The following is a 144,179-nucleotide window of genomic DNA, read 5'->3' as shown; positions in this document are numbered from 1 at the left end:
AAAACAATAATAAACAAAACATAATAAACAATAAATAATAAACAAAAACAAGAGGCAGCAAAAAAGTCCAGCACAGTAGAACTGAGCTCAGATGTCAATGTCTCTTAGGAGGATTAAAAGTAGATGCGGAGGGATTTCCCTGGTGGCGCAGCAGTTAAAAATCTGCCTGCCAATGCAGGGGACACGGGTTCGAGCCCTGGTCCAGGAAGATCCCACATGCTGTGGAGCAACCAAGCCCATGCGCCACAACTACTGAGCCTGCACTCTAGAGCCCACGAGCCACAACTACTGAAGCCCGTGCACCTAGAGCCTGTGCTCCACAAGAGAAGCTACCACAATGAGAAGCCCATGCACCACAATGAAGAGTAGCCCCCCACTCGCTGCAACTAGAGAAAGCCCGCGCACAGCACTGAAGACCCAACGCAGCCAAAAATAAATAAATAAATAAAATTGATTCTTTAAAAAAAAAAAAAGTAGACGCAGAGACACACCTGTACCAGAATAAAATTACGTGCAAAGAAACCAAGTTCAAGGAAGAGTGGACAGAAGGCGAAAGAGGGAACCAAGAAGCACAGGCGTTTTGTCTGCAAGAAGGTATAGACTTGTTCCCGTGACAGATGCTCCCACAGCACTCATTGGCCTTGCATCCACTGATCTTAAATACAGATGCAAAACTAGCAAATTATAATAGAGTAAGAAACTAGATTAAAAGCTATCATTATTAAGTACTGATTACATATCTTAGCTCATCAATCCTCACAACTGCATCTTGAGGTAGGTGCCATTAGCCCCATTTTATAGATGAGGAAACTGAGACTCAAAGTGACCAACTGATCATCTCAATTTACCCCAGATGGAAAGCAGCAACGTGGAATTCAACCCCACGCTCGTTCAATTTCAAAACTTTCTCTCGTGCTCATATACAGAGCAATGCCAAGAAAGGCAGCATGGATGGTGTTTTATGATTTGTGTTGAACTCTAAAGAACAGTGAAGCTAAATAAGAAGACTTTTGGAAACTAGGCTACTTTTAAAAAACATGTTTCTGTCTAATTTGCCTGGAACTAATTATAGCAATGTTTACATTATTTGGATGCTGGACCAACGCAATGCTATGTATCTCCACTGACTGTTTCATTTTCTTGCAGATGTTTGGCATTATATACATATAGCCAGGGACTTGAGTTTCCAATTTTTGTCACCGTTTTAAAAAGATCACGTGATTGAAGAAATTTTCTGTATTTGGAAGATAAATTTTAATTAATCAAGTCCTCAATAATCTTATTCAGTCATCAGTCAGAATGAATAATACACCAGCATTCTTTTTATGTAGGTTCCTGTCTTCTCAGTACAAAGTTTCGGTATTAATCTACAACTATCAAAGACCGAGAATGGTTCAACTGCCAGGCATTTGAAAATTTCTGATTTCTGTCTATACATTTCCTAAATAGGGCACATAATATAATGACTGAAAGTGATATGAGTCTGGGGTCTCCAGACAAACAGAATTAAAGAATTGGTTCATGCGATCATGAGGGCTTGCAAAAGCGAAATTTGTAGGGCAAAAGAGTAGGCTGGAAACTCAGGCAAGAGTTATTGCTGCAGGATTGAGGCAGAATTTCTTCTTCCTGAAAGAAAGTTCAGTTTTTCTCTCAAGGCTTTCAACTGATTGAATGAGGCTCACCCAAATTACCTAGTCATCTCCTTTACCTAAAGTCACCTGATTGTAGATGTCAACCACATGGACAAGATACCTTCATAGCAACACCCAGATTAGTGTTTGATTAAATCACTGAGCACTATAGTCTAGCCAAGTTGACACATAAAACAACCATCACACTAACACAGCACACTATTTCTCAAAGTACATGTTAAGATGTTCCTTGGAGGATATAAGTGTTAGTCACCAAGTTAAGGAAATGATGGGCATTAATTCCAACCTTTTTTTTGGTAAAATCTCTTTCCAGATAGACTGATGTCCTCTACTTTGCTCTCTTGCATTGTTTTACTCCCACAAACATTTAACTTCCATTCTTTTAATATCAGCCTAATACCCTCATAAATAGCCATCTAGCTTCCTCTTTTCTACTCTCTAGAGCGATACAGAAAGACTGTCTTGACATTCTGTAAAGGAAAACTCAGAGAATAGGTCATGACATTCTTTCTCCAGGATATAAAATGTCATTGTCCAATTTTCACCATTTTAGAACTTGTTAATCGTCCTCTGATTATAGTTGGATCATTTATTCAAGTCTATGTCATTAAAAAAGAGAGAGAGAGATCTCTTTAACACTGAAATATAATCTTCAATGAAAATCTCATGCATCAAATGTAGTATTTCTTCTCCTCTCTAGGGAGAGATAACAAGCCTGCATGTCCCATTCCTTGACAGTATGAATTTTTCTATATTGATTTTCTGGTCCTCTTCTTGACGTGTTAATTGGCCAAACACTAATACTACTGACATGATTGTTATTATGCCATAGTGTATCTGGAAATACAAACTTCTCAGAAAATACTTTTTAATTTCCTTGCTAAGTTCCTCTTTGCACATTTTTAACCTATTACTCATACTCATGGAAGGAGCAATAACTCCACTGATGAAGCAAACGTCACTCACTGCTATTACTGCTTCATCATGTATCTTCAGACAACTGATTCTGACTTCGGCATTTAGAGCCTCATATGAATAAGACGATAGCCAATAGCCAAGATACAGTTGGAAAACGGTCAGTCTTGAAAGCAGAATGAGAAATGCTCCTATCTGCACTCTGAACTGATGGATGCGAATAACATGTCTTTAAGGCTGTTCACTCTAGTACTAAGTACTAAGTAGTTCTCTCACTGATCTTGGTTTAGAAGTTTTCCAAATAGGTGCTATTTAGCCCATTCTCTTTATCCATTTTTTTTTTTTTAAATCAAACAGACAGCTGAAATATTTAGGCTGTCCCTCTAAATAATTTCCTCCACTTTTTTCTGTTTTTTCTGGAGTTATTTCCAGTTTTCCAGGGTCCCTGTGGTCTTCCAATATATGTTGCTCACAATGGACAGCATATCCTCTGAGTATCCAGTAAGGCCAGGCCATAAGAAATCGTCCTTGGCATAAAATTTGTTAAAATTATAATGTTGTGGCAGAAACATTCCAAAATTAATGATTGCAGTTTGTTTGTTACATCTTATAGATCTGAACTGGAATTATCCTTTTTTAATGATGTCATCACATTTTTATTGGGGGGATAAGGAGGGAAATGAATTGTCTCATGTGAATATAATTTTGCAGAGGACATTTCTCTGGGAAGGAAAAGGGGGAAAGTATCTGCAGCATCCCTACTTTGTCTGGGCACTGTTAATCAATACTCATTGCTTTTTGACTCTGTATATCAACACTCACAGTTGTTATTACAGGTCCATAATCCCTTAGAGTGAAACCCCTCAGGCTACATATGTCTCAGAATTCAGAAATCTTCAAGTTTTAGGGTCTGAGGTATCTCCCAGTAATCCACAATATTAATACTACCTCAGTGAAATGTATAAATTCCTACACAGAGCGAAATAAGGAAAAACTATCAATAACCTCATGTCAGTTCTGGTCAGGTTTGCTGACAACGGATTCAGGTCAGGCCAGGTTTCTGCTGCCAAATAAGAAAAAAAAATTTTCCGTGGTGTTTGGGTTTCAGAATTGCAAATAAGGGATAGTGCACCTGTATCAACCCAACTTTAGGAGGAGGAACTTGGCATCTCGAGTGGTTGACGCCAGTCAGGGGTACAGAAGTTAAACACAGGCCTGTCTTGACCCAAGGACCTTTGCTGTGTTGCTGCTGAGCCTAAGCTGGGGTAAACGATGCAGAAACACTCTCGAAGAATAACTGCACAATTAGATGCTCCAAGGGGCGCGAAAAATAAAAGCCTTCAACGATTATCCATCACTGAATCAGCATTTTAAACACGTGTGAACAAGTTTTCCACTGGGATCACCAATCACAACACCACAGGGAAGGTTATTTTTCCAAGCTTTAGAAGTTGATTTATATTCAATAAAAGGAAAGCTTATGTGCTCTCCTTAACTCATCTAATTTCAAATTAGCTCAAGTGGCTCTCAAGAGGTTGCTCTGACACAAAGTTTGCAGCTAGATCAGATTTGAAGGACCCATGAAGCTATTATTTTTCATGCCAATCCACGTGGGCTATTAATTAATTATAGTTTATGTTCACATCTATTCCCAAGCTACAAAAAAAGGTCTCACCTTTTTCAAGCCTACAAGAGTGTGTAGGCTATTAACAGGTATTAACTGGATACCACTGGTGTGATGACAGTGCAGCTTTGCCTGGGCAAGAAAAGCTGGCAGAAGTACTGCAAATACTCTGGGATGTTACTCAGCCAGAACTTTGACAAGGGTTTTTAGAAAAACATGATGTTATCCTGAATACCAGATGCTGCATGCTAAAACTTTTGGACCAAGTAATCCTTTATTGGAAGGCCAAATATTGTCCCCAAGTGTTGCAATCAGCCACAATTTTCTACACTCACTACTCTACCTTAGGTGAACTTCCCATGATTATGCCACAAACAAAGAAACAAAATAATTCTAGTGGAATGCTTTAAGCTGGAAATAAGTGACATGATTATTACTGTATTCAGTGAAAGCTTAGGTGCAATTCATGCCATATGTTCTAAGAAGTGGGTTCTTAATCACTGTCATTCTCAGTTATGGGAAGCCATAACTTGGTTTCAAGATAACCCTTCAAAACAAAATTTTACATTATGGTCAGATTAATTAAAGATTTGGCAAGCAAATTTTTATCACATCCACAAATTTGATATAACTATTAGTATATAGTATATTAGAATACTATTAGTATTCTAATAATTGTAAGAACAAGTTTTAATCAACTATTTCTAAATCTTCACTAACAAATTTTGGAAACTCAAGAAATAAAGCGGTTAGAAATGTAACACTGTGTAACATTGTGACCAACATTCAGAAAGGTAGAGTCATTACACACTTTAAAAGATGTCAAGCATATCATGCCTAATTTCCTTTTTTTTTTAAATATAGAAAGTCGCAATTGGCAACTACGCAAAGGTAACCTAAAACTGAATTTATCTACATGAGAGAATTGTTAAATAAAAAGATGTAAGGGCTTCCCTGGTGGCTCAGTGGTTGGGAGTCCGCCTGCCGATGCAGGGACACGGGTTCGTGCCCCGGTCCAGGAAGATCCCACAGGCCGCGGAGCGGCTGGGCCCATGAGCCATGGCCGCTGAGCCTGCGCGTCCGGAGCCTGTGCTCTGCAACCGGAGAGGCCACAACAGTGAGAGGCCCGCGTACCGCAAAAAAAAAAAAAAAAAAAAAAAAAAGATGTAAAGCAGTTAATAATTTAGATTCTACTTTTGATCCCTTTTCGAGCCATTTGTGATATACTCCTTATGCTGGACTAAAATTGTAACGCTTTCGTATATTTAAGCATGAAAAATTCCACAATGGGTTTGAAATGAAAATAAACAATCCTTTCCTTATATTGGTGATTCAAGCTTCTAAAATGATATCATTCTTGAGATTCAGTGGATTTTTTTTTTTAATGTGCTGGCAAAATTACCTTAGTCACAAATCACTGGACGCATTCTCTCATGAACAATGTAATGGTATCCATACTACTCAGCATAGTTTTCCTTTGACTCCTCTTCTAATAGCTGGAATAATTTATATTTCTAGTGTTTTTAAACAATGCCTGATATTCTCCACAAAGTTGCTCAGTATCTAACGTAATGTTTTCATGGCCATTTATGGATACTTACATAAATACCTGTAGTCTGTTTAGAACACTTTCTCACTAAGTAATAATAATTCCATTTATAATAGCACAAAATTAGCATTCACAGGGAAATTATTTCACTGGCTTTAGATATGGACGCCCCTCACACTGCTCATGTGTATAGCTGAGATAGAAAATACATAATTATACTGTCCATTATGATAATTACTCAGGCATAGGAAATGAAATCTATCCAGAAAAGACATCAAAATACACAAAAAGAAATTGGAAAATCACAACGGTCTTTTTGTTTGCTTGTTTGTATCTGGCTAAAGATAAAAATAAAGAGAACTGAATCAAATAAAAATGGATTAACTATACTTGCATTTCATTTCCTTTCAGTTTAATCATGATATACAACAACTGGCTAGCCCAGAAAAGGGAGAACCTCAGCATGCAGTAAAATATTTTCAAAGCAGAATGAGATAAAGATTTGTTGTTGTTCTTTACTGAACCATATCCTTAATTACAAGAACAAATTAGATAAGATGGGACATGTAGAAAGGAGGAAGAGTTAGCTTCTTTTTAATACCATTCCAGTAGCTTGTGACATGTTTACACATACTCTTCCAAAGTATGTATAAATTCATAAAATGGTTTTGCCCTCTGTGTTTGTTCTGACTCATTATTTATTGAAACAGTAACCTTAAAGCCTCCAATATCAAAGATCCAAGGCCCAGGTTGTAGAGCAGATGAGCATTATGCATTAGCAATCGTTTTGGAATAACAAGCAGAATAGTTGTATATTAGTCAAGGTTCTCCAGGGAAACAGAACCAATAGGATAAATTCCCATACTGATTTATTATAGGAATTGGCTCACATGTTATGGAGGCTGAGAAATCCCAGGATCTGCTGGCTGCAGCTGAAGACCTAAGGAAGCCAGGGCTGTAATTCAGCCTGAGCCTCGAGGCCTGAGAACCAGGCATTCCTTTGTTTGAGGGCCATAGACGATGGACTTCCCAGCTCAAAGACAGAGAGAGAATTTGCTCTTCCTCTAACCTTTTGTTCTACTGGGGTCCTCAATTGGTTGCATGATGTCCACCCACCCTGGTGAGGGCAGATCTTCCTTACTCATTCTACTGATTCAAATGCTAATATCTTCTGGAAACACCCTCACAGACACACCTTGAAATAATGTTTTACCAGCTGCAATGGGCACCCCTTAGCCCAGTCAAGTTGACACACAAAATTAATCATCACAGCTGTAAGAAAAAAAAAAACTGTTTGGAAACTTCTCTATTTGAAGACTTGATTATTGTAGAGAAGAAAGAGGAATTCCTATTATTCAGGTATTTACGTCTTGGCAAGTTAACATGGAGCCAGTATCCAGTCCTTGGTTTCACAGGATGAGAACCTGATTACTTAAGTTACTCTGGTTCAATAGGAGGAGGTGATCCAGCGGCTGGAAAACTTATTTATACTATTCAAACAATCTCACTGGAAAGAGAAGACAGAGATCAGAAGGTCCATTTGTTAATTTTCCAAGGGAAATTTACAGAGACAGAATAGCTCTAATTAACCAATTATACATCAGAATATCATTTCCTTAATCAATGTGTCTCTATAACCCTAGAGCCCTAAATTAATGTATTTGATTTCTCTAACTTACTTAAGGTTGGACAACACATTTTACTTCTTTATCAATGGCTGAAACGCCTGGAAATCAAACATCTTTGTTCATAGGATTCACCAAACCCAAATTACTCTTTCCCACCTAGTTGACTCCCTTGAATGGGGCATATGCTTGTTGAGTAAGATATCTGACACAATAGCCTGTGCTTAATTTAAATGATTTCTACCTTGGGCCTTCTCCCACAGTTTAATTCAAATAACCTAAATATATGTTTATTGCAACTCCACTGTGCACAGCAAATGAATATAATCTGGTGTGTTTCTTAAATGTGATCACGTGGAAAGAGCAGGGAGCTTCGAAAAGAGACTTTCCAGGCTGTTTCTGCCCATTAGTGTCCATCAGACACTGAGTAATTGACCTGGCCTCTACGTCTCTTTTGTCAGCTTTGCATTGCATAGTTACATATTATGTATGTTACAGATTTAAGAATCAAGTCACATGAGACAAGTGTATACAAATGCTTTCTAAAATATAATGTCTGTGTCCTATACTACAAAGCTACAGTAATCAAGACAGTATGGTACTGGCACAAAAACAGAAATGTAGATCAATGGAACAGGATAGAAAGCCCAGAGATCAACCCACACACATATGGTCACATTATTTTTGATAAAGGAGGCTAGAATATACAATGGAGAAAAGACAGCCTCTTCAATAAGTGGTGCTGGGAAAACTGGACAGCTACATGTAAAAGAAAGAAATTAGAATACTCCGTAACCCCATACACAAAAATAAACTCAAAATGGATTAAAGACCTAAATGTAAGGCCAGATATTATAAAAGTCTTAGAGAAAAACATAGGCAGAACGCTCTATGACATAAATCACAGCAAGATCCTTTTTGGCCCATGTTCTAGGGAAATGGAAATAAAAACAAAAATAAACAAATGGGACCTAATGAAACTTAAAAGCTTTTGCACAGCAAAGGAAACCATAAACAAGACAAAAAGACAACTCTCAGAATGGGAGAAAATATTTGCAAATGAAGCAACTGATAAAGGATTAATCTCCAAAACATACAAGCAACTCATGCAGCTCAATATCAAAAAACAAACAGCCCAATCCAAAAATGGGCAGAAGACCTAAATAGACATTTCTCCAAAGAAGATATACAGACTGCCAACAAACACATGAAAGGATGCTCAACATCACTAATCATTAAAGAAATGCAAATCAAAACTGCAATAAGGTATCACCTCACACCAGTCAGAATGGCCATTATCAAAATATCTACAAACAATAAATGCTGGAGAGGGTGTGGAGAAAAGGGAACCCTCTTGCACTGTTGGTGGGAATGTAAATTGATACAGCCACTATGGAGAACAGTATGGAGGTTCCTTAAAAAACTAAAAATAGAACTACCATATGACCCAGTAAGCCCACTACTGGGCATATACCCTGAGAAAACCATAATTCAAGAAGAGCCATGTACCACAATGTTCATTGCAGATCTATTTACAATAGCCAGGACATGGAAGCAACCTAAGTGTCCATTGACAGATGAATGGATAAAGATGTGGCACATATATACAATGCAATACCACTCAGTTATGAAAAGAAACGAAACTGAGTTCTTTGTAGTGAGGTGGATGAACCTAGAGACTGTCATACAGAGTGAAGTAAGTCAGAAAGAGAAAAACAAATACCATATGCAACACATATATATGGAATCTAAGAAAAAACAAAAAAAGGTTCTGGAGAATGTAGGCACAGGACAGGAATAAAGACGCAGACGTAGAGAATGGACATGAGGACACGGGGAGTGGGAAGGGTAAGCTGAGACAAAGTGAGAGAGTGGCATGGACATATATACACTACCAAATGTAAAATAGCTAGTGGGAATCAGCTGCATAGCACAGGGAGCTCAGCTCGGTGCTTTGTGACCACCTAGAGGGGTAGGATAAGGAGGGTGGGAGGGAGTTGCAAGAGGGAGGAGTTATGGGGATATATGTATATGTATAGCTGATTCACTCTGTTATACAGCAGAAACTAACAAACCATTTTAAAGCAATTCTACTCCAATAAAAATGTTAAAATATATATATATAATGTCTGTGTCAATGAAAGATACTGTAAGAAAAAACACTGGCAGAGCTTGATCGGAACACCTATCTAAGGGACTCCAGGCATCTCCCAGAGTCAGCTTTTTCTTGATGTCCTGAGCCCCTCCTTGGAATGGTCATAGGAGATGGAGCTCTGCTAATCACACAACATGCAGCCAGCTGTGCTCCACAGTGGGAAGTCATCAAAACATGAGACCAGGGAATTAGAGGCTCGTTCCTAATAATAAAATAGGAGAGTAGAAAAAGTAGAAAATGATTTCAATTTCTTTGTTGATAAATTATGAGCCCTGTATTAGTTTGCTAGGGCTGCCATAATAGAATACCACAGACTGGGTGGCATAAACAACAGAAATGTATTTTCTCATAGTTCTGGAGGTTGGAAGTCCAAGATTAAGGTGATAGCAAGTTCAGTTTCTCCCGAGGCCTCTCTCCCTGGCTTGCAGATGGCTATCTTCTCACTGTACCCTGACATAGCCTTTTCTTTGTGTATGTGCTTCCCTGGATCTCTTTCTCTTTTTACAAGGACACCCATCGTATTGGATTAGACCAGTATGGTTTGGCTTAGTTACCTCTTTAAAGATCTGACCTCTAAATGCAGTCACACTGGGAAGGGGAACTTCAACATGCGGATTTTGTGGGGACAAATTTCAGTTCATAACGAGGACTTTATACAAATAAAGTGGCGATGGGAAGAAAGGGAAATAACATCTGAAAGACATTTCTGAGATAGAATCAAAAGCATCATTTGATCAACTGAATGTATGAAGTGGGAAGAATGAGAAAGAGTTAAAAAGGCTTCTCTGGGCATTTGGTCCAGGCCAGACATTTTGCTACTGTGCTGGAGATACACGGATGAACATAAGAGACACAATCCCTGAATTCAAAGAACAGATGCTCATTTTGAAGTAGCAAAATGAATCCTATATTCTAGTACTACCTTAGTACTACCTTAGCTACTTTGCTTCATACTTAAGCTTCAAACTATATAAATCCAAAGATTTATCTTTGAGAGAATGTAGGCATTGGGATTTGTTAGATCTGATTTTAAATCATGAATTTATAATTCACCAGTTTTGTAATCTTGTAGCAGTTAATCTATCTGAACCTCAGTTTCTTCACATGCAACATGTGAAAAATTATATCCACCTTACATGGCCGATACAAGAATAAAATGAAATGATGTATAGAAGGTGTATAGCCCATGGCCAGGTCTGCAACAGACATTCTATAAATACTGTTGGTAGAAAATTTAGGTAACCGTCAAAAAATAAAACTAAAGTTTGTTTGTTTTCCTGGTGGGAGAAGGAAGAGAGAGAGACAGGGAGCGGGGGTGTGACAGATGAGAATAGAAGCTAGAAGAAAGGTGAATGGGAGCAAAAGAAGCTTTGTTTTCTTCAGTTATGATTAGGATAGGTCCTTTCCTTCTCCTCAGATTTCTCTGCAGCCCAGAGACCCCAACCAGGATTCAGTGCAGTGGTTCCCAACATTTTTTTCATATGAAGATTCCTTAACATCAAAAAAGGATCCAGACACTATGGCACTGATTTTATCTTTAGTAATTATTGCTTAAGAAATACATAATAATGCAAATTTATTCTAAAGCCAATAGTACCTAAAATAAATTTGTATTTTATTTATCATATTGAAAAATACTCATAAAGATATCATTATAATATTTAATTTAAAGATATGTATGTGCAGATATGAACCTCTTTGAAATAAGTCTACAGAACTCCGAAGGTCCGTGGCCCATAAATTTGTATCTGCCAGCCATTGGTAGATCACAAATTCCAAAATCAGCAGATGTCTGCTACTAACCTAGTAAACTTGATCAGGTAATTCAGTTAACCTCTTAGAGACTCCACTGAAATATCACTGATATTACCTGCTGTACCTCTATCATTAAGCAATTGTGAAGTACAAATGGGATCAAGCATTAAAAAGTTCACAAGGAAAAGTCTGGTTCTTTTTCATTACCACAATGGAAGCCATAGAAGCTATGGAAAAAGAAACTGTCATGAAAATGTGAAATTACACTAGTAGTAGTGGCAGTAGGAGCAATCTTCCAGGGAGGTGACCAAGTTATTTTTCTACACTCCAGTCCTGTTTAGGACCTACACCCTGCATGGCATATGTGAACACTCGAAAATTCATGTGTTCTTCAGCTATCAAATGGAAAACAAATTCTTAAATTAGTGAAAAATTTCTATCATACTATGTGATATTTTTTACTAGGGGAAATCACACAGTAATACTGGTTAAATGAAGTTTGATATAGACTTTCTCACCTTCTTATAGAAAAATAAAACCCATTAATGTTTTCTAGAGGAAAGATCACCTGACGATGTGGAGTCACCACTGATGCTGCCCTTTTGGTAGCGTCAGGAAAACCACCCAACATTCGGTGATGGCAAAGGATGCAAAGGAATAGATGCAAGAAATAAATTTAGAGGACTGATTAGAATGAATGAATGAATCTACTTGAAACGGGAGTTCCACTTGCATTTACACATAAGTTAATGACCCGTAAGTAGTTCATGCACTTTCAAGGAGTTGAAGAACATAAAGAAGAGAGATTCAGGAGATCTGGAGTTTGATGAGAAGCCACAGAAAAATAAACAAGCCTTATTTTTTATTATAAATTCTACCCTAAGTAAAATGATTTATATTTTGGATAAAAGTATTCTCCAAGCACAAAATCAATGCTCAGTAAGGCACAGCCTTGTAAAACTTTCCAATAATGAAGACTATTATTCAAAAGTTGGTGGCTTTTCAAATTAAAGGATCTAAAGCAGCTACAGAAGCTATTTGAAACTGTCTACAGGAAGCACCAGAAAATTAAAAAGGCTATAAACTATTAGACACCTTATAACAGAAGATCAAGAGGAAGAGGCAGCCTGACGGATCCCAGGGAGAGATAAGAAGACCAGGGAAGGATTCCCAGCAAGGCAGCAGAATTGGGGGGAAGAGGGGGAGGCAGTGATAAGGCTGCAGGGGAGGAGGAAAGGGAAGACTCCATATATGCAAACATCTCTCTCAATCCCTTTACCTGCTCCATCCACAGCCCAAGATGCCACATCCAAGTAAATTTCATCTCTGATTTGCCTACTTTCCAGCTTGCTATTATGGTTTGCTTACAACACGTCATCAAATGTTATCTTTTCAGTCAATCTCGAGAGCTTCATTTTCTAAAGATTTGCTCAGTATTTTCCTCAGAGACACATTTCCAGACAGCCTGTTTCTCATTAGCTGGAATAAACAGGAGTGTGTTTACAGCACAGCACCAGACTTAAAAGAATTCTCCTTTCCTGGGGAAGCTGGTCAGGGAATTAGCAGTGCTATCACCTAAAGGAGTGAACTTCAGTGCTCAGCTGTGACGTAAAATAGAATATTGGTTCATTGAAATGGTCCTTAGAAAGCAAATTGCGTAGCTCTGTGACATAAAAATAGAGTTCTGTTTCGAACACAATTTTAAGCAATTCTAACATAAAAAAATCTATTTATGCCAAACAGACATGATATGTAGTGATTATAAAATATTTCACTTGTGCTCAGCAAGTAGTGACGGCCCACTGTGGGCAACAGGGAGAATAGGAAGATGAGTGAGACCTTCTTAAATAGTTTACAGTCTAGTAACTAATCTAACTTAACTGTATGAATAAAACCCTTAGAAATCACTCTTTAATACCATGGGCTTGCTTAGAAAAAAATGTTAGTTAAGTCAATTACAAATAATAGGGATTTTCCCATGGAAGTCAATAACAGTATCAAAAGATGTCATTGAAAATATTTGCAAATACTTTGATGAAAGAGAGTATCTGCACATATGTTTACCACTGTAAACTACTTCTCAAATGTCTTGGCTAGCAAAATCCATAATCAAAAGCAAGAGCAAACCCACTCATACTTACACAATCACACTGTATTTTCTGACCTATCTTCCCATCCGGAAGGTAGTTTCACTATCATGGTGGTCCCATTCTACCAATACCCATCAGTGCAGTGAGAGTGAGACATTTAGACAAAAGATAACGTAGATAATTTACACATAAGTAATTGTGAATGTTGTATTTGATAAAGAGCCAGTAGAATATTATTCAGAATTGCATACATAGATTTTGCTCTCTCTGGGTTTACATGTAACTATTTAACGTAATACTCCTACAACAGCAGTAGTAAGTATAGAATATTAGAAATAAGTATGTAATGCAGTTCCTTTAAATAAAAAACATATACAGGGGATTTTTTTTAAATGTCACTTTATTATTGACTGTGTTTAATATTAAGCAAAACTCTAGTCCCAGATGTTTTCATCAATATTCTGGGACACTTCTGCTTCAGTTACTAAAAGATGGTATTGAACTAGTACAAAAAGAGAATATTCAGTTTAAGAACATCATTTATCTCCAAAACAGCTCGTTAATTACTTAAGACTACAGGCTATCCCTAGATAGTCATATGACATTTAACTTTGTTATTCTCATTACTACAGTATAAATTAAATTTCAAATCAAACAGCTATTTGTCTTCATAAAATTATTTTTTTAAAAGGAATTTACTATTATTTCTTTTCTTGGTAAGAAAAAGTAAGTCCAAGTCCAAAATCTTATAAAATATAACCTGCTTCTTGATGTGTCAATAAGTTTCTTTGTGGGATACAAAATACACATGCTTTTAGAGAGGACCGAATGTGTGGTAAAAAAAAAAAAAAAAAAAAATTGTTGTGGCTGTTTGGTGTAAAGAGAAAGGCTTATCTATCTGGTGACTAAAATATTTTATACTAATTATTATAATCCTTACTTCTACTAACTATTGAGAAAAATATATTATGAATCTACACTATTAATAAATTTCTACTTCAAACAGCGGCAATTGTGTCTCAAGATAGAAAAAAAATTCTGCAAAATATTATGACATATTCTCAAGAGGGTGTAAAGAGACTAGAGAAATACAAGTGAGAAAGGAAAGATAAACAGAGTAATCTGTTCCATTAGAATGGAGCTAAAACACAGTCAGCGCAATGAACTTGAGATACGATCATCTGGAAGTCACCCAGCATAAATTGCTCAGAGTACTGTGGTGAAGACGCAGGACAGTGTCTACTGGCTAAAACTCAAGTGACCACCCATTTGGAATGTAGCTTTTGAGCAGAGCCACTAGAAGATGACAAGGTCCAATCAACACTGCAGAGGAAGGTGTTTTGGAGGAGGCACAGACACACGCATTTTGTGAATGTTTGTCAAACGGAGTCCTTTGTTCAGAAGTTGGAAAGAAATTTTTTGCTAAAAGAAACTTTGAGGAAGTTATGGTACAGAACTGGCTAGTCTGGCAACTACCACAAAGAGCAAATTAAATGGATCCAACTTCAGTCATTCACAATTTTCCCTGCACTTAACCGACAATAAGGTCATTATTTTACAATAATTTATTCAGAATTACTTAAACCTACTTCTTTTTCACAATATACCTCAAACTGATTCAAAGCACAACAGGAAACTCTCACTTCCTTGAATTTTAGCAGAATGATATTTGGAAAAGCAGTTTGTTTTTCGAAAGTTATTTGTAGGAAAATGTCAAATAGTGAGGAGGAGACTGTGGGCACCTTGGACCTACAAAGACGGAACGCCTGAAGCCAAGGTTTTTCTTCCGAGCAGAATACTGTAGGTTTTTCTTTCTCTTTAATTTGAGTTAAAATTCACATAACTTAAATTCACCATTTTAACATGTACCATTTCAGTAGCTTGTAGTATATTCAAAATGTTGTGCAGCCATCACCACTATCCAATTCCGGATAACTTCCGTCACCCGAAAAAGAAACCACGTATCCATTAGGCTGCCATTCCCCATCCCCTCTTCTCTCCGGCCCCGCGCAACTACTTTTGTCTCTGGACTTCCCTATCTCTGCATTTGCCCATTCTGGATGTTTCATGTTTCTGGAAAAGTCTTAACTTCTCCTTCAATTTAAAAGGATAATTTTACCAGATAGAGAATTCTTTGTTGACAGTTTTTTCTTTCAGTACTTTGAATATGTCATTCCATTGCCTTCTGACCTCATGGTTTCCGAGGCAACATCAGATGTTATTCTCTTATTGAGGATTTCTCCCCTTCATGTGATAGGTTGCTTCTCTTTGCTGTTTTCAGGATTCTGTCTTTGGTTTTTGACAGTTTGAGTATGATGTGTCTTTGTTTTTCATCATTACCTCTTCAAATATTCATTCTGCCCCCCTTCTCTCCTCTTCTGGGACTCCCATTATACCTATGTCAATAGGCTTGATGGTATCTCACAAGTTTTTTAGACTCTATTAATTTTTCTTCATTCTTTTTATATTACTGTTACTCAAACTAGACAGTCTCAACTGACCTATTGTCAGGCTCACTGATTCTTTCCTCTGCATGCTCACTGCTGCTGTTGAACCCTTCTGGTGAGTTTTTCATTTCAATGATTGTATTTTCAACTCCAGGGTTTCTATTTGGTTCCTTTTTATAAAAATTTTTATCTCTTCATTGATATTCTCTATGTGGTGAAACCTAATTCTCATGATCTTCTTTAGTTCTTTGGCCATGGTGTCCTTTATCTATGAGCAAATTCAAAATAGGGGATTTAAAGTCTTTATGTATTAAGTTCAATATGTGGGTTTCCACAGAGACAGTTTCTATTAATTGCTGTGTATTGGTTACACTTTCTTGTTTCTCTGTATGCCTCGTAATGTTTTTTGAAAACCGGATATTTAAAACATTATGAAATGACAACTCTGAAAATCTATTTTCTCCCTTTCCCAGGGTTTGTTTTCTATTACTTACTATTTGTTTGTTTGTTCGGTTATTTTTCTGAACTTATTTTGTAAAATCTGTATTCTTTGTCATATTTAGCCACCGAAGTCTCTCTTCTGTTAGCTTAGTGTCAGCTAGTGATTGGATGGTGCTTGTAGACCCACTCTGTGTTTGGGACATGACTTTAATGCTCAGCTAGTCTGAACTCTGCCTTAGTCTTCACTTCCTGCTTGTGCAGGACTTGAAGGTCAGCCTGAGGTGAGAGCTTAGGACCTCCTCAGGTCTTCCCTGAGTAAGTGCACAGCCCTAGGCACACACATGACCTTGTAGATCCCCAGGAATATGTCAAAGATTTTTAAAGTTCTTATTCCCCCAAATATCTCATTCCCCAGACTTTGCTCCTAAGCTCTTTCTTGCCCCAACTTTCATCCACTGCCCCAGGCAGCAGCAACTAATACATTGATTGTAAATGATTTTGACAAACATTGCCCTTTTAGCCAGGCACCATACAAATCAAAACAAACAAAAACAATCCTTTGCAAATGAGATCCATTCTCCTCCCTCCAGAACTGTCATCTGTACAGGGAATGTGGGTTGTTATCCTCAAGGCCACTGCCAAGGTGGTGACTAGGAAATGGGACCTGACTGAATTAAAACACAATGCTCTGTGTTCTTACTGAGATTCAGTTTTGTTTTTTTTGTTTTTATTATTATTATTATTAAGCATTTCACTGGTTGCTGCTCTTGGTTAGATTCCAGATTTCTGAGAATGCTGATCTTGACAGTTTTTGCCAGGATTTTGTTACTTTTATGGAGGGATGGACCTCTGAATGCCCTACTGCACTATTTTCTCTGACATACTCTAAGCAAATTCCCTACACATTTCTGAACAAATTAAAGATTTCTGTGAGCTAGTTAAGGTTCTTTTTTTTCTTTCTTTTTTTTTTTGGATAACATTATATTATTTCATTTACTTGTTTTTTAAGTCAAGTGAGGATGTTGAAATAATTTTATAGAACACTTTACAGAAAATAGCAATGTGTAGGGCAATTGACCTCTTTTTTCTAAAATCAGTCACTGACATATTCTGAAAATTAAAAATATATGACAAAGTAAATAATTCTAGCATGAATGTATGTAAGGTATGCAACAGACTCTTGTCTCAAAAACATGCCAAAGATAACTGGCCCAATTATATTCCCAACCAGATTGCTGACTACAGTAGTTCATTGTGAACAATCTTTTATGGATAGAAAATAAATGTAACATGTTGGTATGAAAATATAAAAGTGATTTTCAAGCCAATTTTAGAATTCCAGTAATTCAGTTCCTGTTTTTCCATTATCTCATTATATAGTATGCTATAAAACTGTTAATAATGAAGAAGTTAAAACTATGATCAGACCCAGTATTATAGGTATTCTTTTTTTTCATTTTTTCAAAATTGTGCATTGTGATACTTCCATAAGTGGTTCTCTGCCTTTGTGTTTTTGGTTCACATCTTTGATTAAAAGCATTTTTGGCAAAGGTTTACATACCCTTTGGTAAAGAATCTGACAAAATTAAAAACACTAAAATCAGAAGAACATACACTAAGTGACTTCCCTAATGGCTGAAACAACTATTTCATTGTGTTTGCACTACGCACTTGGTGCACTGTAGTTTGTAGAAGTGTCTATTGACCCAATAATAATGATCTATTATCTTCTATGATCTTCTATACTCATGAAGGAAAATGTTTACACTTTCTGGTAAGAGTTACTTTTTCTTTCTGGGAGCCTGAAGGGGAACAGTCAACTTAAATTAACTATGTCTCATACCCGTAGCTAGATACGACTTGGTCTAGAGATTGTTATAGGACCTGAAATTTCTCTTTCTCTTGATATTCTCCTGGCTAAATATCACACTACAATTATATACATATAATTTGTATATATATAATTTTTATAATAGAAAACATATTCTATGCATCATATGCATCAAGACGCATGTGTTGTTGCCTTTGGCAGAGGGTATCCCTGAAAAGCATCATCCTCCTGGCTTATTTCGTGCCTGTAGAACAGGCAGAATTTGGCATTTTCCCCAAGTCCTGGGCCTGCTTTCTAGAGCTCTAACAAATACCCATGTGCCTTTGACATCTTGTTTCAAGTCTGGAAATTCCTTAATTACACAGAAATTGGCCTTCTTCTCTTCTTGTTTCTTTTCAGACTAAGCTACTATACCATAGTTTTACCAGAATTTGGGCTCCACACACTTAATCTGGGAATACCTTCTTGACTGTAAGTTTAATTTGTAATCTGCTTATGCCTAAAAGGAGAGAACATCTTGGGGCCTTAACAGATACTACAAGCATTTGGGAGTGGAAGCACTTACTTAATATATTCTCTGAACGTTATGAACTCTACTTTGTTTTTTATTACTGGGAAAGAAACAGAAATATTGCCCTCTCCCAACAGACATTCACATTCAATAATGAGCACTCACACACCATGGCACTCCCACCACACATCCTTTAGAAAGAGGAAGGATGTAGGGTGGCATCACAGAATGAAGAAAATCCTGTAAAGTCATTTTCTCACTCAGGCGATAACCCTTTGTTTGATTCCCACTCTAGACCTCTAATCTATCTATATACCATAAATCTAAGCCCCTAGATTATGTTTCCTCCTTTGTATAAGGGTATATTTTACCTTCTATTATTTTGGTTAATTTATATTGAACAAAGTACATCTAATTCTGAAAGATATTATTTCTCTGAGATTAAGCTGTTCCTAAAAGTTTAAGGCAGTTACTCTCCAATAGACTTTCCCTCTAGTTGTAGCCTTTACAAGACAGTAATTACCTTTAGCTGAATCAACATACAATACTGTACACAGGATACCCATAGATGACATTGACAAATCTAATGCCTACCAAAAAAAGACATATTCTACAGGTGTTCTACTTATTACATGGAATGCTGTAGATAAGTTACTTAGATTTCTATGTCTCAGGCTAATCATCTGCAAAATGGGGTGGTGTGGTGGCAGAGAATGTTCATTATCTAGCCCAGCACTTGTATCCCCTTGCTTCTCAGTAACAGAAAAACAGCTTTATTTGGATTAGTCATGCACCCAAATACAGACCACCATTCCAAGCCTCTTGGCAACAACTGGCTTCTCAAACATCACTAACATAAAAACCAAGGATAGATAGATAGGGCAGTGTTGAGTCCACCTCTTACATGGTAAGGGAGAATACCACCTCAGTAAGCTTTGGCAGGGAGAAGTGAAAGTTTGATTTAAGGCAGATCTTTCAAAGCAGGGGTTTGATTACGATAGGGTACGAATCAAGACGCAACAGTCCAGGATTGTGAAAACAATAAGACTAGGGTTTTTAAGGAGAAGGATCCAAAGAATCTTAAGGGGCAATTTGTCTCTTGATGCTTTCCACTGAAGAACTGAGTGGTCTTTAGGAAAGTTCCTATAGAAACAAACAAACCATTTGTTCAGGGAGTTCTAAGAGAGCAAAAAAAAGCTAATGAAGACAATGGAATAGGAAAATCACGTTCACATAGTCAGCAAAGTGTGATTTCCATTGCCATTGTCCAAGCTGAGTGTGTGAGTAGATTTGATTCTCACTCCCTTGTGACCAGCTGTGGTGCTGTAACTACTCTTTTGTGAGTCAGAGGCACTCATAAGTGCTGTATGGCCCTTTGGAGAATTGTCTTTAAATGGAGACGTCACTGCATCTTCTGACCTGATGCCTAGAATGCAGCTGTGATGTCTGAAACTGGAACAGCCATCGTGGTCTGTATGGTGAAGCACAATGGAAAGAACATGTTCTCTACACTATAGTTACTCACTCTCCCAGTTCAGGACCACTTACGGTTCCCGGTGAACATGAGATTCTTGATGTCTCATCGCAGAAAGAATTCAGTGAGAGACAAAGTGATAGGTAAGAAGTAGATTTATTTAGAGAGAAACACACTCCACAGAGTGTGGGCCATCTCAGAAGGGGAAAGAGCCCCGAAACATGGCGTGGTTAGTTTTTATGGGCTGGGTAATTTCATACGCTAATGAGTGGGAGGATTATTCCAATTATTTTGGGGAAGGGGTGGGGATTTCCAGGATTTGGACCATTGCCCACTTTTTGGCCTTTTAGGGTTAGCCTCAGAACTGTCAGGGTGCTGGTGGGTGTGTCATTTAGCATGCTAATGTATTAAAATGAGTGTGTAATGAGGCTCAAGGTCTACTGGAAGTCGGATCTTCTGCCATCTTGGACCCAGTTGGTTCTAACCAGTCTTTTGTCATATCCTATGGCTATGTCATTCTTTTAAAGGTTGTGCCCCGCCCCCTTCCCTCCTGTTTCACTACCTCTGCACATTTTCTACATGAAAAAATAAACTGTTACATGTTTAGGTCATCCTTGTTGCAGTTGTTGTTGTTATTAGTTTTGTTTTAATTTTCCGATATATACCGCAAACATGACCCTGATACAGGGGTGGTAACATACTTCTATCACAGGACTGTTGTGATGACTAACAGATAGACACATGTGGAACACTTAGAGTGGCACCTACTTTTCAATAAGTGTAATACTATTGTATTACCTAGTTCCCTCCTTAGTTTCAGAATGCAGGAGTTAGGAAACAAGCTAGAATTCACTACTAAGAAACCTAGAAAAAAAAGTAGAAGTCAGAAAGAGAGGCGATTATTAACAGAAATAAGAAAAGACAAGTAAAATATCGAACCCATTTCTTCAGAAACTCAGAGACTTTTAATTCTATAGTACCATAATAAAGAATTTAACTGACCTTTGTCCCCAACTCCTAGGAGGATACCTTAAACTCTTGGAATTTTCCAAGTGAGTGGAGTGTCTTTGTTATTCATGCTGGGTCTCTCAACCCATACCCTAAGGCCATACTTGATAGTTGAGGCTAACAAGATGACTCAAGACAGACGCCTAGATAGTTCAGGCTAATGAGATGACTCATGAAGGGAGAGCCAGAAAGATCAACCCTGTGGTTAGAAGGTTGGGCCATCACAGCTGTGATATCAACCTAATAGGGGAGGGGAGGAAGGCTGGAAACTCTTATTTGGCCAATTCCATCACTCATGCCTATGTAATGAAGCCCCAGTAAGAACTGTGGGCAGTAAGCTTAGGTGAGCTTCCCTGGTTGGCATCCTCTCGAGTATTGTCACCAACTGACAGGAGGTAATGCCCCCGGGGCTCCACAGTGAGATGATGAGGCGGCTTCATGTCTACCTACTCCTCAGCCCCCAGATCTCACCCTGTGATTCTCTCCCTTTGGCTGGTTCTGGTTTGTATCCTTTTGCTCTAATAAAACTATAATGGTAAGTACAGCACTTCCCTAAGTTCTGTGAGTCATTCTAGCGAATCTTCAAATGTACAAGGTAGTGGAAACCTCCAAAGTGGTTGCCATCTTGTCAGAAGTGAAGATGGCCTGGTAGCTGCTGGCGCCTGAAGTGAGAGCAGCTTTGTAGAGAGGACTGGGTCCTTAACCTGTCAAGTACGGCTCAGCTCCAGGTAGCTGGTGTCAGAAGTCACTGCAGACAGAAGCCAAACTGTCTCTGTCAGCCTTTGGGAAGCAGGGGTTTTGCTCTGGGCTTGAACCCTTCCTGTCCTCAGCCCCACTCTGCCCAGCTGCCCCTGCACCATGTGCATGTCTTCATCTATCGGGTATTACGGAGTCACAACTCCCTAAAATCCAAGAAACTGGGGGTCTTCTTAAATTTTACCTCACACCATGGGTCCATGCCAGGAAACTTGATCGTGTGGGTGGGGTCCGATTCGTAGGCAAGGGGTCCTTTAAACCTAACAGGCAATCTAGGGAGCAAGCAGCAGGGCGTGAGGTCTGAGCTGCAGACTAAGTCAGACCAAAGGCAGCAGCTCCAGAACTACGATGGGGTTTTCCAACTGCTCCATTATCCCAGGCTCAGAGGATGGTCAGTGGTACCCAGAGTCCTCAAAACCACCTGGTGGAATTCATACACTCTCTCCCTTCCTGGGTTTCAGATGGTGCCACTCCGCATCTTTCCTGATCCTAAATTTCTCACTCATCAGCTCATCTGTCCCCAAAGCTGACCCTACCACTCTCTATACTACACTCAGAATTTTGGGTTAACCCACTCTAAACTCTGTTCTGATCACAATCACATCACCTCAGCCAGAGTTAGGGCTAAAACAGAATCAGTAAGATTCAAGTGTACCACTTGGATGACTTCTAGACATCCCGAAGTTGAATGTTTTTATTTGGTTTTTACTAACACTTATAAAGCTCCTACTACGTGTCAGGCACTATAATAAGTGCTTTACAATTAATTAATAACAGCATAAGATTTAGTTTCACAATAGTCATTCCTAATTTACAGATGAGACAACAGGGGCATAAAAATGGTTAAATACTTGTTGAATGTGACCCAGCCGGCAAATGGCAGCGTAGGAATTCAAACCCAAGCTTCCAAGCCCTAGATTTCCGAATGCTTTGTTCTGCTGTGTAATCATCCTAGACTTTAATAGATAGGACTTTTTTAAGGCAAAGCATTGGGGTCTATTAGTTATTTCGGTAAGAGTAACATACTTTGTATATCCTTTGACAATCTTTACACTTATACAAGATATTTTTACACAATAGTTTTACAGTTTTATAAACTATATCATTATTATGCCAAGTAAAATGATGTTTCATTTGATAGGGCATTATTAAATATTTTCATGTTGAAAACATTTATAACAGCACACTAGCATTCCACATGATCACTGATCAACAGTGTTTGGTGCCTGAGTCTGTATCTTTGAAGGAATAAGCAAATTTTTTTTCTTATGGGATTTATTTGGTAAGAAATCATAGAACTATAAGTGAGTTCTTAAAACCATATTTTTTTCTTATTTTTACATTACATGTATATTCCTATATATTCCTATACTGAAATATAACCTATGTATAAATGTATCACTGTTTCTCAAGCTCACCTTACTTTTTTGGTCCCTTAAAACTTCTCACTCATTCTATTATCACTGCAAGAATAATATCAATACCTAGGCTTAAAAGTTAAATCTTGCCCCATAATACCTTTTTTATGATTACCTCAGCCTTCAGTGTATGTCCTCCTATAACATTATGTTCTGTCCACTTAACTTTGATTTTAAGGGAGGTACCAAAACTCTATTTTGAAATTTAATTTGTCATTTAAATTTTTATATTTTTGTCACTATTGTTGTTGACGTCTGCATTATATTGCAAATTTCTGACGTCAGAGACTTTATTGTAGAGCTTCCCTTTTCCCAAACCAACACTGCATTTTGTTCACAGTAGATACTTAATCAATGACGTGAGAGGAAAGAAGCTACCTTTATCAAGGACCAACCTTGCATCTGGTACCATTAGGCACCGAGTATATGCCATTTGATTTAAAAAAATCCCTGCTCTCACGCAGCTTACATTTTAGTGGCGAGGGACAGTTAGTGATCTTTGTGTTAATCCTATAATTGAAACTGAATTTGCAGCTAGGCAGTGCAGGTGGTGTCACCGTGAGATCCAGGTTTGGTTTAGCCGACGTGGCCCTAGAAGGCCACCAGGAGGACTAGAGAAGTACAACAGGAGAAGGCACCAGACACGCAGGAACCCTACGAAGAGAGCTCTACAACCAGCCAAGGCAGGCGTGGGCCTCGTGCAGCTCATGAGTGGCGGAACGAGTTCAGGAGTCCGGGGCCTGGTCGCTGGGAGGGAGAGTGGTGGGCAAGGAGTCTGGAAGGTACTGGGTCAGATCAGAAGGCTCTGGGGATCAGGGAAGGGGTTAAACTTCTTCTAAGTGTCATGGAGTATTTTAAACAAGCCAATACCAGTCTCATTTTCCTTTTTAAAAGCACCTTGGCTACAATGTGAAGAAAGTTTATAGGTGGTCCTCTTAGACCTTTTGGGCTGCTATCACAAAATGCCCCTGCCTGAGTGAGTGGCTTACAAACAAGTTCTGTAGGTTGGAAGTCCAAGATCAAGGTGCAGACACACCGTCTGGTGAGGGACACCTTCCTGGTTCACAACTGGCTTCTCCTCTCCGTGTTCTCACGTGGAGGAAGAGGCCAGAGATCTACATGGGGTCTCTTTCGTAAGAACACTCATCCCATCCACGAGGGCTCCATCCTCATGACCTAATCACCTCCCAAAGGCCCCGCCTCCCAATACCATCACCGTGGGGAACAGAATCCCAACATATGTCTTTTGAGGGCATACACACATTCAGTCCACACCAGTGGTCATTTAAACTGGCCTCAAAGGGTAATGTTTTCCCTCCACTTTCTCAAGAGAGAAAACAAATAACATCCTTAAATTCACAGCACCAGTGACAGGCAGAGCTCTGATTCAAGTTCAGGGATGTTTAATCCAAAGCGTCTGATCGCTGATGAAAGAGGTCTTAATGTTCTCTTAAATCGATTGCTCACTCCGTGCGATCATTCAGCTTTAAGGGAAAGATGGAGTTTTTACCTTCAGTCGCATTGAAAATGTTCTTCATCCACACTGTGCAGACAGACACAGGATTCAGGGAAACACGCAGCTCAGTGAAGTGTGAGCTCCAGGCTGGCTGGCTGACTCTTTCAGAAGCCTCCCGGCACGTACCTGGCAGCTGGGGAACCAGGAGCCCCCAGTCTATGGCCACCAGTCAGTAAGGAGACGCTTGCTTATCCCTTGATCGGATATTTAACTATAAGCAAAAGTGAGTCGAACCTAAATTTCAATGGAACATCTCTAATGCCCCTAAATGTTTAAGAAAAGACTGCCTTTCCTATTTTTATTCTGGAAACATCTTTCCGTATTCCCATTTAACATGGCTGTCTTGTGACAGTTCCTATAGATAAAATATCAGTGAGTTTGTCACTAAAATTGTGTGCCTTCTGCCACCTGGGAGGAAGGCATTCGGTGCATGCTTTAACTTCTGAACACAATTACTGCGACACTGATATATTCAGGACTATTGTATTTGTATCACTAAAGAGTCACTTTAAAATATGATTTTCTTTTTAAGAGACTCTCAGGCAAAATGGGAAGTAAAGACGCTTAGGAAAAAGAGAGCTAAGTGTCTAGAAAACAAGACTAGCCTTCCTCACTTAACCTTTGGTTAAAGAATTGAGCTGAGATGTTTCAGTGCTGACAGTTTTAGAGAATTCCACTTTTCCTTTGCCTTTACAAACTCGAGGAGCAAAGACCACCGGGATTTCTGCTCTTTCTTTGTCTTATGGTGCCACTGTTTTTCTACGCATGTGGGAAGTGACCTAATGTGAATATAACAGGTAAATCCAGCACCCCTAACCTTGATCGTGGTTCGGGGGAAATGTCCTAAATTCTATCCTGGAGCCATCAGATAAAATGCACCCTTATGACTGACCTCAGGTGACATTTTATCCATTCCTTCAGTGTACGTTAAGTGTGAAAAGTAAAATACAACAGTCATTTAGAAGGCAGGCACAACACATTCACATATTTTGCTGTTTGAATTATCCCATGGCATGGGTACTGACGGCAGGTACAATGCTTCCAAACACTTATGGCAACATTTAGGGGCCAACATTAAAACTATTCCTGCTTTAGCAGTCCAGTGGTTGCTTTTAAAGACAAGGTGTAGTAGATGCTTTTGTTTAAATTCATTTTCTTTGAGGTAAAGTCCCATTTCTTACTTTAGAATATTTATTTAAAATCAATAAGAAAAACCAAATGTCAAACTTAATACTCAATCTTTTTGAATAGAAAAGTCATGCCCACATATGGACTAAAGTGTATACTATACTGTGCATAGTTTCCAAGCACAGACTGTCAACAAAATTTTTTTAATATATTGCAGGTAAAAGAACATTAGTAGGTAAATAAATTTTCTATGTCATTCCCTAATCATTAATAAAATTTATCCTTAAACCTGATATAGACTTTATTATTAATTACATTTGTCAGCTCAAGTTTGAATTCATTTTGTCTATGTAAGTGAGAAAGTACATCTGGTCTTTTTCTTTAGCACGTCCAATTGGGTCAAGTATGTTCGCTCTTCTTGCATAAACTCATAATAAACATCACGGTCCCACACAAGGATAAAACCCATCTTATGAGAACATGTGCACAACACTTATGTCCTGCTTCATGACATGGAAGACCAAAACAATCACATTTCTTTCACTGACGAAAATAACGTGATTGCACTTTCTAAGATAATCCCACTAACTTGAGCGTGTTCCTCACATAATTCAGACATTGTTGCTCCTGAATTAGAAGCGTTATTAGAATTCAGGAACACCACCTTGATGCTGAAGGACATTATGGAACCATCAGATGCTGGTTGGTGACTTTGGAACAGGTACTGCCATGCTAAAGATCCAAAGATGGTCATTAGCCAAGTCCAGCTTTAGGTACTACTACTCACAGCAGGGAAGCCTCAGAGAGCCATCCTGGCATTGCCATGGAAACCTGGTGCACAGGGAAGTACTGGTTCCACATTCCTCAGGAGAAAGATCTGTAGGAAGAGTCACCATTGCATGTGTCGAGTATTGCATGTGGCTCCCCCTCAGTGCTGTGCAATGACGGTCATCTCACTGCTAATCTAGCAAGACCTTTTGAAGGTATCCCTGGGAGAAGAGAGGTAAGCAGGTCTCCTTGCTCTGCCCCCTTCCAAAGTTATACTCAGTTATGATCACGCTATACTTTTAGATATCTGGACTCCTACCTTTATATTTTTTGAAAACCATTTGTGCATGGCTGTTAAACACAAAGAGTGCTCTTAACGTCAGGCAAGTGGATTAAGACTGGACCCAGAGAGATTTCTGGCTTCAGGAATATTGATTACACAATTGGTGCTTCCCTACAACAATCTAGGTCTTGACCTTTTGCCTACTTGCCAAGTTCAACCCCTCTCTATCAGGCTAGAATCTCCCATGAGAAAAATCATAGCGTCCTTTCCTGCCTACTAATCTCTGTGGGGATTTCCTCAAAGGAAAGGAAATAGGATCTTGATTGCTTTTTTCCACGGGCAGTTCCTTGCTCTTTTGCAAAGTTTCCCAGCTCTTTCCCAGTAAATCTTGAGTTGCTCTGTAATCCAAGGAGTGGAACAGCCAGCAATCTCTGTCAACACCCAAAGTCTGTTCCTTTGGACTGACTGATTACAGTTATAACAACAATAATAAAATAACTTTTAAATAAAGTGACTTTATATGAAATTTTTTCAATGAAATATCAGCTGAAAACCAAATATGACTTTCAGAAAATCTACTCCTATTCTTTTATCATCTGTGTGTTGCCAAGAACATTTCAGAAGAAACTCTTCCCTAACTAATTCTACATTCATACTCTTTGGTTTTCCTTAAATAAGCACTTTAACCATAACTGAAACTGTCAGGGGGAAGCAATGAGCTCAATTTAAAAATTAACATGAATTTCTAACATAAATGTCAACCTTTAAAATTTGAAAATGTCTCTAACTTCGTTTTTTTGTTTTTTATTTATTTTTGGCTGCATTGGGTCTTCGTTGCTGTGGGGGCTACTCTTCGTTGCGGCACGCGGGCTTCTCATTGCGGTGGCTTCTCTCGTTGCAGAGCACAGGTTCTAGGTGCACAGGCTTCGGCAGTTGTGGCACGTGGGCTCTAGAGCACAGGCTCAGTAGTTGTGGTGCACGGGCTTAGTTGCTCCGCGGCATGTGGGATCTTCCCGGACCAGGGATCGAACCTGTGTCCCCTGCACTGACAGGCGGATTCTTAACCACTGCACCACCAGGGAAGTCCCCAAAAATGTCTATAACTTTGGCTCAACATTTGTAACCTTATATAGAAAACAGTTTCTTTAAATTTTATCTATTTCAGGGTATGTATCTAGACTCTAAATTTTTATTAGAAAAGATTTCTTATTTGGAGATTTCCTTTTTAATGGAAATAACTCTGCAAATTTAAAGCTTTCTAATTCTAATATTGTCTCCTTTCACCATTGCTGAGGCCATTTTGATAGTTCAGTCAATGAAACCAAAATCAAACCATTCAGGCGAAAAACAATTTGAAAGATGGTGCTGACAGACATAATCATACTAAATTTTTAAGAATCTATGACTTTTCTTTTCCATGTAAGTTTAGATGTTTCTCAAAATGTTTTCAAAGAATAAACAAACATGAAATACTCTTAGACTATGAGGAGATATAGTAATTTCAATGTTTACTAAAAATAAGTATGAAAAAAATTTTTAAGTTTATCATTACAGATAAAATATTTACCCTTTCCTAGAACATCAGGGTAGCCTCCTAAGGGTGGGGTCAGAATTGCTTCTGGATCTGCTTCTCAGAGGGCCAGTATTCATAGCCCCCTTATCTCCTGGCAGTCCAGTTAGGAGTCATATTTTCCTTTTAAAGCAAAAAATTACAGAAGACCTAAAATTACATGTTATTTCCAGGAAAAATAGGTCCTATCGCCCTGCATTCATCCTTCTGAGTGAAACTTCCTTCACTGTTTCTAGGCTCCCTGTCTCTCCCTCTTTCTAAAGCATCAGTGGGACGCTTTCAGTGAATCACAGACATTTTCTGGCATGGTCCTTCTGAAAAAATGGGGCAAGGCTAGAATCTCACAAATTCAGTCTCTTGTGAGGCTCCCTGATACATCTGTTTTCCTTTGTATATTGCGAATCACTGTTAATTTCATTTCTAAAAATGTTTCTAAAAGTTGTTCTGCTTTAAAATAATGCCTGTGAAAACCTGATACAGGTAATGGAGAGATAATAAAATGTTTCCAGCATGAGGACAACAGGACCAGCTTTCTAATTTACAAAGAGTGTGTTCACGGCAGCCTGGAAAGTGGTTTGCCATCTGGACCCACAACAGCCAGTACCGATGTTATTTGTAATAGTCTACAGGTCAGAACCTGAACCAAGACACTGACTATGGATGAGCAGAACACAGGAGAAATTCGAGAGCGATTTCTAAAGTAGAAGTACCAGAATTTGGTGACTGATTTGGTCACTTCATTTAAAAGTTATCTTATTGTTTTTGTTGTAGCTGAAATTAATCAGCCCAAAAACAAACTTTTGGTGTTGGCAAAGGTTCCTGGCTACCCTACTCCTTGGTACCCAGAGCAACTCGAGATTTGCTGGGAAAGAGCTGGGAAACTTCACAAAAGAGCAAGGAACTGCCTGTGAAAGAAGCAATCAAGACCCTATTTCCAGAGGGAAACAGTTCTGGGTGTACTCTGATGCTTTTGCAAAAATGTTCCTATAAAAGGGTTTCATCTTCAAGGAATTCATGGAAAAGACTCTGACAAGTACAGATTTCTGGTAACTGACTATACTGCTGAACTGAATGAATAAGCATTTTCAGAACTCTAATGGAAAACTGATGAATTCATAAAAGTGCTAACAAAAGATCAAGATAAAAAAAAATTAATTACCTGGGACTGAGTGAACTGATGAGGATGATTATAAGTTTTCTGACTTTCTGTTTGAATAATAAAAAAAACAATCCCACAAGGACTCAGAGGCAAAAAATATACAAATCAATTTTCACTGCAAGTAAAGGAGCTGTTACCGTGGAGGATTCCTGGACTGTATGTCAACATTATGACATAGTATGAGTGTGTTTCGTGTTTGGTACTTGCAATCATTGTTGCTTTTGTTGTGGTCATCCAAAATAAATAAATAAAAATGAAAAATAAAAATAGAAAAAAAAAAAGACCCTATTTCCTCTTCGCTTAGAGGAAATCCCCACAGAGATTAGTAGGCAGGAAAGATGACTCAGATTTCCTCATGGGAGATCCCAGCCTGAAAAACAGGGAGTTGAAACTAGCCATGAGGTACAAGACCAGGGGTGAGGGGATAAAGTTGTCAAAGGATAACTCCTAATTTTCTATTTGGGGAGCCTGATAGGAAAGACATTAAACCAGGGAGAAAATGCAAGACGAGGAGGCAACAACAACTGGAGAAATCAAGTAGGAGACAGAACTATGTGAGCTAAAGAGATAAGACAGGACTGGAAATGTTGACACTTGAGCTAGCAGGGTACGTGATATTTAAAACGTTGGGACAGATGAAATCACCCTGGAAGGGTGTACAGAGGCATGTGGCAGCTTGAGAGGAAGCTGAGCTAATCCTGGCATGTAGAGATGTCTGAGCACCTTTGAAGTAAAACAGTGTGGACAGGTCTATTAGGGGTCTGATAGTAAAGAGGAAACAAGACAACACAGGCAAAACACCCATTCTGAGGGAATGCCACATTATAAGAGGTAATTTTTAGTCCTGCAAGACATCTGTTCCTCAGACCATCCTCAGACCTGGCTCTTTGAACTTGGACCACCCATGCTCAGTAAATACATTCGATGAGGCAGAAGACAGGGACTAAAGGGAGGAAATGGAGGGTTTGAGGGGCTGTGTTCTCAACGTGGCCAAAGAGCAAAGACAAGCGACTGGCCAAGATGGGAGGCTGCGGTCTGAGAGAAGCATTATCAAAGTGCACGACTTCAGAGGTGTAACAGTTTCCCTGAACATAGAGTCCAAAATGTAGCCCTCAGGGAGAATGATGCAAGCGGAAGAGAGATGAAATGAGTTTGATTTGAAGAGATCAAGCAACTGAAAATTGGAATGTCAGTTGCTCACCCACATAAACATTGAAACCTTGTAATTACTTCAGAGTTAGAGTAAGAGAAGAAACTGAACTGGGTTATGGGAGCCACCAGCTTCACATGGCTACTGAATACTTGAAATGTAGCCAGTCCTAGTTGAGATATGCTGTAACTGTAAACTACACACCAGACGCTGAAGACCTAGTATAATAAAAAGGCTATAAAATAAGCATCCAATTAATAATTTTATATTGATTTCAGGTTGAAATGAGAATATTTTGGATGAGCTGAGTCAAAATATATTATTAAAATTAATTTCACCTACTTCTTTTAATTTTTTAAGAAGATGGCTGTGTAAAAATCTAAAATTACCTTTGTGGCTTTCATTATATTTCTAAGGACGAGGGTTGACCTAGAAATTTAAATGGTTTCAGGTAATCATTCTATCCCTTCTTATTACTGACTGCTGATACATGAAAAAGCGAGGGCTAGTTTATTTACAAAGTTTTGATATGTAGTCTTATGATTTAGTAAGAAAATATAAAGTTATTAAAAGTAGATGAGGGCTGGCTACAACAGAATATTGGGGATAAATTTCAGGCCCACTCCTTCCCAGATTCTGGGTTTGGATTGGGGTAGGATTATAAAATCAGACAGTGAAACTACAATTAACATTATTCTACTGATTTCTGTTCCTGCTTCTACAGCGCCAAATAAGTTCCTACTTAGATTCTTCCTTACCTAGGAAGAGGACGTCAACCTAGGTCATACATCATGTTACAGATAATTTTAATATTGAGATTTAAATTTAAAAACCTAAATTTTTCAATACTATATACTACTAAGTATACAGCCCCCAGTTAATCGATGCAATAGAATTCCTGTGTCTGATTTGAGATGTGAGCTGATTTGTAAGTTGCAACCTCCAATACGACCAGTGTTTTTAAAACAACTCCCACAACTATTATAGAAAGTGTTCCCTTTTTAATCACACAAACTTGTTTTTTCTTTACCTGCCCTTTTCCATATTAAAAACAAAAGTACAGTTTCTAAAGATAATAATTTCATAGAATATTTTCTTAGAAGCAGCACTTTTTTTTTTTTTTTTTTTTACTTTTAGACATAATTCCTCTTTAGAGATAAATATTGATAAAGTAAGACACGGTAAAAATCTAAAGTGATGTATAGCATTAGTTTGGGAGCAGGTCAAGGAGGACCACTGGCCAAAGAGAAAACAGTAACAGCGACATAACATGCAGCTAAGGGAAAGCTGGGCCAATACTACCTAATTTACTTCATCGCTGCAGGAGGCAGGCCAAATATTTGTCGATGAGCTTGAGAGCAGACAGACAAAAGGGAGAAAGGTAATCTGATGAAATATTCAGAGTGACCAAAAGAATAAACCAGTTACTTTGGCAAGCTATGTCTTTTTTGCAGGAGTGAGCCTGAGGAAAAATTCCGGCTGTGGTTCTCTAAAAGGAACATAGTATGTGATATGGTTTATTGAGTCCAAGAGGAAATTTAGTTTTTAAAAAATCTGTAATTGGGCTTCCCTGGTGGCGCGGTGGTTGACAGTCCAGCTGCCGATGCAGGGGACACGGGTTCGTGCCCTGGTCCGGGAAGATCCCACATGCCGCGGAGCGGCTGGGCCGCTGAGCCTGCGCATCAGGAGCCTGTGCTCCACAAAGGAAGAGGCCACAACGGTGAGAGGCCCACATACCGAAAAAAAAAAAAAAAAAAAAAACCTGTAATGGAATCTCTATATTTTTGTGTGTACACACACACACACACACACACACGAGTCCCCCTTAATATTTTTCTTACCCTTACCTGGCTCCACAGATAATTCTCTGATTGTCCAGTTTTCTTTATTATGTACTAGAGTCGGGCCAGTCCTACCATGGCTTTTCCCATTAAAAATTAACTTTCTAAGCTAATTTTTCAGTACCCTGATCTCTCTAAGTAACAAACCTGAAAAACTGAGTATTTCCTGGAAGCAGTAAGTGATAGTAGGTTAATAGGTTACCTCTCCTGAAAACTGTATGTAATTTAATGGCTTTTGGTTATATGCTACACCAGAGATGTTTAACTTTCCTTTATTTAGCAGAAAATGGTATTTTTCCCCCAAAGAAAGCGTCAGTGGAGCTCTAATATATCAGAGGGCACAGAAGGAGCTGCCCAGGGTGAAGCTTGGAGCTACCTGCCTCAGCGATGCCTTTGACCTTTCAGTGGCTGCTGGGGACCCGCAGCAGGACGCCAGCATCTACAGGGCACGGTTTCAACACCACTGCCTTCAACAAAATGGATGCCAAATTCCTATAACGGTAGTGGGGACATTCGGGGCTTATGAACCCCTCAATTCCCTCCACCTAGAGAGCAGCTATTCTGCCACTGATTAGAAGCACCCCTAACTCCCATGTGGCAAAAAGTGTCTCAGAAATATAAAGTCAATACGATCACCAGGAGGTATCATGTTGGTAAGGATACATAAGGATGACGGAGAGGAAATAGGGTTGGTGCTGCACAGGACAGCCAGGAAACTCTACGCCAAGAGCTCAGAGGATTCTCGAGGGGCAGTATTTAAGAAACAGCTAACGTGGTATCAGTCACCCAAGGAACCTGGTTAAAATGCAGATTTAGACTGAGTGGGTCTGGGGTGGGGCACTGGACCTCAAATTTCTAACAAGGTCCTTGGTGATGCTCAGGCTCTTGGTTGGAAGATCACCCTTTGACTAGCAAGGCTCTAGGGAACCTCCTGGTAATACCTTATCTGGCAGTAGGAAGTTCATTGAAACATACTCTTACGATACGATCCATCAATCATACTTCCTGGTATTTACCCAAAGGAGTTGAAAACATGTCCACACAAAATCTGCACACAGATCTTCATAGCAGCTTTATTCATAACTGCCAAAACTGGGAAGGAACTAAGATGTCCTTCAGTAGGTGAATGGATACATAAACTGTGGTCCATCCAGACAATGGAATATTATTCAGTGCCAAAAAAAAGTGAGCTATCAAGCCATGAAGATGTGGAGGCACCTTAAATACGTACCACTAAGTGAAAGAAGCCAGCCTGAAAAGGCTACATGTTGTATGCTTCCAGTTAGATGACATTCTGGAAAAGCAAAGCTATGAAGATAGTAAAAAGCTCAGTGGTCGCCAGGCACAGGGAGAGGAGAAGGATGAATAGGCAGAGCGCACAGGGTTTTTAAGTCAGTGAAAATACTCTGTATGGCATTACAATGATGGACATACGCCATTATAAATTCGTCTAAACCCAGAAAGTATACAACATTGAAAGTGAACCCTAATGTAAACTATGGACTCTGGGTAATTATGATGTGTCAGTTGGGTTCACCTTTAGTAAAAAATGCACCACTCTGATGAATGATGTTACTAATGGGGGAGACTATGCATGTGTAGAGGCAGGATGTATACGGGGAATCTCTGTACCTTCCTCTCAATTTTATTACGTACCTAAAAATGCTATAAAAAGAAAGTATTTTTTAAAAAGAAAAAGTTGATTATAGACTACTGCAACCCACATAGGCAGAACCAAAAAGGGCTCAGAATTTGCGGGAATAAAAGTTCAGGTCATACCCTCTGGTAACAAATCCTGACCAGCTGGGGTGCTACCTGAGGGAAAAACAAATATAAAATGCAGAGAAAAGGAGGAAGTGACAAATAATGATCACGACTCACAATGTGCTGCAGAAATGAGGACCCATTAATTTTTTCTGGTACTGTTATATGCCAATTTATTTTTGATTCCATCTTGTGTCTAAGGTGGGTCATTGGCAGGTAACTTTACAATTTAGTCTATAAATTCTAAAGTATCAAATAGTGATTGTGGCTGAAGCATTAGAAATCAAAACCATACAACATACTCTCGAATTTTGCAAACTGGAATTATAGATTCAATTTGACATGACCTTTAATAGAATTAGACACTGGGCAGCAATCATTATGAATTGTGAGGAACAAGAAAGTCAGTGTAATCTAATTCACTTTTATAATAGAATGAAATCCCCAGAGGGCTTGGGTGATGGTGATAAATTTCATAATTCTTGACATAACCATTCACAATGGTTATATTTCTGTATCATATACTAGTCTCTACAAAATGGAAAAAATACATAATAAAAAGTTTACTCCAGAACTTTCCCAAGGGTCAGATTAGCTTTATGAAATATTGGGTGAAGCAAAGATGGATTTGTATTTAATATGTATGTGGTCTCTTCTGGACTATCTCAACATAATAACTGTGAACAGTTAATCCTTAGATTATTAATTTTATTTTTTATCGTTATTATTGAGATTTTTATTTCAAATCACTAGTAACGAAACAGCTTCGTGAAACAAAACAGAAAAACACCCAGTGAAGAAATTTAGGGGAAAAGGACCATTAATGTTCCCTTGTGCTGATTTTGAGAATAGCTTTCTCAAAAGGTATACCTTTTCAGAAATACCTTTCTCATGATCTAATTACTGAATGGTGTTAGAAAAGTCTGAGATAGTCACTATTTATATTTTCTCTTACTTTTTAATTACAGAAAATATCATACACATACAAAGAGAACAGTATAATGAAATGCCACCTTCCATTACTCAGTTTCAATAATTATAAAAGTCCTTTCTTACATCTATACCTGATTGACTTCCTACTTCTCACTCAATAACATCAACAATAATAATTATAATGACAATTACTTTACGGGTATGAATAAGGACTATTCATATTATTATTATAGGTCTAATTTGGGTATAAGATATACAAAAAGGCTTTGGAATCTCAGCAGTAAAATTTTGACAAATGGTTACAGCTATGCAACCCAAACCCATCAAGATATGGAAATTTTCCATCTCCCTTTATAATGTATTCACATTATAAATCCCTCAATATGTTACAGTTATTGCTTTGCCTAAGAAAATAAAATATGGGTGTGTATTTACAGATTTTTAATTTTTAAAAAATATTTAACTACATATTTACACTTTTGATGATTTTCATTCCTTCCTACAGAGCCAAGTTCTACCTGTTGTGTAATTTCCTTCTAGCCTAACAAGCTTCCATTAGCATTTCTTACAGTGTAGGTTTGTTTCATTTTGCCTTTCGAGAGTAGATACTCCTCCAGTCTCTGTCTGATTTTGGCAACTTTCTCACTGACTTCAAATAGTCGGAAGTTTTGGGGGAGGAAGGGAATGAGACAGATTTATCACTGTTATCTGTAGCTGGCTTAGTCCACCGTTACCAGAAGCTAAAACCCCTCACTGTTTATATTTTAACACACTAAATGGTAGTCCCGTTCATTCATTAAAGACACACTCATTAGAACTTAAAGATGTGCTATACATTAACAAAGGCAAAGCTTATTCCAGGAATTCCAAGTGATTTAATATCTCAGAAGATAGGACATGCTGGAGAGCAGTCTATGGAAAAACAGCTACACAAATACGCATGCATTTTAGCTCGTAGGTGATAAGGAGCTGTTGACGGGATTTAAGCAAAAAAGAAACATAAGCAGATATGAATTTTTGAAAGACCAATAGTATGGATGAAGAAATTTATAGAGTAAAACCTGTGGGTAAAAAGACAAGCTGGAATGGAATTCATGTGGGAGAAGAGGAAAATCAGAGACAGGAGGTAGAACCTGGGGACTCGTTGGTTACTGAGAGTAAGTAAAAGTGATTTGATAACAGGTGCTGATCCCAAATCTGATCATTAAAATTAAGTTCTGAGTATTTGTTTTTCTAAGTTTTACTGATACAACTGTCTGAACACGTAGTACATGTTCCCTGATATTTATAACAAGAGCTTCTGTCATCTGCTGGGTGCAGAGGATACTAAGCAAACAGGGACACAGATATACCATATGATCAGAAGCCCAGTATCTCAGACTTTAGGAATTATTTCCCAGAGTAGTGGTTCTTAATCAAGGCTGTACAAAAACGCCAAAGGAGTATTGTTTTTTAATTTTTTAATTTAATTTTATTTTTTTAACCATGCCATGAGGCATGCGGGATCTTAGTTCCCTGACCAAGGATCGAACCTGCACCCCCCTGCAGGGGAGGAAGCACAGAGTCTTAACCACTGAACTGCCAGGGAAGTCCCTCAAGGGAGTATTTTAAAGAACCTGATATTCAGTCCCCACCCCCAGAGACTCTGATGGAACTGGTCTGGGGTTCAGCATGGGTATTGGGATTTTAAAATTAGTGATTCTCAAACTTTACTGTACATCAGATTCACCTGTAAGACTTGTTAAAGATTGCTAGGCACCGCTCCCTGAGTTTCTGATTTAGCAGGCTTCTGAAGCAGGGCTGAGAGTTTCCACTTCTAACAAGTTTTCAGGTGATACTGTCACTGTTGGTCTGGGGGCTGTACTTTGAAATCCACCGTCCTAGAGAGACTTAAAAGTCCCAATAGACAGTTAAAATTAAATAATGACATAGGTGCTGTACTATTAGAAATAAAAATTGCTTTGGCTGATAAGACAATAGTCTGACCAGTTTTGAATTCACTTGTAAAAGTTTAAGCGATATAAGCCATAAGGACAAAAAAAATACAGGCCCAAAAAAGATACAGAAGGATCAGCTAAATAATAATAAATTCAAGAGACCATAATTAAGAAGAAGTTGAATGTAAGCTATCCGGGCGATTAAGAGTGAGTTGAGTAAACTTTCCTTAAAAGAGTGTTACTTGGAAATAAGATCATACCTAACATTTTTCTAGATTCCACATATATGCATTAATATACGATATTTGTTTCTGATTTGCTTTGCTCTACAGTACAAACTAACATAACATTGGAAAGCAACGATATTCCAATAAAAATTAAATAAAAAAACAAACAACACAAAAAAGTGTTACTTGGTGATCTTATCTTCTACGAGGGCAATTCAAGGTGAAATTTATTTTAAGATGCAGATGAATGATTTAGACAAATGTAAGAAATCATTCTTCCCAAGGGTGGTGATGAAAAAAAGCTTACCAAAGTTGCTTCTGAGGCAGGGTATTTATGTATCTCAATTCTAGAATGATTTGAATATAGATTTTTCCCAGAATCCGTGCATGTGACATCTGCAGTTTCCACCTGTACTTTTGTCCACTGCTTGTTCTTTCATTCTATCTACATGAATTTAGGAGCTCAGATTATATAGAGAAAAGAAGTGAGAAGGCACAAGCTAAAAAAATTAATTCAAAATTATGAAACTCATGCCGTATTTTTCTGCCAATCAATAATTTTAAAGGAATTTTCTTTTGCCACCTTGACTTTTGCTTTAACTACTTTACAGACATTCAGAACTATTAACGCCTTCTTAGATATGATCATCATTTTTAAACATGACGTTAGGTGAATTTCTCTCAGAATAAATGTTATTTTACTAAACAATAGATTACTGTAGAAAAAAGTATTCATGTATGCTGTCAACTCTAAAGGACCTATTCAATGCAAATAGCAAGTGATGTTATCTATAGCACTTTACAGTGTTCTTTCAGAAAAGAGGCATTTCCTGTTATTTCTTTTGCAGCTTATCTGTATCCTAAAATGTAATAACTATGGATGAAATCATTCCACTTCTAAAACAACTATATATTTATGTGCATGCCATTTTGTTATAATGAAATTCCTATAAATATATTGTTTTCTTTAAAACCAAAACCTCAAAAATAACCTGTGAAAAAACGGATGGTTAAATATATTCTGTCATGAACTTAAGGTTGTATTTAAACACAAAGAGCCATTTGGCTGACTATGAATAATGATCATTGATAAAGTAATTCACTCGTCTATGTGACATTTATTTCACATACTTTTTATTTCCTCTTTAGTCCTTCTTCATTATATTTTCCTAAGCTTATTATCCTGTTAATTGTTTTTAATTTATATACTGTTTAAATATTACAAACTGACATAAATTCTGCAGGAAAAAAGTGAGAAAAATAGATAATAGAGGGATAGATGGATGTCTATCCAGATGGATGGCCATACAGAGACAGATAAGAGACGATGAGTCATAGAAGAGAGAAGGAAAGAGGGAAGATAGGAAGGAGGGAGGGAGGGAACAGGAAGGATGGAAGGAAAGAAGGAATTTCTATTAATAATTTTGGGTAATAAAGTCTTTGGATTGGATTCAAGAAATGCCATTTAAAACATTACAGTTGTCCCTCAGTATCCAAGGGAGATTGATTCCAGGACGTCCATGGATAGCAAAATCCATGGAGGCTCAAGTCCCTTAGATAAAATAGCTTAGTATTTGCACATAACCTATGTACACCTTCGCATATACTTTATTTTTTTAGTAAAGTTAGATTTTAATTCCAAACACTTTTAGACATTTGCATTCCCATATCATCTTTTTCCCTAAACTTAGCTTTTTTTTTTAAGTTTTTATTGGGGTATAATTGATTTACAATGTTGTGTTAGTTTCAGGTGTACAGCAAAGTGAATCTGTTATACAAATACGTATACCCAGTCTTTTTTAGATTCTTTTCCCTGATAGGCCATTACAGAGTGTTGAGTAGAGTTCCCTGTGCTATACAGTACAGGGTCCTTATTAGTTATCTATTGTATATATAGTAGTGTGTATGTGTCAATCCTATCTCCCAATTTATCCCTCCTCCCCTTAACCCCTGGTAACGATAAGTTTATTTTCTACATCTGTAACTCTATATCGGTTTTGCACATAAGTTCATTTGTAGCCTTTTTTTAGATTCCACATATAAGCAATATCATATGGTATTTGACTTTCTCTGACTTCATTCAGTATGAGAATCTCTAGGTCCATCCATGTTGCCGCAAATGGCATTATTTTGTTTTTATTTTTCTATGGCTCAGTAATATTCCATTGAATGTATCTCTACATTGCTTATACGGTCGACCCTTGAACAGCAGAGTTTGGGGAACTGACCCTCAGAGCAGCCCTATAACTTTATGGTCAGCCCTCCCTATCTGAGGTTCCTCCCTGTCTGAGGTTCCTCCGTATCTGAGGTTCCTCATTCTCAGATTCAACAAGCCACTGATCGTGAGGTGTACGAGTGTATATATGAGTGATCCTACTGTACTTCTATTTTATCCTGAATGTTTGCCCATGAAATTCCATATTCCTTGAAAACACAATTTTAATGCATACATAATATTTAATTAGAGATGGAGGTAGCAAAATTTGACCTCAGTTCCCCCTCTGGCTAGCCCTGAACTCTCTCTTCTCTTTCCTCCACACATTTTCCAGAACATTTTCTATACTCACTGTCTCTATCTCCTTGTTTCCCTTTGTCTTTTCAACCTACTGAAATAAGCCTTATGCTTCCAACGTTACACCAAAATGCGTCCATCAGGTCAGCAGTGTTCTAGTGCGTGCTCTTGAGAGCCCATCTTACTTACTCTCTTGGCAGGATTTGACACTGCTGGCGGATACCTCTATGTTAATACACTCTCTTTTCTTGGCCTCTGTGACAATCCCGTCTCCTAGCTTTCCTTCTAATTCACAGGTCACTCCTCGAGCTCCTTTGCAGGCTCATCCTCTTCTTCTTGACTTTTTACGATCGTGTCCACCGAGGCTTGGTCTCAGAGTTTTCCATTCTCACCTAATACTTTCTCTGGAAGGGATCACTTTTCACTCTGACAGCTCTAATTATCAAACATTGATTGCTCAGAAATGTATATTTTGAGCCCCAGGCTTCTCTTCTGGGATCTAGTCTTGTATATTGGCTAAGTATTCAACATTTCCACGTGGATGAATCACTGGTGACTGAAACTCCACGTATCCAACATGGAACTTAAAATCTTCCTGCGTACACCTGGTCCTCTTCAGCTTTTAGATCTTGCTGCGTGGCATCATCACCAATCCAATGGTAAGAGCCAGAACCTGAGGTTTAGCTCTAAAACTTTCTTGTTGCTCATTCTTCTGTCCAATAAAACCAAAGTATTGTAAACTTTACCTCTCTTGAATCAGTCCAGCTACTTCCATTTCTATGCACTATCCTAGTTAGACTTATGTCCTTTCTTGACCAAACTCTCATTATTGTATCCTGACTCTTATTTGCTCAGAAACTCTTCCATTCCATTTTCAGCACTGTAGTAAGGGTATTAATTTAAAAGTAGAAGTCTAATGATATCACTACATCATCATGAATTCCTCCAGGGCATTATGGGGTCTGGCTGAGAACTAAGTCATCAGCTGTCAGCTGGAAAGTTAATGAGTCCATGCAATTCAAGCAAACTGCAGGTGTAACACTCCTATTGGTACAAGGGGTTTCAAAAGAACAGCAGTAGACAAAGAGAGTTAGCTCCTAACATATGCCAAGCTCAGAGTATACTGAAGGTAGACTATCAGGCAAGTAAAAGTCAGGAGATACTTTTCTTCCTTCTATCCCCATACCTCTGTCCTTTTTTCCTTTCCCTTCCCTTCCCTTGACATCAACGCATCAAAACCTTCAGCTAGCAAGGAGGCTGAGGAGTAGCAACCGTAACCACCCCCTTCCTGCCATCGGTAGTGAGGCGGCAACAGGATCAGTAGTGGAGGAAGGCTGCAAGTTTAACAAATATAGGAACTCTTTTTTTTTTTTGCGGTACGCGGGCCTGTCACTGTTGCGGCCTCTCCCGTTGCGGAGCACAGGCTCAGCGGCCATGGCTCACGGGCCCAGCCGCTCCGCGACATGTGGGATCTTCCCGGACCGGGGCACGAACCCGCGTCCCCTGCATCAGCAGGCGGACTCTCAACCACTGCGCCACCAGCGAAGCCCAGGAACTCTTTTTATAGATATTATTAAGAAACTGAATTACAGCAATAAACTACAAAATTCAGACTGTTTCTATGTCTAGAAGGAACTGGAAGCCTTTTTATTATCTAAAAATGAGCTGAAAACTCTTTGAGCCCGCCTTAATTTTCATGCAATGGGCAGGAGTAAGTGTAAGCACGTACCCGTGGAAAAAATAGGGATTTCTAATTATACACTGTGAATCTTTCTTGTTCAATGCACCAGTCTGAGCAAGTAAAATATGCAGAACTCTGTAATCTAATGACCAGTGAGAATGAGAAATCAAGGGCTGAGGGCATGAAGCCTGAAGCTCTAGCTCCTATCTTGTGAGCAATAGGACAACCTTGAGATAGACAGCAAAAAGCAGAAAGACAGAGTGGCTCTGACCCTGGTGAAAGTGCAGCCGCCACACATCAACCCTGTACTTCCCACCTACGGACTCATATTACATAAGGGAAGAATAGATCTCTGTCACTTTTTAAGCAGATTGAATATATGTACCAGTATTCCCAGGACAACTGAGGTTTATGTCTATTGTTACAGTGTAATTATTATCAGAGCCCCTTTTTACCCTCAAACATTTTTTGGATAAAATATAGCACACAAGAGAGAGATTAAAGATACATGAAACAAAAATTGATGCAACTGCGAAAGAGATATGGACAAACCCAGCTGGAGGTATCAATGCTCCTCTCTCAATAATTGATAGAACATGTAGACCAAAAATCAGAAGGGATACAGAACTGAATAACACTATCAGTCAACTTGACTGAATTGACATTTATAGAAAATTCCACCCTACCATGGAAGAATATATATGCATTCTTTTCAAGTGCAACATTTACCAAAGTTGATCACATTCTGAGCCAGAAAATAAGGCTTAATAAATTTAAAAAGATTCAAGCCATACCATGTTTTCTGTTCACAATGTAAATTAGACGTAACAGAAAGAACTCTAGAACATCGGAAAATATTTGGAACTTATGAAACACAATTATAAGTACCTATTTGTCAAAGAAGAAATCAAAAGGCAAATTAGAAGGTCCTTTTCACTGCATGAAAATGAAAGCACAACATATCAAAATGTGTGGTAAGCTGCTAAAGCAGTGCTTAGAAATTTATAGAACTAAAACTTTATATTATGAAAGACAAAAAGTCTCAAATCAGTGACATCTTTTAGTTTAGGAAATTTTTTAAAAATACACTAAACCCAACCTAGACAGAAGAAAATAATGAAGAGTAGTATCAATGGAAGAGAACTTAAAAATTGAGAGAAATCAAGGAAATAAAGTTGGTTCTCTGAGATGATCAATGAAACTGATTAGTCTCTAGCCAGACTGATCAGGAAAGAGAGAGGGAAGGCGCAAGCTATTAATATCTCAGGAATGAGCCCCATCATGATGGACCATACAGATTTATTAAAAAGGAAGAAGGTAATATGAAAACTGTTATGCCAATGAATGTGTGACAACTTAAATGAAATGAAAGAAATCCTTGAAAGGTAGAAACTACCAAAACTCATTCAAGAAGAAATCATTAATCGGAAGAGACCTGCATCCACTAAAGAAACTGAATTTACAGTTAAAAATTTTACTACAAAGAACACTTGAGGTCCAGATGGCTTCAATTGTGAATTCTACCAAACATTTAAGAAAGAAAGAGTACCAATTCTATACAAACTCTGGGGGTTATTCCAGCAACAGAAGGTTAGTTTAACACTCAAAAACCAATCAATGTAACTCACCATACTAAGCAAGTAAAAAAGAAAAACCATCTGATCATCTCATGAAAGCTTTTTTGTTTGTTTGTTTTTGTTTCTGCGATACGCGGGCCTCTCACTGTTGTGGCCTCTCCCGTTGCGGAGCACAGGCTCCGGACGCGCAGGCTCAGTGGCCATGGCTCACGGGCCCAGCTGCTCCGCGGCATGTGGGATCCTCCCGGACCGGGGCACGAACCCGTGTCCCCTGCATCAGCAGGCGGACTCTCAACCACTGCGCCACCAGGGAAGCCCATTTCATGAAAACTTTTGTCTTTTTGTCATACAAAGATCTGTATATGAATGTTCATATAAACTTTGTTTGTAATAGCCAAAAACAGGAATGCAAATGTTTATCAACAGGTGAATGGATAAACACAATATGGTATCTCTGTCCATACTATGGAATACTGATCAGCAATAAAAGGAATGAACTTCACATGTCCTCAGCAACATGGATGAATCTCAAAATAATCATGCTGAAAAGAAGAGAGGTCAGACCCAAAAGAGTACATACTGTGTGGTTTCATTTACACGCAATTCTAGAAAACGCACGCTTATCCATCTGATAGAAAACAGATCAATGGTTGACTGGAGATGAGAAAGCAGAAGGCAGTGACACACAGAAACCTTTGAAGGTGATGAATAGGTCCACAATCTTGATCGTGGTGATTATTTCATGGGTGTGCGCATATGTCAAAATGTATCAAATTCCACAGTTTAGATATGTTCAGTTTATGGTATGTCACTTATATCTCAGAATAAAGCTGTTAAAATAATGAATCAATCAATCAATAAATGGATAGATGGATAAATAAATAAATAAGTTTTTGTTTCAAATTCCTTGCTCAGTTTTAATTACATTCAACAAACCACTGTGCTAACGTTACAAGGAAGACCATGATGAGTGAGATCCAGTCCCTACATTCAAGCTGGTTACAGTTAAATGCAAGGGCTAAGGCAGAGGCAAATATAATTTTATCAGACTGGGATTTAGAGAAAGGGGTGGAGAGGGAGGACGGGAAGGAGGAGAAGAAGGAAAGAAGAAGGAGAAAGAGTCGAAAAAGAAGAAGCAACGGTGCTTTGGTCAATCAGAGAAACAAGAGACTCACTCACCGTTCAAGCTTTTACTAAATGTTTATAATTTTCCAGGCACTATGCCCATCATTGAGAAAATACCTTTAAGAAGTAAGCATCCGAGGAGAGAAACGTACATGTAGATCATGGAATACACACCAAAGATGAAGATTTATATTAGAGTGCTCTAGTGACAAAAGGGGAAAAGAATTCACTCTGATGGATTAGAAAGAAATATTTCACCGTGACCTTAAAAAAAAGTATTTCAATGAATCTCAAAACTGGAAAGAATCTGGGGGCTTCCCTGGTGGCGCAGTGGTTGAGAATCCGCCTGCCGATGCAGGGGACACGGGTTTGTGCCCCGGTCCGGGAAGATCCCACGTGCCGCGGAGTGGCTGGGCCCGTGAGCCATGGCCGCCGAGCCTGCACGTCCGGAGCCGGTACTCCGCAACGGGAGAGGCCACAACAGTGAGAGGCCTGCGTACGGCAAAAAAAAAAAAAAAAAAAAAAAAAAAGGAAAGAATCGTTCCTCCTATGGAAATAGCTAAAAAATTCCCAGAAGTGAGACAGTTTATCTGGTGTGATTGGAGAATGAGAATTCTTCAAGCAGTGCTGGCAAACAGGACACATAAAAGGAAAGTAATGGGAAACTAAGCTAAAAGGCGGGGCTGTGATGATATTGTGAAAGAAACTGCATCCCATAGGAGGCAGTTTGGAACCAATTCTATAAGCACACGGACACTGCAAAGCAGTAGCATGACCACCTATTGTTCCAATCAGTTATGAGATGGGCCACAAGTAGTTTGTTAATTATAATGATTATACGACTCATGTTTGTAAATTATATGCTTTTAAAAAGTCACTCAAAATTTTCACTCTCATAACATCACACTCATGAACTGGTTTTCCACTATTCTTTCTTGAGTGTGAGGGTAGGATGTACGATCACAATTGGGGAGTGGTGGAATTTCAATAATCCTTTAATAATCACAGGAAAGTGTCAAAAAAGTGATTTATAAAACAGGTGTATTATGGCAGGAAAGTTACATATGTATATATACATAGAAAGAGAAGAATCATTGCCACAAACCATGGAAGGTAAGTTCAAAATCAGATGAAAAATTCTAGAATGCCTGAGGAAAGGATGAATAGATGGAATAAACACAAGAAAAGCCAACACACATGAAAATAAAGGTTAAATGTCAGTACCTGTATACAACAAATCCTAGAAAAATATAAGGGGAAAATGTAAGAGTTTGCGTAAGTTATCTGAAGACATGTGATCCATAATTTCACAGATATATCACAAACCCCCATAAACAAACATAAACTCAGACTGAAAGATCCCGAAGCGTGCCAGAGGTGATAAATAAATCACTCTGGACATACTACAGTAAAACTTAATATCAAAGACAAAGGAAGCATTCTAAAAGTTCCCAAAAAGAAATGGCAGATCATGAAACCAGGAAAAGCACCATATCAACATTCTTCAGGAGGCAGTAGGGGGCAGTGCTCGATCTCCTAGATGCTGCGTCGAGTACTTAGAATCTGGCAAACACTAGCTCTAGCTCTAAAATTAAACAAGACATCTAACTTCCCCATAGCTCAGTTTCCTCATTTATATAATAAAGATAATAATGATTTCTATGTCATAAGATTGTTGGAAGTACTAAATACATTAGAATATGTGAAACCCGTAAAAATACATTAGTAGTCACTATATGGCTATAAATGATTATTTTTCTCAGATTTCTTGGTAGCATTATTTGATGGAGGAATACCACAGGATAGCATTTGAAAGGTGCTTAAGAAAAGATAGTCCATTTTAGAATTTTATATCTATTTGAATAATCATTTAAATACAAGGGTGAAAAAATATAAGAAAGAAATCAAGATAAATATATCAGACGTGACATTAATAACTTACAATTATATATGAATTTGTAACTATTCATGCTCTATCCAAAGTTTATTGAGGGCCTGTTAAATGCCAAGTATTATTTTAAATTGTTTACATATATGAACTAATATACTATTCACATAAGCCCCATGTGGAGAAGAGAGGTTCACCAAGGGTCACGCAGGGTATATCTGATAGGCAATCAAGTTACTGCCGTAGTAAGCCTTCTTTGTAAGATCTGTAAATGTGAGACAGGTCTTAAATACAAACCATCTGTTCCTTGTTCCCTTTCTGAGTCTTTCCTCCATGAAAGTTTGTTTATAGACGTTATCTCTGAGAAATGCTCCTTGAGTATGGTTTCAGTGGTTGCAGAAACTCTGTTTCTAAGGAGTTTTTAATTTTGGTTACCTGTCCTGTTGTGTTCTCTTCCACAAAAAGAGCCAATCTGTCGTTGAGTCCAATTATGGATAAAACCAAATACTTCCTAACAAAGGATTGCCACTAGCTGGTTGGCCCTCACAGGGAAATGTGTGCAAAACAGAGAACTTTACTGTTTGTTTGTTTGTTTGTTTTGGACAAAACATGCACACATTTCTCCCAGTATGTGAGTTATAGCAAGAAATGACTACAGAGAGAGGAAATAATATTAAAGTTAGAGACCTTGACTTTTCACTGGTTAAGAAATAACAGTGATTGGTTAACTACCCAGAACCTCAAGGCTACAATCATGTAAGAAAATAGCTAAGGAAAAACAGCTTTAAAAAAAAGCATGCAGATGCAAGCATAGTCACAGTCATCTAAATCTAGTTCTGTAGGTCTGGAGTGGAAGCTGGTCATGTCCTACAACCACCACCTTGACACAAAGCCCTGTGGTGCAAGCTCTTTCCATCTGAAGACCATCTGCTTCTAAAAAATTCTTAAGAATCCCTAATTTTAAATGTCCTAAAGGGATGTCAATTCTGTTGTCAGTGGGTTAAACCCTGTGTCTTTTTTAGCTAGGACACATGAATACAGGTTTTCACTTTCTGAAGTCTAACTGCGTTCTAGTGGTCAAAATTACCCTACAGTTCCTTTCCATTGTGGGTCCTAGGCCTTTTTTTTTTTTTTTTTTTAATGGTGTCTTTTCCAGATGACAAAGTCTCTGTTTTTTAGGGCATGTAGAGGCCACTTGGGAGAATGTGAAGGAAATGCAACTCATACTTCCTCGTGATAAGACTGGTTTTATTGCTTGCAGGAATCCCTTACAGTGTTTTGCCACATCTGCAAGGTAGACCCCCAAACTTGGGGGAGAAATACACAGCCTTAAAGGAAGACCTGTGATGTGTTTTTATGACGCGAGTCAATGAGTACACATTTGAGCTTAAAAATACCACTGACTTTCTCTGCTTTTCATGAGGACTGGAAGTGATAGGGACAATACGATTTCTGGGTAAACAGCAAGGATTTGCAAAGTTCTCCAGTAAGTATCCCAGTAAAATGAGTGCCTCTAATGGTGGAGAGATAGGTTGGAATTCTCCAGTTAACAAACTTGACTTAACAAAGTCAAGTTAACATTTTTGCTACCATCCGAACCACACCGTTCCAGCAAAAAAAAGTTTTGTTCCACCTTGAAAATTAGCACATATTGAGTAGGACGTTCAAACTCCATAACAAGGTGTAATTGTAGAACCCATTTGTAGGTGTTCAAAGGTATCCTGAGACTTGAGTTCTCATCCATGTCCCATCTTTACAGTTTTGCCGGGGTTAATCTGGTGCAGGTGAGACATGCAAACAGCGATAGCTTCAGCAATCTTAATGCAATTTTCTCAACGACACTGAGAAAGTACAGTGATCAATGTGTCCTCCTTGGGGTTTGGCATAAAACTCTTGCAACATTCCAGCTGAAGGCTTCTGGTGACACCAAGCAGTCACTCTGAAGGTGACAGAGATTATCCTCATGTGATGTTTCTCGATAACTCTTTTCATCCTCCAAAACAGGTTGTGTCGCAAAGAACACTCTTCAGTTAGTCTTTGGGATTTGAAGGGTAAATGGGAAATTTGAGTGCTTGGTACTACACTGGAGGAGTTTCCATTGATTTCCCTTTTTTTCCCCTTTTGTTTTGCTCATCAAAGTTTTGGAGGTCTGGCAATAGGACTATTTTCCATTCCAGCTTTCGCTTGTCTATTAAATCCCCTATTTCTGACTTAAGGCCACTCAGAGAAAATGGGGAAAGAGCTGTGGTCACATCATCTCCAAGATCTACACCTGAATGTTTTCTGAATGCGTTAAAGGGCCTATCCTGAAAGTCTCCAACGTATTCATCTTTTTGTTTGCTTGTTTTGGAGCATGTCCTCCGAAAACGCTGTCTAATAATTTATAGTTTTCTAAATTCCTCTGGTTTTATTATGGAATTTGAGGATTCTAAAGTCACACTCAGGGTATTCACAGTGCCTTTTCCCTTCAGTTTTATTGCACATGTGGTTCCTAATAACATATAAATGACTTGATGTAGATCTGGGAGCCTGGAATTACATGTTCCTAGAACTATTGCAAATTGCTCTCTAAATTTCTGCCGAGCCGGCTAGGATTTTGGAAAGTCTTTGAAAACCACTTTCAGGTCAGACCATGACCAGAGCTTAAATTCCACCATAAGGGGCTTGTTCTGATCTGGGTAATTTTCAGAGCCAATTCAGCTTTTAGAGTTTCTGGCTGGCCACAAGGAAAGGGAAGCTAGTCAGAAAGAGTGTAGGGGCAAGGGATAAGAGAGGGCCATGGCATGGAAGAAGAGGGGTAGTAAAATTAAAGTTTTAATAACAGATTCAAGTTATGATTTGGGTGGATCTAAAAGAGAGATAGCCTTTTGCATTTTTCATTTGTCTCTTCCACAGAATAGTTAGAGAGGCAACTGTGGAATCTGAATTTCTCTTGCAAGCTTCCTTAAACAATTTAAAAAAAATACAGGTCACTGAATGTTTGGAGATCTACTCCATGTCCACTCTAAGGCACTGCTCAAAGGAACCATTCTGTTCTCATGAGAAGTTTCCCCGAATGGCCACTGAAATGCTATATAACTGTTGGGAAAATTATGCCAATTAGAAAGAGGCTCACATGTATTAGAATGTACCTATATGTACAGGGCAGGAACCTGGCCTGTAGGAGACAGGAACTTGGGTTTAGTCTGAGACAAACCCATGACAGTCCGGCAACAGTCGGTCCAATCAGTGGTTTGCTCACCTTATGTCCTGGGCTCTCCAACCTAGTGGCTAGGCAATCTCCAAAGGCAAACCTGACAAGTCTTAAGCTCTTGGAAGGTTTGGACATGAACTTCCTGCTATCAACTACCAACAGAAAATAATGAAGAGTAGTGACAAAAAGCAACGTTGTAGTAATGAGGCAGCTTTCGACCAAGGATACACTGTTTTCAAAACTGATCAAAGAATCAAAGCATTCCTGAAAGGGATTCTTAGGGGACACAATACACTTAGCGTTTGGTAGCCTGATGAACAGAAATTGGAACCGAGATCCACTGTGAGACTTACCCCCTCACTGTAGGCCTCAGTGGTTTCCCATGTTTCTGAATTGAAGGTCTTAGGCTTCAGCAGCAAGGGAAGTGGCAATAGGATCTTGGTAGGACGTCCAGGTTGTTGAACTTCCCAAAATATCACCAGCAAACCTTTGAACAAACAAAAGTCACAGTTAGCATAACTTACTGCAGTACGAGAGAATACTGTTTCGACAGAGTCTAAGCCGTGTTTCAAGAGAGTTAAGTTAGAAGTAGAATAATTGTAGGACTCTGGGGTCTGGACTTGAGTAGGTTAAAGTGGGTCTGCAACAGTGGAGAACTGTGTAGGACTGGGCAAAGCTCATGATGTAGTAGTTTAAGACTGGCTGACACAGGGGAGTGAGGGTCTTGATGGACAAAATGTCATTGACAAGCAGGTTGTTTGTCACAGTGAGATTACTATCTTCAATATACAGATTTGTGGGCATTTCCTGAAGCAAACAGTGGACTTAATTATTAGTTTACAATCTTATCTTTCCCAGGCTAAAGCTTCCTAGAAGGAACAACTAAATCACATTGACTTTAAGTCTGCATCATTTTATCTAAGTCATGATCACAGATGGTCTCAATTCTCAAAGACTAAGATTTTAATATTACAGAAAGTAGAATTTCAAATAAAATCATCAGAAGTTACAAAAATGGACATTATACACTAGTAAAAGGAAAATTATATCAAAAAGATACAGTCATCATGAACCTCCCGGACTTAGCAATATAGAATCAAATTATATAAAGAAATAACTGAAAGAATTAGAGTTAGAACCAGAAAATAAAGTCAATAATTATAACTGGAGATTTTAACAAGTCACTTCCAAACAAGATTTGAATACTATAATTAATAAGCTCAAACTCAATATCCAACAAAGAGAGCGCACAGAGAATGAGTTCCAGTAACTGACCATGTACAAAGTCACAAAGAAAGCCTCAATGCATTTCTAAAATCAACATAATCTATAATACAACTAAATATAATAAAATTTAAAATTAATAACAAAAATTCCATCAGTCTGTAAACTAGAAAAAGAAAATAAAATAACTTTTCAGGTAAAGAAAAAAATCATAAGGAAATTAAGATAAATTTACAACTGTTCAGCAAAGAAAGCACAACAGGCCAAAGTGGCAAATATACAGGTAAAGCAGAATTTAGATGGAAACATATTTTTAAAATATGTTCATCAGAAAATAGAAAGACAAAAGAAAACCAGTCTAAGAATTCAACTAAAGAAGTTTGAAATACAGCAACAAAGTAAAATTAAAGAAGCAAGAGGGCAGAATAACTGAAATCAGAAATAAATGAACTAAAGAAGATGGTCCGAATGGATACTGGAGGACACAGAACGAATACAGTATTATCATTATGTGCCTTCAAATAAAACAGAAACCCAATACATAAGACAGACAAGAGGTGTCCCTCTGGCTGGGGTCTGGGGAGAGGACAAGAGGAGCCCTGCTCCCTAAGTCCCCTTCCTCAATTTCCTTCCTCTGAGGAACACTCTTTGAAAAATCATCATTTTAGAAGCCCGGTTATTAAATAGGTCCTGTATGAAGCTAGTGCTGGACTCACAAACCAGGAAAAAGGCCCTTCTTATGCATCAGAGTGTGCTGGTGGTAGGAAACATTTTCTGGGGGGTAAGCAGGCAACACCAAAACATACAAACAAACAAAGAAACAAGCCCTGAAACAACTAACGCAGGACTGTTTCCTGGGATTTTTTCTTTCTCCCCACTCAGGTACACTTTTTGCAGGATTTCCTTTACTTAAAATAATAACTGTAGTAGGAAGATAACATTTTTGAGAGGAAAAGAAAAAGTCTGTATGTGCTTACTGCTGTATTTCAAAGAAAACAAATAATATACTCAATATGACACATTCTGATTCTGCTGATTTCACAGTCCTCACCCTATGCTAGACTCCAGGAGTGGTGGAAACACCTGAGATTCTCAGCTTGGTTGCCTGTCAGGATCCTGAAGCTCACATCTTACCCCAGGCCAATCAAGCAGAATCTCTTACGGGGCACTCAGGCATGCGTGTTTGTGAAGTCTCCTTTTGGTATTCCAGGCGCAAAGCTGAGAACCACTGGAATAGGGAATGGTTAAAAGGAAGCTCCAGCGTCTACTTGAATCCCACCCAGATCTGTCCTTAGCTCTTCCCTTTGCAGGGCTTTATCGGTCTCTGAAGACAAATACGGCAAATTAATCAAACAGGCAGATAGCAGGAAGACAGCGGGAACATTGCTACCCTGACAGCGCCAGCATCCTCGAACACCTCAACAAGCTATGATGATGGACTCGCTCTGAGAGGACAGCACCTGACCAAGAGAAACAACGAAGCTCAGAGCTCGAGCACAGTAAACCAACTTCACAGATGTAGGGTAATGTGGACGTGACTAAACAGTAGTACAGGTGAAACATTTTTGAGGAATTCAGCTGACTTTCAACGTAGTGTGAGTCAACACTGATTTGGCTGCCAGAAAATAAACTCCATCCAAGGCGGCATCAGCAAATGTATGATGTCTGGACAAGGAAGACCCTTTCTGCAGGCTTGCAGGAACCCTTTCAGTACTGAGTCACGTTCTGGGGCGTATACTGTCTGAAGAACATGGAGAACTAGATCATGGTGGATGAGGGAACTTGGAGCTGTCTTTAAAAAGGGGCGGGGGGGAGGAATAGAGCGTAGGGAGAACACGACAGATACTTTCAAAGTATGTGAAGAACTCACATATGGAAGTTAGAGTCGCTTTGCGGTGTAAAGTCCAGAAGTCAGAGCAACGGACAGATGGGAGGAAGCACTTCGCAGCGATGCTGACCGTCAAACGGGCAATGGACAGGCGCGCAGAGCGGGGGCTCCCGTCCCAGGCGGTACCGAGGCTTCAAGTAAACCGGGGGAGGGGAGTTTCAGAACCTGCAGCGCGTTACCTCAGATGGGAAAGTCTCTCCACCCCGGGCAACCGGCCCCGGGGTGCCTTGCCAACCAGGAGATGCTGTCGCCTTCGGCAAATGTCGCTTCCGACGACAGCGTGCTTAACACGTGTCTCTCCGTCACCCCCTTTCTCACTGAAAGCCAACGCCGCCCCTAAGCTTCTCCGTGAGGAGCCAGTTGCTCCTTCCGCATCTGCCCCGAGTCTGCGCTCCCGGGCCTTCCCCACACGGCCTGCCCTCATTCGGCTGCCCCGGGCCCCCGCGTGGCCCAACGGGCGGGGGTTCCCGGGCCCCGGCGGGGTCTCCCCCCGGGGTTGACTTTCTCTCGCCCCTTCTGGAATCCGGGGCTCCTTCCACCCCTCGAGCGGGACTGCCAGGGCCGGGCTGCCGGGACTCGGACCGGAGCCCCTGGCTGCCGAGGACAAAGGGCGGGCTCGGTCCTCCCGAGCCACCTCCCGGCTACCGCCGCCCACCGTGCCCGGCGCGGGGCCACCGCCCCCGAGCCCCCGAGCCGCCAGCGCCCCGGGCCGCTTTCCGCGAGCGGGAGGGGGGAGGGGCGGGGGAGGGGCGGGGGGCGGCGCGACCCGGAGCGCGGGGAGCCGCTTCCGAGGAAAGGGCGAGGGAAGGGCGGCCGGGCTCGGCACGCTCCCTCCCTCGGCCGCTTTCTCTCACATAAGCGCAGGCAGAGGGCGCGTCAGCCATGCCCTGCCCCTGCGCCCGCCGCCGCGCAGCCCCGCGCCCCGCGCTCCCCGGCCTCGCCGCCGCTCCCGCCGCCCGGCCGCCCGGCTCGCCCCGCCGCGGGAAAGGGGAGGGCGGGGGCACGCGGGCTCCGGGGGCGCCGCAGGGCCCGAGCCTCGCGGGGCGTCTCGGTCTAACCCCCTCGCTCCCAGAGGCGCGCGCCGAGCCACCGAGCGGGGCGCCGTCCTCCCGCGCCCTCGCCTCAACTCGCCTCGCCTCGCGGGCCGCGGCCTCGGGCGCTCGGATGTCCGGTTTCCTGTGAGGCTCTGCCCTGACCCCGTCGCTTCGCGGGCGCTGGCCGGGAGAGCGGCTCGCAGCGTCGGGAGCGCCGAGCCCGGACCCGCTCCCGCCGCCGCGGCTCCGCGGGGTCCCCGGGCGGCCCTCGCGGACAGGGCCGAGCCGCGAGGCAGCCTCGCCGGGGCGCCCGGCCCCGCGCGCTCGCGGCCCGTCCACCATGCACTTGCTGGGCTTCTCTCTGGCGTGTTCCCTGTTCGCCGCCGCGCTGCTCCAGGGTCCGCGCCGGGCGCCCGCCGCCGCCGCCGCCGCCGCCTTCGAGTCGGGACTCGGCTTCTCGGACGCGGAGCCGGACGCGGGCGAAGCCAAGGTGGGTGCGCGCCCGCGCGCTGCGGGGTCGAGCCGCGGGGGCTTCGGGGTCGAGCCGCGGGGGCTTCGGGTCGCTGAGGACCCGGAACGGGCGCAGAGGGCGGGTTCGTGTTTCACCTTGTGTGCCTGGGCTCCACAGTTACAGCGCTGAGGGTAGGGTTTCTGGGAGGAAGGTTTTCACGGAAAATAGGACAGCAAGTTAGGCGAGCGAAGGGTCCGGAAGGTGGCTGGTGACAGCGATCGTGCAGCCGCCGGAGGGCGGCCCCCGCCGGTGCGCCGAGCGCGCCTGGAACCCGGCGCGGGGAGAGCCCGAGTTCAAGCCGTCGGGAGGGCTCTGATCTAACCTGGCAGGTTAGCGGGACTCCAGCGGCTCCCGGGCTTGGGTGAGCAGCCCTCCGAGGCTTGCTTTCCTGGAGAATTCCTCCGATATGGCATTTAGTAACCGGGCTTGAGGGCCTCAGACTGCAGATTCACTCGGAGCAGTTGGTCGAGCTGGAGATGCAACAGGATCTCCCATCACCATCACGCATGGCTTTTCAACTTAGTAAACGCTGCGTTTCTGAAATTTGGTCGTCAGGTACTGAAAAGTAAGGTGGATTTCCTTGTTGGTTTTATAAATGCGATGTTTAACTCTTTGCCTAAAAAATGTTGCCAGGAGACTGTTGAGACATTGGGATTTTCAAGTGTCGTATCGTATTGGTGCCCGCTTCTCCCTTGATCTCCTGAAAGAGTATCTATTTACCTTAAAAGTTCAGAACTGACCTAAGGATGGAGAGTATGCTTAGAAGAGTTCTTAAATTCCTGAAGAAGTTATATATTCCACAGAAGACTGGAAGTGTCGGTTCACACACTGGCAGTACCCCTGGCTGGAACTAGATTGCAGCACTTTATTTCACCTGACGGCAAGTGAAGGGCCAGGGGTGTGCAGTTGCCACCCTTGAGTGGACTTTATTGATTAGCATCTATCGAATGTGTGCAAATTAAATTGCCTTCCCGGTTTTATTTTGAAATACGCTGTAAGACTGAGAAGACTGAGTTTTGAAAAACCAAAATACCTTTGTGTTTAAGTTTTGGGAAAAAATTGAAATATTGGAATTTCAATTGTGGGATCAAGGGGGGAAAAAAACTATGAAGTAGAAACATATACATGAAAGTTCAGAAAAGAGCGCTCTATGTGCATTGTGAAATAATTTTCAACACAGATATTTACATTGGTGTAATTATTGCCCTGAGAAAGTCTTCCTATCCTCAAATGCCACAAAAATGTAACCTTAGACCCACTAACACTTCCTGTAATTTAAATGCCTTGGATTTCATGGTATCGATTCACTTTGTTTCCTCCAACGATTTATTCGAAGTATGACTTAGGAAGGCAACTCCTCCCTATTGCCTATGTTAACTCACTTTGGTTTACGGCAAGAAAGCGTGAAATAGGAGGTGAAATGAGCAGCCTGTCCGGATAAGCCCAGAGCCTGTGTGAGAGTCGCTGCCTGCCGGGTGGATCCTGAATGGATGGATGGGCCCCTGTGTGCCTATGTTTACGTCTGTGTGGCTAGAGGATAAAAGTTAATGTGTTTTTAGTTTTCAAAATTGTCTTCATTGGTGTTGTAATGAGAGTTTCCCTTTGCCATGAGAATCTTTGTGCATTCTTGTTGGCTTTTCATATTTGACTGTCTCTTATATATTCTGTATGGTGAGTATGGGATGATAACTCTGTATGCGGTATGGACGCTTTTCCACACGTGACAGCACTTCGTTCTAAGGCTCTGAGTTCCACAGACCACAAGGCAGTGTGACTCCCGCACCGAAGTGTTCCCCAGTGGTTGAGTAGCAGCCTGAGAGGGCATGTGTCATTAATGCCTGTGGCGAACTGCTGTGTCCTTGCCGGGAAAAGTCCAAGACACGTGGTCCAAAGACTCCATGTCTCTCCCTAGTGGACAAGACTAGTCCCTCATTTGGACGTAAGCCCTGGACGGGCGCTGATTGTTAATTTTCTGTGCTTTACATAAACCCCAAGAAGAGATTAGAGGAAGGTTAATAGAAGATGCTAGATATACATAATCCCCAATAAATGCAGATTTTTGGTAATTTACGCTTCAGAAGTGTTTTTTAATATTAAAATAAAATAGAAAACAGCTCACAGGCTGTGAACCAATGTTAGCCATACCCTTCTTCACCTCATCCCCAAAGCCATACAGAAAATTGGAGGTAAAATCACAAATGGAAGCCAGATCTCCTTGTTTCTAGACCTATATTTACTGTTATTAGGTTCCTCTTTCTAATTATTCATGGTTGTAGACTTACTAAAAACTTCTGAAGTGTTTTTCCCAAGGATGTTAGTGCAAGCAAGTCAACATCAGAAAAGTAAGGCAAGCAAAGTATTGCCTAATTATATAATTAAAATTAACCACACATGATGGGGATAAAAGAGGAAATATTTAAAATTATCATCAAACTAAAGAAACCTGCAAAACCTAGAAAAAGCACTGGATTACTAACTACAATCATTTGCCAACGTGAGATTAGGTAGAGTTTTTTTTTTTTTTTTCCTTACCTGAGAACAACCAGTTCACTGTGGTTGGTTGGAGTTGAGTGTGGTTTTAAGAGAAAGGTTGGTTTATGATTAACAAAAGGAGGAGTTACTTCATTACTTCATATCATGAAATATGCTTTTATTCCAAAAGGTGGGTTGGACTGGGAGTTTAAATACCTAGATCCTTACAGGTTGTTAGAGTAATAAATGCAAGGAGAGCATATCTTACATTGCAAATGCCTTTGTTAATAAAGATTGAACTCAACAAAAGAAAGCTTAAAGATTTACAATCTTGTGTCAATTAAGTGAATGATCAAAAAGATCAGGGCTTCCCTGGTGGCGCAGTGGTTGAGAGTCCGCCTGCCGATGCAGGGGACACGGGTTCGTGCCCCGGTCTGGGAAGATCCCACAGGCTGAGGAGCGGCTGGGCCCGCGAGCCAAGGCCGCTGAGCCTGCGCGTCCGGAGCCTGTGCTGCGCAACGGGAGAGGCCGCAACAGTGGGAGGCCCGTGTACCGCAAGGAAAAAAAAAAAAAGATCAAATATTATTAAATAGACAAATGTAACTTACCTAATTTTCTGTATTACATAAATAACTTTAAATATCCCTAAATTTATAGTTTAAATGCAAAAAACTAATTAGCTTAGTATTAACACTAGTTGCTTTAATGAGAATAGCTATTTTCAATTAACATAGTAAGAGTGCATATGGTTTATGGTGACTATCACAAAAAAAACTTCCTAATGATGGCAACTATTTTGTAACATGCCTTATTTTCTTTCTCATCATTTGTAATTCTGCACACTTTTGTATTTGTTTTATTTTTTTATTTACTGTTTCAAAGTAATCAGTGGCAGTGTTTCTCAAAATACCATCTTTGTGCTAACTGCATCTGAACTCCCTACAGGTCTTTAATTTTTTATTTTTTCCTTACCTGAGAACAAGCAGTCTCTGGACTTGGGTCTAGGAACATACATTTTTAACTAGCATCCTAAGTCATTCTCATGCGCAGTGACAGTCTTACACTCAGTATCTCTGGTGTGTAACGATGACTAATTTCATTGGTTTTATCATATTCATTACATAGTTTTTGTGTTTGCAGGGTAATCTGTTAGGGATGGGGCATCTTAAAAGACAGAAGCCATTTTCCTCTCTTCAAGGAGCTTGCAACTCAGGTAGGAAAAATAAAGCCTGAAGCACAAAAATACTGTGAATTATTGGAAGAAGAGTACCAGAGCATTGTCTGTGTCCTCAGGTTTGGGCAAGAGAGTCATCCATGTGGCCTAGTTGGTCTGGGTGCCTTGACTTAGGGCAGAACTTGAGCTGTAACTTGGATAGGAATTTCCAGCAGATGACTACATCAAACATCCCTTTCAGGTCTTGGATGGAGTGAGGAAGTGAGAGGGCAAGTAGAAGTGTTTGATGGCAGCCGAGGGGTTATATAGAGTAACAGTGAAGACTCTTAAATAAGAATAAGCTTTCAAGGTGGATGGAGATCACAGTGTATATGGCCTGAATCAGTTTAAGGAATTTGAATACTCTGAGTCTTGCTGTGAGTCTTGGAGGGTTATTCATGATTTAAGCACCTGAAAGACATAGGTAGTAAGAAGGCTATCGAAAATCATTTATGGGATTGATTAGAGGTCCGACAGACTTCTGCTGGGGGCCTGATCTAGTTGAGAGGCAGCAGTAATAGTCTAGAAGGGAAGTGACAAATAGAGCAGAGTGAGGACAGTGGAGACAGAAGAAAGAGATGTTACAGAGGAAGAACCCATAGATCTGGTGACTGATTAATATGAAAAGTGAGGGAGTGGGAGAAATTAACCTTGGCATCAGTATTTTAACCATAGGAAAATGTTGGTCCTACTTGTAGGACTACGACACTACAGAGAATAGAAGAGACTGGTTTCCATTGATGTATGCTGGAAGCTAAAGGCATTATTCCGTAAGTCACTTAAGATTTTACTAGACTTAAGACTCTTTGGAGAAGTAAAATAAGCTTTACAAATTTACATCCCATAAAAGGAAAATAACTGTCTAGCATCAGTAGGACTTAAACTTTCAAGAACCGTTTGAGCTCTTGACAAGTATTATTACAATCCTGAAAGGAAAATTACCAGTGTGCATATCCTATTACCCTGCATTAGAAATGAGAAGGTAAATTTTATTCAAATAAAATAGGCCATAAATGTGGCTGTAATTCTTAATCATTTACTTGCAGCCTGCTCTGTGCTGCTTCTTGCTTCATGATATTTCTCTGATGTACTTCAGATACCCATACTTTTTCACAGTAACCAACCATCACTCTTTAGAAAAGAAGTTCAGTATTAGGGACATGTGAAATGTTTGTGAAAGTGGAAACCTTTGAACCCTCTCCCTCTCTTTACCTCACTCTGCATCAATTCATGTTAGAGGCTCTGAGTCTGACGTAATTAGGTTATAACTGTAATGTCCTGAGTATCTGTAAGTTAATTTCATTTTGTTTTTTGCTACATCCCCCAGAGATGGATGTTATTATATTGTATTAAAGATGACGCATCTAAGACTCAAGTGACTCAACCAGGAGCAAGAATAGAGCTTTTTTCTTTTTGAAAAACTTTTGCAGCATGTATTTTAGAAAAGCGTGGTAATGGGTTTGAGCCTTTGGGCTTTGCTAAAGAGACCCACTGTCCATACTCCCTTCCTCCTGTAAGCTGTAGCAGTGTGCAAGGGGGCAGAGAGAAGTATTGCTGTACAGCGAGGACCCCCTTATTACTTTTATTTCGGCCACATTCCCCACAATGGAACGATCTGAAAGAAACCTGGACTTTCTTCCAGGGTTCACCATATGGTGCCCTCTGATTAAAGATGGATCATAACTGGCCTAATCCATGGTACTGTTGTAAGAATGGCTGCAGAACTGGAGGCCTAACCAGGCCTCCTGACGATAATTGAACAGTTTTTCTAAGTTGCAGTAATATAACTTCTGTGAAACATTGTGATCTTACTACGTCAAGTGACCTCTCAGGATTAATTGGATTTGGAAAGAACAGACTTTAGTTGCAGAGGCATGATACTTCCTCCAACGTCTAAACATTACCTTGTCCCCCCTTTCACCTGTTACATCATTCCTGGCGCATAAAAGCATTCTCTAAGTACTACACAGGCCTACTTTTTGTTGCAAAACACATATTTGTCACTTCAGATTTGTACAAGTTGTGAATTAAGGTATCATTAATTTTTCACATTAGAAATACTAGTGTAGCAGAGAACTTTAAACAATAAGAGGTAATAGTTCATTTGATTTATAATGTGACGCTAAAATTTACTGTAAATATTTTAGATTTGTCAGTGTAATCGTTTCTTCTGAAATTTACTCAGGCAGATTACTCAGGTGCTTCCAGCCCTCAACTGATTTACTGTTTTTTCAGAGTTCCTAGTTTAACTGTTGGAGAGAGAAGAAGTTGTGTTGATTTAATTCTCTTTATTGCGCATCCATGATAGAATCAAATAGGCGCCTTAAATTAAAATACCTTTTGCCGGTGGATTCTTACCCTTTCCTGGTACTGATAGCACCCTAGTAGCTATCAGATGTTAGAAGGGATTCCTGATGATTCCTTTTCTGCAATTCTGAAACCCCAAACCTCATTTTCGTAAATTATTTGGTGCTATACCTTGATCTGATCTGACATAAAGCTATTTATAGTCTTTATTTATCCTCTTAAGTTTGGATATATCTGAACTTCATTGAAGAAATAGTGATGTATTTATGAGATGCTGCCATAGACCTTGCTGGGGGTTGGGAGAGAATTTAAATGTATATGGACTGGGTTTCTTGAAAATTCTGGGATCTGAAGTTCATGCAATCCCCAGGGCTTATGGTAAGGGATTGGACTGGAGAGCTGTTCTTTTCCAAAGGGCTTCCTTCCTCAGTCACCTGTTGCCTCAGTGACAGCCTGGAAGGGAAATTGAAGGACTCAAGAAGGAGGCCCTGTGGACACCCTTACCTCCATTTTACCCATTAGAACAAGATTTATGTACTTGTCACTCCAGATTCTCATAGTTAAATCTACTTCGATTCAGGGGCATTTTAATTAAGTCTCACTAGCGGCAGCTTCAGTTCTAAGCAGGAAATTACAATGCAGTGAGTGATACAAAAAAATGTAGAGTGAGTGATTCCTGTCTATGACAGGAATCAAGAAACTTACTCATTAAAAATACCAGAAATGAGTTCAACTATAAACGCAGACAGTATAAGGGATTTTTTTGGTAAGAGTCTCCTGCTTTACCACAAGTCGTTGGCTAGGCTTCTGGGGTATGCATGGGCAGTCATGGGAAAGGTGGGGTGATGTTGAGTCAGCTGTGAAAAACGGGTAGATGCCGGTTACAGAAGGGAGGGAGGGAGGGGTATTTCAGATATTGGAGTGTGAGAGCAGAGTACAGAGGCTAGTAATGCCACTGCGGTCAGGGGGTTTTTGGGCAACTGGGAGCAGACCCCTTTGGCTGGAGAGCCCAGAGCTTCGCGGGAAACAGAAGGGAATATTATGTATTACTGATTTTATTTTTAAAGGCATTTGCCATTTATTCAATGTTCTAAAGAAATAAGGTTATCTTCATAAGTGAATTTTCTGGACTCCCGAAAAGTTAGCAGTTTTAAGTATAAAAACTCAAATTTATCACGTTGATTAAAGTATACTATACATAACTTCATTTTAATGACTCAGCTATAATGAAAACAAGAATTACTGCATTCTTCCATTGCCCTTTCTGCGACCATTATTTACCACCTCTGCTATGTGCAGTCACTTCTGCACGTTTTAAAAATTTATGTTTTCTTCTCTCTTTTGCCTCCTTTCCCCCAAGGCTTCTCCTTTACTTCTGTTCTTTGATGCTTGGGAGGTGTTTTTGTTTTTTATAGCTGTGACCCCACCATTAAAGAATTTTATTTCAGCCTCTGGTGATCTCACCAACTACTTCAAGAATAGCATTTGAAATGGGATTTGGTTGTATGTAACAAGAATCTAACTTCAGTGTCTTAAGCAAATTTGAGTTTATTTTTCGTGCCAGTGGAGTTAAGGGCTGGTGCCATGTGAAGCTCTCTTTGGCTATCAATGTCCCAGACTCTCCCGCACTTTCTCCCCCAAAGTTGCAACAAGACTAATTCCTCTCCAGCATTATGTCTGATTTCAAGGAAGGAGGAATTAGGAGACAGGGATCTGGTGCCTTAACAGGAAAGCAAAGGCTATCTTGAAATCTGTAGTAGATTTGCACTTATTCTTATTGGACAAAACTGTCTTTTGGCCATCCCTAGCTGCAAGAGAAGCTGAGAAATAAAGCACAGGCAACTTCGAACAAGATTGGAACTCCCTTTATGTGGAAGAAAAGGAGAATGGATTTTGAGTAGCCTGTGTTTGGTTTGTAACATTGTATCAATATGGTTTCTAATTTTGTTTTCTTTCTCCCACAGATTTCTCACTTTTTTCTCATGCTTGCAAACTTAGTGCCTTCCTTGTATACTCATGTGAAAGATTAATGTTATTGAAGGATTAAATTTTAAGTTATATGAATGTTATTATGTAAGACCTTTTGACTGTTCAAAAGATTTCAAGTTTCGTTTGGAGAGAGAGTTCTTACCTGAAACATTTGTAGAACATGAGAATTTAAACTTACTAATTTTGTTGTGTCAAAAGTAGGTGTAGTAACAGAAGGGGAAAACTTGGGAAAGCTAGTACCCTCGAAAACTATTCAGGTTATGTAGATTTCTGTGTAAGAAAAATCAATACCAAATCAAGCAAATATAACATTTTTAATTTAAATTTTTTAATATTGGTGTTGGTTTTCCTTTTACTCTGTATTTTGTGTGAGGTTGGAAAGAGAAAATTTTCTAATTTTACTTGACTTCTTTCTAATGGATTCATCTCCCTTGCTTAATGCTTAACTGTAATAGGACTTTCTTCAGCCAACATGCTCACTTTTTCCTGTCACTGAGCTGTAACTTTTGTGAGACGAATTTGGTGTTTGTGGAGACTTCCAGTGTCTGTGTGCAAAGTGAGGGACAACTATTGTCAGATCACAGGCTACTCTGATAACAGATAATCCTGACCTTACTGTGTTGATTTTCAGATCACCAGCTTGTGAGAATGGCAAAAAAAGTACGCATAAGAGGGAGATGGATGATTAAAATTTCTTCACACTACCAATAAAACACCAGGTACAGATTCAGCTGGGTTGTCCTCACAAAGGAAAAGCAGGGGTTACTTCTCCCAGGTGGAGTGTCCACGGTCTTACTACCAGATAGAAGAACCTTCACGTGTGTTCTGTGGCTTCTGCCTGCACCTCTTCACGTGTCTTATACATTTACTGAGAAGGAAAATGGGAAACGGAAGCTCATAAGCATGTACTCAGTGCATGTCTGATGCTCATGGAGCCCTTGGGCACAGTTCTCTGTTATTTCTTCATTACCTTTAATATTTTGCCATATTGATTTTGTTATTCAAATTTGTAAACCTATGTGTTAAACACATTTTTTTTTCCAGTACGCAGACCGTGTATCAAATGTAATGGGAATTTGACATGAAAAGACATTTCGAACAGAGAAGGAAATGACTATTATGAGTGTTTGAAGTTCAAGTACTTACCTTGTTTAATTTCCATAGATCATCATCTGATACACTAATAAGATTGGACCAGTTTATGTTATCTTAAACTTTTCCCCCTGCAACTGGATTATTTATCCTTAATGGTTTGAATTATTCTTCCTAATCTGCCTTAGGGGCAATTTTCATACGTGCTGATGTTTCAGAGTAGTCTCCATTAGAATTTAATTATTGGATGCCCAGCGCTGATTCTTTTGTGTTTTAAGTGCATTTTCTTGAGAAAAGTTAAGTTTTGCACGTTCATTGGTGATTTGCACTTTCATGTGAATGAACGATGAGAGTGTGTTAGGGCAGAGGGAGAGAAGGAATGGGTATGTACCTAGAGGTCACGTCACAATCGGCTACTCTGAAGGTGGAGGGGAGGCAGAGGAGAAGGTGCTCGTCATTCAGAAAAGCCAGACCTTCGTGCGTGACAGCTGCCGTGGAATTCTCGTAACGGTTATTGAACTCTTTATCCTGATCACTTCAGACCAGCTTGGCAGGGTATTTGTTGCTCAAATAGGAGCTCAGTTAGTTTTTCAGGGGCAGTGGTCCAGAGGACACGATAATAGAAATACATAATTTCAAAGTTGAGTATATGTTAGATACTATTTTTATTCTCTGTTTGGCAAGTCTGCATTGAGAATTTATTCCACTCTGCTTCCTCAGGGAAATAGCCTATTCAGGTCGCTGGAAATAACATGTCAGGTTTGATAAGAGACTTCATATGTAGCCAACTAAACCTGCTAAATATATTTAGAAAATCATTCTAGTGACTAATATCTTAAAGTGTTTCCACAATAACAACGTTGGTAATGTTAGGATTTACCCTTTTGCATTGGAAATGACTTGTCAAGTCTTCAGAGAGACTTTATGAGCAGCCGAATATACTTGCTAAGTATATTTAGAAAGACTTTTACTAATATAAAGTTCTGTTTAACATAGCCTCTTCATTTTAAGCAGTCATACTGATTGAAATCATTAGGTAGCTGGGAAGAGAAGTTAACTTGGTTTTTGTTCGTTTAACGTTTCTAAATATTTTCCATCTACAATTGGAAGTTTCAATGTGTAGGGTTACCAGGAAATAGGATTTTCAGGGAATGCAGGGGCCCAGGTTTGATTCCCAGATAATTCAAGTATGCCTTCTTTAAATATTCCATTTTATTTTATTTTTAGAGTGCATAGGATAGTGGAAACAGCATGGACTTTGGGGTGGGAACTGTATTTGAATTTAGCACTGCACTTGGGAGGTGTATGATCTTAACACTTCTGAGTCAGTTTCTCAACTCTAAACTGGGGGAAAGAGTGTGTACCTTACAGCATTGTAAACTCACGTGAAACGCTGTCTCGCGTTAGCTACTGGTAAAACATTAGTTCTCCGTCGAGGGCCTGTCAAAGTCATTCAATGCATCAGTGGGATCCCCACGCTTGTCTGCAGAGTCCCTACCTGAGGTTTTTTGATTCAAGGTCCACAGATGGAATAAAGATCACCTAAATATCCATTTATTAATGTAATATCTGCTAGCTCAATACATTTTAATAACATATGAATAACACATTGCTCTTTTCAGCATAGCTGTGACCTCCCCATTGCCAAAGCCCATGTACGATGGTTAGAACTCCTTGTTCTGTGCTCTTTTATGCAGTGGTCAGTCAGGTGTGGCCACAAGAGAGGCTCAAGAAAGCAAAGTCTATCATACCCGGAGGAACGGGTCGCCAGGGGAGGTTTTGGTGAAGAGGCAGAAAGCAAGAGCGAGGGGGAAAGCTGAGACTACATACAGCCTTCCTTGGGGTTTCCCAGGGAAAGGCGAGGCAGGGCAGCTTGGACAGTTAGGAATTGGGGAGTTTGAATAATTTCAGTGGCACTAAGCTAGAGGGGCGGTCCGTCGTTGCCTGGTACCTGGCCCTGGGATGGTTAAGGCAGAGGAACATTGCTTCCTGGAGTGTTTGGGCCAGAAGAGAAGGCCAGGCTCTGGATGGGTTAGTTTGTCTATCAAAGGCATGCTCCCAGCTGAGCGCTTCTAAGAACTGGCCAGCCTCAGAGCGGCAGTCTTTCCCCAACCAGAAAGGTGTTTAAATTTTGAGTTGTCAAAACATCAGAATATGCAGAAAATTTTAAATGTATACAGTGTGTCCTATTACTTGACTTGGCAACATTCGCAATAGTTGATCTTTCCTTTTCTTGTTACGCTGTCTCTCTTGGTTTTCTTTGACTCAGTGGTTCTCTTTCTTGACCTCCACTGCTGGTTGTTTTTCTTCTAGAATTTTTAATATTGAAGTGCCCAGGGATTCCCTGCCGTGTCCTCTGTTCTTACTGACAACCACTCACTCCCTTGGTGGTGTAACCCAGTCCCATGGTAGTAAATAGCCCCCAAATTGGGTCTTCAGTCCAGATCTCTCTTCTGAAGTTTAGAAGATATAACCAATTCACTCTTCCACTTCCTGTTTGGCATTTCCACACTTCTGATCTCCTCCACCCCTGGTGAAATTTGCTCTTTCCACAGCCTGCCCTAACTCAGTCAGGGTGACAAATTTCCTTAATTTGGTCAAGTCACAATCCGTGGAGTCATCCTTGGCTTACTTCTTTCCTACCTCGTATCCAAATTCATCAGGGAATCCAGTCCTGGTGGCTAAGCCTTCAAAGAATAATCGAACCACTTCTACACGTGGCTTCTGCCACTTCTCTCACCTGAGCCGCCATTGTCTCTCGGGATCACAGCATGGTCTGCCCACTAGTCCCACTGGGTCTACCCTCAGCCACCTCGTGGAGTATTCTCAACAGAGCAGACACACTAACGCTTTTACACTGTAAGTCATGTTACATCCGTCTCTTATTTAAGGCCTTAGAATAGCTCCCTATTTTACACAAAGTAAAAGGCAAAATCTCTGCAAAGGAATAGCAGTCAGGGTCCTGCAAATCTTTTAGTTGAAAAGAACTTAATGAGTGGTCTGTTTTATAGAACTGTAGGTTTTTATGAAGCACCCAGAGACCAGCAGTGGCGGGAAGTCCTAACCATCCTATTCTTGCAGGGCCAGGATGAAGGGAATGGTGTTATCAACCCTGGAAATTGCGGGGCACCATGGCAGAGGGGCTGCCCAACAGGCTCTGGAACCGTGGAATGCACACACTTTCGTGTCTACGGCGAGGCAGGCAGGAAGTGAGGGGAATGTATATCCCAACCTATTTTTTGTTCACGTCCTAGTCAAACACTCGGTTTTGTTAGCCTTTTCCATTTTAGCGATTCTGGTGGTTCCATAATGATATTTCATTGTGGTTTTGTTTTGCCTTTCCAGAGTGACTAATGAGGCTGGAGATGTGCTTATAAGTTTTTTGCCCGTTGGAATATTCTCTTTTCTCAAATGCCTGTTTAAGTATTTTGCTCGTTTTTCTCTTTGGCTATGTATCTTTTTTAAATGGATTTTTTAGAATTTCTTTACATGATTTGGACCCCAGATTTTTGTAAGATACATACATTACACATATCTTCTTCCATCTCCTACTGGCCTTGTTTTTATTTTTTCGTTTTTGTTTTTTTCTTTTTTTAATGACTGGAACTTTTAAATTTTAATGTAGAGTGAGTGGTTCCCTCTTTTTCCTTAATGTAGAGTGGTGTTTCTTCTTTTTCCTTTATGGCTTTTCATATCTTGTTTAAGAAATCTTTGTCTATTCAGTGTCATGATGATAGTCTTATAGAAGCTTTATTGCTTTACCTTTCATGTTTAGATTTATAATCAACCTGGAATTGATATTTGTATAGGGAGGAGAGTATGAATCAGGATTGTTTCCACTTAGATGTCGAAGTATCTCAGTGTCTTTCCCACTGCTCTGCAGTGTTATTCTTGCCATCAGTGATCTCTCTATACGTATACAGTTTTTTTCTGGACTCCCTGTTTTATATTTCACTCTGCTTGTCTTGCATCAGTATCACACTGTCCTAAATTCTGTAGTTTCATAGAAAAACTTGATGCATGGCACGAATACTTCTGATTTGTCCTTTAATATTGCCTTGACAGTATATGGTGGGATTATTGCATTGAATCTAAAGATTGATTTGGGGAAAACTGGCATGTTAGCAATATTGAGCCGCCTTTTAGGTCTTTTAAAATTTCTCTCAAATAATATTAAAACATTTTAAGTTTTCCTTTTGCATAGAGGCCTTGCACATCTTCCTTGTTGGTACCTAGGTATTTGACATTTCTGAAGCTATTGGAAAGGGATTTGTTTTTGTATTTTATTGTCTGTTTTTCTGGGTCAAGTATTCTAGGTTGGCATTTATTTTCTTTCCATACTCTAAAGATTATTTCCATCATCTTCTGACCAATCTTATTATCACTTCTTTGAACAAGAAATGATTTTCATTGTTGGCTTTTAAGGTTTTTCTGTCTTGGATTTAAGTAGTTCTGTTACACTTTTAGGTGTAGCTTCCTTTGTATTTAATCTGCTCGGAGTTCATAGCAGTTCTTGAATTTATAGCTTGGGTTTTTTTTATTACTTTGAAAAATTCTAGACTATTATTTTTTCAAATATTTCTTCTGCCCTGCAGTCTCTATCCTTCAATTGAATGTATGTTAGCACTCTCCACTGTCCCCTCTGTGTTTCTGTGTCACTTTTCTGTGTTGTCTATGTCTGTTATGCTTTTTCTCTAGTTTTCTCGGAATGTTTTCTACCGATTTACATTCCAGTTCACTAGTCCTCTCTTTTGCCCTAATACTATCAGTCCAGTCTGTTGAGATCTATTTTTAGTTATTATATTTTGCAGTTCTCAAATTTCAATTTTTTTAATAAATTCAGTTTCTTTGCAAACATTCTTCATCTTGCCTTCCATTTTCTTAAACATACTAGTCACCATGTTTTACAATACCTGTTTCAATATCTGGCTCATCTGTGGTTTTATTTGTATTGTCTATTTTTTCTAGGTTTTTTTTTCCTCTTAGTCTTATTTGTAAGTATGGTTGAAATTTTTTATTGAGTGTCTCACATTGTATATGAAAAATTATAACTGTCAGAATTATGCTGTTTGGGTTTTTTGTTTGTTTGTTTTTCCAGAGAGGGTTTCCAGTATCCTCTGGTAGTCAGGTAAATTGGGGACAGATCACTCCAATTCAGTCAGAATGTGACTGAAGTCAGTCACAAGTCAGAGGCTTGTCTCCAGTCTTTGTGAAGGTCATTCTGCTCTGGTTTACCCACATTGCTAGGGAGTTGTCATTCAGAAGAACCATTTGAGAGCTTATGGGTTTATGCAGTCCTTCTTCCTTGGCAGGTCCTGAACTCCGATTTTGGTTTTCTCAGCACCGTGATACTGCTGAAAACGTCCTTGTGCTTTTCAGATTTTTGTGTGGTTACTTTGCTTCTTGCCCTGGGCGCTTCAGACATTAAGCCAAGTGCCTCAAGAGGAAAACCATAAGTGTCAGACTTGTGTCTCTTGTGTTACCTTCTCTCCAGGATCTGAGCCCCTCAAATCCTGACTACTGCAGCCTCAAACGTTAGTGTTTTACCTGTCCATCCAGAGTAGAAAGTGTGCCAGATAGATAGAATGCCAGAAGTCTCACCTTTTTCTTTTTTTCTTTTACCTCTTTGACCTTTTCCTGGACTCTCAGCCTCTTTCCCATCCATGGACTGGCGTATTACCCGAGGGAAAAAGTAGCCCTCAAAATGTCAGTTCACCTCTCTGAGTTTTGTTTTGTCCTACCCAGTATCTCGGCCACTGAAGCCTGGGATGCCTCTACAGTTTTGTCTTCAAGTAGGTGTTGGCTGTGTTTAATTTTATCTCCTGTTTTCTAATTCTCAGCAGGAGCATTGTTTTGTCACAAGGTGCTCCATCATGGTTAGAAGTGGAATTCACTAAATAAGCCATCTGAATCATGATCGTGAGGTTAGCATGGCTTAGTGACTGAGGGAGCAAAGCTTTTGGATAGGCTCATGGTTTAAATTCCACTTACTGTGTTTGAGATGCTTACCCACTGGAAGTTCAGTTTTATCATCTGTAATCAGAAAATCAGACTTTTTTCATAAGATTTTTGTGAGGATTAATGGGAAAAAATACACATAAAGAATTTGTTGCCCAGGGTGAGTACAACTTGAGTGCTTATGTAATCTCTCATTTTTCTCTTTCACTTCATTTTTGGCTTCCTAAAAATGCTTACTTTCTTATTAGAGCTTCACTATATATGGAGACACACACACACACGCACACACGTGTATATATATGTGTGTGTGTAGATAAGTAGATGGAAAGATAAATGGATGGATGCACTTTATCAGAAAGAATCTGTTCTACCAAACTGTCAGAAACGTAAGTAACTAATTTATAAGAGATTTTAGGATTGTCCTTAAGACCTGCTGACTCGAGGACTCATGTTCTGAGTCTGCCTCTCACCTCAGCTGTAGTGTGCAGATGCCAACCGCACAGCCATGAGCAATTTAATCATAGATACAGGGTGAAATAGAAGATTTTCACTCCTCTCTGAGCGTGGCTGACCCAAAGGCATGGCAAATTGCTTAGTCATAGTGAATAAATTTATGCTACATAAGGCTAATAAACAGGTCAGAGACAGCTGGGTCTACTACCTGTCACTTTCTAAACTTTCTCTGTCTCTGACCAGATTTTCTTCTCAGACAATGATTTCTTCCAATTCAGAATGAGTTCTAGTACTCTCTGTCATCTCATTTTATATTCCCATGTCCTTCTTTCTCCCCTTGGATCTCTCCGACTGCCTATGAGGAGCCTATATGCACTTTGTCTTATTTTTGTGTCCCATAAGATACAAGTAACATAAGTGCTAAGTATATGTTTATTTTTCTAGTGTTACATGGGCTGTATATAATGTGCACGGGGGAGCAGATTGACCAAGGCAAAGAGTGTACACACACACACACACAGAGTAATTCATTGTTGTCCTTGAAGCAATATTCAACAGTAGAAATCCTACAGTCTTCATAAATCTGTGACAGTTTTGGGGGGATTTATTTGTTTTTTAGTTAGCACCTACAAAAACTGTATATTTGTTCTCCTGAAAACTCACATGTGCACATGTCACTAAAGAGTTTATATCAGCTGTTCTTATATGCACGGATATTAGGTTAAAGATACTTATATTAGAATGCCCACTGATATTTGAGGGAAAAGGTTAGCAAGAAGAGGTAAATATATTTGCTTATCAATTGTATTATTTAATTTTCTAGCAAATTTAGGACAATTCCATAGAAGATCAGTAATCATAACACTTTTTAGTTTGTTTTGGATTGTCATTTGCTTTTATTAGATCAATGGCAGGAATCTACAGAATATTTTCACCTTAGGGAACAAATCACATTAAATTCCTAGGATCCCTGACCTTGCTCTCTGGGCTGGGCTTGCAGGGTTCCAGACTTCTTTACACTGACCTTGAGTGATTTTACCATGTGCAAACCACTGGTGCTGGTACTGTGAGTAATAATAAGCTTAAATGACATCTTAACATTGATGCTGCATGGAGCTGCCTCAATGTGGTGTTTGTTCAATTATTTAAAATATAATTCTTTGGTTTGGAATCAGCAGATTATTAATGAATGGCATGTTTCTGGGGAATAAATAGGACTTTTTGAAAGCCCATGCATGGGGAAAAAAACGGGCAGAGAAAGGGCTCTTTCTTCCATTCCATGTTTCACACAGAAGCTTTACGTTGTATGAGAAAACTTCTGGAATAAACTTGTGAAGTGTTGGATAAGAAAAGGAAACAGTAAAAGTTTGTTACAAAGTGGAATTCTTGTTACACCTCCTTGGTACCTGCTACTCTGGGGACCCTTTAGTATGTTGGCTTATAAATGTTTATTAAAAATGTATAGACAGGGCCTCCCTGGTGGCGCAGTGGTTGAGAGTCCGCCTGCCGATGCAGGGGACACGAGTTCGTGCCCCCGTCCGGGAGGATCCCACGTGCCGCGGAGCGGCTGGGCCCATGAGCCATGGCCGCTGGGCTTGCGCGTCCGGAGCCTGCGCGTCCGGAGCCTGTGCTCCGCAGCGGGAGAGGCCACAACAGTGAGAGGCCCGCGTACCGCAAAAAAAAAAAAAAAAAATGTATAGACAGTATAGCCTAAAAACATCAGAAGACATTTTAGCTAGACATAATTAAGTCAGATTAATCCTGCGAAGCACTGAAAGATGGTTTTGCCTGGAGACATTTTTTATTCTTTGGCAGTAACTGTTAGAGAAAAGCCCATTGCTTAGTAACCTAATAGAAATGTCTGCATACAATTGAATTAAAAATAGCTTTTATTTTAAATTATTTTCCTAAATATAGAAAAAATATAAGGGTCTTTATAGGTAATTTTTTTAAAGCAGAAATATATTAAAATAATTATCTGTAACATTACCATCAGAACCTGCCATGCTTTGCTCTATATATTCTCAAACTATATTCAGAGAAAATAAAGTCATGCTTAAAATATTATTTTATAGCCCACTTTTAAAGTATAATATTCACTATTATTCATATCCTGAACTATTCCTTAAGAATTTTAATGACTGCATTTCTACTTATGTTTTGTATCCTCCTTGCTGTTAACTATTTTCATTTTTCTCTGTAAATAGTTATTTCTTTACATATTTTCTCTAGTAATTGGAGAGGTATGCCTTCTTCAGTGATATTCCTGTTTACCTTTTAAGGTTTAAAAAATACCTTAATCTGTTTTACTCTGACAATACCAGTAGTAAAATTTATTTCTCTGGCAAAGAGATATAAAACATTTGCTGCATCCATCCTCTCCAAAAAAGCATGTCTAGTTTTGGTGATGTAATTGGAGAATCAAGACATATTATTTTAATATCTTATTATATTTTACATTTATCTCTTCTTCATGAAAAATTGAATAAGTGTTTACAACCACATTGCACATGTATTTCATGCACATGTAATTTACAGCCATGCAACCCCATATAATTTACATTCACATGTAATTTACATGTCGGTGCTTTTTACAACCATATTGTACATGTATTTACAACTACCTTGAGATGTATGTAAACCCAGATCCCTGTGAAATGATTTCCGAGCTCACTATCAGTTATTTTATAATGTAAGTGCTTTATTTTGATTTAGTTTTGAGTCAGCTGAATGATGTCTTTTAAACAAATGCCAGGAAAAAGTGTGGGAGTCTATGGATTGTATTCCTATACATATGAGGATATCATTTCGTTCTGCTTTATTCACACATTAATGGCAAAATACTAGGCAGTAGAATTCATAGCACACAGTATCCCCTACTTCATCCACGCCCCTACCCCCAACTACAAGAACAAACTCTATAAACGTTCTTTAATTGCTCTTTGGCATTTATGTTATGGAAGAGAAATATAAGATATCAATAGAATTTTACCTGTGTCATTATTCTATTTCCAGGTTTGGGGGGATTCTTTTTATTTATTTTTATTTGTTTACATATTACAGAAAGCTTTTCTTATCCTTAGAGTTTAAATATTTCATTGGGATGTGTCTGCATATTATTCAGTTCTCACAAATTGTGACTGGCGCTCAGACTGGTAATAAGTGAGCGTTCTGCCACAAAGCTTTCATGCACTTGGAGCTATTGTTGATGATACCATTATTTTCTTTAATATTAGTCCCTCAGATGATGCTTCTTCTCTAGCTCCTCTTCTTTTCTATGGAATTCCAGTTTCCTGTATTGATTCTCCTGGAATTGTTTTGAAATTTTATAATTTTTCTTGTTTTTATAATTTTACCACTTTCCTCTGAATTCTGAAAGAATCTGCAAGGATTATCTTTTAATTCACTGATTTTTTTTGTCACAGAGTGCCCCTTTAGCAATTTTGAATTAAGTAGTTTGATGCTTATCTTAATTTCAGCTTTCCTCATTTAAGGGGTTTTTTGGGCCCTTTTTTGTGGACACAGTGTGATATTTTGAAATAATCTCCTATGTTATACAGTTTTATAAAAAGTCATTTATTCTAATTTTCAAGGTGAATTTTTTGAAGCTGTTTTATACTTTCACAGCTGATCATTTTTCTCTGATCTCCGGCCTTATAAATGAATGAAAATTACCGCATAGTAGAAGTTGAGGAGGATTTTGTTAGAGGATATATGAGTTCCTGTTAAATAGAATATTTTAGGTCCAAAAATATAGCTGTAAGAGTTTTGCATTCTTTCAGCTTCTGTCCCTTTTTTAATGCAATTAAAACTCCCTCTCTCTATACTTACATTCAATGAGAATCTTGGAGGAATGGGGTTAGAAATATGCACTCAAGTCACCATTTAGATTGTAAAGTGAAAATAAAGCAAACAAACCCAGATATCTTCATGTATGAACTGTTTCAATATGCTTCACTCATTTTAAAATAATGTTCAAAGTATCCTAATGGTTAGATTTTTCTACAAGTGTCTTTTATTTCCCCCGCTCTCTTAAATGAATTGGTTCAGCCCCCAAATACCAGGTGTAAGAAGTCTTTCCAAAAGGAGGCATATTAAATTTAATTTCTAAATATAAATTGAGGAATATTTATCCTGACAATTCTGAATTTCAATGAACAGTATAGTTACTGAGTTTTTACTTTGATGAGACATTATTTTAGCTTTTTCTGTGTTTATGAATTTTTACAATTCAGTTGTGACTTTTTACTGGTTCTCCCTTTCACGAAGGTAGATAATTTTCATAACACTGAAAATTGTCCTTCCAGTGGGAGTTTCTTAGTGTTTTGGAAAGTCCCCTAATCGTATCAACAGGAAACTCTTCTAGTGCATTTAAAATACAATTCAGTAACAATGGACCTGAAGATGAGTTACCTTGGCTCTGCTATCACTGGGTTTGGATGACAGTGGGATGAGCTTACAAAGGCTGGGGTAGCACTCAGAAAACGCCAGTCAAGACTAATACATGGAAGAACCAGGGTCTCTTCTAGGGATGGCCATGGGATAGTGCCAAGACATATGATACATAGTTGCAGATTTATGAAATACAGGCAATGTCCTGGAAAATTATGCTTTCACTTGTATGGAGTTTTCTTATATAACTATGAATATGTGTGTATCAGTGGCATCGTGTTACTTCTGAGTGTCTTAATTTGGGCTTCCATAGAAGTAGATTTTAAGATGGGGATTTGAGGCAAGGAGTTTATTTGGGAGATGATCCCAGGGTACACTGATAAGGAAATGATAAGAAAAGACGGGATAGGAGAGGACCCAGTAAATGGCCCATAATCGAGGAAGCTACCACTGTGAGTATCTGGAGTTTAATTCCACTGCGGAACTCTGGGAATCAGCATAGAACCAGCACCTCAGTGTGTGGTGATCTACTCCAGCAGCAATGGGAAAATCATGGGCTACCTAATCAAACACATAGCTGCTTCTGTCACTTCGAGTAAAGAAAACGTTGACCAGCATTTTAAAAATCATATCGATTTCCAAATATATATGTGGTGATAAATGCTGTGTTTTGAACATTGTAAAGAATTTGGAATTTGAGAAAACAGAACTGGTTTGGAATTCTGCCTAATTACTCTCTATTTGATCTCAGTTAACATTTAATTTCTCTTCGCTTTAAGTTCATCATCTAGAAACTAGTGACAATAATAATATTCTTGCCTCTCTCAGGAGTTTGTTGTAAGAATCAATTTAGGCAATTGACATGAAAGTACATTCTAGACTACAAAATAGTACATGCAGTCTTTTTTTTTTTTTTTTGCGGTACGCGGGCCTCTCACTGTTGTGGCCTCTCCCGTCGCGGAGCACAGGCTCCGGACGCGCAGGCTCAGCGGCCATGGCTCACGGGCCCAGCCGCTCCGCGGCATGTGGGATCTTCCTGGACCGGGGCGCGAACCCGTGTCCCCTGCATCGGCAGCCGTACTCTCAACCACTGCGCCGCCAGAGAAGCCCAGTCTTTTTTTTTAAACATCTTTATTGGAGTATAATTGCTTTACAATGGTGTGTTAGTTGCTGCTTTATAACAAAGTGAATCAGCTATAAATATACGTATATCCCCATATCTTCTCCCTCCTGCGTCTCCTTCCCACTCTCCCTATCCCACCCCTCTAGGTGGTCACAGAGCACCGAGCTGATCTCCCCGTGCTATGCGGCCGCTTCCCACTAGCTATCTGTTTTACATTTGGTAGTGTATATATGTCCATGCCACTCTCTCACTTCGTCCCAGCTTACCCTTCCCCCTCCCCGCGTCCTCAAGTCCATTCTCTACATCTGCGTCTTTATTCCTGTCCTGCCCCTAGGTTCTTCATAACCATTGTTTTTTAGATTCCATATATATGTGTTAGCATACGGTATTTGTTTTTCTCTTTCTGACTTACTTCACTCTGTATGACAGACTCTAGGTCCATCCACCTCACTACAAATAACTCAGATTTCGTTTCTTTTTATGGCTGAGTAATATTCCATTGTATATATGTGCCACATCTTCTTTATCCATTCATCTGTTGATGGACACTTAGGTTGGTTCCATGTCCTGGCTATTGTAAATAGAGCTGCAATGAACATTTTGGTACATGACTCTTTTTGAATTATGGTTTTCTCAGGGTATATGCCCAGTAGTGGGATTGCTGGGTCATATGGTAGTTCTATTTTTAGTTTTTTAAGGGACCTCCATACTGTTCTCCATAGTAGCTATATCAATTTACATTCCCACCAACAGTGCAAGAGGGTTCCCTTTTCTCCACACATTCTCCAGCATTTATTGTTTGTAGATTTTTTGATGATGGCTATTCTGACTGGTGTGAGGTGATACCTCATTGTGGTTTTGATTTGCATTTTTCTAATGATTAGTGATGTTGAGCATCCTTTCATGTGTTTGTTGGCAATCTGTATATCTTCTTTGGAGAAATGTCTATTTAGGTCTTCTTCCCATTTTTGGATTGGGGTGTTTGTTTTTTGATATTGAGCTGCATGAGCTGCTTGTAAATTTTGGAGATTAATCCTTTGTCAGTTGTGTCATTTGCAAATAGTTTCTCCCATTCTGAGGGTTGTCTTTTCGTCTTGTTTATGGTTTCCTTTGCTGTGCAAAAGCTTTGAAGTTTCATTAGGTCCCATTTGTTTATTTTTGTTTTTACTTCCATTTCTCTAGGAGGTGGGTCAAAAAGGATCTTGCAGTGATGTATGTCATAGAGTGTTCTGCCTATGTTTTCCTCTAAGAGTTTGACAGTGTCTGGCCTTACATTTAGGTCTTTAATCCATTTTGAGTTTATTTTTGTGTATGGTGTTAGGGAGTGTTCTAATTTCATTCTTTTACATGTACCTGTCCAGTTTTTCCACGATCACTTATTGAAGAGGCTGTCTTTTTTCTATTGTATACTCTTGCCTCCTTTATCAAAAATAAGGTGACCTTATGTGCGTGGGTTTATCAGTACAGGCAGTCTTAATTGGCTTTGTTAGCAAATGGTAGTGCCAAAGAGTTAATCTCAGAAATCAAAAATGCAAAAGATATGTTAAGCCACATAATTTTAGTCAATTTACAGATTTTGTAGTGTTTCTGAATAAATATGGCAAGTATATGTTATATTTATATTGAACAAGCCATAACTGTTAAAAGATTGACTGTTTCCTGAGAGTGAAAAATCTCATTGTTATTTTTCTATCATACATTTCAAAATTGCATTGTTTTCTATCCCTTCATTAGAAATGTTTTAAACCAATTCATTTATGTGGGAATAAAAACATTTCCGTGGTCTATCAGACATTGAACTCTGCATCATCTACTCTGGAGGGGTTATAAGACTATGTTCTGATTCTAGATTTTCTAAAACTTTGGCAAAATCGGATTCTGAGTCTTCCTTTGCATCTGTGTTAATATTAGCAAACTTTCTTTGGGGGCTCAGCGAAGAACAAACCGTCTTTGATGAAAGGGTCATCCTAGCTGCCAGTGACCAAAAGCGGTGCCTGCTGAGAAGCTTTGTGGCAATACTCCAGACAGACAAGGATTCAGGGGTGAGGAATCCACACACTAATGAATTCCAGAAGGTGTGATTGCTGGCTTCTCTCTTCTTAAGCCCTAGCCATAACGCATTGGTGCTCAGGTTTTTTATCCTGTAGGCCATGCTTCATTCTTTGACATCCCCTGCCATTTCCCACCCCTACCTAAAAGAAGCCCCAAACAAAACAATAATAAACAATTTTGATTGTTTGATTTTTAGACAGCACTACCATCATACAGCCCTTAAGAATGCCACAGCTGCAACCTGTCACTTGGTATTTCAGCAGGATCAGGCTGGAGGCAAAAGAAAGGGGCAGGGAAGGCCAGGGTGTGTCAAAATTTTTCCTTCTTATAGATTTGAGTTCATTGCGGTCACTATCAGTGAGCTGTTTTGGACCTGTTTCTATGTGTTTAGTTCCTGCCCTTCATCAATAAATTGTAACTAACCCATTCACTGAACGCTGTATGCCTTGCACTGTAGTTTTTGGTCCTTAAAAATAACATCCGACCATAGGTATTACTGTTCTCATTTTACAAATGAGGAAACTGAGACTTCTAAGTCACGAATCTAGCTTGTAAGCGACAGAGCTGATGGACTTGGATATCTTAGCTCTTTCAGAATACCACCTCTCTTTTTATTAGCCAAGCTTCGATTCTTCTGTGAGAAAGTCATGTTTCTTACTTATGTGTGAGGGACACCCTTTTTGGCTATATAAAATGTGCACATTTATATCTTACGTGGAAAACTTTTTTTAGAGGATGTCCTCATCTTTGCAAGACTGTTGAACTAACAAAAGACTCAAGAAATTTCCATTTTAATAGTGAGTAGAATGAATGATTCTCTTTGCATTTTTCATCCCTTTATATCTAAGTGACTTTGCTCTGTCAAAAGATATCAGAGTGAAGGAGAAGACAGGTTTTTGTTGGCAGTGCCATTTGTATCTTTAGAGCTAGAAGATCTTGTCTGTATTACATGCAGATTATGGAAAGTCAGGAGACCATTACAAATGCCAGTATGAGCTATGTCTAAGCCACACCACCAATAGGAGAGGACTTACTCTTCAGGCCTCTATTTTCCATATAAATTTTGTCCTGCTTTTTCCTGGCATTTACAGGATCCTGGAGAGTCTGATGTTTTCTGTTTGTTTAGTGTATTAAAATTTCTAAGAACTTCTTGATTAAATGTGTGGAGGTCTCCACTTTAATATTGAGGAGACTGAAGTATCCAGCCCAGGAAAGATCCATTTCAAAAGTTTTAATGCAACTTAATGGAAATATAAAGAAAAATTATTATATTTAGCAGTAATTTTGTATCACACTTTACAGAATGCAAGTTAAATTGGGCTTTTCTTGTTGGTCAGATTTTACAGATGAGGAAACCAAAGCAGACAGATGTAACATGAAATGTGAAATCAGTTCATCTTATTCTCTCTCTTTCTCTCCCCTCTCTTCCTCCTCTCTCTCTCTTTTCTTTATAGCTTTCGATCTAATGCTATTTATCTAGTACCTAAATATCCACTTTACTAATTGCTCTTCTGTATTTAATTCACAGACCATCTAAATATATGATATTATTGTTCTCAGTTTATAGCTGTAGTTAAAGAAACTGAGAATGATGTTCGGTAACAGCCCCAAATATTTTGTAGCATAACCTTGTAAAGCTCGAATTTGGATTTAGGTCTTTGTTTATTGCAGAACCATGCTCTATCTACAATGTCGGTTTGATTTGTTATTTTATAGCAAGGTAATTATTCATTACTTCAACAGTTACCTAAGAACTGTTTTTAAAACACAAAAAATCTTATTTTACAACAGATTTTACATATGTCATCACATGATAACGTGACCCATTTGAGGTCTATACAAAACTAATCTAGTGCAGTGTTAGTATAGTCTAAAATTTCCAGGATGTTTTGTTCACATTTTAATGTCTCGATACATACATAAAAAGCCTTTGCCAACCCCAAAGGAATTGTTTTAATATTTTGAGAAATATTAGGCTAAACCCAAGGTGTATCTAGGCAAAGTAAATATTGTTTGGTCTAAGCTGGCTTCTCCCTCCCTCCTGACCATCGTTTCATCTGCTCTCCTTATAAGCTGCTTAATGAAACAGAACTTGATCGTTATTTGCATGGTGTACTTAACAAGTCCCATCTTTGCTTCTGACCCAGAGTTTGCAGTCACATTCTTTATAGTTTTTGAAGGAAGACTGATTGTAATATTTCTTTAAAAAATGGTGGATTTGTTTTTATCTAATTTATCTCTGCTTTTATTTTTACTGTTACTAATTACGCAAAATAAGATTGGCATCACCATTCTTGTGTAAATCATTCAAATTAGTCTTTTTTTTTTTTTTTTTTTTTGGTGGTACGCGAGCCTCTCACTGTTGTGGCCTCTCCCGTTGCGGAACACAGGCTCCGGACGCGCAGGCTCAGCGGCCGTGGCTCACGGGCCCAGCCGCTCCGCGGCATGTGGGATCTTCCTGGACCGGGGCACGAACCCGCGTCCCGTGCATCGGCAGGCGGACTCTCCACCGCTGCGCCACCAGGGAAGCCCAAATCAGTCTATTTTAACGCAGCGCCCTAGTGAAGAAGATCATATTCAGTTCATAACTTCAATTTGTATCCGTCTTGATTAGTTTTTAAAAAGTAATTTTAAAAAATGCATCTTATTTCCCTGTGCTTCCACTTTCAAAGCATATATACCCATGCTGTTAAATTTCACACATGACGTCACGGGATACAATCCCATGATACATTTTCATGATGTCAAAGCGTTGAATTATGAAATGGGAACCATGAAGCAGAAGCATATGCCTTATTCAGTGTGCGGTGCCATGCAGCAGTGAAATGATGCTGTGTATCCCCCTATTTACATATTCTTAAAGTGCATGTCTCCCTGGAAGCAAACCGCTCAAGCAGTAAGTAAATGTCTACATCCGGTTAATCAATTAAGCAAACAGGAGTTTATCAACGTCTGGCATCTGCCTTACTTTACTAGCTTTATGTGAATAACCGATGCCTGGTGACCTTTGATAATTTGGGGGGTTGCTTGGAATTTCGGCAGTGGTTTAATAGTGTCAGTGTGCTGTTGTGAATTTTGATATTGTAACCAACATCCTCTTGGTTGCTTTACTCACACTGAAAATCACAGCATCTTCCAACCAAAGTCTGTGTAGCCTTCTGTTTTAACACAGATACTCTAGCTTGCGCAACTTTCCAAAATATGAGCACCAAGAGAGAAAACAAGTCAAAATATAAGAATGATTATGGGAAGTGGGAGATTTTCAGAAGTACATTATTCAGCAAGTAACACACACTGAATCTTAGTAACTGCTAACTTAAACTTAGTTCAAAGGGAGTTTTTCCCCTTAAAAAACCTGTTACTGGTAAACTGCAAAGAACCAAGTAAAAACTGCCTAGTCTGGAAGGTTCCTGGCTGCTTCTGCTTTTCAGCAATAGAACTTCATCTCTTTCTCTGACATATTTATGTTCAGATTGTTCGGTTCCAAAGACTGTCCTCCTCTGCATTTTCTTTATAAGTTTGGAATTCCCAGAAGGGGGAACTTACGGGTGGAGCATTGGTTGCTTTGATGCCAGCAACACTGCTGTCTCAGATTAGGAGACACTGTCCACCTGCCATCTCTAGCACCTGGCCCTGTTCTTGCCAAATAAATACTTGTTGGAATAAATTGAATGTTTGGCCCTTCACGTCATTATAAGCAAGACTTACACCACCAATTGTGGAAAAATTTGAATAGAATTGACGAAGAGTAAAGTTGTTTTTAGAATTTTACAACTTAATAATTAGTGCCAACAAAATGCATGAGGATGATGACATGCAATTATGGAATACACTGAACGTTTAATCTTCAGAGTAACCCTGACGATAGTTATTAGGGAACATTTAAACCTAATAAAACTGTAACTGAGGATGATTATTAATAACAATTTGGAGATATATGTGATCCCAAATTCATGATCTTCCCTTAAACCATGCACTTAAAGATAATGAAGGAAGAGAAGAAGAAAACAGAAGGAACACTTAACTAAATAAGAGAATTAATTAATACTACATCATTTATAGCTTTTCTTCCTAAATTAGGTGGTTTCGTGCCAAGGAAAAGCATGAGGATCACTCCAGTTCACCTTTACTTTCCATTATGTAGGTCTTGGGTACAGTCCAGAGTTTTCTTCTTCTAATGAACAGCATGATCAGTAACAGTTGCACCAAACACTTCAATTTAAAATACACATTAAATGACTTTTCAAGTAAAGGTTACACTTTATCTTTTTTATTCTTCACAGCACGGTGTGTTTTAGGATGTATGGGACACTGCACATTCTTATTAGTTTACAATTAGGAGCTAGAGGTGTAAGGCATTCAGTAGCAATCTGGCAGTTTCCCAATTTCGGTGCTACTAAAGATAACCGTGGCAGATAAATCAAGCCCCAAAGTAGACCCTGGCCTGGATTTCTCACGTTTTAATATGCCTACAGAGTGTCCAAACACAGTCTTCATCAGTGTTGATTGTTCAGCTGATACATCCCTGGGCACTAAAGAGATTTACTTAAACTAAGTCATTATTCCAACAATTAAATCAGCTGGAATTAGCATAAGAATTGTTTTGTTTTCTGTTTCTTATATTAAGGATGTTTTTGTGCTACAGTGTTAGGATTGAAGTCAAATGAACGGAACCTTCCCTGTGTTCTATAGCTTTCCAATTTACTGTTAGAGGATTTCTTTTTTAACATCTTTATTGGAGTATAATTGCTTTACAATGGTGTGTTAGTTTCTGCTTTATAACAAAGTGAATCAGTTATACACATACGTATATCCCCATATCTCTTCCCTCTTGCGTCTCCCTCCCTCCCACCCTCCCTATCCCACCCCTCTAGGTGGTCACAAAGCACCGAGCTGATCTCCCTGTGCTATGCGGCTGCTTCCCACTAGCTATCTCTTTTACATTTGGTAGTGTATATATGTCCATGCCACTCTCTCACTTTGTCCCAGCTTACCCTTCCCCCTCCCCGTATCAAGTCCATTCTCTAGTAGGTCTGTGTCTTTATTCCCGTCTTGCACCTAGGTTCTTCTTGACCATTTTTCTAAGTGTCCATCAACAGATGAATGGATAAAGAAGATGTGGCACATATATACAATGGAATATTGCTCAGCCATAAAAAGAAACGAAATTGAGTTATTTGTAGTGAGGTGGATGGACCTAGAGTCTGTCATACAGAGTGAAGTAAGTCAGAAAGAAAAAAACAAATACTGTATGTTAACACATAAATATGGAATCTAAGAGGATGATTTTATATGGACAGTACATCAAATGGAGCTTTGGGTTTAAAAATGAGTACTTAGACTTTTCTATGTGGCAAAAACAAGATCCAATTTATAATAGATATTGGATAGTGACATTGATAAACTAAGAATGTAAAGCTAAATATTCATTAGCTTCTTTTTTCATTTTTTGGTTATCTCTCAAATTCAGGGAGTTCTCAACTCATTAATTAATGGATTAATAACTATACAACAAACATTTGTTGAGAACTTGCTGTTTATTCCTTGATCATTGAGTTATTCATTTAAATCAATAAGTATTAATTGAGGTCCTACTTATACATAAAGAACTGGTTATGGTGCAATGAAAAAAATTACCTGCAGTTGGGACAAATGAGCAGTTTTCTTTTGCTTAAGACATTTTTGGAATATTTACTTTGGAAAATGTCTCCATGAGCTATAGAGTTTTTTTTTTTTCTTTTGAATAATCTAAATGATGCCAAATATAATAGCAGCCAAATCATTTGGAGCCAAGTCTGGTAATAGTGTAAGTGTTCCAGTTATTATGGAAGGCTGGTTTTGATCAAAGTGTCTATATAACTATAAAATGATGAGATGATTTTTTCCTTTGTATTCTGAAAACCATTTCAAACCGTTGGTTGTGGCTTGTTCCTAGCCCTTTTCACAGCCTCTGAGGACAAATCCTCCAGACAACTTATAAGAGGAGGAAGCTGATCCTAGCTTAGGGCTCCTTACATTTTCTTGCACAAGACTAAGGGATCTTGGGGTTGATTTCTTTGAGGACCAGTCTAACCATCATCAAGCTATAAACAGATGGTTGGTGCCATAAATCAGTGTGGAAACTAGCAAGTCACCATGTAATTTAAATGTGGCATTTATGAAAACTCCTGCCTCTGATTTGTTTTGAGAAGGTGATCCGCAAAGTGGCTTTAAATTCTTGAAAATCTGGTTTCAGCTACAGCAGAGGCACTTTGGCCCAGAGCCAACTTTGTGCAAAATATCTTCTCAGTCACTTGTCCATCACAAGTTATTAAAATTACAAAGCATAACCACATATTAGCCTGCCATCTAGAATCAGAAGTTTCAACCCATTACTTATCCTGTTCTGTTTTATTTCTTAAAATATTTTTTTCACATCTTTATTGGAGTATAATTGCTTTACAATGGTGTGTTACTTTCTGCTTCATAACAGTGTGAATCAGTTATACATATACATGTATCCCCATATCTCCTCCCTCTTGCGTCTCCCTCCAACCCTCCTTATCCCACCCCTCTAGGTGGTCACAAAGCACCGAGCTGATCTCCCTGTGCTACGTGCCTGCTTCCCACTAGCTAGCTACTTTACATTTGGTAGTGTATATATGTCCATGCCACTCTCTCACTTCGTCCCAGCTTACCCTTCCCCCTCCCTGTGTCCTCAAGTCCATTCTTTACATCTGCGTCTTTATTCCTGTCCTGTCCCTAGGTTCTTTAGAACCTTTTTTTTTTTTTTTTTACATTCCATACAGATCTGTTAGTATACGGTATTTGTCTTCTCTTTCTGACTTACTTCATTCTGTATGACAGACTCTAGGTCCATCCACCTCAATACAAATAACTCAATTTCGTTTCTTTTTATGGCTGAGTAATATTCCATTGTATATATGTGCCACATCTTCTTTATCCATTCATCTGTTGATGGACACTTAGGTTGGTTCCGTGTCCTGGCTATTGTAAATAGAGCTGCAGTGAACATTGTGGTACATGACTCTTTTTGAATGATGGTTTTCTCAGGGTATATGCCCATTAGTGGGATTGCTGGGTCGTATGGTAGTTCTATTTGTAGTTTTTTAAGGAACCTCCATACTGTCCTCCATAGTGGCTGTACCAATTTACATTCCCACCAACAGTGCAAGAGGGTTCCCTTTTCTCCACACCCTCTCCAGCACTTATTGTTTGTAGAGTTTTTGATGATGGCCATTCTAACTGGTGTGAGGTGATACCTCATTGCAGTTTTGATTTGCTTTTCTCTAATGATTAGTGATGTTCAGCATCCTTTCATATGTTTGTTGACAATCTGTATATGTTCTTTGGAGAAATGTCTGTTTAGGTCTTCTGCCCATTTTTAGGTTGGGTTGTTTGTTTTTTTGATTTTGAGCTGCATGAGCTGCTTGTAAATTTTGGATATTAATCCTTTGTCAGTTGCTTCATTTGCAAATATTTTCTCCCATTCTGAGGGTTGTCTTTTGGTCTTGTTTATGGTTTCCTTTGCTGTGCAAAAGCTTTTAAGTTTCATTAGGTCCCATTTGTTTATTTTTGTTTTTATTTCGATTTTTCTAGGAGGTGGGTCAAAAAAGATCTTGCAGTGATGTATGTCATAGAGTGTTCTGCCTATGTTTTCCTCTAAGAGTTTTATAGTGTATGGCCTTACATTTAGGTCTTTAATCCATTTTGAGTTTATTTTTGTGTATGATGTTAGGGAGTGTTCTAATTTCTTTCTTTTACATGAACTGATGTAAATCAGTCCAGTGTTCCCAACACCACTTATTGAAGTGGCTGTCTTTTCTCCATTGTATATTCTTGCCTCCTTTATCAAAAATAAGGTGACCATATTTGCGTGGGTTTATCTCTGGGCCTTCTATCCTGTTCCATTGATGTATATTTCTGTTTTTGTGTCACTACCATACTGTCTTGATTACTGTAACCTTGTAGTATAGTCTGAAGTCAGGGAGCCTGATTCCTCCAGCTCCAATTTTCTTTCTCAAGATTGCTTTGGCTATTTGGGGTCTTTTGTGTTTCCATACAAATTGTGTAATTTTTTGTTCTAGTTCGGTGAAAAATGTCATTGACAGTTTGATAGGGATTGCATTGAATCTGTAGATCGCTTTGGGTAGTATAGTCATTTTCACAATGTTAATTCCTCCAATCCAAGAACATGGTATATCTCTCCATCTGTTTGTATCATCTTTATTTTCTTCATCAGTGTCTTATAGTTTTCTGCATCCAGGTCTTTTGTCTCCTAGGTATTTTATTCTTTTTGTTGCAATGGTAAATGGGAGTGTTTCCTTAATTTCTCTTTCAGATTTTTCATCATTAGTGTGTAGGAATGCAAGAGATTTCTGTGCATTAATTTTGTATCCTGCTACTTTACCAGATTCATTGATTAGCTCTAGTAGTTTTCTGGTAGCATATTTAGGATTCTCTATGTATAGTATCATTGCATCGGCAAACAGTGACAGCTTTACTTCTTCTTTTCCGATTTGGATTCCCTTTATTTCTTTTTCTTCTCTGATTGCTGTGGCCAAAACTTCCAAAACTATGTTGAATAATAGTGGTGAGAGTGGGCAACCTTGTCTTGTTCCTGATCTTAGAGGAAATGGTTTCAGTTTTTCACCATTGAGAACAATGTTGGCTGTGGGTTTGTCATATATGGCCTTTATTATGTTGAGGTAAGTTCCCTCTATGCCTACTTTCTGGAGGGTTTTTATCACAAATGGGTGTTGAATTTTGTCAGAAGCTTTTGCTGCATCTATTGAGATGATCATATGGTTTTTATTATTCTCTTTGTTAATATGGTTTATCACATTGATTGATTTGCATATATTGAAGAATGCTTGCATTCCTGGGATAAACCCCACTTGATCATGGTGTGTGATCCTTTTAATGTGCTGTTGGATTCTGATTGCTATTATTTTGTTGCGGATTTTTGCATCTGTGTTCATCAGTGATATTGGCCTGTAGTTTTCTTTTTTGTGACATCTTTTTCTGGTTTTGGTATCAGGGTGGTGATGGCCTTGTAGAATGAGTTTGGGAGAGTTCCTCCCTCTGCTATATTTTGGAAGAGTTTGAAAAGGATAGGTGTTAGCTCTTCTCTAAATGTTTGATAGAATTCGCCCGTGAAACTATCTGGTCCTGGGCTTTTGTTTTTTGGACGATTTTTAATTAATTAATTTTTTTTTTTTTCGGTATGTGGGCCTCTCACTCTTGTGGCCTCTCCCATTGCGGAGCACAGGCTCTGGACGCGCAGGCTCAGCGGCCATGGCTCACGGGCCCAGCTGCTCTGCGGCATGTGGGATCTTCCTGGACCACGGCATGAACCCGTGTCCCCTGCATCAGCAGGCAGACTCTCAACCACTGCGCCACCAGGGAAGCCCTGGACGATTTTTAATCACAGTTTCAATTTCAGTGCTTGTGATTGGTCTGTTTATATTTTCTGTTTCTTCCTGGTTCAGTCTCGGAATGTTGTGCTTTTCTAAGGATTTGTCCATTTCTTCCAGGTTGTCCATTTTATTGGCATATAGTTGCTTGTAGTAATCTCTCATGATCCTTTGTATTTCTGCAGTGTCAGTTGTTACTTCTCTTTTCATTTCTAATTCTGTTGATTTGAGTCTTTTCCCCTTTTTTCTTCATGAGTCTGGCTAATGGTTTATCAGTTTTGTTTATCTTCTCAAAGAACCAGCTTTTAGTTTTATTGGTCTTTTCTTAAAATATTTTAAAACCTTCTTCTCAAGCTGAGGTGTACTCCCACCTTTTGCCTGAGTTGAGCGTCTTACTCTGTCAAGTGGACATTATAGAGACTTCTGTTCAATTTATCATCCTCAAAATCAATAAACTTAATTCGGCAGCCACAGAATGTTTAACGATATCTCTCAAAGTTTGCTAAACATTCTGCTCATTTTCTGCTTTCCGCATCTGCAGCTTATAAAGATACAGAAATATGTTCTGAACTAAATTTAGTAATATAATGTAATTACATATAATGGAACTCATGGATTACTTTTAAATAGCCACTAAGGAATAAAATGTGAAAAATAAATTATAAGGAATTAATGTGATTTCCCAGGGAGTGTTTTGTTTGGGAAAAAAAGCAAAGCTATCATATAAAAGTTTTATAACTAGACTATCTTTATGATTATCCTGTTCAGAACACTACGTTGTTATTTGTGGCCTTTTTTTTATCAGATGAAGGAAGGTATTTCTCCTTTTCAAATAATTTTTAATTATGAGTATTACATGGATACTAAAAGATGAATTCTTTTTTTAGAAACACAATAAATTCTGGATTAATCTAGATCTTATTGATCTGAAAAACATCTCACATTTAACATTTTATGTTAAATTAACAATTACAGAATATTTTCAAACTTATTTTATAATAATTCCCTCCCCTTTAGTAAATTTTTATATTCATTTACATTTCTTTTTCAATGTTGGTTTACATGTCAGGGTGTTTATTAGTTAATGTAACAAACTGTGTGGTCTTTTAATTAATACTACCACTCAGGTTTATAAATAATACGTTTTGTATAACCATTTAGAATTTGTACACTGATACATTAGATATTTTTTTAAGAAGAGTTTTTTTTTAAAAACAATTATCATTTGTTGAACTAGTAGAATCATTATTTTAAAATGCATCCTTAAAAATAAAATGAGTTATGATTCACTGTGTAGCTTACTAATAAATATTTAGTCTATAGTTTTCTTCTTTGTGTTTCTTCTATGTCTGTGTGTTTAGCTAAGAATTGTTTTTAATTTGGTTAACAGTACCCCATTTAGGAATATGAAAAATGTTGAAGCAATTACAAAATACTTAACAATTTTGTAAAAGAAGCAGCATTTTAAAAATCACAACAAAAGATATTCTCATTGAAATGAATTTTTATATCCAAGATAATCTTTCATTCCTTATATGTGTGTAAGTTTAACTTTAAAATAAATACTTCTCTCGCAGCCTCAGAGAAAATAGTTTCATACTTATACAGTGTTTATTATGTATACCAAGAATTACACTGAATTCTAATGCACATCATCTCTTTTAATCATCACAAGTCGTGAGGCAGCTGCGTTTATTATATCCTTTTTAGAGTAGAATTAATTGAGGCACAAAGAGACTAAATAATGTATATGCAGCTGAGTTTTACCTCTAAGGCTAGATCTAAAATCTAGGCTTTTAACTTATATGTTGAGTGCATAGACAGACTAATAGTTATTTAAAGTTACAATTCGAGAGAAAACACCACAAAATCTATCTATAGGCTAATTAAAGAAAATATGGTCACTTTATTATGAAAACCTCACTTGAAATGTGGGTGAACTTTAACAAATAATGAAATTCAAAGCTATCTATTGTCTAAAAGCATGCAGTCTTTTATTTTTGTATTAGTGATTTAGGTGCAAATTATTCCAATATTTTTCTTCTCATTCAAGAAAAAATTTTCAGAGCTGGAGCCCTTACAGAATTCTCTGCTTACAAAAATTAAGGCATAAATCTCCCTGGAGGAGATGATCCTCAAAAGGGGAGATGGTGCCTTTGCTCTAGCAGGAAAGAATGGAAGTAAATCCATTTTTGAATAAACAGGTACCCCTTTTTCAATTAAGACCAATTAATTTCCAAAGTCTTTGCTATTTTCCATATTACAGAGAGCTATTAAAATGTGCCAGTTTACATAAGATAGATTTCAAAAGACTATGAGAAAGAATTTTACATACCTCACGGAAACAATAGTCTTTTCAAATAGTAATTTTGGAACTGAGCCAAATGGCAAGCATCCCCTGAAGCCGTAGGTGTGATGCTACTTGGCCCAATGTCCCTTCACACTTGTAGGTCAGTATTAGGTCCCCCAAGATTAAACCTCACGGTATTCTATTCAAAGTGTCAGCATTCATAAGCCTGCAGTTGCAAGCTCTTATATGTTTCACAATCTCTTACTCCACTGAATTCCTATGCACCAAAATAGGCAAAGATAAGAATTTAGTTTCTGGGAAGATTTCCTTTAAGAGCCTCTGTCCAAAGCATCCAGTGCTGAAGAAAAAGAAAAGGTAGTGGTGGTGTATATCTGCTAATATTTTGTTTCTTTTTCTTTTCTGTCTTATAATATATAAAGAATAGAACTGGGTCAAAAACCTATGAGTCAGAATTCTATCTTTTTACATGCAAAAGATTTTCACTGTTCTGAATAATGCATATTTTATACTGTTGAAATTTAAATTGTTAAAGTAAAAACACATGCAGTCACCACTTTTACCGAGGTGAAGTAGAAAGATTACAAAGCAATCTTATTTTTGATCCTGAAAGTGTGGATAAAAGTGTTGGATAAGAGAGAATGATGTTTGAAAAATATGTGAAGAAAAATAAAGAATGAAAGACAGATTTTCATTGTACCCGAAAGACTAGTTTTGAGAACTGTTAATAGAAGTTGGGGAATTGAAAGGTGTGTTTGAATCTATTTAGAGTTAGTATGTGTTGTAGGAAGAAGCTCCAAGAGAAGAGAGAACTGAATATTGCCAGAAAAAAGGTTCCCTGTAGATTGAAAAATAAACAGCAAAATTCCATTACAGAGGAATCCACTGGAAACTCTTTCCAAGCAAGGAATGGCCCCTTCAACAGCTATAGATGACATCTTTAGCGAAATCAGAAATAGTTGCCTTGCCAGTAGTTTAAAGGAAAAGGAAGAAACTTCTGCCTTTGTACAGTCATAAAATGATCATTGTCTTTAATATTTTCTTAAAATTATTATTATAAGTCCACATACTTAGAAGTTGGGTAAACATTTCTCCACAACCATTTTATTAATGACATCCTAAACTTTGCATGTGAGTATATAATTTATAATGAATATGTTTATATACGTATACATACAGACAACATATTATATTTATTTTAAACATTTTCTTTTCAAATAATTTTATACTCCTTTAGGTTTCTCCTACTTTTGCAGTTTTTACCCGTTTCTTATAGTCTACAAATTCCTTTCACTCACTTTTCCTAAAAGTAATTAGTCAATGCTGACTACAAATTAGGTTTTGTAAAAGTAGTTGTTTTTATTTAAAAATATAACCATCACGAAATTGTTGTGCATTTTTTGTTACCAGTCTAAAGATGGGTTTTCTAACATAAGAATGTGATAGTTCCTTCTATTTATTGAGTGCTTGTATTGAGCACAATATAACTCATTTATTGTAACTATTAAATGTTTTTAAATTATAAAATATTTGCTAAAATTACAGATGATAATGTAGCAGACCACCATGTAGTTTTCACCTAAACCCAAAGTAGACTTGACTTTCTTATTCAATCTTTTACTTAATCGTACTTTGCATGTGTCTATAAAAACAAATCAATAGAACAACTTTGTATACAAGTATTAAAATCAGTATCTTTTTAATGGGAAAACAAACCCAGAGAATTTTAGTAACTCTTCCAAAGTTGCTTAGCTAGTAACAAAGCCCAAATTTGACTGCAGTTTACCACTTTTCTCAAGTCCTGCAAGATAGTACAATATTGCTCTCAACTCAGAAGGTAAAAATCATACTATTTGAAATGAAAAAAGAAGAGGAATCTCATGAAGTCCTGTGTGTACCAAACAGTTTTTTCTAGGAAAAAGCTAAATTATATATTTAACTTTTTAAAGAAAAAACAGTAATGTTAAGGTTGTGTTTCCGCTTTAAACTGACCTGTTAGTTTCTATTGGTGTAAGTACTTTGAGGATGTTTAAAATTTTACTTTAGCCTTCAGTTTACATATATTTAAATTTTAGTTAGGTTTAGGTTCCATTCTTTTTAATTAAGATATAATTACATATAGAGAAATTCACCCTTTATAGTGAGTTTTGATAAATTATATACATGTGTTAACCATTGACACAGTCAAGATGTAGAGTAGTTCAGTCAGCGCCCTCTCCAAAAATTGTTGCCTTGGACCACTTTGGAGTCAACCTTTTTCTCCACCTCCAGCCTTTAGCAACCACTGCTCAGATCCGCTCCCTGTAGGTTTGCCTATTTCAGGATGTTATATAAAGAGAATCATACAGCAAGGAGCCTTTTGAGTCTGGCTTCTTTTACTCATTATAATTCAGTTGAGATTTCTCTATATTGTTGCAAATATCAGTAGTTCCTTTTTATTGCTGAAATAATATTCCATTGTATGGGTGTATCATAGTTGTATCCATCTACTCTCTTAAAGGACATTTGCATTGTTTTCAGTTTTCATGATTATGAATAAACTCTCTGTAAATGCATGTGTACAAATTTTTATGTGAACTTAAATTTGCGTCTCAATTAAATAAGTATCTTGGAGTAGTATGGCTGCTAAGCATATGTTTAACTTTATAGGAAACCACCAAACGGTTTTTACAAAGTGGCTGTACAATGTTACATTTCCATCTGCGATATGAGATTCCAGTCTCTCCACATACTTGTTAGCACTTAGTATTGTATTTTTTTAAATTGTATCCATTCTAATGGATGTGAAGTGGCATCCTGTGAAGGTTATAAGGACCATTTCCCTGATAATCAATGACGTTGAGCATTTTTTCATGCAATTATTTGCTGTCTGGTAATCTTCTTTGGTTAGGTGTTTGATCAGATCTTTTGCCCATTTTTGTTGTTGTTTTCTTACCATTGAATTTGAATGGAAATTTTTATATTTTGGAATGAGCTTTATCAGATATGTTTAAGTCATGTATTCATGCCTTTTTCAGCCACTTTCATGGATTCCACTAGAAGGTGAGGCGGTTTCAAAGTCTGTTCTCAAAAACTGGAGAATCTTGGATCTTGGATTTTGTGATTGTTATTAATATTTGGCTCCCTTGAAAACCTCCTGTAGGTGCGTTTTTAGTAGTCTCTTTCTTGTCAGGGTTCCTCAAATCTGTATCTCAGAGACCCCCAAACCCAAGTTCATTCTTTTAACAAATTAGAAAGAACTGGTTAGGAAAATTCTCAATCTCTTGGGTTAGACATCAACCAATGACTCACCACCTCTCTGTCTCATCCACCTGTTCTCTGCCCTGCACGCTGCTAGACCAGTCACCACCCTCGCTCAAGTGCCCAGTGACGCAGCTTTTCGGTTGTCATCTTACAAACTGTGCAGAAGAATTAGACTTCCTTTTTTTTTTTTAGCTTTTTAAATTTTTATTTATTTATTTATTTATTTTTGGCTATGTTGGGTCTTCATTTCTGTGCGAGGGCTTTCTCTAGTTGCGGCGAGTGGGAGCCACTCTTCACCGCGGTGCTCTGGCCTCTCACTATCACGACTTCTCTTTTTGTGGAGCACAGGCTCCAGACGCGCAGGCTCAGTAGTTGTGGCTCATGGGCCTAGTTGCTCCGCGGCATGTGGGATCTTCCCAGACCAGGGCCCGAACCCGTGTCCCTGCATTGGCAGGCAGATTCTCAACCACTGCGCCACCAGGGAAGCCCTAGACTTCCATTTTAAACTATTCCCTCCCTCCAGAAACACTTTCTTATCTTTCGATTCCATGACCATACCTCTTTCTGCCTCTCCTTTGGCTATTTCACTGGTTCATCCTCTGGATTCTGAATGTCAGGTTGTAGCTCCCCAACCTATGTTCTGTGCAGCTCTCTGCTCACTCTGTACCTTCTTAACCGCACACATGGCTTCATTTTCCAACCAAACACATAGACAGCTGTCATATTTAAATTTACAGGATAGGCTTCTCCTGATCAATAGAACCATATATCCTACTGCCACCTCATTTCCACATGGATGTCTTAAATGCTTCCCAACTAGCATGTCTAAAATGAATCTTTTTTTTTTGTTTCTCTTTTATTATTAACTTGTATTGGAGTATAGTCGCTTTACAATGTTATGTTACTTTCTGCTGTACAACAAAGTGAATCAGCTATATGTATACACATATCCCCTCTTTTTTAGATTTCCTTCCCATTTAGGTCACCACAGATCACTGAGTAGAGTTCCCTGTGCTATACAGTAGGTTGTCATTAGTTGTCTATTTTATGCCTAGTAATTTATATATGTCAATCCCAGTCTCCCAATTTATCCCACCCTCCCCCACCTTGGTATCCATACGTTTATTCTCTACATCTGTGTCTGTATTTCTGCTTTGCGAGTAAGTTCATCTGTACCATTTTTCTAGATTCCACATAAAAGCGATATTATACGAGATTTGTTTTTCTCTTTCTGACTTACTTCACTCTGTATGACAGTCTCTAGGTCCATCCACGTCTCTGCAAAGGGCACAATTTCGTTTCTTTTTATGGCTGAGTAATATTCCATTGTATATATGTACCACATCTTCTTTATCCATTCATCTGTCGATGGACACTTAGGTTGCTTCCATGCCCTGGCTATTGTAAATAGAGCTGCAATGAACATTGTGGTACATGACTCTTTTGTTTGTTTGTTTGTTTGTTTGTGGTACACGGGCCTCTCACTGTTGTGGCCTCTCCCGTCACAGAGCACAGGCCCCGGACGCGTAGGCTCAGTGGCCATGGCTCACAGGCCTAGCCGCTCCGCGGCATGTGGGATCTTCCCGGACTGGGGCACGAACCCGTGTCCCCTGCATTGGCAGGTGGACTCTCAACCACTGCGCCACCAGGGAAGCCCACATGACTCTTTTTGAATGATGGTTTTCTCAGGGTATATGCCCAGTAGCGGGATTGCTGGGTCATATGGTAGTTCTATTTTTAGTTTTTTAAGGAACCTCCATACTGTTCTCCATAGTGGCTGTATCAGTTTACATTCCCACCAACAGTGCAAGAGGGGTTCCCTTTTCTCCACACCCTGTCCAGCATTTATTGTTTGTAGATTTTTTGACGGTGGCCATTCTGACTGGAATCGGTATTTGCCCTCAAAATGGATCCTCCCATAGTCTCTTTTCATTCTTTGTCGCACACTCTAGAAACTGGGTTTTCACATGGACATTTTCCCGTCTCCCTCACTGTGCAAATATAAACGAAGTAGTCCAGGTTTCAATGCCCAATAGCTCTCCAATTACCAGACTCCATGTCCACAAAGAGAATAGTCTCGCATACACAATAACTTAAGTACTTGTTGAATAGTGATAACTGCAATTGCCACATGTTAAAAAAGTGAATAATCAGGAGCCAAGAGACGAATTTAAAAATATTGCTTAAATGCCTGAAGAAAAAATACGCCTCTAAGAAATTGTTTTGCCTGTATGTGTTTATCTCACTTTGGTGTCAGTAATAACGGCTTCATCGAATAAGATGGTACGTGTATTCTTCCTACTTTATTTTTTCAAAGTGTTTGTGTAAGTTTGGTATTATTTCTTCTGCTGTTGATGTTTCATAATGTCTTCTCTAATAATATCTGAAAATATTATAGGGTTTTTCTTTAAGGGTTATTCTACTTCCTGTATTTTCTGTTTTTGTTAGATTCCATTTGTTTGTTTTATTTCTCTTTTTGTTACATTGGAGATTTCCCTCAAATTTCTTACCTTCCTTTGCTGTTGTTATTGTTTATATTTAAGGCTGAATCACTGAAAAAAATCAGCAGAAGTTCCCTCTGGGTGTGGAGCTAGTCAACTGATAGGATTTAATATAGAGCGAGTGGGTAGACATCTGGGGTTTTTTTTCCTCACTGGGGGAGACATCTCTGTAAGCAACTATATATCTTTTCCCTGTGGCCACAGAGACTCTCCAGAGAAAAAACATTCTATGACTTCGGTGGGCGGGGGTAGGTGTGCACGGTGGTGGACGGTTACTGAGGGTGTGTGAGTCCGGCTGCCAGCCAGGATGGGGACCAAGCAAAGTAAGGAGCTTGAAAATGTACTGTTTTCTGCGTAGGCTTTTCCTTAGTTCTCTCTTCTTTTCAGTGAGTCTTGTCCTGCTTTTCGCTCTCCTAGTGACCCTGGGTCTGGAGCTGTCTCTTTCAGTTTCTCCCTGGAATGAGCCTCTAGGATCAGGCTAGGATTTCAGAGACTTATCTCCTTGACTGGGTGGAGGGGATAAATGGAGTATCTGAGGGCTCAGTTTGGGCTTTACATTAACTTCAACCAGTCTCCCCGTGTTCACCTGTTTCTTCACCTCCGTTTAGCCAAGTACCTATGAGTAAATACATTTGTGGATCTGAGGCATAAAATGACTTGCTTCTTCCCAGCTCCAGGCACATGGTTTTCAGCTCTGTCTCCTCTGATAACACTTCTATGTATTTATCTTAAAATAAACATCAGTATCTTTCATCTACCATGCTCTCCTATCCTGTTCTTTTTACCTCTGTGCTCATAATACATTACCCCTACTTTAGGGTGAAGCTCTGGGGAGGAAAGCAGAGCTGTACGATTGCTTTGAATTTGCCAAATTTAACTGGAAGTTGAAAGATAAATTTTTCATTCATGACCGACTTGGTTTTAGCTCTGATGCCAATAAATATCGTTAGTAAACTTTAAAAAATGTGTGTAGAAGCATCAGCTCTATCGGAAAAACTGAAACCAACTAGATGACAGGTTTTGATATTACTTCATCATACATTTGTCATGACCCATGACTGCTTATGCTCATTGACTGATACAAGAATCGACACATTAGAAATGTTATGTCTAGTGATATTTTACCATCGCAAGGGGAAGGCTATATAAATTAAATATTTAATTCTCACTGATACTGAACTCATGGTCCTTACCCCTAAATTTTCTATGAACTTTGTGGTTGTTGATTTTGGTTTTTCGTTTGGTACCCTTTTGCTTTGGGTCTTTGGCAAGCACCTCTGTCCTTATGTCCTTTTCACCTTTGTTTTCTGGGTGGCAGGACTTCCATTCTGATGAAATGGGGATAGTTATAAACTTCTATTACTTTTTCTAGCCAATAAGAGGTTAGGGCCAGACAGGGTACGTGACAGTCCAGTAAGGCTCTGTGTACTAGAGATACAGAGGTGGTGAAAGGAAGATCATTCTCCAACATCCTGGACTTTAGATCCCTGCGTTTGAGGAATAAAATGAATGGCAGCCTTATAGAGCTCTGCAATGCTTTTGATAACCTTTATGATGTGAGGCAAAAAGGAGCTAAAAGTGTAATGTTTCAGTTACAACATAATTCTGTGTTTCCTGTTCATGCCCCAAACTACTGACTTCAGAATGTATTTCTGAGGCCATGTGCTTTAATTCACTTTGCATTACCTCAAGGGGGAAAATGCAATTAAGTGCTTAAAAAATTTCCACTTAAAATATAAAATGAATAGAGTCTTCCTTAATCCAATATTATTTATATATCTTTTCATGGATAAACACTTGTTTTGTGACTTTTTATGAAGTCTGTGTGGATCAGACTTTCTTTTTTTCCTTCTTTCTTTCTTGTATTCCTGGATTTAAAATTTTTTTCCTATCCATACATGATTTTTGAGTATGAAAATAAGATAGAGAAAACTATTCAGATTAAAGTATTGTGGATTTCCTATGTTTACTGTCTACCATTGACTTAACCTTGTCAAAGAGTTTAAATATTAAATGTTGAAATAGTTAAAATAAAAATCTTGTACTGTTTTTCAATATTATTTTTAAAAAGAAAATTGTGTTTATTTTCTTATTCCTTGATTCAGTTTAAACAGGAAACTCTTTCCTAAATGATCTTTCCTTTGTCATCTTAAGAAAAAAAATACATCATTATCAATAATTACTTTGGGGCCATTTTAATAAGATTTGAGTTAAATTACATTTAAATATTTTTCTAACGTTTTGGGTTTAGGAAAGCATTATTTATAGAGTTCTTCCATGTCATGAAAAATGACAGGAAACTGATTTTAACCTATCCTACTCTTTCATTTATTCTTTGACTAAATTCCATATGCCAGCCTACAAAGGTAGTAGACAGTAGGCAATAAGATAGGCATGCAAGGGAGTAAATAAGAGTAAATAAGCTAGTGTTTGCAATGTCTGAAGTAATATGGAGGAAACAAAAAGGTGCTGAAATAGTTTATGTCAATTAGGATATCTAGTTACAGTGGATGGAAAGCTGCAGTAATTATGTGACCTTACAGTTGAAGTCTCAACGAAGAGAAAGCACCACTCGTGTATAGTGCCTCGACATACAATTTTAGGAATGGAACAGATTTTTCTGAGGTTTTAAATTTGAAAAAAGCTTGGCATTTTGGAGATACCAGTGTTCTATGACTGAGGGTGGGAATGATATGAGATGAGATTGGAGCATTGATGGGAGTCAGATGCTCAGGGCCTTAGATTGGATTTTATCTGATGTCTAAGCCACCAAAACCTGGATGAGTGGGATCATTCCATCAATGAGTGTTTTTCAAGGATTCTTGTGATTTGTGGGTGGAGAGTCCATTGGGGGGGTAAACAGAGCAGCTGAGAAGATCAGTTATGAAGGTAATGCAATAAATCAGGCGAGAGATATTGGTGGCGGAAACTAGGAGGTCAGCAAAGGACATGGAGAAAAATTGCTATATTTTAGAGGTAAGATTATTAGTACTGGCTGATACATTATATTTAGTAGTAAAGGAAAGAGAGATAAGTGTTAATTCCCAGACTCTTGAATGAGCAATAGGTTAGTAAGTTTTAATGAACTGGGAAAAACCCGGGAGGAAATGCATTTGGAGAGGAAATTCATCAATTCCGTTTTAGATGTGTTAAGAATGAGACCTTAAGAAACCTAATCATTTTCTCAGGGTTGGGAATGGATGACGATACTCAGAAAGAAGTGTAAGGAGGATGTAAGGGAACTATTTCTGAGCCCTGAGAACGCAAACATTCAGGATTATGTATCAGAGAAGTCAGCAGAGGTTACTGATAATAACAGCCACTAAAGGAGAAGGAATAGCAGAAAAGTGTGACTCAGGGAGAAACAGAACTCATGGTTTTGGAATAAGAGCAGGTGATCCGCAGGACGGAGGTGTGAAGTATGGTGGGGTACAGAGGGTTCGCACAGAAGCTGTGGGAAGCCAGTTCCAGTGGGTTAATTGTGGGAGCCTTGACAAGTGATTAGGAGGTAGGAAAAGCACAGATACAGACAGAACATTCCAGAATGGAAGCTGTGAAGGAGAACAGAACAATGGCAATAGCTCAATAGGGATGTGGGCTTACACAGGGTTTTCTTCTGCTTGTTGATGCTTTTGTTTGTGTTTATTTTTTAAAATCTGGGAGAACCACAGTTTCCTATGCTAATAGGAACAGTACAGTAGAGAAAGAGCGAGAGAAAGGCTGAACAAGAGGAGTAGTGTTGCTAGAACAGGATGGTTCCAAGCACCTGTAGGGTTGCTAGCTTTTTGTTTTGGTTTGGTTTGGTTTGGTTTGGGTTTTTTTGCGGTATGAGGGCCTCTCACCGTTGTGGCCTCTCCCGTTGCGGAGCACAGGCTCTGGATGCACAGGCTCAGTGGCCATGGCTCACGGGCCCAGCCGCTCCGCGGCATGTGGAATCTTCCCAGACCGGGGCACGAACCCGCGCCCCTGCATCGGCAGGCGGACTCCCAACCACTGCGCCACCAGGGAAGCCCGGGTTGCTAGCTTTGGACAGGATGAGGAGAAACATTTTACTCGCTCTGTATCTGAGTTGCTCTTTAACATCTGTTTCCTTTACGAAGTGTGAGGTAGGTTTGTCCACTGAATGCAGGAGTGAGGGAATGGAAGTAAGTGGAGATGGTTTGAAATTAGCATGGGAATAAACCAGCATGGGATAAATGAACTGGTGGTGAGCACTGTTAAAGGAAGACTTATTCTGACACTGGCTAACACCCTAAGGAAGACTACTGAGAACTTCATCAGGGTTGAGCGGAGTTGTTTCTGAAGTAAGCAGCTGGGGATCTAGGAGTACCTGGCTTGATAAGGGAATGGCTGTGGTTCCCCCAAAACTGAGAGGTCCTGTCCCCAGAAAACAGTCCAGATCCGGAACGCTGAACTCTCATCATTCATCTGCGCTGAACGCAGCAGACCCTCATCATTCTTCTAGCTCGGTTACCTACTGAGTGTGTATGCTCAGCATACCCCACCACACACACACACATGCACTCTCACACACACACACACTGTCACACAGACTCACACACACACTCACACATACGCACACCCCTTTCAGAGCCAGAGTGCAACTGTGGTCCAAAATCAGTACCAAAGAAAAATAAGTAGTTGAATAAATGAATTTATAAGTAAAAGCATGCTTAGAATTTATGCTTCTGCTATTTTGAAAAAAAATCCTTGAATGGGTTTTAATTATAAAGAGAAATTTAAGAGCTCAAAGGTTAGTAAAAATGCAAAATGAAATTTTTGTGTTTTCAGACACAGTACTTCTGGTTAAATAAGTCAACTTTGCTTTACTCAACATTGTTTCATAGCAACAAATTCCCCCCACCCCCGCCGACACTTTGGTAAATAATCTGGAACCTTTTAGACATAGAAGCACATAAGGAACAAAAAATTTAATCTGGATGTAATTGCAATATACAAAACAGGTATGCCTTAAAATTAGCAAATTCTTTGGAAAAAAACAAGTTTGAGGATCTTATAATTAATATTCTCAGCCCTCAAAAAATTATATATCATTTCTAGCAGGTAAACTCAATGAAATCTTGGTTATAACTAGCATGCCTAGAACAGTCTTTGGCACAGAGTAGTCATTCAGTAAAAAGTTGTAAAAGCATAAAATTTTCCCTTTGGTATTTATTTTAAACATCTTATTAGGGACAAGTGTCTGCTTAGTGTACCAGCCTTCTTCCTATGAGCGTTACCTTTCCAAATGCTGTCTTATTTACATACACAGAAGCTTTGCACAATACATTTTAATATCTACATTTATAAACGGGAAGCCAGAGGCTTAGGGTATTATTAATATCAGCATTTTCTACACTTATGAAAAACCTACTATAAATAAGCACTGGGCTGTTTACATACTTTATTTCAAAGTAGCTCATTTTTACAGCAGTCGTCACATTTCACAGGGGAAAATGAGCCTCAAAGGTCACACTCATAGTAAGTGAAGGTGAGATTCAAACGCAGGTATATCTGTGCCCCAAACACATGTTCTTAGTGTTATTCTATATGAGGTATGTGTGGTTCTCCAAAACATGATCTGTCCTAGAAAAATCAGAATTCAGTTAGATATTTTGTTAGAAACGTATCTCTGTGTATGCATTATGTGATTTTAAGTACTGTGTAGACGTGGTGGGAGAAAACAAGATTTCACAAGGAACACAGGTTTTAAGTGAATAGGAATTAATGTTAAAGTATGCTTTAAGAACTGAACCTTTTATGGAGTTTAATGAATATCCCTTAATATAATTATTGCCCACATGTTTACTGCTATTACCACCACTACTACTATTACTAAGCTATTGCTATCCTTGAGTGCCTAATGTAAACCAATGCAGGGGACACGGCTTCGAGCCCTGGTCCGGGAAGATCCCACATGCCGTGCAGCAGCTAAGCCCGTGCGCCACAACTACTGAGCCTGCGCTCTAGAGCCCGTGCTCTGCAGCAAAGAGAAGCCACTGCAATGAGAAGCCCGCGCACCGCAATGAAGAGTAGCCCCCGCTCGCTGCAACTAGAGAAAGCCCGCGCGCAACAACGAAGACCCAACGCAGCCAAAAACAAATAAATAAATAATAAATAAATAAATTTTAAAAAAAGAAAAAGGACCAGTGGAACGCAAGTTCCAAAGCAGACCCAATGTAAATAGTCACATGATTCACAGCAAAGGAACTAGTGCAGTGCTATGGCAAAAGTGTGGGCTTTTCATTAAAATTAGATGTGGGAAAAAAGAGAATCAGGACCTCAACCTCACACTATACTAAAACATCAAGTCTAAGTTAACCGTAGGTCCACGTTTGAAAAGTAAAATAATAAAGATTCTAGAAGACAACATAAGATAATATTTTCATGACTTTGCGGTAAAGATTTTTTTTAAATACACCAAAAGCACTGACCGTAAAGAAAAGTTCAAACATCATTAATATTAAGAATTTTACTTCATCAAAAAACACCATTGAGAGAGTAAAATTACAAGTTTCGTAGTGGAAGATGTTTGCAATACACACATTTGACAAAGAACCTGTATCCAGAATACATCTTACTCTTATAAATCAACAACAAATAAAACAGCCAACAGAAATGGATCAAAACCTTTTAATTGGCACATCTTAAGAGAGGGTAACCCCGTGTCCAAATAAAATGAAAGTGTTCAATGTCATCAGTCCTCCAGGCATTACTCATTAAAACCACAATGAGTTAGTATCCCATACTTAGGAGAGTGACTAAAGTTTAAAAACTGCTAGTTGTGGGCAAGGGCATGGAGCCAGGGAACAGCCCTCGGAAGTATAAATTGTCAGTTGGTGCAATCACTTTGGAAAATGGTTTGGCCGTATTTATAAATACATACCTCCTGAACTGTCAATTCTGTTTCTAGCTATGAAGTCCCCCAAATGCATACTTTGTCCATCAAAAGACAAGTAGGGGGCTTCCCTGGTGGCGCAGTGGTTGGGAGTCCGTCTGCCGATGCAGGGGACATGGGTTCGTGCCCCGGTCCGGGAAGATCCCACATGCCGCAGGGCGGCTGGGCCCGTGAGCCATGGCCGCTGAGCCTGCGCGTCCGGAGCCTGTGCTCCGCGACGGGAGAGGCCACAACGGTGAGAGGCCCGCGTACCGCAAAAAAACAGAAAACAAACAAAAAAAAAACTATGTATTTTACATTTTAATTGTGGTATTTAATTTCATTTTAATTGTATTGATTCAAATTAAAAGATGAATGTAATTTTACCAAGAATAGTTAATTTGGGGAAAATTAATATTTTAATAGAAATTTAGCATATATAACTATATATACATATATATTTATACATATATAACAAGCCTAAAGGTTTTCTAATGCATATATTATGTATATATATATATTTTTTATTTATTTGTATAGGTAGATAGATATAAAGCAAGGCTAAAGGTTTTCTGGTGCATCTGTCCCACATGCCTACTCTGACAGGTAACCGATCTTGCACGCCACTTTGACAGGCTTATGCAGGCAGAGAGCTGGAGGAGCAGCTGCGGTCGGCGTCCAGTGTAGACGAGCTCATGACTCTGCTCTACCCTGAATCCTGGAAAATGTACAAGTGTCAGTTAAGGAAAGGTGGCTGGCAACACAGTAAAGAGCAGGCCAACGCCAATGCGAGAACAGAAGGGACTCTAAAGTTTGCCGCAGCACACTACAACGCAGAGATCTTAAAAAGTAAGTATGGGAAAGAAAATATATAGTAAGCTTCACATGTCAACCCAGGGAAAGCTGTCACTCTGGTCCTTTAATTTCAGCATTTGTGATACCACTGAATACCTTTAGGGCCGAAAGTAAATAAAACAACAAAATAAAGAATTATTTTCAAACTACAGAATTTTATGATTTCACTGTGAGTGGTTAAGATGATTTCTTGAAAAATAAAGACAGGGAGGTGCGTGCATATCAACACACTGTAATTTTTTTTTTAATTGAGGTGATGTCCCATCGGAAAAAATTTTAAAACATACAGATCAATTTTACACACTATACCAGTTTAATCACTTAAACATTCTGCATCATAAAAATAATTGCGCATAAATTTTCTTTAGCTTTGGATATAGAAACGTTTAATTTCTAAATCATCCAAAATCACCTTATCAACTGCTACTTGCTTCTGTGTTGCTTCGGGAACTTGCTTGAGAGCAGGACTTTGGTAAAGCTACAGCCACAAAAAATTATGATGTTGCTCAAAATGCCATAGCATAAATAGGTGGACACTTTCAAAACGTTAACTCCTTCCTGTTGTTGGATGTTAACTGCTGTAAAGGTTTGAGATTGCAAATTATTTTGAGAACAAAAGCAAACAAGCAAAATGGTTTTATGGTTGAATAGCAGTAGTTTATATCTTTTTTTTCCCCAAAACTTTATTTGAGGGGAAATAGGGGGAAAAGAAACTAGAACATTTAAGAAGTACATCATTTTTAATGCAGTCTTTAAAGAGTCAGCAGTGTTATAGGTAAAGCACTGACTCATTGGGAACAGAATTCCAAGAGAGAGCATGAAAGGACTAGATTTTGACTTTCTTGAAAAAGCTTAAGTTCAGGATGCATGTCCCAGTTGCTGGAAAATACCGTCTCACTTCAAGTACCTATCACCAGGACACCACCGAGGCTGCCAGATCGCCTGCCTGAAAATGAGTTTTGAATTGAACCCAAAAGCAAAGCCGTCCTCTCATTTACATCTCAGTTTAAAAAAGAAAAATTAAACACGTTTATGTTTGCTCTGAGACGTCAAAATTGCTACGTATGATAGCAAATGAGCACGAGTCTCTGTGGGTTTTATAAACATCTGTATATTAAATGTTCGTTTTCTTAAGTAAAGAAAACCAAACATAAGGGCCGTAGAATCGATATTCTATTCTCATTTTGAGAAAGCGTCTGGATGTTAGCTGTCTTTTCTTTTAGAGAATACCTTTAGCTGCTCTGTTAAAGATTATATCCTATTCCAATTCACGGGGCGATGTAGGATCCCATCAACTATTCCTCTAAAGTTATGTATTGTACTTAACTCTTCACTCTGAAATCAAATGTGAGTGGCTTCCAGCTGCTGTGGGTGTCTCCGCCTTGGCGGCTTCCGTGCGACTCACGGCCTTCCCTGTGACCCGACAGGTATCGATACTGAGTGGAGGAAGACCCAGTGCGTGCCGCGGGAAGTGTGCGTGGATGTGGGGAAGGAGTTCGGAGCAGCGACAAACACCTTCTTCAAGCCTCCGTGCGTGTCCGTCTACAGATGCGGCGGCTGCTGCAACAGCGAGGGCCAGCGGTGCACGAACACCAGCGCCAGCTACCTCAGCAAGGCGGTAGGCCGGGCTCTGCGTGAGCCCTGCACCCGGGCGCCTTCATTCCTGCGGCCTTCAGAGGGCCTTAGTCCCGCTCACACTTGCTTGTCTTGTCTCTGGGGAACGAAGTTAACGTCCCAGTAGTTGGTGCTTTCCATGGTAGACCATCACCGAAAGAGTAATTGATGCTTCGTGAACTCTCTTTGCAGAGTGGCATCCAAGCCACGTTTTAAAGGTCAAATAGAAATGCTTATGCCAGTAGCGTATTCTGCAGAAAGTAATATTCATTTTAAAAAGATATTAAGATTTAAAAACATGATGCTGTTTTTATATTCAAGCCAAACTCTATCAAAGGCATGGCGGCCTTCTGAGTCTCTTGAAAAGAAAACGCTATCTTTTTCAAAGTTAGAGAAAATAAACATGAGGGATTTTGGAATTAAAGTAAATTTTTTGAATACCTTTGTGTATATTTTAAAATAATTCAGTTCAGCAGTATGACATGTGTCCTAGACAATACTGTTTATTATTATGGTACTTGAGCTGTATTTAATCTTCTTTCACCTCCATGCTTCACAGAATTTAGGATTACTTTTATAATACATTTATGTTGTTGCTATGATTCATTTTACCTGCTTCCTCCCAATTACCTGCTCATATGAAAAAAAAATCGGGATTTGCCTATGCCATTTTTGAAGTCTGTCTGGTTTCTTGTTGGTTTATGTTTTCACATTTTGTTTGGATTTTTTCGATAGACTTGATACTTGCGATAATCACAATTCTTATAAATTCTGATCTGCATAGCAGTGGCTTTAAAATGTGTAACAATGGAGTAGTTTTCATTTTAGCATTTCAAGTTTTTAAAGATGTGCAGAATTTTGGGGTTAAAAGTTTGAAGTCAGTTGGGAAGGAAGTACTTAGTCTTCCGAGTTCCGCTCCGGACACCCGCCTCTGACTCTACACACCCTCTTTCCTCACCTTCTCTTTCTGCCCTTCCTGGTGATTACTCCCAAATCTTTATCTCCAGCTCAGACCTCTCTCGTGGTTTCCGCACAACCAACTCAGCCTCGTGACTCAGCTTTCCCCAGACAGGTCAGAGTCAGCCTGTGTCACGCTGGAGTTACAGCCTGTCTCCCACCTCCACCCACCCTCACAAATAAACAAAAAAGTCAATGAATCTTTTTCTTTTTCCAGCGTTCTCTTAGTAAATGATGCCGTTCTTTTAGTTGGTCAGTCTGATTATTCTTGCTTTCACCAGAAGCCCAGTCAATAATTCCTGTTAACTCTACCTTCCAAACATCTCTAGAACCCGTCTGTGTCTTCGTTCTGCTGACTCCACTCTGATCTGGGCTGCATGCGTCCATCACCTGGGGCATGACGCATGGACCAGCCCACTAACTGAGGTCATACCTCCTCCCTACTTCCCTCCAATCCCTTTGCCACATTATAAGCAGTGAGTTTTTTCTTTTCTAAATGAGAAATCAGATGCTGCTCAAAACTCTCCTGTAACACTGCCCGTTGCGACGGAGCCAGCGTACCGCGAGGGTATTGATAAGCTGGCCTTCTCTGATTGGACCGCTCAGGCTAGCATCTCTTCTGATCGGTTGATACCAACCTTCTGAGTTGTGAAATGTTTTGAATGACGCTCCTCTTCAGGTGTCTTCTTTAGGTGAAATCCTTTAACTGGTTTCCTGGGCCCTCCATGATCTGGCTGCTACTTAAATCTGCAGCTTCAATCGTCTCTGCTCTTTCCCGCAAAAACTGCTTTCCACAAATACCCCAATTCCTTTACTCTTTAAATTATGTCAAAATCTCTTACCTCCAAGTCATTCCAGTACTGCATCCTGGGTTTGAAACACCTCCTTACACATCACCACCACGTCCCCACTTATCGAGCTGATTTCTACACATCCTTAGGCCCAGACATAAACGTCGCCTTCACAGCATCCTGTCCTGTGCTCCGATAGCACCCTTTATTACCCATACAATATAGCATCATTACCTTATCTGTCTGTCAGATTATTTTATTCCCCAGGCTCTAAACCCCGTGAAAGCAAAGGCTGTGTTTGGTTATTACCGTGGGGCATAATAGCGCGGTAGGTGGCACGTAGTGAACACTGGGCGCTAATTAAATACTTAAATGAAAGGGAACAGATTTGGAGTCAAAGGCAGAGTTTCGAATAGGCTGGTTTTGAAGCATCTGAGTGGTATTTAGGTGGAGATACCAGAGGAAGACTGGGTATATAATTCTAGAATTCTCCAGCAGTGATTGGATCTCCAGCTATAGATTTGGGAGGAAACCTCATATTGATGAATGTGGTTTGAAGCCGTTACGTGGTTGCTACTGCTGAGAGAATTCTTGTCTCAGGAGAGAGATCGGAAGCTAATACCCAGGGAAAGCCAATATTCAGTCATTGATATCCCGCCCATTTCTCCCTTTGATTTTGTAATATCATGCCCTTCTCCCACCCAAAGAATCCACTCAGATTTATTTTTTAAGGTAAAAGGGATCATTTGAATTTAAATTCAATTAAGCAAATGTGGTGAAGCACCTACTAAGTAGTGTTTATCAAGGAGGTTTACAAACCAAGGAGAACAAGACACGAATTCCTGATGGCACTGTTTTCATTTGCCTTTGACCTTTTTACTGATTTTTGCAGCTTGTAAAAGCTTGCACTCAGGTAACACTCTTTCCTGAGTTTATCTGTTTTTTTATATTTTCCATATAGTACAAATGGGAGCATGTGAAGATGGCTTTCAAACATAAAAGGAAGTTTCTTACCGATATTTTCTGAAGGGGAAAGAAAAAAGTGTTTTGTTCCAGAAATTCCAGACACATCTTTTGGCAACAAGTCACCAGCTAGAATCACATAACAATGTACCTTAAGTAATGTAAAACCCAAGTTTTTAGTAGGAACTTCATAGAAAAATTTTATGGGGTTCCATGAAGGACAGGTTATCAGCGTGTGTGAGGAAGCCAGCCGTGAGCTGAAAAGTAAAACCACATGCACTGAGCATTCCAGAGTGAGCTAATCCGTAACAACCACTCCGAAGTCCTTCCCAACTAATACCTAAGTGACTTTGAAAAGTTACCCAGATCGGATGTCTTCTTGACCTCTTTCCTAAACATATGCTTTAAGTGTATTTTCTCATGAGAAATTGTACGTTTAAGACACATCACCAAAAAGTAGAAAGTGGATTTTGCAGAACGTAAATTATTTGATGACCAAAGTAGAAGCAGAAGAAAGTCATCTGTTTTTGAGCCAAACATATGGACAAAAAGTTATTTAAATGTTGGTATTGTTGTTGAATAGTGTCACTGAAGATAGGAATGAAAAGATAACTGCTAAATCTATGGGCTTTCCTTGGACATCTTGGAGTTAGAACTGGAGAAACTGTATGTGTTCATTAGTATCAACTGAAGGAGCAGCTCAGTCTGGGCCCTAAACCTCCTTTCCTCATTCTGACGTACATGAACCCCATTATTTAAAATTCTGTGTTGCTGTCTTAGAAATAGCTGTTCTATGTTTGTGTTATCTTATAAAGAAATCATATGAGCATATAGACTAGCAAAAGCATGCCAGATCATATTGGAGTTCAAGTGTTTCCTAAAATTGTCTTTTACTGCAAAATTCACTTAAACCTAAGTAAAATGTACAACTCTGGAATGAAACTTAGAAGTATTATTTTGCACTGCCGACAGGGATAGTTCTTCCATTAATTAAACAGAACACCAGCAGTCTGAAGGATTACTTTATTACATTCATATGTATTTAACAAGTGGAATGCGATTTGTTCTGAATCTTTAGCTAAGTAATATTTGGCAAGCATGGTTGTTGGAAATCAGGTTTTATCCAGATGTGGGAAAAGAACTCTATACCAATACCAGTTATCAGAAGTTAATGCATCTGTTAAACATACCATTTTTTTCCAACTTAATGTACTGATCATGTCCACAAGTTTTATTCAGTATTTCTAAAACTCCTGAATTGGGGTTTTTATTTTAATTGTAGCACTGTATGTACATTTTATTTATAAAAACATGTAAAATGAATTCAATACCAGATGTAAATCTGTTAGGACCTGCTGTCTTCCCAGACCCAATTTAAGTTCCATAGACCCTTGATAGCTGGCCATGTGGTTAATATACTCAGTTAAAAGGTTAAAATAAACCCTCAATTTTCATCTTTTCACATGTTTAGGGATTCTTTCTTTAAATGTTGTGCAGTTTTTCTGTCTGACTTTGCAGTTATTAGCCGTGCTGTCCAGGGGCTACAGATGTGTCTACACTTAATTAACGGACTCAGGGTTGGAATATTTAAATTACACATGGTAGTGAAATATTATTCTCTGGAGAGAAACTGGTCATATTTTGAGACAAAAAGTTGTAAAGGAAGGCACTTTTTGTGTCATATTTTTATCCACTCAAACATTCTCTTGAATTTGGTACTAAACCGTAATCCAGGATCTTCTCCGAAAAGAAGCTCTACACCTTCTTCTTGCACAGCCTGCAAGAGAAGTAGAAATAGGAATTGTTGTTTTACAACTGTTGCTATGCTGGTGTAAACGACCTATTGTTTCAAAATGTGGCTTTATTTGAAGTCCATTCTTGTTGGTGGGAATGGACTGTTAAATATTCTTATTAAAGAATTCCAGTAGATAGCAAATGGGGACCTGTCTGTTGGAAATGTTTGTCATTTCCTCTTGTTTATTACAGTTTTTACTGAATACACAATCAAAAACTTTTTTCAATTTCCATCTTTGTTTAAATGCCATCTTTATGTAAATTCTTTTGATCTTCTCCAAAACCAGCAACTCTTTTAATAGGCATATGCTAATAGTATAGCATCAGTTTCCATAGTGAATTTTATTATTATTTAGATGCTTAATTATATACAAGCTAATACCATCTGTTGTTCAACAACAATTCACTTTATGGTATAAAACTATTTTAGGAAAATCATGATGTTCAAAATATCAAGTTATATTTATCATCCATTAATGATGGATGACGATACTAAATACATCCATTAGTATTTACTAGGTGCATGTATATACATAGAATTATTAGCTAAAGCTGAACATAGTACATAGATTTTGCACTCTATGAGTTTAAATTTAAAATAGAGAGTACAATTGTGCACACATTAAAGAACAAAACAATCTGACAAGAGTATAAGGATTTTTACTGCATTAAAATATAAAGAATCTATTTATTGTTTCAAAGACTGATGTGTTTGGATAGACCTTAACTCTTTTGAGAGAAAATTATAGTCACTGTGTTGGTTTCAGTCTTTATATAAATGACAAGCACAGATTTCATAAGGGAGTTAAACTGCAGGTTCTTGCTTACCAAGAGCATTTGTGGTAAACTATTTGCTGTGTTTAAAATTCTAACCTAGTATCATCATACATACACAGAGATTTTTTTTTCCCTAATTCGCTCTCATTGTTAGTTTTGCTTAACTAAAACTAGGGACAAGAGTCATTGATTGATGACTGTTATCTTGAGATGACTGTTGGCTTGAGATGACTGATGACCTATACGTTCTCAATAAATAGTTATTGAAAACTGAACAAAGAAAGATTTTAAATAAGTTAAAAAATTGTAATTCCTCTAACAAAGACTCAACTCAGTTTTAAAGAAGAGGAAGAAGAATCATCCAAACAACACTGCCATGAAATCACCACCATTATTATCCCTATTTCATAAATCATGAAACAGCAGCTAAGAGAAGTTAGGTAATTTTTCCAAATCACAGAAGTAGCACAGATGCAGGACTCTAATTAATGTCTGTCTCTTTTTAAGACTAAGATCTTGGTTATTCTTATATCTCTAGTAGAAAAGGGAAGTTGCCAGTTATTTGAAAAGTTTATTTATTTAGGGAAACATGTGAGTTTATAATGTGATTCTAATTATTAATATTTTTCAGCTCAAAAAAAGTTTACATTTTCTGAGCATACTATCTAATTAGGAAAAAGGGCTATAGACATTCTTAGTAACATAGGGATTAAATATAGCAATGTAAAATTCACAAATTGGTCTGTAAAAAAGAAAGTGGAATTTATTATACTTATTAAAAAGGAGTAGAAACTGTATTTAATCATTTTAAATGAAAAAAAAAGTCAATCAATACTCACATTTAAAGCTAGTGCAGAAAGGAGGTGGGAAATGAGAGCGGCTCCTTTAATGTGTGACAGTAGCTGGCATTGGCACAATTACGTCTTACTGTCCACACATACAGCACATCTCAGTAGATGTTTCTAATTCTTCTGAAGTCAGCAGATGAATAAAACTCAATTATCAAAAATCTTTTTCCCTTTAATATTGGTCAAAAGCATCTTTCTCTGGACCCTTAAATTTTTTCCACACTGACACAGTCAATTAGAAAGTTAAGGAAACTGCCTGAAAATCTCAGGTCAAAATTTGGAGGTGGAAGGTGTGTTTCAAAGAGAAGAAAAGGGTTTTTACTTTAATCTTCAGCCTGTTTCTTCCTTTTGATCAAATTAACTGAATTGAGCTGTCAAATTGCCTACTTGGACTCAAACAAGAGACATTTCTATGACATCAATAATTAAATATTTATTTTCCTTAATTAGAAATAATTTTTCTCTCAAACTGCACCACAGTTTTAATGCCTATGAAAAATCTTCAACTTACAGGAAAAAAACAGTTCTCTGAACAGTGATTTGTTTTTTCAGTGCCTCTTTACCTGTCCCTTTATCCTTTTAGTCAGTGTATTCACCAACACAAATCCCTTCCACCCTTTGAAAGTATAGCGCCAGGCTTATTTTACCAGGAAGATGCCTCTTAATATGCATTTGACTGATCTCCATCTCACTAGAACATTCTTCGAAGCCCTACTTCCTGAATACACACCTGGTGCTTTGGGGCAGGTCCTGAATGGGGACACTGTCCACCCAGGAATGGCCGAAATCTGTCCACGATCACTGATAACACTCACTGTGGTCTCTTTCCCCTTTGGAAACCATGCCAGGGTGGAACCTGGAATGGCAGCAGTCATTGAAAGGAAGGATGCCGCTGAGGTCTGGGGGTGGGAAAGCATCACTCACTCTTCTACAATAGCTGTTATCTCATAGTGCCTTATCCCTCGCTATCAGGCCCTGTTCTGCCTTGAGTCACTTGAGACGATGCCAGATCTTGCAGTGGTTATTATTACACGCGTTCTGTAAGCAGAAGTGCCCTCGTGGCCTGACCCGTCTCATCCCTTTCTTCCCAATCTCATGAGGCCACCCTTCTTGTTTCTTCATTCCCACCTGCTCCAGCCCTCAGACTCACTCTGGTACCCAGTTATCTCCATTCAGTCCTTAGCGCGCTTGAAGACCTTTGACCCTGTGACCACACCCACCTTCTTGAAGCTCTCCTCTCTTTGTTTTTTGTTTGTTTGTTTTTGCGGTTCGCGGGCCTCTCACTGTTGTGGCCTCTCCCGTTGCGGAGCACAGGCTCCGGACGCGCAGGCTCAGCGGCCATGGCTCACGGGCCCAGCCGCTCCGCGGCATGTGGGATCTTCCCGGATCGGGGCACGAACCCGTGTCCCCTGCATCGGCAGGCGGACTCTCAACCACTGCGCCACCAGGGAAGCCCTCCTCTCTTTTCTTTTGCGTCCCTTGGCTTAACAGTTCCCCTCCTGGTTCTCCATGGAGGGTCAGACTTCTTCCCAAACATATTCACTGGTTCACGTGCCTTTTTTCACCCCTTAAACGTTCCTGTTGCCCAGGTTTCTATTATTAGGCGTGTTCTGTTTTCATTCAGAATGAGCTCACCAAGTATTCTCATCAATGCCCAAGAATTTAATTCCAACTTTAATACCGCTGGCCTTTAAGGGGCTCTCCTAAGCTCTAAGTACATATATCTAATTGCCAGTTAAACATAAATTCTTAGGTTTTTCTGAGCTGACCTGTACATCTTTCTATCATTTCCACTATGACAGAGTTTAATTAAGTAATTTATAAATATGAAAATGAAATAAGCAATTCTAAACCACTTTATATTTCTTCTATAATGCTGGTTCTTAATGTAGGGTCGAGAGATGTCATAAGAAGTAGAAAAACTAGTATATATAGGTAGTACAGAATTCTCTCTCTTAAAATAGTTATACATTGTGCAAAAGATTTCTGCCAGTGTGACATTTTACCTAATAAAAGGCTTTCATCCAAACTGCATAAACAAATGTCTTTTTAGAGAAGAAACTGGTCAAAATGGTAATACTGGGATACATTGAGGCCATACGTTGAGATTATCTACGTAGAGTAGGAAGTATTCTGGAACACATCTAGAATCCTGAGAATATATGCAAATAATAATAACTCACATCTACACAGCAATCAAAATACATATCACAATCGTATACGTTAGCTTACACAATTTTTAAAACAGTCCCATGAATTAATGGGTCAAATGTTACCCTGAATTTACTGGTTGTTAAAGAAATATACAGCTTCGAGAAGTTAAATGACCTTTCCAAGTTCACATAACTTACAAGTGGGGTTGCCAATAAAGGTGCCCTGTCTTGTGCCCATTCCTCCTAAGGCACTTAGGCTAAGAAAGTAGCTGAAGTATTACGCGAATATATAAGAAATACATTTCAAGTGAAGAAAATGTGCATTTATAATTGAGATATTTCTATATTTCATTCTTCAAAATTCATTTCAGTGAATCTCCCTGTAGGCATGGACAGAATGGGCACCTAATTCTATTCCCTAAATATCTGCAGTGATCTTCAACTGTTGGCATGAAATTACAGCAAAGGGTGGAACCACAAGGCTCTGGGGTGTGTTGTCTTTTTTAGCACTACACAAATGTCTGTAAAGGTAGCAAACAACACGTGGTTTAACTACAATTAAATTACTATGAACTGATCTTATCAAGCAGGTAATGGTCAGGATTTCACTTTCACCATTATTACTGATCATAATTTAGATTTTAAGAATCTTTGGCATTTAAATCCTCTTAGTTTTACTTAATCACTAATTTATTTGTATATTCAACTTAAAACATTGTTTTTGTGGAAGGAAGAGGAAAAGCTGAAGTTCTCCACTAATGAGGCATTCAGAATGAGGTTTTAAACGAAATGTTAAGACTCTAATCCACCATCATGTATAATGTCCTACCCTGTTTTACACTTATATTCTCATAATGCCTTCGTCAGAATAGCAGAAACGATCCTTTACTAATGAATGTATTTATTTTTCTTTTAAACATAATAAATTCATAAGATATCTCAGATAAATGTAAAACTACTTTGAGGTTGAAGTTTAATTTGGAATGAAAGTCAGTTTTACATCTATGTATTTTATGTCTGTGTATTCAATTTACATAAAATAGGACTTAACCAAACATTTCAAGGTTGTGTGACCAATAGATTTGCTCTTACATCACAAAGATATTTATATCAGTGCCATTTTTTTAAACCCCTGGAATAATCTAGGACTCTGAAACAATCCTTTTTTCCTTGAACATGTTGGTTTGTCATATCTCTGCTCTGTAGTCATTAGTTGGTTATCAGAATTCTAATATGCTTTATGATAGTGACATGAGATAAGCATATGGACTGTTTACTATTCTGATAAAGGATACTTATTAGACGCAAAACAGTTTTTACATTGTAGTCATAAAAACTTTAGCATCCTGAATACATTATGCAGCACTACCTAATCATGAAGAGTTAATCTCACTCTTTTTGGACTCCAACATGTACCATAAAAATGCTTTATAGCATCTATATAATTTTTCTTCTTTTGTCCCTTCTTTGTAGTTGTTTGAAATTACAGTGCCTCTCTCTCAAGGCCCCAAACCAGTAACAATCAGTTTTGCCAATCACACTTCCTGCCGATGCATGTCTAAGCTGGATGTTTACAGACAAGTCCATTCAATTATTAGACGTTCCCTGCCAGCAACACTACCACAGTGAGTATGAATTAAATCTATTTTTTTCTTCATCCTCTACTAATATAAAATTATTTCCAAGTAAACACAGTTGATTGAAAGAATTTTTGTGAAATTTGCGATAATATACTTCTGCATCAAATAAAAAGAAGACATTCAACATTCATGAAATCAACTGTGCAAATTCATAGATGATGCTAAAACTAAAAATATTTGAGCCTAAGATTTTTGGTCCAAAACAAAAAGTAAATATAAATACATTCTTTTCCATCTATTAGCATTCAGTTGCCTCTCTTCAATCTCAATTAGTTTTTCTCTATATATCGATTCATATTTTTTATTTCAGCAAGGATTGAATACTGAAATTTTGATTAATACTTGAAATAATTTTTCTTAATATTACTTCAAATTAACAATCAAAGTAACATTTGTTATTCAAATTTTTTTCGCATCCTTTTTTTAGTTGGGTATATGGCAACATATGCTTCATTAGATCTTATAAAGGGCCTGGATAGAGCATCACGTATTGACTCTATGAACAGTTTATAATGAATCATTATGCACTGCCATCTGAGATCTAGGAACTTTTTGCCCCCAGATTAGGATGCAGCTCTTTGTTCTTTAGTATAGCCAGGGAATATGGAATGGGCGTGTAAATAAACCTTAGATAATTCCAACATTTGTAACAAAAGTATAAATAAATTGATGGGTAAACATATACATTTACCAAAAACCTTTTTAGAAAGCTTTCATTTTCATGGGCTTGACAATAAAAGTGATGGGCTAATAGCAGTTTTCCCTGTTGGAGCTCTTTGTGCTGCTTTACTTAGTGTGACAGATAGGAGGCGTTACCTTTCCAGGGACACCATAGGAAAAACTCAAGGGTAGCCTAATTTGACTGACAGAAAGAAAAAATCTTACAAGCATCTGTGAATAAATTCATACTAATGCAAGTGGAGACAACAGCCCCCTGAAGTAGTAGGTGCGATTTCATTTCCGCAGCCCTGGGAGCTCTATTCACCTGTGTCCCTTGGCAACTCCCATTCTAAGCACTTCAGTTGTTATCTCTGTATTGATGGTTTCCAGAATTACAGTTCAAGATCTGACCATATTGATGACTTGTAATATTTTATTAAGTCCCTTTTATATAGCTGTGTTTATTATTATATTAGACGTAATAGGTACAAAGTCAAAGATTTATTAAGTCCGTTTATTTACCTCTACATTATTCACAGTAATGGCCTTTCATATTCTTTGAGGCCTTGAAATCACGCAGTTGTCATTAATTCCTTCTTTCCCTTATATCACACCCAAAAGCTATTGATTATTTTGGGGGAGAGGGGAGATATCTGCTCCAACGTAAACTTATTATTTCATTTCCAACACTGTCACCCTGATCCACTTCATTCTGCATGGATTTCTGATTTAATGCGGTGGTTTCAGTACTAGCTTTCTTGTGTCAAATGTGTCTCCAACTCCTGTATAATGTCACAAGTAAGCTTTCAAAGGCATCATTTCATTCATCTGACCAGAAGCTGTCAGTGACTTTCAACTTCTCAAAGAATTGGGCACCGATTTTCCACCTCTGTCTTCTGGTGTCAGCCTTCCTTTCTTGTTTTGCTTCTTATTCTTCACCAAGTCTGTGTTTCACAAAGTCTGGTTCCCTAAATACCACGCTTATTTCCTGCTCTGTAACTGTTTCTATTCTGACCTGGCTTAAAATAAATTTACTTTCTTTTCTGCCTTTCCAAAGCCGTATCTATTTCTCAGAGTTCAGGTAAAGGTCTTTCTGCTGCCTTTGTCGTGTCCAAATACCACAGTCACCTTTGCTTCGTGAATTCCCATAGCAATTACTATACTTACTTTATCCTTGCATGGGTTGTTTAGGGGTCTGTAACTGTTGCATGTGAACCTGGATCACGAGAGTATTTCAGGTAGGCTTATGTCTTCTGTAATGTCCAGCTAATAACACTTAAAAATAATTGAGCTGTTAACTACTTTCAGGCCCTAACACACATTGTCTCATTTAACACTGACAAAAGCATCTGTGAAGTTGGTGGTACTTAGCCTTATTTTACAGTTGAACTGGTAATCACGCTCCAAACTTGGGAGCTAAACAAGTGTACTACACTCATCAACAAATGCTTCTTAAATAAATAACTTATTTATCTGTATATATCTCATAGCATTTGTGTATTTTAGTTATACTTTCATCAGTACTTATTCTTTTAACTACTATACTGTATGCTGTTGGAGGTCAAGAAGAGACAAATGTTTGAGCAAAGAGAGCTTGGGTCTTAGTAAGCAGAGCTGAGTTAGGTCTGCCATTAATTAGCGTTTTAACATTGGGTATTTCATGTCTCTGAACCTCAGTTTGCTTATGTGTAAAATGTAAAGATGTAAAGAGGATTGAAGGAAATACTGAATGCTTCCGCAGTGCTGACTATAGTGTCCAGCATCTAAGAGACAGTCATTAAAGGGCAGATTTATTATTATCGTTAAGATTCATGTTGGATTCATTTCCTTGTCTCTTGTGTTTTTCAGTGTGTTTCACCATGTACAATAAGAAATGTATTTTATATTCCAAGCCAGTGGGCACATAACTATGTGTATATGTAATATCCATCTATGTATGTGTGTAATATTTAGAATATATATATAATTTTAAAGTAGATGACTATATGTAACTTTACATGTAGTTATATACCCATATATAGCTATAAAAATAAAACAAAGTATTATTTTAAAATATTTCCTTTAGAGTAGTGCTATTCAACCTTTTTTTTTTCCCATTGTCACCCCCTAAGGATCCTTTTATAGGCATTTTTTCCTAATCACCTCCCCCATGAAATCTGAATACCACAGACACATTTATATTTCTTTATATACCTTAAGTATATCTGGGCTTCATACATTTAAAAGGAAGTAGAAAGCTTACTTTTTTATTCAGCGTAGGATTAAAAAGGACAAAATAAAAATGTTATAGTGAAAAGTTAAATAAAAATGTAAAAGCTATCAATATTGAACATAACATAACTATTTGCTGAGAAATTTTTAAAGTAATTTATTTACTTATAAAAATGGTAATATGTCAAATTACATATGGAAATTAGCAATTTATATAAACTAACAATACAAATATAATAATTTTTAAAACATTCAAAATAATCATGTTCCAGCAAAAGTAAAATAATTTTAAAAAATAAAAAATTTTTAAGAGAAATTAACTTTAACTTTGGCTTCATATGAGAAAACAATGTTTAACCTATATAACTACTAGATATTTATTTAGAGGGTATCAACAATTTTTCTTCTTGGCATATGACATACTAATGTTTTGATTAACATTTAAGCTCAAACATTATTTGAGCTTAAATACACACAATATGATCAATAACTTCCCACCTAGGTATTTATCCAAGATAAATATAAACGTATTTCCACACCATAACTTGTAGACAGACGTTCATATAAGCTGTTTAGCCTGTAACTGGGAAGAAACCAACATCCATCAAAGATGAATGAATAAACAAATTGCAGTCTATCCATACAGTGGAATATTACTGCGCAGTCTAAAAAGAATGAACTGTTAATACACACAACAACATGAATGGATCTCAAAAATGTTAAGCTGAGTGAAAGAAGCTGGACTAAAAAGAATGCATACTGTATGATTCAATTTACATGAAACCCTAGAAAAGGCAAAGATAATCTAGACTCAGAGAAAGCAATCAATAGTTGCCCAAAGATGCAGGGGGTGGGGATTGACTGGGATTGAGCAAAGGGAACTTTTTGTGGGTGATGGAAATGTTCTGTATTTTGATGGTGGTGAGCATTACACAGGTGCACAAATTTGTAAAGAGGCAGTGAATTTAAAATAGGAGCATTTTGGGGCTTCCCTGGTGGTCCACTGCACTCCCAATGCAGGGGTCCTGGGTTCGATCCCTGGTCAGGGAACTAGATCCCGCATGCTGCAATTAAGAAGTCTGCATGCCGCAACTAAGACCCAGACCAGCCTAAATAAATAAATTTTTTTATAAAACAAATTAAAAAAAAAAGGAGCATTTTCTTATATGCAAATCATTCCACAGTAAAATTGATTTTTGAAATGCCAAGAGAAAAAGACCCCTTTCATTAACTATAATTTTGAAATTAGTTGAGGTTCAAAATGGTAGATGTCTTAACATCTTTATGGTGACACTTTAAGTCAAGATTATAATGATTCCTTCGGGGGGAGGGCTTCCCAGCACTCCTTCCTGTGGAGATGAAATCCCGCTCAGTGCTGCCAGGAGGAAGATGAGTCATGTCTTTTCCAGACTCTTGGTGTTATGTTTACATTATTATGAGGTTAAATAAGTGGCATATCATTCGTTTTACGTTATTTAAGAACAGATATAACTAAGTAATTGAGAGAATCATTCACAAAATGAGCCATTCATAAAATAATTCTTGAGTCTCTAAAAAGGACAAAGAATGTTTCTAGGTTCTGTGCGAGAGGACAGAGATGGGCCTGGTTGCCCCTAACCTCTGCGCATTCAGAGTCAAGGGACAACGTGTGTTATGTTGATATTATTATTGTTATTATTTATTCTCCTAAATATTACTGTGCACCAAGCCACTCATGCTCGTAACTAGTGCTGCCAGGTGGTGGCCTTGATGACACACACCACAGAGCAGAGTGTGCTCGCTGTAGGTGGCTTCTTGGTTTGAAAATTCCTCCTCTGCTCACCAGCCCTTTTGAGTTCTGCTAAGTTCTATAAACTTTTTGTGACACTTTTTCATCTTTAAAACAAAACAATAAAATGTTACATATAACACAATACAGTGTAAGATTTATAACCTATAGTCCTCACAGTCTATTCAATAACATGACACTATATTACATATTAATCTAAGATTATAATACCATAATAGAACAACAATGATGATGATGATAACATCTAACCCACGAGGGTGTAATGATGTTTATTGTCAGTATTCATGTGAAATATTAGCCCACTGCCTGACACACAGTAAGCGTTCAATAAACATTGGCTGCTATTTTTACTAACATTTTACAAATGAGAAAATTGAGTCTTAGAAATGTAATTAGCCTATACAGAGCTAAAAACCAAAAAAAAAAAGTGTCAGAAGGAGATAAAAAGTCAAGTTTTCCTTTTTCTTAAGCTCTCCCCCAATAGCATAGAGCATTTCTAGTATTTTCAAAACAAAATTCAAGTCTCAATAGCAGTAGCAACAAAAAATACCATAAATTCAGAGGTGGAGGACAGTATCTAACAGAAAGGGTTAGTTATCATGTTCATATGGATGTTCTCATAGATTATTCTCTTTTTTCCAATTATTTCCTCTTATGTTTTCCTTCAGATTAAATTCCATGAATTTCTATGGCCCCGTTAATGATGGAGACTCTCTTTTTATGGAGGGAGCCGTTTATGATTAAGAAGCGATGCCCAAGATCTTTCTACTTGGTGTTTATTCATTCATGAGTATTTATGTTGAGTCTTCTATGTGCATAGCACTGTGCTAGGAAACGTAGGATTTTTATAAATGGATTATGTAATTTCTTAACTAAAGCAACTTATGTACCAGAGGACAAACATACACAAATATATCTAATATAATAAGTGTACAATACACTGTGCTCTGCTTCATTCAGCCATTTAGCAGACAGTTATTATGTGCCCTCTAGGTACTACTGTTGTGCTAGGCTATAGAGATAGATAGGATTGCTATTCCAGAAAAAATCCCATAAGGGAGTCAGACATGTAACCTTAGGACTGGAATTGGTGTAGGAGAGGAGGTGACGGTGGATGCATGACTGCAGCAGAGTGTGTGATGGAGAGGGTCTGCAGAAGTCCAGAGAGGTCAGCAGAAGTGCAAACGCCATTCCAGGGATGGACTTCTTCTCTCTTTCCCTTCCAGTCGCTCAGGAACCACTAAAAGACACATGTAGGGACGTGATATTTACATCTTACATGATAGAATGAACAGCCTGGTGGCAAGGTAGTACGTGAATTAGAGAAGCCAAACAGGAGTTGGAAAATGTGGAGAGGACACTTCTGAAATAATCCAAGAGAGAAATAATAAGAGTGGGTACCGAGGCAGTGGAAGTGGGGATGGAAAGACATTTGAAATATAAGAAAGTATATGACTTGGCAACTGCGTGTGTGGGACGACAAAGAGGGAGAAGTTGAAGATGAAACTGCAGGTATGATGTTCAAAAAGACGGGGAATACCTGTTCACGGGAAGAACGGGTTTGTGAAGGAGAATTTAGTATTTACCTGTGCACTTTGAGTTTTTGCAGCATCTCTGAGAAATCAGAGTGGAACGTTCAGCAGACAGTGGATCTGGGGCTGGGGAGACACTGGGGTGGGGGGGCATGCCCATTGGGTAGCTGCCAATAGGTAACTGGCACTTAGAGCAATTGGAAGAAATTAAACCAGCCAAGGAAAATATGGGACATAAGCAGGGAAGAGGGGCAGCAGATGACACCATGGGGAATATGAATGTTTCGGAAACTCGGAGAAATCATAGACTAGCACGAGACTGAGAGAGACCAATCAGAAAATTTAGGCATAAAAACTGGGCGAGAAATATATTACCAAATCCAAAAGATATTGCAAAAGCCAACAAGAGTTGAAGGAAAGAAGTGGTGAGAGGATCAAATATCAGAAAAAGCTTAAGAATGGTTAGGACTGACTCCATGACCTGAAGGACGTGATACAGAGATAACATAAGCATTTATTAATGACCTACTATGTGCTAGGCGCAGAGAGAGAGGGTGAGAAAGAAAGAGGGTAAGCAAGAGAGTGAGAGAGAAAGTCTCAATTACGCATGAGAAGCTGAATCAGAGGGATCAAGTAACTTTCCCCAATGTCACACAACTAAAAATGTAGGAAAGCAGAGATTCCAACTAAATTAGGAGCCAATTCATCCCTTTGGGGGTGCAGTCATTACTGCATTTTTAACTTCTTGAAATTAAAAACAATAACTTCAAGCATACAGTAAAGGACAAAAAATGACATCTTTCTGCCCCAATTCAAAATTTGACAAACATTTTGTCATATTCACTTAAGATACAACCCAAAGCCCCAGTCACCGTTCTTCATCCTTGATTCCCAGAAGTAACCACTACGCAGAAATTGTACTATTCTCATTCGTGCTTTGCTATTTTTATAGCAGGTGGATGTATTAACATACCATGAGAGATTATAGGGTACACCTTGGTGTGTTTAAATTTTTGTGTTAAAATTGGGCCATTAGTTTTAGTCTCAACAGTATGTTTTATAGATGTAATCATTGATTTCTGTAGGCCTGGTGTGTTCATTAAACAGCTGCATAGTATTCCATTGGATGAATAGATAGGTAGGTAGCTACAGATAGATAGATAGATAGTTTTTTCATGATTATTCTATGACATTATACTATAGGGAAGGCAATATTCAAGCATTAGGAAAAGAATAAAATCAAAGGAAAGAGATGTCACATTTGAGAGACAAGTGCCTTGCAGTTAATTTTACCCACTGGTAAATGTATTGGTTAGTCAATTGATTATCATTAACAATGTTCCTAAAGTTATCCTAAAGAAAATAACACGTTCTGGGACCAATGAATAGAATCGAATAATTTAACTGGATTTAAATCTGTAAAAGCAGTAGAGATAAATTACAAAGGCAATGCTGAGACTATGCTTCTGGACCTTTGAGCACAGCCTGCGGTGTTTTGCCTCTGTACAGGTATTGGGGAAGCATAGGGAGTTCTGTGAGTAGAGAAATGACAAGACATTGCTCACCATGGCCAAGGTACCTTGAGTTGTTTTAAGGGTTAATAAAGATAGAGGATATGTATTATTTCAGCCTGATAAAGAGGCTGTATCATGGGGGAGAGTCATGTTATGGTGAGAAAGACAAAAAGGAAGGGTGAAGAAAGGTGCAAAACTTGACAAATCTAGCCTGAAGGCTAATTTGTGAGTTTGTTTACTGCCTTTATTTCTTTTACAAAAGTGTTAACAATGTTTACTAAGATACCCAGTAAAGCATACCTGCTTCTAAGAAGTTACAGTTATTCAGGTTTATTAGGGAAACTTCATTCTTGTGACAGTTCATCTGTTCAACAAACAGAGTAGATTTACAGCCACGAAAACCTTTGATTTAGAATCTGAGTGTCTTTGGACTGTTCATCTATTACAATGGATCCTTAGTCCTAATGCTTAGAAACTTGAATATCCATGAGTTTTTCTTTCTCCCCTTTTAATTTTTCATTATTTCCCTTTTGATTTCAAGATTGTAATTGTTGCTTTACACAAAATAGAGATAAACAGAATAGCATGTTGATTTTAATAAACTATTTCAGAGCAGAAATGTGAAGATAATTTACCTGCCAATTAAACTGTGACATAGTCTAGCACCAGTTGATCAGAAACCACCCTTTTTTTCAGCATTTTAAAACATGAATTTTTATTCTTCCCTGAAAATATCCTCTTTGCAGGTCAAGCCCTAGGTTCATATGCAATTATTTTTGAAATCTTAATTCATGTCTATTCATCCTCTTTCCTACAAAGCTCATCATCTAAATATTGTCAAACACCTTCAAATGAGCACCTATGATATGAACTCAGGTAAGAGATTCCAGACCCTGAAGCATATTTTTTTCCAAAAGGAAGCCAACCATGCTGTAGAGTGTGCCTGTCTTTGAGCTGTCTGTTTCTGCTTTCTAAAAGTTAATAATGGAGAGCACAGCATCCCTGTGGCTTGCTGATTGACTGGTAGAAATGACAGCAAAATGTATATGACTGAGAAGATTTCATCAGTACATCCTCTGCGCTAGGCTGTTTCTGTAATATTACCCATAGGTAGGGGCTATTAGATCAAAGATTTTGTGACATTTAGTGTCAAGTTTACCCAGATCACATTGATGATTATTTTTAATAAATGTCCATATTATTAGACCACATCTACCAATCATCTTCTAAAAAATCTATAGACTTTTTTAGAAATTTTAGGTTTATAGAAACACTGAGCAGGAAGCCATTGCTCTCCCCCAACTAGTTCCCCTATTATTAGCATCTTTTTTTTTTTTTTAAATAGGTCTTTATTGGAGTATAATTAGTGTGGTACATCTGATACCATTGATGAGCCAATACTGATACATTATCAACTAAAATCCATAGTTTAGTATCTTTTTGTTGCACATTATATGGATTTTGACAAATGCATAATGACAGGTATCCACCATTATATTGTCTTACAGAATGTTTCACTGCCCTCATAACCCCTGTTCAGCCCTACTTCCCTTCCCCGAAACACTGCCCTCAACCAGTCATTTTGATGTCGTAGCGACACTCTCATGCCCTCAACACATGTTGTCATTGTTTTGGTTTTGCTTTTTTGTTGAGATGTGACTGTGATGAGATAATGAGACCAGTGGCTATTGAAGGACATTTTTACTGAATTCCTGGTTGCTATTTTATCATTTCTCTGTTCTGATTCTGTTAGTTCGAGTTAAATATAGCAATAAAAACTGACAAACTGACCAATAGAGTAACTGCTAGATTTCCATTGTTTCAACCTACCATACCTCTCTCAACCTTGTATATCCAACCAAATCCAAAAAGTTTAAAAATTTAAAAAAGGAAACCACCTAGGCTTCTAGCCTTATCCTAGCATCCTGTGCTGCTGTGCTCCGGTTCTAGTGACCATCCAACTCAAAAACAAGCACTCCTGCACGCAGCTAGCCAAGCAGTGACTACATGGCATAACCCATGCTTTATACCCAAGTCTTAGATGGTAGCTGGGTTGTTGTATATAGCAGGTTACTGCTTTAAAACAATCATTTATATTCGCACAAAAAGTGAAAGATTAGATTTCTAAGCCCACTTTTTATACTAATGCAACGATTGTATTAGCCTTTCACTTATTAAGTCTAGAAAAATTAGTAAAACTATGGATTTTCATCAATCAGACATAATTACTATTTTTTTTTATATCTTAACAAACCCAACTCCATCCACTGTTCTTCCAGTCACAAGCAAAATAGTAACATAAGCAGACGTAAGCACAAATGAGCATGAAATCCATAAAAATCAATACCAGGTATGATAAATATATGCGTTTTATTGAGATATATTTCTGTTAAACATGTTCCTTTTTTAAGACAATTTATATAGAGCCTTTAAAATGAATATAATTCTGAGTTCTACCCATAGTACTGAAGAAGCTACTTAATAACATTCACTATCAAGGCCATTTTTACTTAACCACTTTTCATTTGATATTTACCACTCTTGCAAAAATATAAGCAAATCAACATCTGTGTAGATTGCTGAGTGTATTCAAGGGCCACGCATGACGAACTCAAGATGAACACAACAGTTCAAAGACTTTTGGAATAAAATTGTTGAAACCAGGGCGCTGATAATGAAAGAATATATTTGCCCCCCCGCCTCCTATGCTGAGAGCAATCTTGAGCAAAAAGGGTCTAGACTGATATTAAGCCGTAATGTATTACAGGTCTGAGTGATGTTAATCATAGTGGGCGAAGTTCAAACGACATCAACAGTTGGCCGTTAGGAAATCAAAACCCTATTTTGATTTTTTCAAAATTAATTATGTAGTCAGAGTTCCCTTACGGTTTTCGCAATGGAGTACAAGAACATCTTATTGAATGTCCAACTGAATGACGTAAAGCTCCTTGGAGCTCGTAGTACATGCTTTCAAACTAATATTACTGGATCATACACCACTTTTAACAAGATTTAGCAAAGAATAGCTATTTGAAGAACACACCTGTGGACTATAGATGCCACATGATCAGCAGAATTTTAATCTGCTGGGTTGTTGTAAAGATACCTAATTAAAAGAGCTTCCAATGAGATTAATCGATTAACAGCACAGTTCATCTCCATAGAAAGAATTTGCTTTTTAAAGAAGTCATTGAGTGCTACAAGTTGAATTAGTATTCAATTAATGTCAACATTCATTTTGAGCAACCTATGAAATATTTTTAAAGAGATACTTAGTAAATTATATCAATAAGCATTTTAATATAAATCAAGATGCAGTTCATTTTTTCCACTTAGAAATACATTACCAAGATGATAGTGATTTGAAAAAGAATAACATTTCAGCTCAGCTCTAACTAATGCCAGATAAAGGTGGTAGTATGTCTTCATTCCTTAAATATTGATTTGGAGAGTCAGGGAATTTCAAGTATATAAAAACCCGAGTGACGAAAAGTAGAGATGAGAGTCCAAAACATAGGATGCACAAAGTAGCCTACTACAATGTTCAGTGCACAAGAGCTAGTAATTATTACCCAATGTGTAGAACCTAACACATTTTGGAGCAGATTAATCTTCTAGCATTTCCAAAGGAAGGTCAATGGCAAAATAAGATGGATTTGATCATTAAATTTGTTGTTCTCTAACACACAAACCGTTAAATTTTTGTTCCCTGGTTTTTTGTTTTTTGGTTTTTTTTTTTTTGGTAACGCTATTTATTTATTTAATTATTTATTTATTTTTTGGCTGTGTTTAATCATCGTTGCTGCGCGCGGGCTTTCTCTAGTTGCGGCGAGCGGGGGCCACTCTTCATCGCGGTGCGCGGGCCTCTCACTATCGCTGCCTCTCTTGTTGTGGAGCACAGGCTCCAGACGCGCAGGCTTAGTAGTTGTGGCTCACGGGCCTAGTTGCTCCGCAGCATGTGAGATCTTCCCAGACCAGGGCTCGAACCCGTGTCCCCTGCATTGGCAGGCAGATTCTCAACCACTGCACCACCAGGGAAGCCCTGTTCCTCGGTTTTCATTAGCAAAAAGCAATAGCTACCAAACCAGCCAAGTGAAGTTTTGAAACAATTAATGAAATAATTCTTAGAAAAGCATCTTTATCCTCCATACAAATGATAAGCAGGATTGTGGATGTGTTAGTGTGTGTAGGGATGGGAAAGGAAAAGTAGGAAAGTTAACCTATTTACATACGATTCTCAACATAAATTACTTCACAAATAATTGCACAATGTTCTGCTTTTCTATGCAAACAAAATGTGCCTTTGAATCAATAGGTTTTATAAATACAGTATATAAGATAACTGATTTATAAAATTTTAAAATATGTTTACACACATTAATATTCAGAACTCAAAGAGAAATTTCAGTAGGATAAAAATGCTTTGGAAAGTAAGATGTGTAGAAGGTAAGTAAATTGTGCTAAATCTTCTATCCACCATGAAAACATTTCCTTTCATTCTAACATAACAATATTTTGGAAATTGTGTCTCCCATCTTTTCACATGAGAAGCTTTAAACACTTAGAAGATGCTATTCACTTTTAGAGCAGGGAACTTGAAGTAATTATAAAAATATATTCTATCCAAATATGCTTTTTTTATTGAAGTATAGTCAAATATATGTTTCTTTAATTAAGTCGTATCTTACTAGGATTCTAAATTTCAGCACTGAATTGTGTGTTAACACTGATGAGTAGAAGTTTTTTTTATTCTTGGCAAAGCTTCTGAAGCTATAGTTTTCTAGAAATTTAAGTTTTAAGAATATTAGAAATTAAAATATTTAATTCACTTTGAGCAAACCATAATTAGTTGGCAATAAAAGTTTATGTTGGCAAAACATTTCAGGTATAACATAATTGAAAGTGTTATTCTGAAGGCCGTATTTTTATCATGAACATTCAAAAGCAAAAGAACTATGAAATCACTATTTAATTCTATAAAACTAGGCAAGGCACCTTCTTGTTTTTTATGACACTTCCAGAAATGTCATTTCCTACATTCATTTCTACACACAGTCCATACTTTTGAATTCATACTTCTGAAGATGCGAAATATTAGAGAGAAAACTATATTTTTCCTCACTACATAAGAGAGAGGAAATTGTTTTTGCTTCATACCTGTTTGGGATAAGCAGTTTTGCATACATATTTATACTTAAGCACAGACACATTAACACATACTCCTGCAGTTGAAGATTTTATCTTTCACCAACCTCCCTTAGGCTAGTGATGGGGATTATTCTTGACACTTCCCATTTAAATAGCTTAGATGTGTTTTGTCTACTTTAATGACTGTAACTAAAACAAATACATCTGGCATTGCAACCATCTATACACAAACACACATACACCACACATGTGGGAGACAGGGAGGTTGTGTGTGGGGGGTTGTATATGCGTATTTATACACACGTATCTGTCCATGCACATTACATACATTTCAAAAATATTTATATGCATATATATATATAATTGAAGTAAAGTTGCAGAAAACATTCTTTACCACGTGCACTCTAGTAGTTCATATTTTATTATATGCTATTCTTTTATATTTTAAAAATGCATTTCCCAGCCCATATAATTGAGCTCAAGATCCACTAATGGGTTGCTGCTAACAGCTGGAAAAACACTGGCTTAAGTAACGGCAGTATAAATCACATATTGGCAAAATTAAAGATGCTTTTCTACTGCGACCACAACAGCACTGTACCCACCTGATACCAACATGTATCAGGAATGTATTACTTAAACGACATATACGTCAATGTTGGGACAGCGTAGCCAGAATGGTTTCATCATCATTGATAGAAGAGTGACTTGAGTTTCATGAGCCAGGATTAATTGCATTGCTGTTATATACTTACACATAACTGCTTCTTATTTGATGGAAGGCTGCTAAAGTTTTGGGTAGGATGTAAATTTAAAAACACGATACTATTTTGGCAAACTGATAAATACTGTCTAGATTTTATGTGGAACAGAAACATGTTCATGACTTCCCAAGAAAATAATGACAAAAATATGTAATGAGTAGAGATTTGCTCTCAGGGATACCTCAAATTATTAGGAAAGTATAATGTTCTCTAGGAAATATTATTCAGTGAAAAAGCAAGGTCTGGAACAGTGTATAAGGGATGCTATCTTCTGTGTAAAAAAATAAGAAAAAAATACATACATATAGACTTACATCTTTTCTTTGCAAAAAGAAACACTGATGATATAAACCAAAAGCTACGAAAACAGCATGCTGGAGATATGAATCCAAAAGACCTCTGAATATACTTTTTCTCATAATTTTAACTCTGATGATCACATAAATGTTTTCCACTTTCAAAATAATGAGTTGAAAAGAAAAAACATATAGTATTTGCAGGATAAAGCAAATATCTCAATATATACTTATATTTAAGCAAAGATGGTTAGAAACCAAGATTTTAATGGAAGTTATTAGTTGAAGTCAAAGGACTAAATTTAAAACCCCAGTAATGTTCAACTGGATTTGGAAATAGCACTATGAACTTTTTTCCCTAAAAATATGTACAGGTATTTCTTGCTTAAGATCAATAATCTATTCCCCCAAATATAATAATGCTCTTCTCCAAAAAAGAGAATTAGGGCTCCCTGAAGGGATGGCTGATCCAGGCATGGGGGAGAAATCGGGCAACATGAGTGTATGGCATCTGTTCATCCCAGAAAGCAGAGAAGCTGGAAAAATAAAGGGGTCATGCCATACAGGCACCAACACGAAGGGGTCCCAGTTAGGCAACAGTGAGACAATTGGCACATCAAAGGAGCATTTGAAGCCCATATGTTCAGATTTTTAGTTAAATAAATAAGGAAGACAGAAGGAGGAAGGGAAGGAAAAACTAGAATAACAACAAAGAACATGGTCTTTGATTCCTTTCTGTGGAGCGAGGAGTGGGAAATCTGTATTAATGGACGCTTTACAGCTATGGGCATCTGTGCTTCAGAAATAAGGCCGTAAAGGTGCATGTATAAGGATGTTTCCTGTAGAACTGTTTGAAAAAGCCGTAAATTGGAAGAAACTCCAATGACTACCAATAGGAGATTAATAAAATAAATAATAGTACATCCATTTATGGACTACGATGCAGCCAGTAAAAACGATGGAGCAAACTTCATAAAGTGACATATAAAGAGGTCCATAATATATCGTTTAATGGAAAAAGGAAATTTCAGAATAGTATAAAAGGCTTTATCCCATTTTTTCATGAAGTAAAACAGTATGTGATTATACAAATAAATGCATTTGCCTTAAAAAGATAGAAATCTGGAATGAATGATATAAGACCATTCCACTAACAGTGGTCACCTCTGGGATTAGAATTTGACAGCACCTGTGGGTGGGAGCAGTTTGAGAGGGAATGTTTGCATTTCATTTTATATATTCTTACGTCATCTTGGTGCTTTTTTTACAAGCATTGTTGATTTTGTAACACGTAGGTAAGAAAAGAGATGATCCCTTCCATGTAACAATTATTCTCTTGCTTAACCCATCTCTCCCACAGATGCCAGGCTGCAAACAAGACCTGCCCCACAGATTACATATGGAATAATCACATCTGCAGATGCCTGGCTCAGCAAGATTTCATTTTTTCCTCTAATGCTGGAGACGGTAAGCCGAATGCTGTATTAAAGACTAAATGTCTCTGTTTTGATTAACAAATATTGTAATATTAAAATCACATGTACAATATTCATTTTCATGCTTTGAAATCACTCACTACAAAATAGGACACTTTCTGCTTTGTATTGGTATTATTTTGAAATTCTTTGTGAAGGAACCTACCTGTGTGTGTGCACAACCCTTTAATGAACAACATGGAAATGAAAACACTTTTAAAGGCTTTTTATTGTTTCCCACCGCACCCAGCACCAAGTAAGGGATAGTAAAGATGTCCTGACTGTGTTTATCTAGACTCTGCAGACGGATTCCATGACATCTGTGGGCCCAACAAGGAGCTGGATGAAGAGACCTGTCAGTGCGTCTGCAGAGGGGGGCTTTGGCCTTCCAGCTGTGGACCCCACAAGGAACTGGACAGAAACTCATGCCAGTGTGTCTGTAAAAACAAACTCTTCCCCAACTCGTGTGCGGCCAACAGAGAATTTGACGAAAACACATGCCAGTGCGTATGTAAAAGAACCTGCCCAAGAAATCAACCCCTAAACCCTGGAAAATGTGCCTGTGAATGTACAGAAACTCCACAGAAATGCTTCTTGAAAGGAAAGAAGTTTCAGCATCAAACATGCAGGTAAGAAATCTTCATAAACAGTATTCATTTCTCTTACTGGAAATAGTTTTCTCAATGCAAAGCAGTTTTCTCAACCAAGATATTGGTTCTTTGTTAGAATGGAACTAGTTAAGTTCTGGAAGATGAATTCTGATATTTGTAACCAATGCTAAATTTTTGTGAGACTTTGCCCCCCAAAAATAAGGTGGGAGTCCTGGGAACCAAAACCAGATCCAAGCTCAGAATGCACTAAATCCTTGTTCCAGAGACTAAGGTAGTAGCTCTCCACGTGAGTTAGAGAACAGATGCAAAGGACAGTCACTTGTGGAGCATTTTCACCTGCCCCCAACAAAATGATGATGCCATCAGATGTAATTTTGTACAGCTGTTCTAAGTGCAGAAAATGTGCACGCTTTACAAAGGATAGGATGATACCGTTTACTGTGGAATTGTATCTAGAAATGAAAATAGTTAAGCTAAGTATAATATTTAATGGAATCAGAGAAATAAATTAATACGTTGTTCAAGGTTACTCAAGACATTCCTTAAACCTGATTCTGCTCCCTTCTTCACCAGAAAAAAATGAGTCTCTTGGACTCAAACACTTTCAGTGTTAAGCCCTGAACCTCTTCCTCTTTGATCTGAGAATAAGCCAGACCTGTGCTTTTGACATTTGCTCCCACTCTCCTTCAGCATCTCGCTCCACCAATCACGCCCTCTCCCTTCCGTACCTTCAATGTCCTCAACTCTGGTGTTCGTCCCCCTCAATTTTTTCTATTTTATTGGCATCTCACTGCGATTTTGAGCATTCTGTAGCAACCAAGCTCTGTCCTTGTCTTCTGAGTTGCACCAAGACCAGGCATTTGGCATTTGTCTGTTCACCTCTTTCATCTCTCATTTATTCAACCAACTGGAACCTGGTTCATGCCCTAATATTCCACGATCAAGTTCAGTAGACCCTGCATTGTCAAATCCGATGGACAATTTGGTCTTTCTGTAAAACTGTCCTTTCCGTAGTTTCTCTTTAGGCTCTCCTCTGTTTTGAGTGAGACAACATTGTTCTTTCCTGGTTGTCCTTTAGGTTTTCTGACCACTTGCTGTCCATCACTGGAGTTCTCACTGGGTTCTCTTTTTCCACCCACTCTTTACAGATGGTGATAACACCCTTTCAACAGATGATTATTCACACAACCTAAAACTTTATTTACATTTATTTATTTACAATTATTTATAATTGTAAATAACTACAATTTATTTACATTTATTTACAATCTAGTATCTGCATGAATACTTCCATTTATCTACAGTTTAGTATCTGCATGAATGTTCATCATTACCTTTATCTTCAGTAAATAAAGTATCCTTCTTTTTGATTCTCAAGAGCTTGTATTCCCACTTCAGTTTATCTTTCTGATGATTTGTCCACACTAACATGTTAGCTAGTGCATGAGGAGACTTCCATGAATCTAGGTATCTCATTAATGACTTTTATTTTCTTCCTTTGTCATTTCAGAAGACCTGATAGGAATCCTTGTTTTTCCTCTTTAGAATATTCTGGGCAATGATATTCCAATTTTACTTGCATATCCTACTCTAATCACCAAAAGGATATTTCAAAAATGCAGAATATAGATACTAAATTTTATTAAAGATCATGAAACCATTTTTTTCATATTGAATCTGAGTGAACCCAGTATACATTGAAAAACCTGAAATTTTTGTTTACATAAAACTAACCAGCTGGGCTTCCCTGGTGGCACAGTTGTTGAGAGTCCACCTGCCAATATAGGGGACATGGGTTCGTGCCCCGGTCCGGGAAGATCCCACATGCCGCGGAGCGGCTGGGCCCGTGAGCCATGGCCGCTGAGCCTGCACGTCCGGAGCCTGTGCTGCGCAACGGGAGAGGCCACAACAGTGAGAGGCCTGCGTACCGCAAAAAAAAAAAAGCAAAAAGACTAACCAGCCATACTTGTCTACAGAATTCTTATATTAACTCAGTAGAAAAGATTTCTGTCATTGTGTTTCTCCTCATCGCATACACTGTTCCTTAATGGCTTTCTATTTACTAACTCTCTCCCCATGTTCATTTTTCTAAGTGTATAATTCCAGGTTTTATGCATATACTGAAGCGAAAAAAAAGATAGTTTAATATTTTGAACATATATATACTCCTCATTTTCTCTTCATATTTATTCCAAAATTGTGGCAGGCAGAGTATATATTCTGTGGTTCACTGCCTTAGTCAGCAACTTACATTGATCATTGAGAATTGTATCTCTTTAGTAAAGGAATACCAGTGGCCTTATAATAATGTCATTGTATTTAGAACTGAAAATAAATAAATAACATTCTAACTAGACATGCTTTCTTTTCTGGAGTAAAAGAAATGCTGTTTCAAAATCACATCTGTAGTATTTCTGTGGTGCATGTTTGATCTCCAGGTCACCTTGCATTTTTCTTGCATTATATCCATCCCCACTGCCACATGTTACGTATACTCATCCTCCAGAAAAATCCTTCAAAGATAGCTCCCATTCACTGGAGCAACAGGGCTGCTGATGTGACTGGCTGCTGGGTCGTTTGTCCTTTTGCCACTACTAGAAACTGGACATCTGGGGTAGGAGGAAAGGGACCCTCACAGTGAATACTGTCCCTCCCAGTGCCTTCCCCCAGACCGCACTGTTTTCACATGGAGCCCAGGTGGAGGAGGGAGGCTGAGCCACTCTCGTGCAGCCAGCCAGCTGCCAGTCTAGTCAAGTCAAGAGTGAGGATGGGGCCCTCACTGTGGACCACGGTCCTGCTAGAATGGCTGGGTTTAATCGCTCCAAAGTCTGGGTTCCAAACGAGTCCCAGAGTCTTGTGAATGCTACCATGCTTACGTGATCACGCTAAATCGGCAGACCTTAGATATTCACTTCCAAAATTTCTGTTTTATGTTACTTTCATCTACGAAGCACAGAGCACCTCAAAAGAACTAATGCTCACAATACCTCATTCTTCCATTCGTTATTTCTGCAAGCAAGACTCTTTCTTTTTTTTTTTAGGTTTTTCCATTCCTCTTAAATTTGGTAACGCCAGGCACAAACTTTAGCAATGTATAAACTGGAGAACAATTTTATGATAAAATGAGTAACTCTGTACTAGTTTGGAACTTAAAAAAACACAAAAGTGCATTTGTAGCTTAACAAATTCATCTCCTTGGTCTTTAACGAAAGTCTGTCCTTCTTTGTTCCCCTAGTTGTTACAGACGACCGTGTACAAATCGAGTGAAGCATTGTGAGCAGGGACTTTCATTTAGTGAAGAAGTATGTCGCTGTGTCCCTTCATATTGGAAAAGACCACATATGAACTAAGATTGTATCTTTTCTAGTTCGTCATTTTTCTATCATGGGAAAACGGTGTTGCCATGTTAGGACTATGAGCACAGAGACTTTGTGGGACTGAACCATGTGGATAATGTTACAGAAATGGACTGGAGCGCATCTGCAAAAGACCTCTTTAAAAGACTGGTTTTCTGCCAATGACCAAACAGCTGAGGTTTTTCTCTTGTGATTTTAAAAAAGAATAATGACTATATAATTTATTTCCACTAAAAATATTGTTTCTGCATCCATTTTTATAGCAATAACAATTGGTAAAGCTCACTGTGATCAATATTTTTATATCATGCAAAATATGTTTAAAATAAAATGAAAATTGTATTATAAGCTGGTAAGTTGAGTCCATTACCATCTTACGCCATCAGCAAAACTCGATATTATGAAAACTGTCATCTCCCCCTGCCCTTTCCCCTTTTCTCTAATTGGATGTCAGATTTTGATTGCTGTATGATCCTGTAAAAGAAAGTTTCAGAGGGACAGCGGTTGCTATTAATTTTATTTAAATTCATCTCTTAATATATTTAATGAGTAGAAATGTTTTAGCCCATGACACTTTTGAATTTATAGCCAAATGAATCAATAGAAAACATATCATCTTCTAAGATAGTCTGCTTAGCATGGTTATGCAGTTGAAAGTTATTCAGTGCCCTTGGAGCATTCAGACTCTTAACCTGATATAATAGCTCTCATCAAACATTTAAAATATTTTTCTTAAAAAGAATCTTAATCTTAATCTTAAAAAGAATCTTTCCATATATTTAATTTCTTCTGACCAGCTAAATACTTTTTATAAGCTGAAGCGCTCCTACCCAGTACATATAAAATAAATTGGAAATGACATTTAAATGCTCATATGTGCGAAAGAGGAAACCTTTCAGTCACACAATTAAAGCACTTGTTTTGTTTTTTTTAAAAAGGCAGCACACTAAAATTTCTTTTTCTGGGAACAAATATTTTGCCTACATAAATGCAACCACATAAGTGGTTGGCTGGTTGACAGAGTATTGATTATTTGCTCGTAGGACATGGCTACTAGCAAATAAAAATACATAGCTACTAGAAAATACATGAAAATAAGTAGTCCTGAAAGGAAAAAAAAGAATCTATAAAGTTATGTAAAAATGGCTTTTAAAACTTGCAAATTTAATATAACAAAAACATTTTAAATGGTATGGGTGACTACTCAGTACAGTACAAAATATTAGTATCTATATGTTTTGCTACAAAATAATTTATTTTTTATAATATTTGATTAGAAGGTCGATGCCCTAAAAATGTTGAAACACTATTTTCAATACTGACTTTTAAAACAGTGTTACATGCAAGGTTTACTGAATTACAGGTACGTACTCTGCACAACTTTAACATCTCGTTCATAAAGTGAGATTTTTTTTTACGTACTGGGAAAACGAAGTAGTCTTTTGAAATTCTCTCATTATACATTTATGGACCATCTTTGTATTTTTTAAGTAAAGATGAACCTGAAGCCTGTAGGCAGAAAATATATGAAAATATGCATTGTACAATCTATGAACCAGCTACGGTCTGGGTAATTTTCAAACTTGAGAACAGCAAAAACAAACAAACGAACACAAAAACACAACAGCAGTAGCAACAACAATAATAATGAAACAAAAGCAAAAGAAGTATATTTGACAACAGCTATAGTTTTATCAAAATCTCCCCAACAGAACAAATTAGGGAGTCATTACAAAAGGAAGAATGGAATCATCATAAACAATATCTCTCCACCTGCTGGGGAGGCACAGTCCCTTGGTGCATAAAATGGTCACCAGCTATACAATTCAACTGAGATCCAATTTAATAAATTTTCACCACATTTCAGCCAAGAATGTAAGCAAACAAACATTATATAATCTGTTATGCTGATCTAGCATCAATCATTTTTAGTCTTGATACATTTTAAATATATTAATTTTTTTAGATAATGCAGAAAAAGTCTATTCTAAGTTTCCAGTGAGCCCCCTGAGGCCATGTAGAGAATATTAGGATCTGATATAATGACCGTTACAAGTTATCAGCTTAAAAAAATCTAAACTATGTGTTGACAATTTGTTTCTCAGAATACATGGGTAAGCCAAAGAAATCACTAGACCAAAATATAAAGCGTGAGGCATACCAGAAAAAATAACATTTAATTTGTCCCTGGAGATGTAATAATTTTGATGAAAGGCGAAAGTAACATCAACAAAGACAATACTTTGCCAGAGAATCTTGCAAACAATTTTATATGGACCATAAAAATCTCACTTCACTACATTATAATAATTGAGATTCTGTGGTACTGGTTAAGAAAGTGGACTAGAGATCAAGCTAAACGGTGATTTAAAATATTAGCAAATAGGATTCAGCAAGAAGCTAAAATAGACAGCATTTTCATAAACTCTGCAAGAGTCTCCAACTACAAACTGGTCAAATCTCAAGGATAAAGATGAGAAAACACTGGAAGCTTGCAGCAACAGTTACTATATCCAGATCTTGAAAAGTTTATAAATAGAATTTTATGTCTAGAAACCTAACACTGTATACTCTGTTTAAAAGACTCACAGAACAAAATATTTTGGTAAGCGGTTATAAGATTTAGCTTCCATATCTTTTTTCCTTTCTTTCTTTTTTGGAAGTGGGTTTTGACATTTGCTAACTGCTTGAGTGAAACAGACTCCATTATTAGAATTTCTAAAAATAAATTTTGTCCTCCGTACCCATACTGCTCAAAGCAGAAATCTGAGGGGTGACCACCAGTGGCATACCCCGGGTACACTTCTTTAAGAGGAGGGATAAAGGTCACTCACTTACCTCCACACAGTCCAGGCTTCCTCCAGGGGTACCCTGCTCTGTGGGAATTTTATTCAATGAGTGTGAGAGAGAAACAGACCCAACAGGTGACAGAGATCACATTGAAGCCCTTGTTTTGGCATTTTGCCAAAGTTTATGCACCTCCTTATGTGCTCAAGTTTCTATATTAACCTCCCCAGGAAGTGCTGTGGCAAAGAGCTGAACCAAGTTCCTATGAATCCACTTTGTCTACATTTCTACACCGTTACCCAAGATATGAGCTCCCAATAGCAGAGTTTTCAAAGGATGCTTTTTAGGGACTTTACCTTTTGAACTGAAAATGAGAATAACATAAAAAATAGTATTGCCCACCACTGCAACAGAAGAGAGTGTGTTGACGTGTCTGATTTTTTATCTAGAGGAATTGTAGAAAGTTCTGAATAAATCCAATGATTGTATCCTAAAGAAGCATAGAGTCCACCCAGAGAACTGTCTAAGGAAGTTCATGACACATACATTATAAAGTAAGTACTGGTTTATATGTTCGTGTTTGAATTTTTAATATATTGGCTATTTTTTTAAGTGGAGAATAGCTATCTGTTAACTTGTTGAAGTGTAAATGGGGTTTGATGGTTTGAAAAAAAAATTTAAACCAAAGTTTCACACGCTCTTTTATCTTCATTCCTTAGCCAACAAGTAATTGCTTTAAAAAAAAGCATTCTGTAAGAAAAGGATCACTGGACTGGGAACCGAAACCCAGGTTTTTAATCCTGACTTTTCTGCTTTGTCCTTGAGCAAGTCACCAAAATCTTCTGAGTCTCAGCTTCTTAATCTGTGAAAAGAAGGAGTTGAATTAAATTGTGCAGGATGTCCAACTCTGAAGTTACAAACTTTGTACTAAACTACATACAGAGTGGGGCAAAGAAAAAAAAAGAACATTTTCGAGAACTTCAGGGAAGCCCCACTCCTGTGATTAGTGACCCCATTAAGAGGAAATACTAATCTTTTAAAAGTGTTTCATAGGGCTTCCCTGGTGGCGCAGTGGTTGAGAGTCCGCCTGCTGATGCAGGGGACACGGGTTCGTGCCCTGTTCCGGGAAGATCCCACATGCTGCGGAGCGGCTGGGCCCGTGAGCCACAGCCGCTAGCATGCACGTCCAGAGCCTGTGCTCCGCAATGGGAGAGGCCACTACAGTGAGAGGCCCGCATACCACAAGGAAAAAAAAAAAAAAAGAATAAAATACCTAGGAATAAACCTACTTAAGGAGACAAAAGCCCTTATGCAGAAACCATACGACACTGATGAAAGAAATTAAAGATGATACAAACAGATGGAGAGATATACCATGTTCTTGGATTGCAAGAATCAACATTGTAAAAATGACTATACTACCCAAAGCAATCTATAGATTCAATGCAATCCCTATCAAACTACCAATGGCATTTTTCACAGAACTGTAACAAAAAACTGCACAATTTGTATGGAAACACAAAAGACCCTGATTAGCCAAAGCAGTCTTGAGAAAGAAACACGGAATTGGAGGAATCAGGCTCCTGGACTTCAGACTATACTACAAAGCTACAGTAATCACGACGGTACGGTACTGACACAAAACCAGAAATACAGATCAATGGAACAGGATAGAAAACCCAGAGATAAACCCACACACATATGGTCACCTTATCTTTGATAAAGGAGGCAAGAGTATACAATGGAGAAAAGACAGCCCTTCAATAAGTGGTGCTGGGAAAACTGGTCAGCTACATGTCAAAGAATGAAATTAGAACACTCCATAACACCATACACAAAAAAAAACTCAAAATGGATTAAAGACCTAAATGTAAGGCCAGAAACTATAAAACTCTTAGAGGAAAACATAAGCATAACACTCTATGACATAAATCACAGAAAGATCCTTTTTGACCCACCTCCTAAAGAAATGGAAATAAAAACAAAAATAAACAAATGGGACCTAATGAAACTTAAAAGCTTTTGCACAGCAAAGGAACCATCAACAAGACGAAAAGACAGCCCTCAGAATGGGAGAAAATATTTGCAAACAAAGCAACTGACAAAGGATTAACCTCCAAAATTTACAAGCAGCTTATGCAGCTCAATATCAACAAAACAAACAACCCAATCCAAAAATGAGCATAAGAACTAAATAGACATTTCTCCAAAGAAGACATACAGATTGCCAACAAACACATGAAAGGATGCTCAACATAACTAATCATTAGAGAAATGCAAATCAAAACTGCAATGAGGTATCACCTCACACCAGTCAGAATGGCCATCATCAAAACATCTACAGACAATAAATGCTGGAGAGGGTGTGGAGAAAAGGGAACCCTCTTGCACTGTTGGTGGGAATGTAAATTGATACAGCCACTATGGAGGACAGGATGCAGGTTCCTTAAAAAACTACAAATAGAACTACCATACGACCCAGCAATCCCACTACTGGGCATATACCCAGAGAAAACCATCATTCAAAAAGAGTCATGTACCACAATGTTCACTGCAGCTCTATTTACAATAGCCAGGACATGGAAGCAACCTAAGTGTCCATCGACCGATGAATGGATAAAGAAGATGTGGCACATATATACAATGGAATATTACTCAGCCATAAAAAGAAATTGAGTTATTTGTAGTGAAATGGATGGATCTAGAGACTGTCATACAGAGTTAAGTAAGTCAGAAGGAGAAAAATAAGTACTGTATGCTAACGCATATATATGGTATCTAAAAAAAAAAAAAAGGTTCTGAAGAACCTTTGGGCAGGACAGGAATAAAGACATAGATATAGAGAATGCACTTGAGGACACGGGGAGCAGGAAGGGTAAGCTGGGACAAAGTGAGAGAGTGGCATGGACATATATACACTACCAAATGTAAAATAGCTAGCTAGTGGGAAGCAGCCACATAGCACAGGGAGATCAGCTCGGTGCTTTGTGACCACCTAGAAGAGTGGGATAGGGAGGGTGGGAGGGAGACACAAGAGGGAGGAGATATGGGGATGTATGTATATGTATAGATTGTTCACTTTGTTTTAAAGCAGAAACTAACATACCATTGTAAAGCAATTAAATTCCAATAAAGATGTTCAAAAAAATACATAAGGATATCAAATCAAATGTTGTACATCTGAAACTTACACAAAGTTATATGTCAATTATATCTCAATAAAGCTGAGAAAAAAAGAAACGAAATTGAGTTATTTGTAGTGAGGTGGATGGACCTAGAGTCTGTCATACAGAGTAAAGTAAGTCAGAAAGAGAAAAACAAACACCGTATGCTAACAGATATATATGGAATGTTAAAAAATGGTTCTGAAGAACCTAGAGGCAGGACAGGAATAAAGACACAGATGTAGAGAATGGACTTGAGGATATGGGGAGGGGGAAGGGAAAGCTGGGATGAAGTGAGAGAGTGGCATGGACATACATACACTACCAAATGTAAAACAGATAGCTAGTGGGAAGCAGACGCATAGCAGCGGGGGATCAGCTCGGTGCTTTGTGACCACCTAGAGGGTTGGGATAGGGAGGGTGGGAGGGAGATGCAAGAGGGAGGAGATATGGGGATATATGTATACGTATAGCTGATTCACTTTTTTATAAAGCTGAAACTAACACACCTTTGTAAAGCAATTATACTCCAATAAAGCCGTTTAAAGAAAGAAGATTCAACTTTCAGGTGATACTTTTATTTTACTGTAACCATATAAAGCTCTTCTCTAATGACTCACTCTGCACACATCAGGGAACTCAGCTGGTCCTGAAATAAAACACTCATCCATATGAATTTCAATCCAGCAACCACAAAACCTTGCAGATTATATTTCCAAGTTTGAAGGTGGCTAGATACCCAAAATTCTAAGAAATCTTATCATTTTGGAAAAATTCCTACATGTAGGGATAACTATTTCAAAACTATATTTAAATAATTACCAAGTAAAGTTGTACATATCTCATTTTATCAACATAAAATACAAAAAATAATAGATTGATCAAAATCAACCATCCTAATGGAAGTTCATTTGGTCTAGTAGTTTGCATCTTTACTGTCCTCAAAAGCTGTAAGACCACTTGACCTCACTAAGCCGCAGTTCCTTAATCCACATTGATATCAGTGTTGCTGTTCAGATTCAGTGCAACAGTGTATGTGAAGACCATAGATTTTGCATATAACGTGTGCTCAGTAAACATTTATTCAATATCATTCATTGTGTGTGTATATGTTTTGGAGTTAGGCATATCATAAGGTGATAATCTACTTCATTTTCCCCATATTTGTTTACTCCTTTGCAGAAAGGTCAATTCCATTAGTCAGATTCCACAAGATCTTTCCTTTTAGAATCTGCGCTTGCTTTAGGTAGGTGCAAGGTGGGTGAGGAAGGATCAGAGAAAAAAATCACAATTCTGGATTTTGAGGAGCAAATTTTATGTTGCAGGATGGAAGACACAAGACTACAGATAATATGAAATAAAAATTCACGTAAAAATATCTATTATAAGCTATTATGTCTATCTATAACACAATTTAGGTGGCCTGTTATACTGTCCAAACATAATCATTATGGTACACTGTGTATATTTTTATGACTATTTTCATGAATATACAAAACTGGGATCATAAGATTTAAACATTTGTTTCATGGATTTAGTGCTTAATTTTTGTGTATACTTTTTTCTTTTACAATGTTTCAAATTTGTATGACTGCATAACAGCACAGCTGAACAAAAATTTCTTTCATGATTCTATTACATTTGAACATTAATTTGCTTATAATTTTCACTCTTACGATTGCAATCATTATCTGCAATTCTTTATGCATTTTTTGTCATAGCTCTATTTCCTTAGGCTGCCTCCTATTTGTAGAACCTATGGGTCAAAGGCATTAATCTTTTAGGGATCTTGATACACAGTCCCAATATTGCCTTCTGGAAATTGCCTTAGGAACTCTCACGACCATTTTGAGAGCTTTAATAAATTTCCATCACAACTCAACTAATATTATCTTTAAAAGAATCTCAGCTAATTTTTAGGTTAAAAGGATAACTTATTTTCATTTGTAATTCTTTTGATCAATAGTGAAGTAGAATATACTTCCCTATGTTAACAAATCATTTCTCTGTGACAGTCCTCTTCAGTCTTTGTCAGTTTGTATCAGGTTGCTCTACTTATCAAATTGTATGAACTTTTAAAACAGTAATACTATTTAAATTTTTTTAAAATTTTCTTTATTTTTTTGGCTGCGTCAGGTCTTCATTGCCGTGCAAGGCCTTCTCTCTATTGGTGGCGTGCGTGCTTTCTCTCTCTAGTTGTGGCGCATGGGCTCTGTAGTTGTGGCACATGGGCTCCAGAGCACGGGGGCTCTGTAGTTTGTGGCAAGCGGGCTCTCTCATTGAGACATGCGAGCTCAGTAGTTGTGGCTCACAGGCTTAGTTACCCCGCGGCATGTGGGATCTTATTTCCCCAACCAGGGATCGAACCCGCGTCCACTGCATTGGAAGGCGGATTCTTTACCACTGGACCACCAGGGAAGTCCCCTATTTAAATTTTGACTTTTCTGCTTGTTCACATATTTTTTTTCCTTGTTTGCTGTTGGCCTGGTCATGTAGTTTATGTTGTCTCTCTGTACAAAAATTTTATGGAGTCAAACCATTTTTTTCTATCTGCTCTTTTCATTTCATTTATGTTAAGCCTCCTTCCCTTTGCTGTTGTCAGAAGATATTTCAGGATTATGAAAATGATGGAGAAAATGGTATTGTTAATCACACAGAGGACTATCTACAAGGCACCATAAGACTGGAGCTGGGATAGGAGCTAAATCTGTGCTTCTTCTCAGAGAGAGGAAATTCACTACAGACAAGTCTGATTTCAAGCCTCTTTTCTTTCCGAGGTTCTACAAGAATGGCATTTGATTGTCCTGGTCAGCGCGTTCAGATGCTCCTTAGAATTGTAACTTCAGTGCTAATGTCACTGGACATTCTTTGTCCCTAGGATATAAAATTCCTAGGGTAGTAGCATACCTGGTAGAAGGAAGTAAAACTATCTAGAGGAGGAAACAAACTTACAAGTAAGATTGCAGAGAATCTATGACATAAATGTTAATTATTTCATCTTAGAAAAAAATCTTATTATAAAAAACTAAATGGTTCCTTAAGGGTAGCATTTACAAAAGTTAACTTTTTAAACCATCAGAAACTTATTTTAGTGTGTGGCTTAATTTAACTTTTGCCCCAATTATTTAGTCAATTGCCCTACTGATATTTTTGAATAATTATTTCCTCAGGAGGAGTGAGTGAGTGTGTGTGTGTGTGTGTGTGCGTGTGTGTTCTTATTCTATGTATCCGTTATATATTCTTTTCTTATGCACTCTTGGTTGCTTCTAAGGCCACTGACTTTTTTTATCCACCTGTTTTTGATTCTTTCATCAGTGCTCTGAGAGTTTAGATACAACAGGTGTCTCTCCTTTCTCTTCCTTTGCCTAATTTTCTTAGCTCCTGAAAATGACAGGGATTCTATCTCCTAAGACATACTATCAATCACCCCACAACTTCCCTGACTGGTATTCTGGAAATTATAATCTCAGAAAGATGTATAAAGATGGAGAAAGGGGAGAATATTAGCCTAGTCACCTCGAAATTACCATCAAGACGTAAGAGGAGAGCTGCCTAGGGCCTTGGTGATCTCTCAAACCAACTGTCACACTATGGGATAATTACAGCATGACTTTCTATTTTATTCAGTTCCACCTGACTGCATTATTTCAGAAGGCAAAAGACAGCTTTTTTAAAAAAAAAAATCTAACTATTCAACCCTCTAGTTTGAGTAAATTCTTCCCAGACACTACCTATCATGTGTCATTCTTTAAGGTCTTCATAAGAATTTTATTACAAAATTGAGGGGAATGATGAACTCCTAGAGGGCAGGTGGTATTTTATCCCCGAGTCCCACTGCCTCTTAAGACCTTAATGTTCATGGAACACAATTACTGGAAGAAGTCACATCTTACAATGTGTCTTCTTGACATGCCGAGGATGAGCATGCCTGAACTTGGAAACGGCCTTAACTGCTTCTGTACGGGAGGGACGCTCGCAGGTGGTTACAGGACTGAAACCAGAGCTTGTCACCACCCACCAGGTAAAGCTCAAGGAAACCTTGTGAACACCTTTTCTCCTAAGAAATATATAAGACTACTTCTTCCTCTCTAATGGCATTTTGGGTTGTTGGCCTTTAGACATAAATATAAAACCTCTCCGTTAAAGTAAAAAATAATTTGGGTGGGAGGAAAGTTAGAAGGAGTGGGGGAAATGACACCCTCTGAATGAAAATGTTAACAACCTCAACGGAAATGTTTTTGTCAAATTATACACACGCTTGGCATTAACTTTGGCAGTAGGTATGGAATGCATGAGGTGCATAGTTTTTATTGTTCAGATTAAAGACATTAAAGTAATAAGCATCTTTAGACTCTGCTTGTGGTATAATTTGTGCCTCAAGATTGAAATCTGCTGGAATGGAAGTGTCTTACCACAGATAATCTTAACTCATAGTTGGTGGTTGGTTAATCTAAAAAGTTGGATCTAATCTAAAAAGTGAGGATCATTAAGTATAATATAATCATGATTTAAGTATAATTTTATTTTTTATATGCATGTATACTGATTCACTAGGCTTTGCTGTAGAAACAAGACCTTGTCTTTGGAGTTGGATATTCACATTATATACAAATACTGCAATGCTTTGTTTGTTTAGCAGTTCTTATTTCATTAAAAGGGATTGAGAAATTAAAGTCACTTGCAAAGCAATCTGAAAAAAATTCTTATGTTACATTTGCCCTAAACATTGATAGTTGGCTTTCCCAGACCTAATTGGACACATTTTTTTTCCTTTTTTTTACTGACTCTCCTTGACTGAGCCTTTCCAAAGCATTCAGTTTTCTTAGAGTTTGTATCAATTTTTCCCTATATTATGGTTATTTTCAATTGGAAACATTTAATAAATATGCATTCATATTTATTTCATGGCGTAAGTTACAATGTA

General features: G+C 38.3%; 1 protein-coding gene across 4 annotated transcripts; it reads left to right on the top strand.

Moving 5' to 3' along the window:
* Nucleotides 1–53,946: 53,946 nt before the first annotated feature.
* On the top strand, nt 53,947–133,652 carry VEGFC (vascular endothelial growth factor C). Of its 4 annotated transcripts, none has more exons than XM_067721762.1 (7): nt 53,947–54,139; nt 102,192–102,405; nt 103,839–104,029; nt 113,782–113,933; nt 129,223–129,329; nt 129,633–129,966; nt 133,184–133,652. In XM_067721762.1, the coding sequence occupies exons 1-7, from the start codon at nt 53,990–53,992 to the stop codon at nt 133,296–133,298; spliced, it is 1,263 nt and encodes a 420-aa protein (XP_067577863.1). In that variant the 5' UTR covers nt 53,947–53,989; the 3' UTR covers nt 133,299–133,652. The 4 variants fall into 4 exon arrangements, with proteins under 4 accessions (XP_067577863.1, XP_067577866.1, XP_067577865.1 ...); XM_067721765.1 differs by lacking the exon at nt 53,947–54,139 and adding an exon at nt 54,491–54,725; XM_067721764.1 differs by lacking the exon at nt 53,947–54,139 and adding an exon at nt 69,207–69,351.
* The last annotated feature ends 10,527 nt before the right edge of the window (nt 133,653–144,179 follow it).

Source organism: Pseudorca crassidens, chromosome 21 (assembly GCF_039906515.1).
Source record: "Pseudorca crassidens isolate mPseCra1 chromosome 21, mPseCra1.hap1, whole genome shotgun sequence".
In the NCBI taxonomy this organism is placed as follows: Eukaryota; Metazoa; Chordata; class Mammalia; order Artiodactyla; family Delphinidae; genus Pseudorca; species Pseudorca crassidens.
Note: the sequence above shows the minus strand (reverse complement) of the source record. Positions and strands in the feature narration are given on the sequence as shown.

What these genes read in the sequence shown, in the direction of transcription:
- VEGFC (XM_067721762.1), top strand. Translation starts at nt 53,990, where the DNA reads ATGCACTTGCTGGGCTTCTCTCTGGCGTGTTCCCTGTTCGCCGCCGCG. An exon ending in CAACGCAGAGATCTTAAAAA is followed by an intron (nt 102,406 to 103,838) that starts GTAAGTATGGGA and finishes GTGACCCGACAG; the next exon opens with GTATCGATACTGAGTGGAGG. An exon ending in TTTCAGCATCAAACATGCAG is followed by an intron (nt 129,967 to 133,183) that starts GTAAGAAATCTT and finishes TTGTTCCCCTAG; the next exon opens with TTGTTACAGACGACCGTGTA.